This window comes from Callithrix jacchus, chromosome 14 (genome assembly GCF_049354715.1).
Source record: "Callithrix jacchus isolate 240 chromosome 14, calJac240_pri, whole genome shotgun sequence".
NCBI lineage: Eukaryota > Metazoa > Chordata > Mammalia > Primates > Cebidae > Callithrix > Callithrix jacchus.
Genome location: NC_133515.1, coordinates 67259144 through 67403322, shown reverse-complemented (window position 1 = coordinate 67403322; position 144179 = coordinate 67259144). Strand labels below are relative to the sequence as shown.

Sequence of the window (144179 nt, the reverse complement as noted above, 5' to 3'; positions counted from 1 at the left end):
GTTGCAGGAAGAACAAACCAATATTCATAGTTTGTTTTGACCTTCAAAACGGAGGTCCCTTTGATAGATTTACTAAGTGCCCTCTGTATAGGGTCTGTTCATAGGCACTGTGCTTGGTGTTGAAGGAGGCGGTGGCTTTCTTCTGTATCAACTTAGATGAGCTGGAACAGCATCTCCCAGAATTCCTGTCCCTGTATATTCTGGGTTAGCATTGGCTACAAGAGAGATTTACAGTGTTTGGAAGGTGTAGGAATCAGCAGCCTTTTTTCTTTCCTGAGACAGAGTCGTGTATTGTCACCCGGGCTGGAGTGCAGTGGCATGATCTTGGCTCAGTGCAACCTCTGCCTCCTAGGTTCAAGCAATTCTCTGCCTCTGCCTCCCGAGTAGCTGGGATTTCAGGTGCCCGCCACCCTGCCCGGCTAATTTTTTGTATTTTCATTAGAGACAGAGTTTCACCATCTTGGCCAGGCTGGTCTTGAACTCCTGACCTCATGATCGACCCACCTCGGCCTCCCAAAGTGGTGGTATCACAGGCGTGAGCCACCTTGCCCAGCTTCTTTTTTTTTTTTTTTTTTAGTTCATGTCTTTTATTAACTCGGTTATTTGTCTTCTGGTTTGTTAAAGCAGTAAGTCAGACAACATTTGCCACAATAATGTCTGTCAAAGTGGCTTGCCATAAACACTCCAGCACCACATTCATCAGAAGGGCATTCTCAACGAAGGCGACTAATTTTGCCATTCTCATCCACCTTGTAATATTTCAGGACAGCCAGCTTAACCTTCTTTCTCTTGTGCTTATTCTTCTTGGGAGTGGTGTAAGACTTCTTCTTCCTTTTCTTAGCACCACCACGAAGTCTCAACACAAGATGAAGAGTAGACTCCTTCTGAATGTTGTAGTCAGACAAAGTACGTCCATCTTCCAGTTGCTTGCCAGCAAAGATCAGTCTTTGCTGATCAGGAGGAATTCCTTCCTTATCCTGGATCTTGGCCTTTACATTTTCTATCGTATCTCGAGGGTGATGGTTTTTCCCGTAAGGGTTTTCACGAAAATCTGCATTTTGGTGGCGGCCCCACGTGAGGCGCAGATGGCGGATCGAAAAGCTTCTTTTTTTTTTTTTTTTTTTTTAACTGCTCTGAAGGTGAAGTGCAGGCAGCAGGCACTGAGGCAACTCCCATGCATTATTCGTGTGATGCTTAATTCACTGGCATCAGGCTATACCTGGACCACAGCTCCTCTAGCCCCTTCAGAACTTCATCAGCACTCCTAGCATATAGGTTTAAAGTGGGGAGAAGCAGACCTGGGTTCCAGTTGTCCTTGTGAGCTTCCATGTGTCCTCACTCTCATTCAAATCCAGCTTTCTCTTCTGATGCCAGTGAGGCTACCTCTAGAGACTTTAGGCTAAACACTAGATAGAGAGGCAGCAGTCTTGCTGTTTTCTACCAGCTCCCACAATTGTGTGATTCTAAAGCATCCCTATAATAAGTCCTTTATTCTCTATCCTTCCTAATGGTTCTGCTTCTCTGATCAATCCTGACTGATTCAGGAGAGACAAGACATCAGCATCCATGTGGACAATACATCCAGCCAAACAAACCTGGCCTCCTGGCGGCTTAAATTTGGAACCCATTCGTGCTTACCTGCTGTCCACTTCCGTGGTCCTCTGCTGCAGCTACATGCTGAACACTAAGAACCCTTGGAATGTTCCACCTCTCCATCTCCCTGCACAAATTTTGGGTTCTTCCCATCTTCTTACTCCCTTTCCCTCACTTACCTGCCCTGGGACCTCATCTACAATTCCCCGCCCTTGGATTCTCCTTTTTTGTCTCAGTCCATCAGCCTCCTCTGGCTTACCTGTACCTCCTCTCCAATCTATACCTCACTGAATACCACCTTTCCCACTTGCTTGCCAGCAGCTTCAGTGCTATTAAGAAAAATTATTGGCCAGGCACAGTGGCTCGTGCCTGTAACTCCCGCACTTTGGGAGGTCGAGATGGTGGATCACCTGAGGTCAGGAGCTTGAGACCAGCCTAGCCAACATGATGAAACTCTGTCTCTACTAAAAGTACAAAAAATTAGCTGGGCATAGCGGCAGGTGCCTGTAATCCCAGCTACTCGGGAGGCTGAGGCAGGAGAATAGCTTGAACCCAGGATGTGGAGGTTGCAGTGAGCAGAGATCGCACCATTGCACTGCAGCCTGGGTGACCAGAGTGAAACTCTGTCTCAAAAAAAAAAAAAAAAATTATCCAAAACTTGGAAACAAGACAAGAGGATGACTATATGTCCTTTCAAAGTCATTTAAAGTGGTTTACAGGCTTACTCGAGGATTATGTAATTGTTTAGAAGAATAAATTCTTCTAGAACCCTGGGTTTTTAGGCCAAAGCCTCACCTACTTCATTGTATTTCCTAAATGTATAGTCATGGATCACTTCACAGTGGGGATATATTCTGAGAAATGTGTCGTTAGGTGACTTAGTGGTTGTGCAAACATCATAGAGTGTACTTACCCAAACTTGGACGATGTAGCCTGCTACACACGTAGCCTATATGGTATAGCTTATTGCTCCTAGGCGATAACTTGTATAATATGTTACTGTACTAAGTACTGTAGACAATTGTAGCACAGCAGTAATTGTGTATCTAAACATATTTAAACAAAAAACGGTGCAGTAAAAATATGGTACAACAGCCGGGCGCGGTGGCTCAAGCCTGTAATCCCAGCACTTTGGGAGGCCGAGGCGGGTGGATCACGAGGTCAAGAGATCGAGACCATCCTGGTCAACATGGTGAAACCCCGTCTCTACTAAAGATACAAAAAAATAGCTGGGCATGGTGGCGCGTGCCTGTAATCCCAGCTATTCAGGAGGCTGAGGCAGGAGAGTTGCCTGAACCCTGAACCCAGGAGGCGGAGGTTGCGGTGAGCTGAGATCGCGCCATTGCACTCCAGCCTGGGTAACAAGAGTGAAACTCCATTTAAAAAAAAAAAATATATATATATATATATATATATATGGTACAACAGATTAAAAATGGGGCCAGGTGCAGTGGCTTACACCTGGAATCCCAACACTTTGGGAGGCCAAGGTGGGTGGATCACAAGGTCAGGAGTTCGAGACCAGCCTGACTAACATGGCAAAAAATGCCGTCTCGGCTGGGCGCCGTGGCTCACGCCTGTAATCCTAGCACTTTGGGAGGCCGAGGTGGGTGGATCACCTGAGGTCAGGAGTTCAAGACCAGCCTGGCCATCATGGTGAAACCCCATCTTAAAAAAAAAAAAGAAAAGAAAAGAAGAAAAAAGAAAAAAAAAAAAAAAACGCCGTCTCTACTAAAAATACATAAAAATTAGCTGTGCGTGGTGGCACATGCCTGTAATCCCAGCTATTCAGGAGGCTGAGGCTGGAGAATTGCTTGAACTCCAGAGGCAGAGGTTTCAGTGAGCCAAGACTGCACCGCTGCACTCCAGCCTGGGCAACAGAGTGGGACTCAAAAAAAAAAAAGAAAAGAAAAGAATTTTTGGCCGGGTGTGGTAGCTTATGCCTGTAATCCCAGCACTTTGGGAGGCCAAGGTGGGCCAAAGTCTCAGTTTTGCTTTTCTTCTCATCCTGTAATTAATTGATATACACTTATAATTTCAACTATGACTTTAGATACCGATGACGCTGATATCTATCTATACATCCATCTATAGATATATGGATATATCTATAAATCTATCTATAAATCTTTCTTTTTGGTTCCAGATACATGTTTCAACACAGGATGGGATGGAATTAGGAATAAATAAAACATCTGTCCCTAGATGCATCACAAACACCTCAAACTCAGATATGAACTGATTCTCTTTTTGCTTCTTTGTTTAGTTGGTTTTTTTTGTTTTTTTTTTTTGAGACTCTCACTTTGTCACCCAGGCTGGAGTAAAGCTGCACTGTCTCGACTCACTGCAACCTATACCTCCCAGGTTGAAGCGATTCTCCTGCCTCAGCCTCCCAAGCAGCTGGGATTACAGGAGCCTACCTCCATGCTTGGCTAATGTTTGTATTTTTAGTAGAGACAGGGTTTCATCATGTTGGCCAGGCTGGTCTCAAACTCCTGACCTCAAGCAATCCACCCACCTCGGCCTCCCAAAGTGCTAGGATTACAGGCATGAGCCACAGTGCCCGGCCCTCTTTGTTTTAAGACTAGTCAGTGTGATAGTGAGAAGAGGGTAAGGGTAGAACAGGGAGTTTGAGAATTTGATCTGTAACTGACTGCGCACAATCAATTGAAATATCTACCTTCAGGCCAGTGAAGGTAGTGAATCTATCACCAAACCTGCTGCCTCCGCCTCCACTCCATCTATGTAAATGGTGCAACCATTTACCCTGTCACCAAATGTAGGAAACTGGAATCATCCTAAATTGTTCTCTTTTTCAAATCTCATACACCTGTTGACTCTATCATCTCCCAGTTGCCTCTTGGGTCTGTGTCCTCTTCTTCGTGACCTGCCCATCACCAATGTCTAGCTCAGGCCCTTGTTATAGCTCATCCTTTCATATAGCCTCCCAGCTTTAGTTGTCTGCCCCTCCAAGCAGTCCTCTATGCCACTAGAAAGGGGTTGTTTCCAGACATCGAATTACATCATATCACTCCCAGGAGTAATCATCACTTAGAAAACATCCACACTCTCCTATCATCTGGCCTTTACTTTCAGCCTTATTGCCCATCATCCCTGGATGCACCCTATAGTCTAGCCATATTCAACTACTGTTAGCTTCCCAAACTCATCACACATATACCCATCTTTATACCTTTGCATAAACTGTTCCTGCTGTATAAATGCCCTTTCTTCACTTGTTGGCCTGGTAAATTCCTGTGCATCTTGAGGACAACTGGAGCATCCTTTGCTGTATACAGCATTCTTTTGTCTTCTCTGTGCTCTCATAGCACGTCGACATTTCTGTATCTTACCACTTATCATCCACTGCCTGACTTCTGTACTGTGAACTTGAGAGAGTGACCGTCTTATTCATCTCGAGATGCCCAGGTCGGACATGGTGACTTATGTCTGTAATCCCGGCACTTTGGGAGGCCGAGGTGGGTGGATCACTTGAGGTTAGGAATTCAAGACCAGCCTGGCCAACATGGTGAAACCCTGTTTCTACCAAACAATACAAAAATTAGCCGGGTGTGGTGGTGCACATCTGTAGTCCCAGCTACTCAGGAGACTGAGGTAGGAGAATCACTTGAACCCAAGAGGCAGAGGTTGCAGTGAGCAGAGAGAGCACCATTGCACTCCAGGCTGACAGGTGACAGGGTGAGACTCTGTCTCAAAATAAATAAACAAATAAATAAAAATAAAAAGATGTCTACTGCCTAATCTAATAAGCATTGATTGGAAAGGCAGATGATTAAGCACAAAAAAGCCTGTTTAGTCAGGACATTTACTATTGGATACCTGAGATGAATCTATACATAAAAATAAAAAGGGACCATTAGAGCTATGTAGGAATGAATGCAAATTAATATAATGTCATTAGACCAAGACCAGAACTTACTGACAAGACAAGATTTCCATTGAAATCTTAGTCATTTTTTTTTTTTAAAGATGGAGTCCCACTCTGTCACCCAGGCTGGAGTGCAGTGGTGCAATCTCTGCTCACTGCAACCTCTGCCTCCCAGGCCTAAGCAATTCTCTCACCTCAGTCTCCTGAGAAGCTGGAATTACAGGCACCCACCACCACACCCGGCTAACTTTTGTACTTTTAGTAGAGACGGCGTTTCACCATGTTGCCCAGTCTGGTCTCAAACTCCTGACTTCAAATGGTCTGCTAGCATCGGCCTCCCAAAGTGCTGGAATTACAGGCATGAGCCACTGAGCCTGGCCCTCTTAGTGATTTTTTAAATTGATTTTTGTTTTTTTTGAGGCAGGGTCTCGCTCTGTCACCCAGGCTGAAGTACAATGGCACAATCATGGCTCATTGCAGCCTTGATCTCCCAAGCTAAAGTGATCCTCCCACCTCAGTGGGAACAAGTGGGGCAAGCAGCTGAGGCTACAGGTGTGTGCCACCACACCCATCTAGTTTTTTAAATGTTATTTTTTATTTTTGTAGAGACAAGGTCTCACCATGTTGGCCAGGTTGGTCTTGAACTCCCAGGCTTAAGCAGTCCTCCAAGGCCTCCCACCTCAGCCTCCCAAAGTTCTGGGATTATAGCTGTGAACCACTGTGTCTGGCCTCATCTAGATTTTTAAATGATTTTATTATTTGCAGTAATTCTTCAATTCATATGAACTTAATCTCAGGGCACAGCATGGGATCGGAACTTTAATGCATTTTTTAAATAACCAATTTTTTCAATATCATGGAATTAATTATCTATCTCTTTCCAGGGGAATTCCCCTGTGAATATGAGTCCTCAGCTCACGCCTCTAATCCCAGAACTTTGGGAGGCGGAGGCAGGTGAATCACTTGAGGCCAGGAGTTCAAGACCAGCCTGGCCAACATGGTGGGAACCCATCTTTACTAAAAATGTAAAAAGTAGTCAGGCATAGTGGCACGCATCTGTAGTCCCAGCTACTCTGGAGGCTGAGGCACTAGAATCACTTGAACCCAGCAGGCAGAGATTGCAGTGAGCTGAGATAGCGCCACTGCACTCCAGCCTAGGTGCAGAGAGAGACTCTGTGTCATTTAAAAAAAAATGAGCCCTCAATTATAAACTCCTTTTGGAATTAATCAGAAATTATTATGTGGTATAGTTTGATGCAGAAATAAACATTTAGAGTTTTGACTACTGAGACATAAACTTTAGGGTTGGCAAGAGGATTGAGTTAATGCATATATGTTAGCTATTACTTCAGAAATTACTGAAATGTTGTAGCTTAATGCCAAATTATTATAAGTTGCTAAAATTGACTTGGATGGGAATCTGAAGTATAGTACAAATGATGCTTAATTATTAGCCAAAGTGCTCTCTCAGCTGAAATGCTTACTCATTGGTCTGCCATGAATGCTTTCAAATAATAATCATTGGCCGGGTGCAGTGGCTCACGCCTGTAATCCCAGCACTTTGGGAGGCCGAGGTGGGTGGATTACGAGGTCAGGAGTTCAAGACTAGCCTGGCCAATATGGTGAAACCCCGTCTCTACTAAAAATACAAAAATTAGCCAGGCATGGTGGTGCACATCTGTAGTCCCAGCTACTTGGGAGGCTGAGGCAGGAGAATTGCTTCAACCTGGGAGGCGGAGGTTGCAGTGACCTGAGATTGCGTCACTGTACTCCAGCCTGGGTGACAGAGCAAGACTCCATCTAAATAATAATAATAATAATCGTCATGATCATCATTCTCTTTGGTGTTCAGGAAAAGATCAGTATCCAGACTTAACTTTGGGAGCTCTGAAAGGAAAGCAATGAACTTTCCCTGCAATACTTTTGAATGTTTTTATGGTCTCCCTCAACCCCATGGGCCTCCACGGTCCCCTCATATCTTTGGGCACCACATTGTTTCTTTCTTCTGAAAAGCTCAGTGCTCCACTCTGGTACTACTGCCTGATATTAATATGTAGTTATTTCTGTTTTAATTTTATTTGCATGTCTGATCTCTCCCAAATGGGATGGCAGCACCTCAAGAACAGGATCTGGCTTGGCACAGTGGCTCACACCTGTCATCCCAGCACTCTGGGAGGCTGAGGCAGGAGGATTGCTTGTGCTCAGAAGTTTGAAATCAGCCTGGGCAACATGACAGAACCACATCTCCACAAAAAAATACAAAAATTAGCTGGGTGTGGTGGCACTTGCCTGTAGTCCCAGCTACTCAGGAGGCTGAGATGGGAGGATCAGTTAAGCCTCGGAGGTTGAGGCTGCAGTGAGCCATGATTGTGCCATTGCACTTCTAGCCTGGGCAACAGAGCATGAACCTGACTCCAAAAAAAAAAAAGATAAATAAGTTACAAATTAATACCATGCCAGCCCTGAGCCTCAGTAGAGTATTAGAAAGGTCCTAGGCTGGGCACGGTAGTTTACAACTATAATCCCAGCACTTTGTGAGGCTGACAAGGGCAGATCATGAGGTCAGGAGATCAAGACCATCCTCGCTAACACAGTGAAACCCCATCTCTACTAAAAATACAAAAAATTAGCCTGGCATGGTGGCTGGTGCCTGTTGTCCCAGCTACTCGGGAGGCTGAGGCAGGAGAATCGCTTGAACCCGGGAGGCGGAGGTTGAAGCGAGCCACTGCACTCCAGCTTGGGTGACAGAGTGAGACTCTGTCTCAGAAAATAAAATAAAATAAAATAAAATAAAATAAATAAAAAAGAAAGGTCCTAAAAGGCTCTGATGCCTGAAATATGCCCCTCAAAGACATACTTCTAAGCTGGGTGCAGTGGCTAACGTCTGTAATCCCAGCACTTTGGGAGGCCGAGGTGAGAAGATTACGAGGTCAAGAGATCAAGACCATCCTGGCCAACATGGTGAAACCCCGTTTCTACTAAAAGTATAAAAATTGCCGGGCGCGGTGGCTCAAGCCTGTAATCCCAGCACTTTGGGAGGCCGAGGCGGGCGGATCACGAGGTCGAGAGATAGAGACCATCCTGGTCAACATGGTGAAACCCCATCTCTACTAAGAATACAAAAAATTAGCTGGGCATGGTGGCGTGTGCTTGTAATCCCAGCTGCTCAGGCAGCTGAGGCAGGAGAATTGCCTGAACCCAGGAGGTGGAGGTTGCGGTGAGCGGAGACCGCACCATTACACTCCAACCTGGGTAACAAGAGCAAAACTCTGTCTCAAAAAAAAAAAAAGTATAAAAATTAGCTGGGTGTGGTGGTGTGTGCCTGTAATCCAAGCTACTCAGGAGGCTGATGCAGGAGAATCGCTTGAACCAGGGAAGCGGAGGTTGCAGTGAGCCGAGATCGTACCACTGCACTCCAGCCTGGTGCCAGAGCAAGACTCCGTCTCAAAAAAAAATAAAAAACACATGCCTCTGTGCCTTAGATTCCCCACTATTGCTTACTTCTTTGATTTTTATTTATGTATTTTTTTTTTTTAGACAGGTCTCGCTCTGTTGCCCAGGCTGAAGGGCAGTGGTGCAATCACACCTCACAGCAGTCTCAACCTCTTAGACTCAAGCGATCCTCCTGCCTCCGCCTCCTGAGTAGCTGGGATTACAGGCACATGACATCATACCCAGCTAATTTTTGTATTTTTAGTAGAGATGGGGTTTCACTATGTTGGCCAGGATGGTCATGATCTCCGGACCTCGTGATCCACCTGCCTCAGTCTGCCAAAGTGCTGGGATTACAGGCGTGAGCCACCACGCCCAGCTGACTTCACTTGCTTTTCTTAGATAAAACATTGTTTCCAGGCCAGATATGGTGGCTCACACTTGTAATTCCAGCATTTTGAGAGGTCAAGGCCAGAGGATCACTTGAGTCTAGGAGTTTGAGACTAGCCCGGGCAACACAGTGAGACCCCTGTTTCTACAAAAAAAAATAAAAAATTAGCAAGGCATGGTGTTTCCCACCAGCTACTTGGGAGGCTGAAGTGGGAGGATTGCTTGAGGCCAAGAGGTGAAAGCTTCAGTGAACTGTGAGTACACCACTGCACTCCAGCCTTGGCAACAGAGTGAGATTCTGTCTCAAAAACAAACAAAGGTGGCCGGACGCGGTGGCTTACGTCTTGTAATCCCAGCACTTTGAGAGGCTGAGACAGGCAGATCACTTGAGGCCAGGAGTTCAAGACCAGCCTGGCCAACATGGCGAAATTCCGTCTCTACTAAAAATACAAAACTCAGCCAGGTATGGTGATGCATGCCTGTAGTCCCAGCTACTTGGGAGGCTGAGGCACGAGAATCATTTGAACCCAATAGGCAGAGGTTGCAGTGAGCTAAGATCTCACCAATGTACTCCAGCCTGGGTGATGAAGCAAAACCTTGTCTCAAAAAAAAATAAAATAAAATAAAATAAAACCAAAAAAACACAAACTTTGTCTCCAAAAGGACTCTATTAGACTCTAAATACCTGGCTGGGCGTGGTGGCTCACACCTGTAATCCCAGCACTTTGGGAGGCTGAGGTGGGCAGATCACGAGGTCAGCAGACTGAGACCATCCTGGCCAACATGGTAAAATCCTGTTTCTACTAAAAATACAAAAATTTTCTGGGCATGGTGAGGCATGCCTATAATCCCAGCTACTTACTTAGGAGGCTGAGGCAGGAGAATTGCTTGAACCTGGGAGGTGGAGGTTGCAGTGGGTCAAGATCAGGCCACTGCACGACAGCCGGTGACAGAGTGAGACTGTCTCAAAAAAAAGAAAAGAAAAGAAAAGAAGACAGAAAAAAAATTAGCTGGGTGTGATGGAGAGACTCCATCTCAAAAAAAAAAAAAAAGGGAATACCTAACCTTCAAGGTGTAAGTCACTGGCACTTTGTCTCTCTAACAGTCTCCTAGCAAATAGTTCAGGTCTAGGACTGTATCCAGGGACAGAGCTACAGAAATTGCGGCCCCAATGTGGGGATGCTGTTGAGGTAGACCCCACAGTGAGGCCAGTGAACAGATGAGCCCACTGGGCTGGGCACCTGTGAGGTGGAGCAGGGAAATGCCGAGCTAGGTTAAAGGGCATCTCAACACAACCAGAGTTTATCTGTAGCGTAGCCATCACAAACCAAGCCAGAACTCAAGCCAGAACCAAGCATGAGAATGAATTCCCATCTGGCTTTTGGGGACAAATGACTCATTCAAGGCTTCACTCACTCACAGCGCTGTCTGAACAACAGCTCGAAGCCAGTGTGCTCAACTGACTGCTCTACTCTCAGAAATACTTGCAGCTCTCAATTATCTAATTGCAGTTGCAATGAGAACCAAAGCAGGGGAGCAGAGAGAAACAATTTCTGGGGTAACCAGATCCTTTATTAACTCAAGTTCTCATCTAGAATTGCCCTCAAGAATCCTGGGGGAATGGGTTGCAGTGGTGTGGCCCTGGATTCACAACTGACAAAGCTTCTGAATTCTGAGTGATCTGTACAAAAATACACCTCTGCCTGGGTTACACGGCAAGGGCCTCATGTACATAACTGCAGCATGCTTTCCTAGAAATCGCTTGGTAGCGTGATGGGTGGGATTCAGAAGTCACCAGGAACCCAAAGGTAGAGTGGAGAGGTCATGGCCATGAGTCAGAGGCCTCTGTCCTTCAGCAACCTCCAACAGGAAGCAGACAGGGAAGGTTCCTATAGTTACAGGGCTTGGCTTGTTTATTACTTTCATTCTAATGGGCGTTTTTACAAGACATAAGCAAAGTATGAAATATTTTATAGCCATTCGAAGAGGAAGTCTGCCACCCGTTTCGAAAAATGAATGCCCTCTGGAAGGATAAGCAGCTAACTATAAGCTCCTTCTGGAATCAACTGGAAGTTATTAAGTACCAAGCCTTATCTAATAAACAAATGAATATTTCTCTAAGTTTTGGCTACTGAGAGGTAAACTTCAAGGTTGACAGCACCAGGGCTGCGTGGTGTAGTAAAAGGGTGTAGGTTTTAGAGTTGGAGAGACCTGGGATTAAGCTTTCTGGCCACCATTCACCAACACCAACAATAGGATATCGGGTTTTACTTAATTTTGGTTAACTAGTTTTCTCATTTGTAAAATGAAAATAAGTGATACCTAGCTCATAGTCTCTGTGAAGATTAAGTGAGATAATATGAAAGAACGCACACTGTACTTACCAAATGTTTCATGTTCTTTTCTCTTCCTTTATATGTGTGGTAAGCTGAATTAACAAGCTACTAAGGAAGATCTCTCTTTTTTTTTTCTTCTGAGACAGGCTCTTGCCCAGGGTGGAGTGCAGAGACATGATCACGGCTCACAACAGGCTTGACTTTTACCTCCCAGGTGCAATCGATCCTCTCGCCTCAGCCTCTCACTTAGCTGGGACCACAGGCATGAACCACCGTACCCAGCTAATTTTTTTTTTTTATTTTTAGTAACGAGATTTTTAGTAACAGGGTCTCACTGTATTGCCCAGGCTGGCCTCAAACTCCTGGGCTCTCCCATCACATTTCGAATAAGATAAAAAATAAAAATATAAAGCTGGGAGTTGTGGCTCACACCTGTGATCTCAGCACTTTGGGAGGCCAAGGCAGGCAGATCACGAGGTCAGGAGTTCAAGACCAGCCTGGCCAATATGGTGAAACCCTGTCTCTACTAAAAATACAAAAATTAGGCTGGGCATGGTAGCTCATGCCTGTAATCCCAGCACTTTGGGATGTCGAGGCAGGAGAATCACCTGAGGTCAGGCATTCTAGACCAGCCTGGCCAACATGGAGAAACCCCATCTCTACTAAAAATACAAAAATAGCTGGGCATGGTGGTGCATGCCTGTAATCCCAGCTACTAGGGAGGATGAGGCAGGACAATCACTTGAACCTGGCAAGCAGAGGTTGCAGTGAGCTGAGATTGCTCCATTGACTTCCAGCCTGGGTGAAAGAATGAGACTCCATCTTAAAAAATAAATTAATTAATAAATAAAATTAAAAAATAACTGGGCTCAAGTGTTCCTTTCACATCAGCCTCCCAAAGTGCTGAGGTTACGGGGTAAATCACCATGCTGGGCCTAAACCACTTATTATTATTATTTTTTTTTTGAGACAGGGTCTTGGTGTGTCACCCAGGCTGGGGTGCAGGGGTGCAATCTTGACTCACTGCAACCTCCTCCTCCTAGGTTGAAGTGAATCCCCTGCCTCAGCCTCCCAAGTAGCTGGGACTACAGGAGGGCACCATTACACCTAATTTTTGTATTTTTAGTAGAAGTGGGGTTTTGCCACCTTGGCCAGGCTGGTCTCGAACTTCTGACCTCAAGTGATCCACCTGCCTCAGCCTCCTAAAGTGCTGGGATTATAGGCATGAGCCACCATGTCTGGCCCTACTAAGGAAGATTTCTGGCCAGTAGCCAGATAAGATTCTGAATATCTTTAAGAGTAGGAAGAATCTAAAAAAAAAGAAGAAGAAGAAGAAAGAAAGTAGTATGTTTCATGAAAATGTATAATTATGTAGAACTGGTAGTGGCCAGGCCAATGCTAATTCTATTAATTCTGTGTACTAGAGTTGTCTATGTGGATATCTAGAAACTCTTCTAGGGAATGTGTGAGGATGGAGAATTCACCTTATTGACCATGAATCACTACTGAATTAGCATAGAGCCTTATAATTTGATTATTCATTAAAACAGAATCATTTTATATCCCCTTCCCACTAGCTGCTTCTGAAATACCATTCTCTTTGGGCAATTTTGGTTTTTTGTTTATTGGTTTGTTTGTTTGAGACACTCACTCTGTCACCCAGGCTGGAGTGCAGTGGCACCATCTCGGCTCACTGCAACCTCCACCTCCCGGGTTGAAGTGATTCTCCTGCCTCAGCCAACCAAGTAGCAGGGATTACAGGCATGCACCATCATGCCTGGCTAATTTTTGTATTTTTGGTACAGATGAGGTTTCGCCACGTTGGGCAGGGTGGGTGGTCTTGAACTCCTGGCCTCAAGATATCTGATCACTTCAGCCTCCCAAAGTGCTAGGATTACAGGCATGAGCCACCACACCTGGCGTCTTTAGGTAATTTTGGATCCCTTAAAGGCTTAATGACAAGCCAGCTCTCACATTTTGCCCACATTTTATGTTCAAAAACATGTATCAGTGGTTACCTATGCTTTCAGACAGAATATTCTAACGAGAGTGAGCCAGCTTGTGCAACAGACAAGCCAAACTATGCCTTGTCCTTATCTATAGCTGCATAATTCCACTGGTTAGTGATCTCCATTCCATGGGCCCCCTGCTGTCTCCTACAAGGCATTTTGTATTTAAGGATAGAAACAAAGTGCCATGTCCTCTCTGCCATGATGCTTACTAACCTTTCACCACTCTGAGATTTTCTTGAAGCTATTTATAGCTAATTTTCCTGGGCTGACTTTTTGACCAAAGAGGAGATGGAAACTTAGTTCTTAACTGTGTTCCAACTGTGTGATTCAACTTGGCTGCATTCCAGCCAGTTTTGTGAGTTGTTGATGGAGATGAGAAAGGAGTGGGATGGAGAGTCATGGGGATGCTAAAGGTAGATTTGCTTGTTCTCTAAAATTTGTTTTTAGAGATAGGGTCTTGCTCCTTTGCCCAGCCTGGAGTGTAGTGGCATAATCATGATTTGTTGAAGCCTCAAACTTATAGGCTCAAACAATCATTCCACCTCAGCCTCTCAAGTAGCTGCTACTACAGATATGCACCACCAGGCCTGGCTAATTAAATTTTTTTTTTTTTTTAGAGACAGGGGTCTCACTATGTTCCCAGGCTGATCTCAACTCCTGACATCAAGCAATCCTCTGACCTCAGCCTCTCAAAGTGATGGGATTTCAGTTGTAAGCCATCACGCCTGGTCCTGTAGATTTGCTTTCTTTTTCTTTTCCATTTTTTTTTTTTTTGAGATGGCAGATCACGAGGTCAAGAGATGGAGACCATCCTGACCAACATGGTGAAACCTCGTCTCTACTAAAAATACAAAAATTAGCCAGGTGTGGTGGCAGGAGCCTGTAATCCCAGCTACTGGGGAGGCTGAGGCAGGAGAATTGCTTGAACCCAGGAGGTGGAGGTTGCAGTGAGCCGAGATCGTGCCACTGCACTCCAGCCTGGGTGACAGAGCAAGACTGTTCGGAAAAAAAAAAAAAGAAGAAGTTCGAGACCAGCCTGGCCAACATGGTAAAACCCTGTTCCTACTAAAAGTACAAAAATTAGCCAGGTATGGTGGCGGGCACCTGCAATCCCAGCCACTTGGGAGGCTGAGGCTGGTCTTGAACCCGGGAGGCAGAGGCTGCAGTGAGCCACCATCATGCCACTCCACTCCAGCCTGGTGACAGAGCAGACTCCATGTCAAAAAAATAAATAAATAAATGTGGTTATTTATCTGTTCACAACACTTCCCTACAGACTCCTGGAGTTCATCTTCTTCTATAAACAGGAAACCAACCAACAGACATGCTATATCCTCCCTCCCCCACCACTCTATCCACACTTTGGTTTTCTTCTTTCACTTCCTTCTGGAACTTGAGAGCTTGTTTGGAGTTTCTAGCAGGGGAGTGTCGCTACTTGTATACCCTTGACCAAAGTCCGGTCCTCCTCTATTGGGGATGGTCATCCTCTTCAACCTAGCATGCAACTTCCGGAGGGATGCACGTGGAGCGGTGAGGAAGGAAGGGGACACCCGCCTCGGCAGCCAGATCAGCCGGATCAACCCTGGCCATCAACAGGGTGACAGATGTTGTAGCTAGATCGCCCTCATATCCGCTTCCTTCTAATTCACTGCAATCATTCTCTCTTACTCACTCAGTCTTCGGTGGCTGCTGATCCTTAGTGTTACAGGATGGGGACAACCAGGACTCCCAGTAACCTTATCAAGCTGGGTATTCTGAGTCAGTTTTGCATACAGTGATGATGGGTATTATGTGTGGCTCAGTCAGATTATGACACTTGATAACTCCTTCATCCTAAGTAGGAGTGCAAATAAAATTAAGTTTGTGACATTTGTACATTCTTACTACATACCTTGATTTTCCAGGAACATTTTAGGAGTTGGAACATACAGATAACTCCAGAAAAGAGAGGAGTCTGTGTATTTTGCCTTTTTTGTTTCCTTATTATGCCTTATGAGAAGCCAGTGCATGAGGTCTCAACCAGCTCCACGAGAGCCCACAGAAATAGCCTCTTTTGACCCGGTTATCAGAAGAGAGAAGTTCCTTGTAATTATGTATATGTACCTGGTTGGTTCACAGGTATCCTTAAACATGAGAACCACCAAGTCTGAAAAAAGCTCTCACCAGGTGCAGCGGCTCATGCCTGTAACCCTAGCACTTTGGGAGGCTGAGGCAGGCAGATCATAAGGTCAAGAGATCGAGACCATCCTGGCCAACAAGGTGAAATCCCATCTCTACTAAAAATACAAAAATTAGCTGGGTGTAGTGGTGCGTGCCTGTAATCCTAGCTCTCAGGCTGCTGAAACAGGAGAATCACTTGAACCCAGGAGGCGGAGGTTACAGTGAGCAGAGATCCCTCCACTACGCTCCAGCCTGGCGACACAGTGAGACTCCATCTCAAAAAAAAAAAGAAGAAAAAAAAAACCTCCCAGGTTCACGGGGGCTGTTGCACACTGTTTAAATGACCCATCATAAAGACCTCACCCCTCTGATAGGTAAGGCAAAGGTTAAGGTCCATTCTGTTTGCCACACTCTATTTCCTTCTAGCTAGGCCAGAACATAATATCTAAAACCAACTATTTCCTCTCTCAGCTGGCTGTAAGAATGCTTTTATGCTAGGCCGGGCGCGGTGGCTCAAGCTTGTAATCCCAGCACTTTGGGAGGCCGAGGCGGGCGGATCACGAGGTTGAGAGATCGAGACCATCCTGGTCAACATGGTGAAACCCCGTCTCTACTAAAAATACAAAAAATTAGCTGGGCATAGTGGCGTGTGCCTGTAATCCCAACTACTCAGGAGGCTGAGGCAGGAGAATTGCCTGAACTCAAGAGGCGGAGGTTGTGGTGAGCCGAGATCACACCATTGCACTCCAGCCTGGGTAACAAGAGCAAAACTCCGTCTCAAGAGAAAAAAAGAATGCTTTTATGCTTTTTTTTTTTTTTTTTTTTTTTTTGAGACAGGGTCTTGCTGTTTCTCCCAGGCTGGAGTACAGTGGCATGATCTTGGCTCACTGCAGCCTCGAAGGTTCAAGCTATTCTCCTGCCTCAGCCTCCCGAATAGCTGGGATTACAGGCACACACCACCATGCCAGGCTAATTTTTGTATTTTTAATAGAGACAGACACACACCACCATGCCAGGCTAATTTTTGTATTTTTAATAGAGACAGGGTTTTGCCATGTTGACCAGGCTGGTGTCGAACTCCTGACCTCAGGTGATCCGCCCACCTTGGCCTCCCAAAGTGCTGGGATTACAGGCTGTATGCTTTTTATAGTGTTGGGTGGTTAAGTCTTAAACAAAGTAAATGCCCAGTAAATACTTATGACTTATGATCATGACTCAATCATTCAGGTTGATATTAAGCTAAGACTGGTCACCCCATAGCCCTGCCATACCATATGCTCCCAGAGAGAGCACTTCTGGCCCTCCCTAAGGTGGCTGCCACCACCATTACTTTGTGGAGGAGAACAGTCATCCTGAAGGTTAGTCATCCCTAACCTTTGGACTAACTATTCACTATTCAGTGTAGGCTGATTTCTCATTGGGCTTTATATTCCCATGTGCCTCAGTCACTGCCAGAAGAACAAGCCTAGATCATCCAACATGGATAGATCAGCACTAGATACTATCCAGTAACCGTGAGTCCACTGCTAATCTGATCAAGCCCCTTTCCGTCCCCCTCTCCCTTCCCAAATTCTTCCACTGTGCCTTTGCAACACCTGATCTGTCGCCATCAAACGTCTTTGTAGCCTCATCCTCTTTTTTGAATGCTCCCTTCACCTCTTGGCAGTAAATGAATCTGGCTATCCCCATCTCCTGAGCAGCCCTGAGGGAGAAGCTGCTTTGCTTTTCCTGACATCTCAGGCTCCTAAGAACCAGCAGGTGTAGTAGGTTTTCTACTTGCCATTTCCAAACTGTTGCTTGCCTCTCCTCCTTCAGACACCAGCTCCTTTGAAGCTTCTCTGATGACTCCTATCCTTCCAGCTCACTTACTCAAGAACTCCCATTGTCTCAGTTCTTCAACCATGTCTGATACCATTTCTCTTTCTTCTCTTGTCTTCACATCCCAACCTACTTAAGTTCCATGGCCCAGCATTTTTATTCCACATTTGCAAATACTGTCCACAACAATCTTACCCTTTTCTCTTCTATCATATTTTATTTTATTTTTTCTAGACGGAGTCTCACTCTACAATAGTCATTTTTTAAATTATTTATTAGTGGCCCGGTGCAGTGGCTCACGACTGTAATCCCAGCACTTTGGGAGGCCAAGGCGGGTGGATCATGAGGTCAGGAGTTCAAAAACAGCCTGGCCAACATGGTGAAACCCCGTTTCTACTAAAAATACAAAAATTAGCTGGGCGTAGTGGTGGGCACTTGTAATCCCAGCTACTTAGGAGGCTGCGTCAGGAGAATCCCTTGAACCTGGGAGGAGGTACTATGAGCCGAGATCATGCCATTGCGCTCCAGCCTGGGCAACAAGAGCAAAACTCTGTCTCAAAAAAAAAAATTATTTATTAGTGTGGCAAGGTGGCTCATGCCTGTAATCCCAGCACTTTGGGAGGCTGAGAAGGGCAGATCACCTGAGGTCAGGAGTTCAAGACCAGCCTGGCCAACATGGCGAAACCCCATCTCTACTAAAAATACAAAAATTAGCTAGGTGTGGTGGCACATGCCTATAATCCCAGTCACTTGGGAGGCTGAGGCAGGAGAATCCCTTGAACCCGAGAGGTAGATGTTGCAGTTAGCTGAGATGGTGCCACTATGCTCTAGCCTGGGCAACAGAGTCAGGCTCTGTCTCAAAAGAAAAAAAAAAAAGAAGAAGAAGGAGAACATCCAGACCATTCGGCGAACTCCAGCACTCAGGTGGCCTGTCCTCCACCTCACCTCTTCACTCTATCCCTACGCAGGTGTGCACTCCTTGCTAGGGCCTGCGCCTCCACCAGGTCAGAGCATGAAGATTAACCCCCTGCTTTCACATTTAAATAAGATACAGGCAGGCGCGACTCATGCCTGTAATCCTAGCATTTCGGGAGGCCAAGATGGGTTGATCATCTGAGGTCAGGAGTTTGAGACCAGCCTGACCAACATGGTGAAACCCTGTCTCTACTTAAAAAATACAAAATTAGCTGGGTGTGGTGGTGGGTGCCTGTAAACCCAGTTACTCAGGAGGCTAAGGCAGAAGAATCGCTTGAACCCAGGAGGCGGAGGTTGCAGTGAGCTGAGATCGTGCCATTGCACTCCAGCCTAGGCAACAAGAATGAAACTCCATCCCAAAAAAATTTTAAAAAAGATGCAGACAAAAGGCAAAAGGGTGGCACAGAATAGGCGCTGTACACTTGTTCATAAGCACTTGGTAGAAGCACATAGTAGGTGCTTAATATTTACTGAAAAGTTTAATAATGTACTCAAAACCTGGTGAAAATAAAGCACCTGTCAACAATGCTTGGTCACCAATGCCTGGCACTTAATATGTGCTCCATGAATGGCAGTTATAATTATTGCTATATTCTATCAGTGTTCTATACTAATTGACATAAACCTTATAAATATGCCAAGTTGGCTGGGCACAGTGGCTCACGCCTGTAATCCCAGCACTTTGGGAGGCAGAGGCAGGAGGATTGCTTGAGCCCAGGAGTTCAAGACCAACCAGGGCAAGATGGCAAGACACTCATCTATCTATCATCTATCTGTCTGTCTATCTATCTATCTATCTATCTGGAATAACATTCAAACTCCTAACCATTCCTTAAGGCATTGTATGAGCTCACACAAACTTCAGCCTCATTGACCTCCATTCTGTTCTTCCAGCCTACTTTGTCTATTTAATCAATAGCAATATGAGCCATTAGGTCAAACGTGTTCCTGAAATCAAGGTAGGCTATTATTTATATATTTATTTTTTGAGACAGAGTCTTGCTCTGTCACCTAGGCTGAAATGCAATGGCATGAGCTCAGCTCACTGCAACCTCTGCCTCCCAGGTTCAAGTGATTCTCCTGCCTCAGTCTCCCAAGTAGCTGGTATCACAGGTGCCTGCCACCACACCTAGCTAAGTTTTTGTATTTTTAGTAGAGATAGGGTTTCACCATGTTGGCCAGGCTGGTCTCAAACTCCTGACCTCAGGTGATCCACCCGCTTTGGCCTCCCAAAGTGCTGGATTACAGGTGGAAGCCACCATGCCCAGACCCTAGTGGAATTACAATAAATGTTTACGCATTATACACTTGTTTAACCATCTGCAATAATAAAATTCATCCTATTTAAAACTTCTTTAAATTCTACGTATTACACACACACATTCTCAAATCTATGTGAAAATAAGTAAACTATAGGATATTAACTACAGTAATTTTCTTAAATAGCATTATTTTTCTTTTTAAAGAACATTTCTTTTTCCAAACCATTTACATTTAATATGTAATTTTTTTTATTTAGAAATATCGCAACATTCATGAGAAAAAAACAGTCATAACCACTTTCTCCTTTTCCATCCACACTTTGGTTTCGTCATTGGCTTTTTTTTTTTTTTTTTTTGAGAGGGAGTCTCGCTCTTGTTGCTCAGGTTGGAGTGCAATGACAAGATCTTGGCTCATCACAACCTCTGCCTTCTGGGTTCAAGTGATTCTCCTGCCTCAGCCTCCCGAGTAGCTGGGATTACAAGCACCCGCCATCATGCCCAGCTAATTTTTTTGTATTTTTAGTAGAGACGAGGTTTCACTATGTTGGTCAGGCTGGTCTCGAACTCCTGACCTCAGGCGATCCACTTGCCTCGGCCTCCCAAGGTGCTGGGATTACAGGCGTGAGCCACCATGCCTGGCCTGTTGTTGGCTTTTTAATTGGGTTCTTAGTTGATGGCTAGACATGTTTAGCTATGGTTTTTTTGCTGTTGCTGTTGGAGAAGGAGTCTCACTCTGTTGCTCAGGCTGGAGTACAATGGCGTGATCTTGGCTCACTGCAACCTCCACCTCCTGGATTCAAGTGATTTTCCTGCCTGAGCCTCCCAAGTAGCTGGGATTACAGGTGCACAGCATCACACCCGGCTAATTTTGTATTTTAATAGAGATGGGGTTTCACCATGTTAGCCAGGCTGGTCTTAAACTCCGGACCTCAGGTGATCCACCTGCCTTGGCCTCCCAAAATGCTGGGATTATAGGCATGAGTCACCACGCCCGGCCTAGCTATGGTTTTTAGTCTTGTCATATTTCTTTCTTAGTCAGATATTGTGAGACAATATATTTGCACACAGTCAGGGTGGGTGCAAGAATTGAGTAAATCGACAGATGTGGGAGCTCTTTGAAAAGGTGAAAGGGCATGCTTGCTTCTACAGCACATATACTAAAATTGGAATGAAAAGGTGAAAGGACTATGCTTGTGTAAGGGATTACTATTACTATTATTTTCTGTTTTTGAGACAGAGTCTCACTATGTCACTCAGACTGGAGTACAGTGGCATGATCTCAGTTTGTTGCAACCTCTGCCTCCAGGGTTCAAGCAATTCTCCTGCCTCAGCCTCCCAAGTAGCTGGAATTAAATGCATGCACCACCACCATGCCCAGCTAACTTTTGTATTTTTAGTAGAGATGGGTTTTCACAATGTTGCCCAGGCTGGTCTCAAACTCCTGATCTCAAGTGATCCACCACCCTTGGCCTCCCAAAGTGCTGGGATTACAGGCATGAGCCACCATGCCTGGCCTGTAAATATTAATAAATTTTCTTTTTCTTTTTTAAAGACGGGGTTTCACCATGTTGGTCAGGCTGGTCTTGAACTCCCGACCTCAGGTGATCCGCCTGCCTTGGCCTCCAAAGTGTTTGGATTACAGGCGTGAGCCACCGCACCCGGCCCTAAATGTTCTTAAATATGGCACTAGAACTACAGAAGATTCACAATTAAAACATAAAATCAGTAATTTTGAGCAGTGAATGACAAATTGAAAAGGTATTAAAGAGCTATTAAAATAAACAATACCGCCCAGAGTGATGGCTCATGCCTGTGGGAGTGGCTCAGCACTTTGGGAGGCTGAGGCGGGAGGATCACCTGTGGTCAGGAGTTCAAGACCAGCCTGGCTACAATGGTGAAACCCCATGTATTTTGTAAAAATACAAAAATTAGCTGGGTGTGGTGGCAGGCACCTGTAATCCCAGCTACTTGGGAGGCTGAGGCAGGAGAATTGCTTGAACCTGGATGGTGGAGGTTGCAGTGAGCAAAGATAGCGTCATTGCACTCCAGCCTAGGTGACACAGAGAGACTCCATCTCAAAAAAATAAAAGACCAGGAGTGGTGGCTCACGCCTGTAATCCCAGAACTTTAGGAGGCTGAGGCGGGCAGATCACGAGGTCAGGAGTTGGAGAACAACCTGGCCAACATGGTAAAACTATTAAAAATACAAAAATTAGCCAGGTGTGCTGGCAGGCACCTGTAATCCCAGCTACTCAGGAGGCTGAGGCAGGAGTATTGTTTGATCCCACGAGGAGGTTGCAGTGAGCCGAGATCACACCATGGCACTCCAGCCTGTGTGATGGAGCAAGACTCCATCTCGGGTGGGGGGGGGGGAACCACCCTGGATGAATACTTAGATACAATGAGTCAGAGATTAGAGTGGTATTTCGTTATTTATTTAATAATTATGCTTACTCAATTCACTTTATTGCAATGAACAATAAATAGGTGTCCAGTTATAAGAAGATGAAGTTCTCCAGATTAGGTAAACAGATTTAGACCTCAGAATGGAAAATTTTGCCAATAAAACCACAATAACCAGTTAGATTATTCTTGGGAAAAGTACATGTAATTTGGAGAAAGGCAAACTTCCTGAAAACATCCAAAATGCAGCAGACAACAAAAATCTGGTTAACTTGTTCCTGATTTGTTAGTACTATATATATATATATATATATATATATATATATTTTTTTTTTTTTTTTTTTTTTGAGGTGGAGTTTCGCTCTAGTTGTGAGGGCTGGAGTCCAATGGCAGAATCTTGGCTCACTGCAACCTCCACCTCCCAGGTTCAAGTGATTCTCCTGCCTCAGCCTCACAAGTAGCTGGGACTACAGACATGTGCCACCACATCCAGCTAATTTTTTCTGTATTTTTAGTAGAGACAGGGTTTCACTATGTTAGCCAGGCTGGTCTCGAACCCCTGACCTTAGGTGATTTGTGTCCCTCAGCTTCCCAAAGTGCTGGAATTACAGGCATGAGCCACCATGCCTGGCCTATATAGCATATTTCATATACCAAGTGAAATTTAAATTATACAGAACAAATTATAGAAGTATTATAACAACATGACTATTTACATTGATCAACTTGCCTACACTTCAACAGAATATAACATAGAAATGATTGTTTAATATAAGCATAAGCTTTGATTTGATATATATTCTTGTAGAAATTAATCAAACAGCTGAACCTTAAAATTGCTTTTTTACCTTTCCTTTTTTTTTTTCCGACCCTTGGTGCTAAATTTTTTTTTGAGACAGAGTCTCGCTATCCCCAGACTGGAGTGCAGTGGCAGGATCTTGGCTCACTGCAACCTCCAACTCCCTGGTTCAAGTGATTCTCCTGCCTCAGCCTCCGGAGTAGCTGGGATTACAGGCACACTACCAGCACGCCCACCTTTTTTTTTTTTTTTTTTTTTTTTTTTTTTGAGACGTCTTCTCTCTCTGTCACCACGCTGGAGTGCAGGGGCACCATCTAGGCTCACTGCAACCTCTGACTCCCAGCTTTCAAGCGATTCTCCTGCCTCAGCCTCCTGAGTAGCTGGCATTACAGGCACGCGCCACCAGGCCCGGCTAATATTTGTATTTCCAGTAGAGACGCGGTTTCACTGGGTTGGCCAGGCTGATCAACGAACTTTCCACCTCGTGATCTGCCCGCCTCGGCCTCCCAAAGTTCTGGGATTACAGGCGTGAGCCACCGCGCCCGGCCTCTTCTTTTTTTTTTTTTCTAATTTCAAAGGAGTACAATTAAACTGCCAGGTAAAGCTCAAAGGTCGTCTTTTTTATAGTGTTTTGTCTTTATATTCCCTTTAGCCTCCACTTTCCTCTATCCAGTCGCTGCACCCTTTTCCCCAAGCCCGGTTCTTCCAGGCTTCAGAGTAGCGCTGCTCCAGATAAAAGGAAGTCTCAGCACAGAATCTTCAAACCTTTTCCGAGGCCACTAAGGGTCCCTGCCGCCGCCGGAGAGAAAGCACCTGGAGCGGGGCGGGGCGCACGGGCGCATACCTGCGGAGGGGGCGGGGCCCCAACAATTGCCCCGGGGCTGGGGGAGGGGAGCTACTCACTCCCCGCCCCCGGGCGGTGACTCATCACCGAGCACCGGCGGCCGGAGGTGAGTCGACCCGGGAGGTGAGAGGCGGGGCCGCCAGGTCCGGTAGATCTGCACTTCTCCCCGCCGCGCGCACTGAGCACAGGTCCTTCGGCGAGCAAGCACCTTCCGCGCGGTCCGAGGATCCCTTCGTCGTGGTCCTCCCGACGCGGACCCGCGCGCCCCAGGCTTCTCGCCGCCGGGCCGGCTTCTCGTGCTTCGCTCCCGGCGCACGCCCTCCCGCGAGTCCCCGGCGCGCGGACAGCATGGCGCCACCGCAGGTCCTTGCGTTCGGGCTCCTGCTCGCGGCGGCGACGGCGACTTTGGCCGCGGCTGAGGAAGGTGAGGCGCGGACTTGGAGCAGGAGTTGTGGAGTTGGGCTGGGCTAGGCTGGAGGGCAGCGGCCTGCGGACCCCGAGGCGGGGGTAATGGGGAGGACACCGAGAGGCCGCGCTTTCCAGCCTGGAGACCAGACGGCGCGGCGGTGCCCCGGCCCCGGCCCTCGGCGCAGTAAGAAACGACAAGTAGGCGCTCACTCGCGCCTGCCGGGGGAACAGCCTCACTTTGCAGCTTTGCTCGCCTCGGTAGGGAAATGGCCCGGGGCGGAGGCGGGGGACAGGCGAGGAACTGAGTGGCCACGTCCAGGAATCCTGCGGCCACCGAACCAATGCTTCGCACCCTGGCGCACCCACCTCCTCAGGCCGGAGCGGATTTGGGGTTCCATAATAGCCCGAGCCGGTGGCGGAGTCTCTGCTGTAGAGACCAGCTGGCCCGCCCTTGTCCTTGTCACCTACGGCGGGCCCCGGATGTGGCCTCAGGCGGGAACAGGTGCCCACACGCAGAGAGGCCTCCAGGGCCGCTATGCACCTGCGCGCAGCCTGAAGACCTGGATTACACAGGGCGTGTGGGTGTTTTACCTTTTCTAAGGATCGCGTGAGTAATGCCGAGCTTATTGTAGGGAACGCAGAAACAATAACCGTGAAGTGTAAAAACCTACAATCCCACCATTTTGAGAATCCCGTAATTAATAACTAGATATATCTTTCTTTCTTTGTTTTATTTTCCTATTTGAGACAGCCTTGCTCTGTCGCCCAGGTGGAGTGCAATGGCACAATCTTGAACTATAACCACTACCTTCCCGGCTCAGACCATTCTCCTGCCTTAGCCTTTACGCCCGGCTAATTTTTGTATTTATTTATTTTATTATTATTATTAGAGACCGAGTTTCGCTTTTGCCTCCCAGGCTGGAATGCAATGGCATGATCTCGGCTCACTGCAACTTCTAACTCCTGGGTTCAGGTGATTCTCCCGCCTCAGCCTCCTGAGTAGCTGGGCCTACAGGCTCATGTACCACCAGGCTCGAGTAATTTGTATTTTTAGCAGAGACGGTGTCGCCATGTTGACCAGGCTGGTCTCGAACTCCTGACCTCAGGTGATCCACCCGCCTTAGCCTCCCGAAGTGCGGGCATTGCAGGTGCGAGCCTCCCAAGTAGCTGGGATCACTGGTGCCCACCACCACACTCCGATAATTTTTGTATTTGTATTTTCATTTATTTATTTATTTTTGAGGTGGAGTGATGCTCTGTTGCCCAGGCTGGAGTACAATGGAACAGTCTCGGCTCACTGCAACCTCTGCCTCCCAGGTTCAAGCAATTCTCTCTCATCCTCTGGAGTAGCCTGGATTACAGGAGTAGCTTGGATTACAATGCCTGCTCTCGCGCTCGCTGGCTCGCGCGCTCTCTCTCTCTCTCTTCCCCCCCTCCTCCCCCACCCAACTCTCTCTCTCTCCCTCTCTCCCCTCTCTCTCCTCTCTTCTTTCTCTCTCCCCCCTCACTCCCTTCTCTCTCGCTCCTCTCTCTCCCTCTCTCCCTCCCTCCCTCCCTCCCCCCCCCCCTCTCTCTCTCTCTCTCTCTCTCTCTCTCTCTCTCTCTCTCTCTCTCCTCCTCTATCTCTAGCTCCTCTATTTCGCTCCTCTATCTCTCGCTCCCCTCTCTCACTCCTCCCTCTCTCCTCTCTCTATCTCTCTCGCTCCTCTTGCTCCCCTCTCTCTCCTCTCATTTTCTCTCCTCTCTCTCTCCTCTCATTCTTGCTCCTCTCTCTCTCCTCTATCTCTCGCTCCTCTCTTGCTCCCCTCTCATTCTCTCTCCTCTCTCTCCTCTCATTCTCGCTCCTCTCTCTCTCCCCTCTCTCTCTATCTCTCGCTCCTCTCTCGCTCCCCTCTCTTCTCTCATTCTCGCTCCTCTCTCTCCTCTCTGTCGCTCCTCTCTCTCCTCTCTGTCGCTCCTCTCTCTCCCTCTTCTCTCTCCCCCTCACTCCTCTGTCTCTCCTCTCTTGCTCCCCTCTCTCTCTCCTCTCATTCTTGCTCCTCTCTCTCTTCTCTCTCCTCTCTCCTCTCTCTCTCCCCTCTCTTGCTCCCCCATCTTTCTCTCTCCCCCTCCCCCCCCTCCTCTCTCTCTCTCTCTCTCTCTCTCTCACACACACACACACACACACACATAAAACTCACTGCATTCTTCATCTCCCCAAAGTGTTGAGATTACAGGCATGACCCACCTTATTTGTAAGATGGTGCCTAGAAGTGGAGTGGCGTTTGCCAAAGCTCTGTGGAAGGGCTTTTATATTTCACCAGTGGAATGGCCTAAATTCAGTGATTATGCTCTCAAAGGAATGCACTTTAGTCAACTCATATTTTTCTAGCTTCAACCTGGGACTACATACTTAATGTGAAATTTCTTTAAAGTGGTGGCCCGCTTCTGCTCAGTAAGTCTGCACCTGACTGGTCTGTTTTAAATTTCACGCCTCTTAGGAATGAACAATGTCTTTTAAACAAGTACAGGACGGGGCTGCAGAAGATTTTCTAACTTGTGAGGACAAGTGCTGTATTTTCCCCTTTTGTGACCCCAATATTGAGTTTAGTGTTGGGCAGATTATCGGTGGTTCATATCGATTATAACCTGAACAGGGAAAAATTGAAGTCAATTTAGGGTGCTTGGGATATGAAGGATCAATATAAAAACTCTGCTTTGTCTTACTAGCTTTTTTTCCCCCTCTTCAGTTGAACTGAGGAGATAGTTTTTGTTTTTAATGATTGTGCTCTTTTAACTAGACAGAAGGAATTACATAATCTTGCCAATTCGAAGTTAAATGAACTTTTGAGGTAGTCAAGGACAAAATTATTAAACTGACATCACTAACCCAGAATGGGCTGCTTAGTATCACTTTCCACATCAGGTTTCCACTGGGACTTAATTTAGTTAGGAAACTCACAGGGATGACTCCAACTGCAGTTGAAAGCGTAATTTTTCCAAGATATAAAATGATTTAAAGATTTAATATATTCCTGTTAAGCCCCAAAGGAAACATCCCTCATTTAAGAAAATGGGGTGGGAGAGTGAGAGAAGGTAAGGATTCGCCGATTCTAGCATTGGAGTTGTTGATTTTTTTGTAAAAGAGGCAGTGGTGGCTCACACTTGCAATCTCAGCACTTTGGGAGGCCAAGGTGAGTGGATTTCCTGAGGTCAGGAGTTCGAGACCAGCCTGACCAACATGGTGAATCTCCATCTCTACTAAAAATGCAAAAAAAGAACTGGCGCAGTGGCTCATGCCTATAATCCCAGCACTTTGGGAGGCTGAGGTGGACAGATCAGGAGGTCGGGAGTTCGAGACCAGCCTGGCCATTATGCTGAAAACCCCATCTTTACTAAAAATACAAAAATTAGCCAGGCATGGTGGTAGATGCCTGTAGTCCCAGCTACTCAGGAAGCTGAGGCCGGAGAATCACTTGAACCTGGGAGGCAGACGTTGCAGCGAGCAGAGATTGTACCAGTGCACTCCAGGCTGGGCAACAGAGAGAGACTTCATCTCAAAAAAAAAAAAAAAGGCAGTGACTGACAGGGATGTTACTTAGCAGGACAGGAGCGGGGAAGGAGCTAAGATGGGGATTTTCACAAAGATAAAGCTAGAAATGATGTTTGAAGAGCTGTGTTCTTGTTTTAAAAAATTGTAACGGGCCAGTCGCGGTGGCTTACACCTGCAACCCCAGCACTTTGGGAGGCCAAAGTGTGCGGATCATGAGGTCAGGAGTTCAAGACCAGCCTGACCAACATGGTGAAACCCCATCTCTCCTTAAAATACAAAAATTAGCCAAGCATGATGGTGCGTGCCTATAATCCCAGCTACTCAGGAGACTGAGGCAGGAGAATCACTTGAACCCAGGAGGTGGAGGTTGCAGTAAGCTGAGATCATGCCATTGCACTCCATCCTGGGTGACAGGGTGAGACTCTGTCTCAAAAAAAAAATTGTAACAGGAGGTCAGGCATGGTGGCTCATGCCTATAATCCCAGTACTTTGGGAGGCTGAGGTAGCAGGATTGCTTGAGGCCAGGAGTTTGAAACCAGCCTGGGCAACATGGCAAAACCCCTGTCTCTACAAAAAGTAAAAAATTAGCTAGGTATGGTGGGGCATGACTGTAGTCACAGCTACTTGGGAAGCTGAGATGGGAGGATCACTTGAGCCCAGTAGGTCCAGGCTACAGTAAGCCAAGATTATGCAACTGCATTCCAGCCTGGGCCACAGAGCGAGACCCTATTTGAAAAAAGATTTGAAACAGGAATGCATGCAGATTAAACTCTGTGTCTGTTTAAAGTTTTAGCAAGTGCCAGACCCTTGGGAAGCACTCTATAGCTGAAAATTATAATAACCTTCAGGACCACTTTTTAAGGTTTTGTGTCCCTGTAACTTGAGGCATTATTATTAGAATATAAGTTAGCTGGGATGTAGAGAGTTAATAGATCCACATTTTAAAGTAGATTTTTTTTTTTTTAATTTTCTAGAATGTCACTGCGAAAACTACAAGCTGGCCATCAACTGCGTTATGAATAGCAACGGTCAATGCCAGTGTACTTCAGTTGGTTCACAAAATACCGTCATTTGCTCAAAGTGTGAGTAAAATATCCTTATTGCCTGTAAGCTTTATTTTGATTTAATACTTTTTTAATTGATGTGCCTTGCATTGGAATGAGTTTTATTGGCTCAAATCTGAATTATGTTATAAAGTAAGTATGGGAACACATAAGTTTCAAAGAATCTTTGGCCCTGGAGCTTTAGAGTTAAATATTTTTTTCTCTGTAATCATGAAACCAGTTATTTTTCAGTTTGGCATTGTTTCTTTTTCAGTGGCTTCTAAATGTTTGGTAATGAAGGCGGAAATTACTAACTCAAAACTTGGGAGAAGAGCAAAACCTGAAGGGGCCCTCCAGAACAATGATGGGCTTTATGACCCCGACTGTGACGAGAGCGGGCTCTTTAAGGCCAAGCAGTGCAACGGCACCTCCACGTGCTGGTGTGTGAACACTGCTGGGGTCAGAAGAACAGACAAGGACACTGAAATAACCTGCTCCGAGCGAGTGAGAACCTTGTGAGTGGGGCTCCCTGTACTACTTGTTTTCATGCCGTTCAGATTCATTTAATTAAAATTTTTTTGATTATGTAATATGATTTCATGGTTTAGAATTCAGAAGAGAAGAGTATCCATTGAAGAGCTTCCCTGTCATTCCTGTCCCCCTGGCTGCCCAGTAGACCTCCATGGAATTGATGTCATTGATTAGTCTATAACCTTCTAGAGATAGTTGATGAATTTGTTATATATCTCTTTTATTATTTTTACATAAATGGTAGCATATGAGGTATAATTTTTCTTTTATATCTTTACTTGACATTATTCAGAATTTCATAGTTGCATTAGTATTAAATGTTTCTAATTTAACCTATGTATTTGCTCATTGATTGTGTTTTAAAAGTGAGAGATGCTTGTTTAAGGGATTGTTTAATGAAAAGGATCAGAAACCCACTCAGGCTAGCTTAAACAAAAGAAGACTTCATTGGAAGGGACTAGAAACTGGGAAGGATGTCAGGACCAAAGTGAGCACTTTCTATTTGGTCTTCTGGAGCCTCATTGTCAATTTTCTTTTCGTGCCACCCCCACCTCTTTTTTTTTTTTTTTTTTGAGACAGAGTTTCACTCTTGTCACCCAGGCTGGAGTGCAATGGCACAATCTCAGCTCACTGCAACCTCTGCCTCCTGGGTTCAAGCGACTCTCCTGTCTTAGCCTCCAAAGTAGCTGACACTATAGTCGTGTGCCACCATACCCAACTAATTTTTGTATTTTGGTAGAGATGGGATTTCAGCATGTTGGCCAGGCTTATCTTGAACTCCTGACCTCAGGCAGTCTACCCGCCTCGATACTCCCTTGGGTGCTGGGGTTACAGGTGTGAGCCACCGAAACCATCCTCTTCATGGCTTTTCGTCTTTAAAGTTGAACGGGGCACAACACTGCCAGCTAAACCTTGACTTCGTGTGACCTTATTTATGTGTCCAGAGAACAGAGGGTCAGTATTAGAAAGGGTGTTCCCTCCTGGGAGTGTCCTTTATGAAGGATGTGTAAGGAAAGAAATTACAGGAATATCTACTGCATAAATTATTTTTCTGTTAGTCCTTATAATTCTACAATTCTCTACTTGAGAATTTTAGTATTAGCTTGTTAGGAAATAGTATACAACACTGAGTTATAGTCAACTGACATTGTCTTTTTTCTTTATAGCTGGATCATCATTGAACTAAAACACAAAGCAAGAGAAAAACCTTACGATGTTCAAAGTTTGCGGGAGTAAGTACAATTAAATGCATCATATTATTCTTGCACAATTGGTAGCTCAAATTTTCCATCCTACACCATTAGAAAAACCAAGCCTAAATGCTTTTTCATATTTCTGAAAAATAAAGTTACTTGAAACAGAGTCTCAAGAATAGCAGAGATTCCAGTAATATACTTCACTCAGATTCACCATCCACATTTTGCCACATTTGCTTTTTTATGTGTATGTGTGAATGAATATGTGTGTGTACTTTATATCAGTGTATCTATGCGTGTGTAAATATTTTTCCCAGAAGCACATGAGAGCAAGCTGTTAACACCAGGCCCTTTTACCCCTAAGTACTTTAGTGTATCTTTTCCTAAGAACAAAAGACATTCTCTTAAATAAACCACTATACAATGATCAAATTTAGGAAATTTAACATGATATCACATTGTGCCTGTTTCCCCAATATTGTCCTTTGTAGCAAGTTTTCCCCTCTGATTCAGGACCCAATCCAAGATCATGTGTCATATTTAGTTGTCATGATTCTTTAGTCTCTTTTAATGTGAAACAGTTTCTTGAGCTTTCTTTGTCTTCCATGAACTTGATATTTTTGAAGAGCGTGGGCAAGTTATATATAATGTCCCTCAAATTTTGATTTGTCTGATGTTTCTTCTTTTTTTTTTTTTTGAGATGGAGTTTCGCTCTTGTTACCCAGGCTGGAGTGCAATGGCGCAATATCGGCTCACCGCAACCTCCGCCTCCTGGGTTCAGGCAATCCTCCTGCCTCAGCCTCCTGAGTAGCTGGGATTACAGGCACACGCCACCATGCCCAGCTAATTTTTTTTTTTTTATTTTTAGTAGAGACGGGGTTTCACCATGTTGACCAGGATGGTCTTGGTCTCTTGACCTCGTGATCCACTCGCCTCAGCCTCCCAAAGCGCTGGGATTACGGCTTGAGCCACCGCACCCGGCCTGATGTTTCTTCTTAACTAAGGACAGGTTATGCATCCCCGGTAGGAAAACTACTTAAGCAATGTCGTGTCCTATGTAGTACTTAACACCAGGAGTTCCATGATGTCAGCTTGTCCCTTTACTAGTAATGTAAACTTTGGGTAAAGTGGTATCCACCAGGTTTTTCCACTGTGAAGTTACCAATCTCCCTTTGTAATCATAAACAATCTGTGGGCAGATACTTGAATACTTAGTAAATGTTATTTTTCTAATTAAACTGGAACCCATGAGTTTTAATAACAATGGATGGTTCTAGCCTGAATCAATTATTATGATAGTTGCAAAATGGCACAACAATTTTAACTTCAATGACAATTCTAGACTGTGAGCTATCTGCTTAAAGAGTAGTGCTTCTTACGGTTGTGTGTTACAAACATTTTTTAAAACACAGATTTTAAATTATTTACAGTGCACTTCAGGAGGCAATCACAACGCGTTATCACCTGGATGGAAAATTTATCACAAATGTTGTGGTATGATTTTTTAAATAAGTGAGCTTTAGCAGAAGTTGGTGAGACAGTATGATTTGAATATAAAGGACAGCCAGTGCTTTTAGTGGTGGTTAAATGCACTTACTGGAGCAACAGTTTCAAGTCCTGGGTACTTACTGTGAATTTCCTGTTATTGTTTTTTGTTGTTGTTGTTTGTTTGTTTAAGACAGTCTCGGCCGGGCACAGTGGCTCATGCCTGTAATCCCAGCATTTTGGGAGGCTGAGGTGGGCAGATCACAAGGTCAAGAAATCGAGACCATCCTGGCCAACATGGTGAAACCCCATGTCTACTAAAAATACAAAAAAAATTAGCTGATGTGGCGTGTGCCTGTAGTCCCAGCTACTCAGGAGGCTGGCAAGATCGCAGCTAACTGTAACCTCTGCCTCTCAGGTTCAAGCAATTCTCATGCCTCAGCCTCCCTAGGAGCTGGGACTACAGGCACATGCCACCATGCCCAGCTAATTTTTGTATTTTTAGTCGGGTTTTGCTTATGTTGGCCAGGCTGGTCTCAAACTCCTGGCCTCAAGTGATCTGCCTGCTTCAGCCTCCCAAAGTGTTGGCATTACAGGAGTGAGCCACCATGCCTAGTCCATTGTTTTCGGTTATCGTTGTTTTCCTTCTATAGCCTTTGAAAAGCCTAGTTTTGGCCAGGTGTGGTAGCTCACACCTGTAATCCCAGTACTTTGGGAGGCTGAGGCAGATAGATCATGAGGTCAGGAGATCAAGTCCAGCCTGACTAACACAGTGAAACCCTGTGTCTACTAAAAATACAAAAAATTAGCCAGACGTGGTGGCATGCACCTATATATAGTCCCAGCTACTCAGGACGCTAAGGCAGGAGAACCACTTGAACCTGGGAGGTGGAGGTTGCAGTGAGCCAAGATGATCATGCCACTGCACTCTAGCCTGGGTGACAGAGTGAGACTGTTTAAAAAAAAAAAAAAGAAAAGCCTAGTTTTAACCCTAAAGAAAATGTATCTCTTACTATCCCTAAAACATTTGCATTTTCTTTTCTTTTTCCTTTTTTTTTTTTTCTTAAGAGATGGGGTTTCACCATCTTGACCAGGCTGGTCTTGAACTCCTGACCTCTTGATCTACCCATCTCAGCCTCTCAAAGTGCTGGGATTACAGGCGTGAACCACTGTGCCCAAAGCTGTCCCTGTGGATGAGCTCTAGTAACATCCTAAAGTAAATATGCACCAAAATTACTTTTGGTAAATAATGCTTTTGGTGCATATTTACTTTAGGATGTTACTGGAGCTCCCATTGTCTCTGCTTTAAGGAACTAATCCTTAACCAGTTAGCCCCTACTTAACTCTTTCAACTCTGGTTCAAAAAATAAAAAGAAGCTTGAATAGTGTGATGGAACTTTTTGAAGGCAGTATGAATTTATTCAAGACTCTTTAGAAAGAATATACTTTTTTTGCTCTTTAAAAACAACGTGGTAAATGCATACTGCGTTTTAGATTGCATTTCTTTAGTATTTTAGTTTTAAAGTAGTTCTAATTCAAATAAAATACTTTGATAGCTTGTTTTAAAATCTTTTCAAGATAAGAAAATTATCTCAGGAAAAAGTGCACATTGTAATTATGCTTGGTTGCGTGGCTGTCTTACTTCCCTTTTATAGAGTTAGAGACCTCCCAAAGATTTCTTGATTAGTGCTAAACTTAATTATCCACTAATGGAAAGGAACAGCGATGCATGTAGATTACAGAAAATCAAACACTGAATATTCTGATTCTCAAATAATGTTATTTTTGTATGTTTTTGATATTAGAATTAATTTGTATTCAATTTTTCCCCCAGTATGAGAATAATGTTATTACTATTGATCTGGTTCAAAATTCTTCTCAAAAAACTCAGAATGATGTGGACATAGCTGATGTGGCTTACTATTTTGAAAAAGATGTGAGTATAATCTTCTTTATTCTGTTCCTGTGTTCAGAAATGTAGTCTATCATGCTTCAATGAATTAATTTTTTTTTTTTTTTTGAGACAGAGTCTTGTTCTGTCGCCCAGGCTAGAGTACAGTGGCATGATCTCGGCTCACTGCAACCTCCACCTCCCAGGTTCAAGCAGTTCTCCTGCCTCAGCCTCCCAAGTAGCTGGAATTACAGACATGCGCCACCACGCCCAGCTAGTTGTTTCATATTTTTAGTGGAGAAGGGTTTCACCATGCTGGCCAGGCTGGTTTCAAACTCCTGACCTCAAGTGATCCAGCCACCTTGGCCTCCCAAAGTGCTGGGATTACAGGCGTGAGTCACTGTGCCTGACCAAATTAAAAATATTTAATCACCTTTTTCTCCACTTATAGATCAACCAAGTGGTTTTTCTGCTGCCATTAATGTTGTCCTTCCTGTCACTTACATGCATCTTGCTTATTTGTATATTTACGCCTCTTATCAATTGCTTCTGCCTAAAATATCTCCCCTCTTTTTTATAATTCTATTTAAAAATTATTATTTATTATCTACTTGGTAGTTAGTTTGTGCATATATGCTCCCCTGTGATATTTATAATTTACACAATAATAAGAATCTGTTTAAAAAGACTATGTAACTGGTATGATTAAAACATTTCATTTAAACTTTATTATAGTGAGATATTTTCTGCTGAAATATCAGAGATTTGCTTCAAAGTAATCTGGGCGGGGGTGAAGGGATAAAAGGAAGAAAAGATGACGTAAGAGACCATGTTTTGATGTCATTGCATTGGGGTGATGGTTGCAAGGCGTCATTGCACTACTCTTTCTTCTTTCATGTATGTTGAAAGGTTCCTGGAATAAACAGGTTTTTTTTTTTTTGAGACAGAGTTTTGCTCTTGTTGCCCAGGCTGGAGTGCAATGGTGTGATCTCTGCTCACCACAACCTCCGCCTCCCGGGTTCAAGGCGATTCTCCTGCCTCAGCCTCCTGAGTAGCTAGGATTAGGATTACAGGCATGCGCCACCACACCTGGCTAATTTTGTATTTTTAGTAGAGATGGGGTTCTCCATGTTGGTCAGGCCGGACTTGAGCTCCTGACCTCAGGTGATCTGCCCGCCTCAGCCTCCCAAAGTGCTGGGATTACAGGCATGAGCCACCTCACACAGCCAGTTTTTTTTTTTTTAAGTTTCAATAGATTAGATTGTTATCTCTAAAATCATACAGATTCTTGGCAGCAGTTCTTTTGGCATACTATTTGTATGTGATTATATGTGGCTATGCATGGTTTTCTTAAATATTTTTAATTCCTTTTCTCTCTTTCAATTCAGGTTAAAGGTGAATCCTTGTTTCATCCTTCTAAGAAAATGGACCTGAGAGTAAATGGGGAACAACTGGATCTGGATCCTGGTCAAACTTTAATTTATTATGTTGATGAAAAAGCACCTGAATTCTCAATGCAGGGTCTAAAAGCTGGTGTTATTGCTGTTATTGTGGTTGTAGTGATAGCAATTGTTGCTGGAATTGTTGTGCTGGTGAGTACAGAACAAGTAAAATTTCATTTAAGGATGTATTTTTTTCAAGAAAAAATAATCATGACTGGGTGCAGTGGCTCACACTTTGGGAGGCTGATACAGGTGGATCACTTGAGACCAGGAGTTTGAGACCAGACTAAGCAACATGGTGAAACCCCATCTGTACTAAAAATACAAATATTAGCCAGAAGTGATGGCTTGCACCTGTGGTCCCATCTACTAGGGCGGCTATGTGGGAGGGGTCAGTTGAGCCCAGGAGGTCAAGGCTGCAGTGAGATTACAGGCATGTTGCTCCCTCCTGGGCAACAGAGCAGGACCCCGTCTCAAAAAAAAAAAAAAAAAAAAAAGGAAAAAGGTAATAAAGGAAAAAGTAACATCCGTATTCCAAAACATACTAAAGGGAAAAAAATCTTCATTTTTTAATAATTTTCTATAGTGATTGAATCTATTGTATTTCTGGTCTATTTTTACAAGTCATTTTACAAAGCAAGAAAGGATACTAATCGTAGAAAGCTTGCGGCTGTGCACCTCACAGGCCAGTTACACTGCCATCAAGCAGCAAGAGTATTTCAGTTCTCACTGCAAACAATTCAACACCTAGTGCAAAATACGTGAACCCCAAACCACTCAATGAGATGAACAACAGACACAAAATTAATGTTAGCCATAGAAAAGAGTTAAAAGTGACGTGTGAATCAATACTTCCAAGTAAAGATGAGCAAATTAAGTTTAGCAGTGCTTCGGCAAAAGAATGTATCACTTGAAGAAATTAAAGGTTTATTTTCGGAATGTAAGGATCAAGAAATCTTACATTGGCCAGGCATGATGGCTCATGCCTGTAATCCCAACATTTTGGGAGGCCGAGGCGGGGCAGATCACTTGAGGTTAGGAGTTCGAGACCAGCCTGGCCAACATAGTGAAACCCTATCTCCACTAAACGTACAAAAGTCAGCTGGGCATGATGGCATATACCTGTAATCCCAGCCCAGCTGCTCAGGAGGCTGAGGCAGGAAAATTACTTAAACCTGGGAGGTGGAGGTTACAGTGAGCCAAGATCTTGCCACTGCACTACATCCTAGGTGACAGAGCGAGACTCTGTCTCAGAAAAAAGAATTAAAAAAGAAAAGAAAAAAAAAAAAAGGCTGGGTTTGGTGGCTCATGCCTATAATCTCAGCACTTTGGGAGGCTGAGGTGGGCCGATCACAAGGTCAGGAGTTCGAGACCAGCCTGACCAACATGGTGAAACCCCGCCTTTACTAAAAATCCAAAAAAAATTAGCCGGGCACAGTGGCAAGTGCCTGTAGTCCCAACTACTCAGAAGACTGAGGCAGGAGAATCACTTGAACCCAGGAGGCAGAGGGTGGAGTGAGCCAAGATCGTGCCACTGCACTCCAGCCTGGGCAACAGAGTGAGACTTTGTCTCAGAAAAAAAAAAAAAAAAATCATATACAACAGATTTCAGAAATACGTTTGAGGATATTTGGGAACTTATATTTCCAGTTCAATCAACCATGTTTGGCTATCTCTCTGGAAAAAAACAAAAACAATATGGCCACCAGTACTGGCCATATTGCCTAGCTGTTTGAGAGGGTGGCATGTCCAAAGCATAGCAGTAGGAAAGGAGTTGGGCAGTGCATCTATAGTTTTTTGGTTTTTTTTTTTTTGAGACAAAGTCTCATTCTGTTGCCCAGGCTGGAGTGCAGTGACGCAATCTTGGCTCACTGCAACCTCTGCAGCCCAGGTTCAAGCGATTGTCCTGCCTCAGTTTCTCGAGTAGCTGGGATTACAGGTTCCTGCCACCACACCCCACTAATTTTTGTAATTTTAGTAGAAACAGCGTTTCACCATGTTGGCCAGGCTGGTCTCAAACTCCTGACCTCGTGATCCGCCCACCTCGGCCTCCCAAAGTGCTGAGATTACAGGTGTGAGCCACTGCAACTGACTAATTTTTTTGTAGTTTTTCGTAGGGATGGGGTTTCACCATCTTGGCCAGGCTAATCTTGAACTCCTGACCTCATGATCCACCCACCTCAGCCTCCCAAAGTGCTGGGATTACAGATGTGAGCCACCATGTCCGGCCTTTTGTTTGTTTGTTTGTTTAGTAGTGAAAATTTTATTTTATTTCGTTTTCTTTATTTATTTTTGAGACAAAGTCTCCTTCTCTTGCCCAGCCTGGAGTGCAGTAGCACACGATCTTGGCTCATTGCAGTCTCCCCCTTCCAGGTTCAAGCTGTTCTCCTGCCTCAGCCTCCTGAGTAGCTGGGATTATAGGCACATGCCACCATGCCTGGCTAATTTTTATATTTTTAGTAGAGATGGAGTTTCACCATGTTGGCCAGGCTGGTCTTGAACTCCTGACCTCAAGTGATCCACCTACCTCAGCCCCACAAAATGGTAGAAGTATAGGTGTGAGCCACTGCACTGGTGTGAAATTTTTAATTTAAGAAACAATAAATATTTATGGATAGATGTTAAAATTAACTTTTTCAGATCAAAACTATGTCCATTAAAAGGATATATGTCAATTTGGTTAACCTTTGAGTAGCAGTCCTAAAACAGTAATTATCTTTCTTCCACTCAGGTTGTTTCCAGAAAGAAGAGAATGGCAAAGTATCAGAAGGCTGAGGTAAATGGGTTACTTAGCTAAATAGAAAAGCCCTGTTGAATCTCTTACTCCTAATCACTCTACCTTCCTACACACTGATGCATCTCAGTTATGTTGGAGTCCCTTTATACTGTTGTCTTTAGGGTCTTAGGGACAGTCTTAGAATATGCTCTTACCTAAATCTTCTTGTATGAATTCTACAGCAGATCACCACCTATTGATTTCTGCCTCATAGAGTGAAATGGGAAGCCTATGGTTTTTATTTTACAAAGCATCAACATCTAATAGAATCTTCTGAAAGCATACTCCAGTGGATTCACATTGGAGAAACTCATTTTGACTAATGATCTGATTTATTATCTCTAAGCCAGTGAAATAATCATTTAATATGAACTTAATTTGTCACAATAAATCTATTGTGTACTAACCAATCATCTATACTAGTATGAAATCCAAGTGTCAGATTGTTAGTGTGTTTTAGTCCCTTGGAATTGAACATGAACACACTTGTCTTTGAACCCGATCAGTAACATTTTTCATATACTATCAATTTTTGTGTATCTTTGTAATGTTAAATTTGTAATTGTATATGTGCCACTAATATTTTAGCAAGTAATAAAAATAGAAACGTAAAGGAATATTGGAAAAAATCTAATAGAACCAGAAAGTTCTAGCATTTTTTTTCCCATTCTGTAGTAGATTATCTGGCTTACTTGATTTGGCAACCACAAGTCTAGAAGACTAACCCTGAATTGAACTGTTACAGACAGGAAGAATGACAATGCAGTGTAGTGCAGAGCAGTGCAGACCTGGGTTTGGCCTGGGCAAGTTACATAACTTCTTTAAGCCTCCGAGTTTATCTGTAAAATGGGGAAAATAGATAGTATGGACCTGTTGCAAGGATTAAACTTAATCAGTGTAAAGTGTTGGTCCCATGCTTACCACGTAAGAACATATTTGTCAACAGAGTAGTAGCAGTCATCGTCGTTTCAGTTTGCCTATAACTAATTGTGTGATGTGAGACAAACACTAATTTTGAACTTCAGTTTCCCCACATATAAAGTGAAAGATTGATAATAGAATGTGAATCGATTTCTTCTAGCCTTAAAAATAGTATGCACTCAATAAAAATCTTATTCTTAAAGATCTGGCTTAACTGCAACTTACCATAGTCACTTTGGCAATCTTGTCTCTAAATAGCAGCTTGAACACACTCAAATATGTGTTTCCTTGCAATATAGCTTTTTCTTTTTTTATTTAAATGTTATAAATGTGGGGAAAAAAACATCTTGTGTTCCTAATAGTTTTTATTTAATGCTATTTTCAGAATGAACAAAAGATTGAAAAAGTATTTAAAAAATTTTTTTCTATACTTTTTCCTGTTTCAGATAAAGGAGATGGGTGAGATGAATAGAGAACTCAATGCATAACTACTGTAATTTGAAGATTATTGAAGAAGGGAAATAGCAAATGGACTCAGATTTCAAATATATACACATGGGACGAAGACATCTTCGAAGGTCACAGATTTGTTAGTTAAACATCATATATTTGTAATAGTGAAACCTGTACTCAAAATATAAGTAGCTTGAAATTGGCTTTACCAGTCTTGAAATTTGACCACAAGTGTCTTATATATGCAAATCTAATGTAAAATCCACAACTTGGACTCCATAGTTAAAATTATTTATGCATAGCATTCAAATGTGTGCATTAAATATGCTTCCACAGTAGAGTTTGAAAGACTACTATCTGATTTATGATTGAAAGCTGCCTATCTATAGAGTCTTGTACATACAAACTTTTTTATGAGCTATGAAATAAAACATTTTAAACTGAATAACTTTGTTTGAATGACATTTCAAATTTCTTTTTTTTTAATGGATTGGAGGTTTCAGTGGGATGGGAGAATCACAAGGAATCAGGTGTTCAGAGGAATGTATTGAGTAGAGGTGAGGAACTAGGATGTTGAAAAGTAAAAAAAGGAGAGAAGGAGAGGAAGAAAGGAAGAAAAAGAGGGAGAGAGAACAGGAATATTGCTTCATTCTAAAAATGGGTATTAATAATGGCTGATCAATATTTTGTGTATTTATTGTGTATTTGTGTATTTATTGAGTTTACTTGTTCCAGATCTGCATTGAAGTCCTGGATATCCTTATTAATTTTCTGTCTCGTTGAGTCTAAATCTCGTTATGGGTCTTATGTATCTGGGTATTAAGATCTCTTATTGTTGCATTGATCCTTTTACCACTGTATCTTTGTTGCTTTGAAATCTATTTTATCAAATGTGAGAATTGCAACTCCTGCTTTTTGTTTATTTATTTATTTTTGCTCTCCATTTGGTTGGTAAATTTTTCTCCAACCCTTTGTTTTGAGTCTTTGTGTATCTTTGGATATACCATTAGGTTTTGGCTGTATCTTTTGATTGGGGGATTTAGTCTATTTAAATTTAGGGTTACTGCCATTTAATGTTAACTGGCTATTTTATCCATTCGTTGATGTAAATTCTTCTTTATGTTGATGCTCTTTACTTTTTGGTATATTTTTAGAAAGGCTCATACTGGTTGTTCCTTTCTATGTATAATGCTTCTTTCAGAAGTTCTTGTAAAGCAGGCCTGGTGGTAATAAAATCTCTGAGTACTTGCTTGTTCATAAAAGATTTTATTTTTCCTTCAGTTGTGAAGCTTAGTTTGGCAGGATATGAGATTCTAGGCTGAAAGTTCTGTTCTTTAAGTATGTTGAATATTGGCCCCCACTCTCTTCTGGCTTGTAGGGTTTCTGCTGAGAGATCTGCTGTAAGTCTAATAGGCTTCCCTTTTTGGGTAACCTGGCCTTTCTCTCTGGCTGCCCTTAGTATTTTCTCCTTCGTTTCGATCCTGGTGAATCTAACGATTATGTGCCTTGGGGTTGCTCTTCTTGAGGAATATCTTTGTGGTGTTCTCTGTATTACCTGGGGTTGAATAGTGTCCTGCTTTGCTAGATTGGGAAAATTTTCCTGGATAATATCCTGAAAAGTATTTTCCAGCTTGGATTCATTCTCTCCATCACATTCAGGTACACCAATCAAACGTAGATTGGGTCTTTTCACATAGTCCCATATTTCTTGGAGACTTTGCTCATTCCTTTTCATCCTTTTTTCTCTATTCTTGTCTTGTCATTTTATTTCATTAAGTTGGTCTTCGACCTCTGATATCCTTTCTTCTGCTTGATCCATTCTGCTATTTAAACTTGTGCATATTTCACTGAGTTCTCGTGTTATATTTTTCAACTCCATTAGTTCATTTATATTCCTCTCTATATTGTCTATTCTTTTCAGCATTTCGTCAAACCTTTTTTCAAAGTTCTTAGTTTCTTTACATTGGGTTAGAACAAGTTCTTTTAATTCCCAGAAGTTTCTTATCATCCACCTTCTGAAGCCTACTTCAGATAATGGAACACAGTCCTTTTCCATCAGGGCTTGTTCCGTTGCTGATGAGGAACTGCAATCCCCTGTAGAGGGAGAGGGGTTCTGATTTTGGGTATGCTCGGCCTTCTTAGGCTGGTTTTTTCCCTTTATTATAAATTTATCCATCTGTCGTCTTTACAACTACCGCCTTTCTAATTAGGTTTCTGAGTCGACGTCCAATTTATTGATTCCCAGTGCTGGGATTCAAGCAACCCACTGCGCCGGCCAAAATAGCAGCGATAAGACTGATGGTGCTCTTCTGCCTGGGAATCTCTGGTCTGGCTTCCTTCTTGAGTCCTCAACAAGCGGCTCTGCCTTCCCAGAGCTCCAAACACCAGTCAGTAGGGGAATCAGTCCTGTTTACTCTGCATGAAGAGCTGCCGCGCCAAGGCGCCAGCAAAACCGCTGCGCCGGCCACAAGAGTCACACTGGCGACCCGTGGGGCTCCTCCACTAGAAATCTGCTGGTCTGTGAGTGACGAAAATTCATCTGAAAGTGTGGCGTCCTCTTGTTCTCTGAGCTTTCACTGGGAGCTACAATCCTGAGCTGTTAGTGATCAGCCATCTTGGATCTCTCTCCTCTCAAATTTCTTTTTTTCTTTTTTTTGAGACAGAGTCTTGCTCTGTCGCCCAGGCTGGAGGGCAGTGGCGTGATCTCAGCTCACTGCAACCTCTGCCTCCCGGGTTCAAGTGATTCTTCTGCCTCAGCCTCCCAAGTAACTGGGATTACAGGTACCCACAACCGCACCCAACTAATTTTTGTATTTTTTGTAGAGATGGGGGTTTCACCAGATTGTCCAGGCTGGTCTCAAACTCCTGACCTCGTGCCTCGTGATTCATCTGCCTCAGCCTCCCAAAGTGCTGGGATTATAGACATGATGAAGCGCTGCACCCGGTCTTTTTTTTTTTTTTTGAGACAGGGTCTTGCTCTGTAGCCTAGGCTGGAGCGCAGTGGTGCCATCTCAGCTCACTGCAACCTCTGTCTCTTGGGTTCAAGCAATTCTCCTGCCTCAGCCTCCCGAGTAGCTGGGATTGCAGATGTCCACCACCACGCTCAACTAATTTTTGTATTTTTAGTAGACAGGGTTTTTCTTTTCTTTTTTTCTTTTTTTGAGGCAGAGTCTTGCTCTCTCCCCCAGGCTGGAGTTCAATGGTGTGATCTCAGCTCACTGCAACCTCTGCCTCCTGGGTTAAAGCAGTTATCCCTGTCTCAGCCTCCTGAGTAGCTGGGACTACAGATGTGCACCAACATGCCCAGCTTATTTTTGTATTTGTAGTAGAGACGAGATTTCGCCATGTTGACCAGGCTGATCTCGAACTCCTGACCTCAGGTGATCCACCCGCCTCAGCCTCCCAGAGTGCTGGGATTACAGGCATAAGCCACTGTGCCTGGCCCTATTTATTCTCTATTAAGTGGAAGTGGATCATCACAAAGTCTTGATCCTCATAGTTTTCACCTTGAATAGGCTGAGGAGGAGGAAGAGGAAGGGTTGGTCTTTCTGTCTTCAGGTGGCAGAGGCAGAAGAGGTGGAGGAGGTGGTAGGGAGACCAGTACACACAGAACTTTTATTGAAAAAAAATCTGTGTAAATGGACCTGTACAATTCAAACCTATGTTCAAGGGTCAGTTGTAGTTGTGACAGACCCAATGACCACAGAGTATAAAATGTTTATTGGAAATGTTTGCTGGCCCCTGCTCTAGGATGCAGGGGGAAAGCTGTTCATGGGCAGGTGTCTCAGTAGACACCAAAAGCAACCTATAAAATTGCCCCAGCAGGTGGGCATGGGATAGATGCTCAGGTAGGCTGCTGGCTGCTGTCCACTGCGGGCCCAGAAGCATGCTGGAAAAGCCACCCACGCTGCAAGAGACAGATGATTGAGCAGCCCTGGCTGCTGCAGGAGCCTGTCAAGCCAGGACACCAGAGCTAGGAAACAAAACCTTCCTTTTCAAGTGCCTCTCCAGCACCCTTTGCTGATAGAGCTTCAGGTCCATTTTCACAGAGAAGTGCAAAGGGTGAATTTGTTTTTTGGTGTGTGTGGTTTTTTTATTTTTTATTATTTATTTTTATTTTATTTTATTTATTTTATTTTATTTTATTTTATTTTATTTTATTTTATTTTTTTATTTTATTTTATTTTATTTTATTTTATTTTATTTGAGACAGAGTTTTGCTCTTGTTACCCAGGTTGGAGTGCAATGGCGCAGTCTCAGCTCACCGCAACCTCCGCCTCCTGGATTCAGGCAATTCTCCTGCCTCAGCATCCTGAGTAGCTGGGATTACAGGCACGCGCCACCATGCCCAGCTAATTTTTTTTTGTATTCTTAGTAGAGATGGGGTTTCACCATGTTGACCAGGATGGTCTCGATCTCTTGACCTCGTGATCCACTCGCCTTGGCCTCCCAAAGTGCTGGGATTACACGCTTGAGCCACCGCGCCCGGCTGTTTTTTTATTTTTTAAATTTTTTTAAAGACGGTTTCACCATGTTGGTCATGCTGATCTCGAACTCCTGACCTCAGGTGATCCACCCACCTCAGCCTCCCAGAGTGCTTGGATTACAGGCATGAGCCACCACGCCTGGCCTGTGTGTGTTGTATTTTGAGATGGAGTTTCACTTTTGCCCAGGCTGGAGTGCAATGGTGTGATCTCAGCTCACTGCAACCTCCACCTCCCAGGTTCAAGTGATTCTCCTGCCTCAGCCTCCTAAGTAGCTAGGATTACATACAGGTGCCTACCGCTACACCTGGCTAATTTTTTTTTTTGTATTTTTAGTAGAGATGGGACTTCACCATGTTGGCCAGGCTGATCTCCAACTCCTGACCTTAGGTGATCCGCCCATTTCGGCCTCCCAAAGTGATAGAATTATAGGCATGAGCCACCCCGCCTGGCCTGAATTTGAAACTAAGAGGCAATAAGTTAATGACTGACACACTCTTCAACACACTGCCTTTTAGACTCTGTCCTGTCTCTTCTGAAGCTACTTTTGCTAAGGTCAACACTGACCTGCTTATTGCCAGTGACTATTCCACCTGTTGAATCATTTGCTTTCTCTGTACCCTATCACCATGATGACTTCCCCATTCTCTACCCCAATGTGTTGTCTATTTTTTTTCTTTGGTTTCACTGGTATGAATCTCTCCTGATTTTTTTTCCTTGTCTACTGATTCTGCAATACTGACATCCTCAGGATTTGTCCTTCTATTTTTCCTCCCTTTTTCTTCCTGGAGGATTTCATCCATTCTCTTGACTTTGTTACCGTCTGTGAGGCTCAATAAGAACAGAAGCACCATCTCCATGTCTGTCCTTTTTTCCTGAGATCTATAGTAAACTATTTGTTTCACATAACTAGTTGTTTTTTTTTTTTTTTTTGAGACAGAGTTTCACTCTTGTTGCTCAGGCTGGAGTGCAATGGTGCAATCTCGGCTCACTACAACCTCTGCCTCCTGGGTTCAACAATTCTCTTGCCTCAGCCTCCTGAGTAGCTGGGATTACAGGCATGTGCCAGACCTGGCTAATTTTTGTATTTTTAGTAGAGATGGGTTTTCACCACGTTGACTCCTGAAGTTAGGAGTTTGAGTCCAGCCTGAACAAAATAGTAAAACTCCATCTCTATTTTAAAAAAATACAAAAAATTAGCCAGGTGTGGTGGCGGGTGCCTGTAATCCCAGCTACTTGGGAGACTGAGGCAGGAAAATGGCTTGAACTCAGGAGGCAGAGGTTGCAGTGAGCCAAGGTCACACTGCTGCACTCCAGCCTGGGCGCAACAGAGCGAGACTATGTGTCAAATAGAAAAATAAAAAGTAAAAATGGACAAAGGATCTGAATAAGTCGTTTTTTGAGAAAGCTCTTTGGTTGGTTGACATGGAGAACAGAAGCTCTCTAGGTTGAACAGTTCATTCTGAAAGCAGAATGGGCTAGTCCCCTTTTAAAGTTTGATAAGAAAGGGGCCGGGTACAGTGGCTCATGCCTGTAATCCCAGCACTTTGGGAGGCCAAGGTGGGTGGATAACCTGAGGTCAGGAATTCAAGATCAGCCTGGCCAACATGGCAAAACCTCGTCTCTACTAAAACATGAAAAAATTAGGCCAGTCACGGTGGCTCACGCCTGTAATGCTAGCACTTTGGGAGGCCAAGGAGGGTAGATCATGAGATCAGGAGTTTGAGACCAGTCTGGCCAACACAGTGAAACCCCATCTCTACTAAAAACATAAAAATTAGCCAGGCATGGTGGCACATGCCTGTAGTCCCAGCTATTCAAGAGGCTGAGGCAGGAAAATTGCTTGAACCTGGGAGGTGGAGGTTATGAGTCAAGATCACACCACTGCACTTCCAGCCTGGGCAACAGAATGAGACTCTGTCTCAAAGAGAAAAGAACAGCCAGGCATAGTGGTGGGTTCCTGTAGTCCCAGCTACTTGGGAGGCTGAGGTGGAAGGATAGCTTAAGCCTGGGAGGCAGAACAGAATGGCTGGGGTCCCGCTGAAACCCTATTCCTACGCCTGGAACTGGGGCCCTAAGTGAGAACAGCTGACCCTGTTTTTCCATCCGAATGTTACCCTTTTTGGCTTGCCATGCCCTTATCCTGTGCCATAAAAAGACTTCAGCTGGCAAAGCAACACAAGCAGCTGAACAGCAAGCACAGAAGCTACTGAGTGTCAGAGACTACAGACACGCAGCTCACTTTGGAGGGCTGGGCTTCAGGGAAAGATCACCTTCCTGCACCATCCCCTTTCCAGCTCCCATCCCACTTCCATCACCCAATAAAATCTTCCGAATACACTAGCCTTCAATCCATTCATGTGACCTGATTCTTCCCGGATGCCAAGCAAGAACCCGGGTGGGCAGGGGCTTGGACGCTGCTGCAGAGGCTGTACGGAGCCTGCTCCTACCAGAGAGGATCGACTGATCGGTTCCAGCATTTGGTTGCTCTGGTTCCTGTACTTGCTTGCTCACACATTCCCTCTTGCAAGGAGTGGCCAGCAGTGAGCTGAAAGCCACTCCAGTTCCTGCCCACAAAACAGGTCAAGGGAATTATCCCATCTCAGGTGGTTGCAGTGAGCCAAGATTGCGCCACCACACTCTAATCTGGGTGACAGAGTGAGACCCCATTTCAAAAATAAAGTTTGATAAGAAGGGAAAAGATAGATGGGAATGGTAACATGTTAGAAGGCTAAGATCAGTGGGAACTTTTATTTTTTTAGAGATGGGGCATCTAGTTATGTTGCTCAGGCTCGTCTTGAACTCCTGGCCTCGAGCAGTCCTCCCGCCTCAGCCTCTGTGCTGAGATTACAGATTTGAGCTGCCACACCCGGCCTTTAGTGGGAATTTTGAATGAGAGAAGGGGAATGTTTAGGATAATAGGAAAGAATTGTGAAATTATATCTACCAAAAGTGCTGTGAGTGTTGAAAGTAGAAAAAGATGAGGTTAAAGTGGTGAAAGGATTTGTAAAAGATTTGCTAGGCCCTGACTAAGTTGAAGGTTTCCCAAGCCTAAGAAAGAACATAAGCAAAGGTGGGACAGAACCCAAGTAAAAGTATAAAAGGACAGAGGGGCCAGGCACAGTGGCTCACGCTTGTAATCCCAGCACTTTGGTATTGCCTCCTCCCAATGTAGGAGCATTGATTGCATCCAGGAGTTTGAGACTGGCCCGGGCAATACAGCGAGACACTGTCTACAAAAAAAATTATAAAAATTTCAGCCTGGCCAACATGGTGAAACCCCATTTCTAATAAAAATACAAAAAATTAGCTGAGTGTGGTGGCGGGCACTTGTAATCCGTTACTCAGGAGGCTGAGGCTCAAGAATCACTTGAACCCAGGAGGTGGAGGAGGCAGCTGCTTTGTCCATTTTTAAATTGGATTCTTTCTCTTTCTAGTATTAAGATGTAAGATGTAAATATTGTAGATACACAAGTCTATTATCAGGTATAAGTTTTGAAAATAATTTCTTGGCTAGGTGCAGTGGCTCATGCCTCTAATTCCAGCACTTTGGGAGGCCGAGGTGGGCAGATCACTTGAGGTCAGGAGTTTGAGATGAACCTGGCTAACATGGTGAAACTGTCTCTACTAAAATACAAAAATTAGCTGGGTGTGGTGGTGCCACCTATAATCCTAACTACTCAGGAGGCTGAGGTAGAAGAATAGTTTGAACCTAGGAGGCAGAGGTTGCAGTGAGCCAAGATCTTGCCACTGCATGCCAGCCTGTGTGACAGAGCGAGACTCTGTCTCAAAAAAAAAAAAAAAATTATCTGATAAGTAAATAAATCAGTAAATCAGTTTAAACACCGGGTGGTGTTGGGGGAGGGCAGGAATGAATGAAAATAATTTCTCCAACAAGATACCGAGAACATGAAAAGATACTCAACATTATTAGTCATTAGGGAAATGCAAATCAAAACACATAAGATACTATTTTCCACACACTAGGATAGCAATAATCAAGAACACAGACAATAACAAGCATTGGTGAGACAGTAGAAAAGTTGGAACACTCATACATTGCTGATGAGAAAGTAAAATGTTGCAATCATTTTGGAAAATATTTTGGCAGTTACTCAAACTGTTAAACATAATTATATGGGTTGTAGTTTAACAAAAGTATTACAGTTAAAAATATATTAAAAAGGCCGGGCACGGTGGCTCATGCCTGTAATCCCAGCACTTTGGGAGGCCAAGGCGGGCGGATCACCTGAGGTCAGGAGTTCGAGACCAGCCTCGCCAACATGGTGAAATCCCGTCTCTATAAAAAAAAAAAAAAAAAAAAAAAAAAAAATATATATATATATATATATATATATATATATATATATATATATATAAAATATGAGCCGGCAATTGCACTTCTAGGTATATATCTAAGGTCAATAAAAATGTATGTCCACATACAAATTTGTACACAAATGTTCACAGCAGCATTATTCATAATGGCCAAAGAGTGGAAATAACAAATGCCTACCAACTGATGAAGAGAGAAAATGTGATACAAAGGTACAGTGAAATATTATTTTTGAGACAGAGTCTTACTTTGTTGCTCAGCCTGGAGTGCAGTGGTGTAATCTTGGCTCACTGCAAACTCTGCCACCCGTGTTCAAGCGATTCTCCTGCCTCAGCCTCCCGAGTAGCCGGGATTACAGGTGCCCACCACCACATTCAGCTACTGGAAGGCTACTGGAATACAGGCACCTGCCACCGAGGCTGGCTAATTTTTACAGTTTTAGTAGAGACTCCGGGGTTCAAGCAATTCTTCCTGTCTCGGCCCCCGGAGTAGCCGGGATTACAGGTGCCCACCACCGCATTCAGCTAATTTTTGTATTTTTAGTAGAGACAGTATTTTGCCAAGTGGATCTGAACTGGCTAGTATTGAACTCCTGACCTCAGGTGATCTGCCTGCCTCTGCCTCCCAAAGTGCTGGGATTACTGAAGTGAGCCAGACTTTTTATTCTTTAAGCTCATCAGCTATTGCAGCCCAGGAAAGACAAAATATTGGACACGCTGGCTTAAAATATTAATTATCATTAATTATGAAGAGCCTCTTTGTCAGGTACATTTGCTGTTTTGCCCAGTACTTATTTTGAGTATAAAAAATAATAATTGGGCTAAGCGAGGTGGCTCACGCCTGTAATCCCAACACTTTGGGAGGCCTAGGTAGGTGGATCACCTGACATTGGGAGTTTGAGACTCTGCCTTACCAACATGAAGAAATCCCGTCTCTATTAAAAATACAAAATTAGTGGCTGGGCGCGGTGGCTCACGCCTGTAATCCCAGCACTTTGGGAGGCCGAGGCGGGTGGATCACAAGGTCAAGAGATCGAGACCGTCCTGGTCAACGTGGTGAAACCCCATCTCTACTAAAAATACAAAAATTAGCTGGGCATGGTGGCACGCGCCTGTAGTCCCAGCTACTCAGGAGGCTGAGGTAGGAGAATTGCTTGAACCCAGGAACCAGAGGTTGTGGTGAGCCGAGGTTGCGCCATTGCACTCCAGCCTGGGTAACAAGAGCAAAACTCTGCCTCAAAATAAATAAATAAATAATAAAAATAATAACTATTATAGCTGGGTGTGGTGGCTTATGCGCATAATCCCAGCACTTTGGGAGGCCGAGGTGGGTGCATGGCTTGAGCTCAGGAGTTCGAGTCCATCCTGGACAACATAGGGACCTTGTCTCTACAAAAAATACAACAATTAGCTGGGCACAGTGATGTGGGCCTGTAGTCCCAGCTACTTGGAAGGCTGGGGTAGGAGAATTGCTTGAACCCAGGAAGTAGAGGTTGGAATGAGCTGAGATGACACCACTATACTCCAGCCTGGGTGACAGAGAGAGACTGTCTCGAAAAGAAAAAAAATCATTGTAGTGAATCTGGAAAACACAGGAGAATATTTAAAAGAGCCATGTTTGGGTGATAATTTTATTGGATTCTATCAAGGATGCTATGTCTTCCAGTTATATTTTTGCAAAATTCCTCTTGTTTTCAGAAATTGTTTCCCATGTGGAACCAGAAAGTATATAAAATTTCTGTAAGACAAGTGACGCATGAATATTACAGGGTGGTTGTGGGAGAACAGAAAATTTCAGGCAGGAAGCAGGGCATGGTGGCTCACACCTGTAATCCCAGCTCTGTGGGAGGCCCAGGCAGGAGATCACCTGAGGTCAGGAGTTTGAGATCAGCCAGATGGGGTTTGAGATGAAACCCCATCTTTACTGAAAATACAAAAATTAGCCAGGTGTCATGGCACACACCTATAATCCCAGCTACTCAGGAGGCTGAGGCAGGATAATTGCTTGAACCTGGCAGGTGGAAGTTGCAGTGAGCAGAAATTGAACCCCTGTACTCCAGCCTGGGAAACAGAGCCAGACATTTTCCTCAAAAACAAAAAAGAAAATTCTAGGCAGGTGTTTCACATGACTAGCAAAAAGGAAACTTGAAATAGCTCCGTAAGCCAGAGGCTGATTAGACCCTGAAAACCAGGATGTGGGCCAAGCTGGCTAGGACTTACTGGACCCAACATGGCACTGGATTCAACCTAGGTTTCACCTGGGACCTCATTATTCTCTCATTAACATAGTCACACCCCTTTGGCCCCATGACAGTTCCAAGTATATTTGGTGTAAAAATGGGTGGCACCACAGTTCCACCAAATCTTCACCTTTTTCCAGAAATTTTCATGAATATTCCACCCCTTGGTTAAAGAAACTCATAAATAGCTGGGTGTGATGGCTCATGCCTGTAATACCAGCACTGCACTTTGGAAGGCGAGGCAGGTGGATCACCAGGGCAAGAGAATGAGATCTTCCTGGCCAACATTGTGAAACCCTGTCTCTGTATAATACAAATTATTATACAATTTTTTTTTTTTTTTGAGACAGAGTTTTGCTCTTGTTACCCAGGGTGGAGTGCAATGGCCCGAGTAGCTGGGATTACAGGCATGTGTCACCATGCCCAGCTAATTTTTTGTATTTTTACTAGAGACTGGTTTTCACCATGTTGACCAGGATGGTCTTGATCTCTTAACCTCGTGATCCACCTGCCTCAGCCTCCCAAAGTGCTGGGATTACAGGCTTGAGCCACTGCACCCGGCAATACAAAATTAAAATACAAAAATTAGGCTGGGCAGGGTGGCTCATGCCTATAATCCCCGCACTTTGGGAGGCTGAGGTGAATCACCCTGCGGTTGGGAGTTCAAGACCAGCCTGACCAACATGGAGACACCCCATCTCTATTAAAAATACAAAATTAGCTGGACGTGGTAGTGCATGCCTGTAATCCCAGCCACGAGGGAGGCTGAGGCAGAATTGCTTGAACCCGGGAGGTGGAGGTTGTGGTGGGCCAAGATCGTGTCATTGTGCGCAAGCTTGGGCAACAAGATCAAAACTCCATCTCGAAAACAAAAACCAAAAATTAGCTGGGCATGGTGGCACGTGCCTGTGGTCCCAGTTACTTGGGAGGCTGAGGCAGGGGAATCGCTTGAACCTGGGAGGCAGGGGTTGCAGTCAACTGAGATCTCGATACTGCACTCCAGCCTGGGCAACAACAGTGAAACTTTGTCTCAAAAAAAATTTATTTATTTATTTATTTATTTATTTTTGAGACAGAGTCTTGCTCCCTCACCCTGCCTGGAGTACAGTGGCATGATCTCAGCTCACTGCAACCTCTGCTTCCTCAGTTAAAGTGATTCTCCTGCCTCAGCCTCCCAAGTAGCCGGAATTACAAGCATGCACCACCATGCCAGTTAGTTTTTTTTTTTTTTTTTTGAGACAGGGTCTCACTCTGTTACCTAGACTGGAGTGCAGTGGCACAATCTTGGCTCACTGCAACCTCTGCTGCTCAGGTTTTTGTTTTTTTTTGCAATGGAGTTTCACTGTTTACCCAGACTGGAGTGCAATGGCACGATCTCAGCTCACTGCAACCTCCGCCTCCTGGGTTCAAGCAATTCTCCTGCCTCAGCCTCCCGAGTAGCTGGGACTACAGGTGCGCACAACCACGCCCAGCTAATTTTTGTATTTTTAGTAGAGACGGAATTTCACCTTGTTGACCAGGATGGTCTCAATCTCTTGACCTCGTGATCCCCCCGCCTCGGCCTCCCAAAGTGCTGGGATTATAGGCGTGAGCCACCATGCCCGGCCTTGTTTTTTTTTTTTTTTAAGATGGGGTTTCACCATGATGGCCAGGCTGGTCTTGAACTCCTGACCTCAGGTGATCCATCCACCTCAGCCTCCCAAATTGCTAGGATTACAGGCGTGAGCCACCGCGCCAGGCTTGCCACTCAGGTTTACGCGATTCTCCTGCCTCAGCCTCCTGAGTAGCTGGGATTACAGGCACCTGCCACTGCGTCCAGCTAATTTTTGTATTTTCTGTAGAGACAGGTTTCACCATTTTGGCCAGGCTGGTCTTGAACTCCTGACCTCATGATCCAGCCATGTTGGCCTCCCAAAGTGCTGGGATTATAGGCGTGAGCCACTGCACCTGGCCTAATTTTTGTATTTTCAGTAGAAATGGGGTTTCACCATGTTGGCTAGGTTCGTCTTGAACTCCTGACAAGGGATCCACGCGCCTTGGCCTCCTAAAATGCTTGGATTACAGAGGTGAGCCACTGCGCCCAGTCTCAGCCTGATATACTTTAAATAAGAATTTATCGGCTGGGCTCGGTGGTTTATGCCTGTAATCCCAGTACTTTAGGAGGCTGAGGTAGGCAGATCACGAGGTCAAGAGATCGTGACCATCCTGGCCAACATGGTGAAACCCCATCTCTACTAAAATTACAAAAATTAGCTGCGTATGGTGGTGTGCACCTGTAGTTCCAGCTATTTGAGAGGCTGAGGTAGGAGAACTGGGGGTGGGGGCAGAAGTTGCAGTCAGCCAAGATTGTGCCACTGCACTCCAGCCTGGGAGACAAAGTGAGACTGTGTCTCAAAATAAAATAAAATAAAATTTAAAAACTCAAGTTGGAAACATATCTTCTTTCTCAGAATACAGCTTTGCTCCAGATTCTGTAAGCACACAGACAGTTAAGCACACAGACAGTTAAGCACACAGAATCTGGAAAAAAACTGGATTCTAGATCTATCACTTACTGTCTCTGTGATCTGGTGCCCGGACAGGTATTTGAATTTTAACCGGTAGGCCAGAGATTTCTAAATTGAGCTGATTGTCAGGAACATATAGGGAGCTTTCAAAAATTATTCCAGGCTGGGCTCAGTGGCTCATGCCTGTAATCCCAACACTTTGGGAAGCTGAGGTGGGCGGATCACAAGGGTCAAGAGATCAAGACCATAGTGGCCAACATGGTGAAACCCTGTCTCTACTGAAAATACAAAAGTTTGCTAGGTGTTGTGGCGCGTGCCTGTAATCCTAGCTACTTGGGAGGCTGAGGCAGAATTGCCTGAACCCAAGAGGTGGAGGTTGCAATGAGCCGAGATTGTGCCACTGCAGTCCAGCCTGGTGACAGAGCCAGGAAAAAATAAAAAAAGATTCCAATACCCAGAAATTAAGACCCATTATGTGTGGGTGGCCACAGGAATACCACCCCCCCTCCCCACCCTGCGCCGCTGCTTCAAGGTGATTCTGCTGCTGAATTAGGTTTTGGAGCCACTTCCATGGGGGAAGGGTAAACTAAACTGGAGAATGCAAAAACCTTTTCTAAGAGTTGATTTTGCAGGATGGATCCTAAGCTCCTTCAGGTATTTGCTAACATTTTATTTATTTATTTTTTGAGAATAGAGTCTCCCTCTGTCACCTATGATGGAGTGCAATGGCATGATTTTGGCTCACTGCCTGCTACTTCTACCTCCTGGGTTCAAGCGATTCTCCTGCCTCAGCCTTTCGAGTAGCTGTGATTACAGGCATGCACCACCATGCCCAGCAAATTTTTGTATTTTTAGTAGAGACGGGGTTTCGTCATGTTGGCCAGGCTGGTTTCGAACTCCTGACCTCAGGCGATCCACCCTCCTCGGCCTCCCAATGTGTTGGAATTACAGGCATGGGCAACCACGACTGGCATTTGCTAACATTTAAAAAAAAATTTTTTTTTTTTTGAGATGGAGTTTTGCTCTCGTTACCCAGTCTGGAGTGCAATGGCGTGATCTCGGCTCACCGCAACCTCTGCCTCCTGGGTTCAGGCAATTCTCCTGCCTCAGCCTCCCGAGTAGCTGGGATTACAGGCACGCGCCACCATGCCCAGCTAATTTTTTGTATTTTTAGTAGAGAGGGGGTTTTACCATGTTGACCAGGATGGTCTCGATCTCTTGACCTCGTGATCCACCCGCCTTGGCCTCTCAAAGTGCTGGGATTACAGGCGTGAGCCACCGCGCCTGGCCTACATTAAAAAAAATTTTTTTTAAATTGCATTTTAGGTTTTGGGGTACATGTGAAGAACATGCAAGATAGTTGCATAGGTACACACGTGGCATTGTGATTTGCTGCCTTCCTCCCCTTCACCTATATCTGGCATTTCTCCCCATGCTATCTCTCCCCAACTCCCCACCCCCTGCTGTCCCTCCCCTATTCCCCCCAACAGACCCCAGTGTGTAGTGCTCGCCATGTGTTCTCACTGTTCAACACCCGCCTATGAGTGAGAACATGAGGTATTTCATTTTCTGTTCTTGTGTTAGTTTGCTGAGAATGATGTTCTCCAGGTTCATCCATGTCCCTACAAAGGACACGAACTCATTGTTTTTGATTGCTGCATAGTATTCCATGGTGTATATGTGCCACATTTTCCCTGTCCTGTCTATCATCAATGGGCATTTGGGTTGATTCCAACTCTTTGCTATTGTAAACAGTGCTGCAATGAACATTCGTGTGCATGTGTCCTTATAGTAGAACGATTTATAGTCCTTTAACTTTCCTCTTCCTTAACTGATCTCCTCCCCCTCCCCCCAAGACCGGGTCTCTCACTCTGTCGCCCCAGCTGCAGTGCGCTGGCCTAAACATAGTTGCCTGCAGACTCGACCTCCTGGGCTCAATCCTCCGGCTTCGGGCTCCCAAAGTACTGGGATTATGGCAATGTGCCACCACGCCCGGCGTCAAAGGCTTGTCTTCTTTTTATTTATTTTGTATTTTTCCTAACAGGGTCGTTACTCCGTCGCCCAGGCTGGAGAGCAGTGGCACAATTTACCGCTCACCCTAGCTTCGACCTCCCGGGCTCAGGTGATCCTCTTGCCTCAGCCCCGCCAGTATTTGGGATCACAGGCGTGGGTTTCACCATGTTGCCCAGGGTAGTGTCGATCTCCTGGGCTCAAGTGATCCGTCCACCTCGGCCTCGCAAAGTGCTGGGATTACAGGCGTGAGCTACCGCGCCGGGCCATAAACGCTTATCTTCTAACGCACCATTTCTTTTACTTGCTATATTCATTATCTGAATCTTTTCATATTAGAACGTAAGCAGAACACAGACAGTGATTTTTAATTTACTGGCGATACTCAGAGCCAAGAACAGTCTGAGACATAGCGGGCCATATTTAAAAATGCAATAAAAATAAATAAATAAAAAGAAAAAAATGTTTTTTAATGAGTGAATCATCAACGAGTGGATGAAACGATAATATGGCTAACAGACAGCAGTAAGGAGGCTGTGTAGAATAAACCCGGAATCCCGATGTTGGCAGTTTGCTTAAAAATAAAAAGGGAGGCAGTTGGAGGGGGGCACACGTTTGAACAAAATACTGGGAGGAGGAAGGCTAGTCTTTTGTTTTCAAGTTTCCTTCCGCTGTTACTCCCATGCTTCCTGGCACACCACTAGCTCAATACCTGCCAGAAATCTCTCACCTGGTGGCTGCATCCACCCTTGCAACCACCCACTCGGGGGCTCCAAACCTTGCAGCCGAGAAAACTCGGAAAACTGATCTCTACTAAGGATCCGCGTCTGCGGGTCTGCGCGCAAGGCGCAAGCATGCGCAGTAGCTAGAGTCCTCAGCGTGCGCGGGAAGCCGGGCCGCGTCCGCTTATGATTGGCTGCTGCTGCGGACTCCCACCCACCGAAACACAGCGCTGGATGCTGATTGGGTGTGGTTGCCGAAGCCGGACGCCGCTCGGGGGACTAGGGAGGGGAGGCGGGAAACAGCTTAGTGGGTGCGGGGTCGCGCGCTTCCTTCAGCTAGGTGGTGAGGAGGTTCCGACATGGCGGTGCAGCCGAAGGAGACGCTGCAGCTGGAGAGCGCGGCGGAGGTCGGCTTCGTGCGCTTCTTTCAAGGCATGCCGGAGAAGCCGACCACTACGGTGCGCCTTTTCGACCGGGGCGACTTCTATACGGTGCACGGCGAGGACGCGCTGCTGGCGGCCCGGGAAGTGTTCAAGACCCAGGGGGTGATCAAGTACATGGGGCCGGCAGGTGAGGGCGGGGACGGCGAGTGCTGGGGTGGGACCCGGGGCTTGTGGCGCGACTCCATTCCCGCCTCGGAAAGTGGGCGGCGAACAGCCTCCGGCATGGGGGCGGGACTTTGGTGCCAGGTCGCTCTTGGGGATTCCGCCTTCCCCAGCCTCTCCCTGGTCCTGGAGGGATGCCCCCTCAGCCCTGAACCCCGTGCCTCTCCAGCTGCCCCGGATCTGAACTTGAGATCACGGAGTGTTTACGTCGTGCCAGGCGTTTTAATGCACTGTTAGAGTTCATTTTCCAGCCGTCGCAGACCTCGCCTTAGTCCTGTAGCGCTCATTACATACATGGCCAGAGTCTCTTACTACAAACGGCAGCCAGGAGTGACATTTAAAATGGAGGGGGGTTTGGGAGACCCTTTTATGGCACCCACGTAATTCTGCCTCCACGACTCTCCCCTTTATGCCGCTGGTCCAGCTAAGAGGCTGGTAATGGACCGCTGTTGAGGGGCAGTATGATGAAGTGGTCAGGACCATTGGACTCGAGCGGGGCTTCTTGGGATTAAGTCGCTGCCCCTCGCTCATTAACCTGTGACGTTGGGCTAGTCATGGACGCTCTCTGCTTCAGCTCAGCATTCAGTGCCTTCCATCACCCTGCCACATCTATCCAGCAGCATCTCTCCCTGGAAAGTTACAAATGTCTCACCCTGTGTGGGTCAAATGTTCCGGATAGGCCTAGTTGACCTCTTTTCTCCGTTTTCTTTGAGCTTTCTTGCAGCTAAGTAGTTATGCTAATGAAAAGATCATCCCTAGGAGGAGTAGAGTTGTGGGTTCTAGTCCTGACTAGAGGACTAGTGCAAATGCGATGCTTCTGATGAAAAATGTTTCATTCGTTAGATAGAAACGTGTCAGGCAGGGTTATGGACACTAGTTGAAAAAGAAATAACCACTACCTTCATAGAGATCACTATTGCAGAGCAAGGCAGAAATAATTAGAATTCAAGTTGGAGGCTTATGGAGGTGAGCTTGTAAGAAATTGCAAGAGGCGCCAAGGAAGGATTGCCAAAGACTGGAGACGGTGGAAAGGGCATTATGAGACGCCGAAGTCCATGTTGAGTCTTGGAGGACTAGGAATTTGCTAGGGAGAGGGCTTTAAAAGAGGTAGATTGGCGTCACTGGTGTAAAAAAGGAAGGTGAGAAGACTGGCCCAGGTGGGTGGGGTTAGATAACAAAAGGCTTTTCAGGTTGTGTTGAGCTGTTGGAATTTTATGCTGTAGGCAATGAAAAGTCTGAAGATTTTTAAGTAAGCATCCAGCGCTGTGTTGTATCATTTTAGCCGTAGTGTAGAGGCTGGCTTAGAAGAGGGAAAGAGTAGAGGTGTAGGACCAGTTAAGTAAGAGAAGCCAGCAGGCTGGGCACCCTGGCTTACGCCTGTAATCCCAGCATTTGGTGGGAGGCCTAGGTGAGTGGATTATGAGGTCAGGAGTTCAAGAAGAGCCTGGTCAAGAGAGTGAAACCCCCTCTGTACTAAAAATGCAAAAATTATCTGGGCGTGGTAGCAGGAACCTGTAATCCTAGCTGCTCCTGAGGCTGAAGCAGACAAAGCTTCAACGCTGGAGGCAGAGGTTGCAGTGAGTCGAGATCCCACCACTGTACTCCAGGCTGGCGACAGAGCGAGACTGCATCTTGAAAAGAAAAGATAAGCCAGCAATAGTTACAAGTCGCTTAATTATGATGGTGTAAGTTGCTTTCTAATTTAAAGTTGTATGAATTAGGCTACTCAAGGCTAGTACCTGTGGCTTTCTTATGTTTGTATTCAGTTTAGAATAGTCTTAATTTTAGAGTGATATAAAAAGTTTTTTTTTTTTTTTTTTTGAGACAGAGTTTCGCCCTGTGGTCTCTCAGGCTGGAGTGCAATGGTGCTATCTCGGCTCACTGAAACCTCTGCCTTCTGGGTTCAAGCACTTCTCTGCCTCAGCCTCCTGAGTAGCTGGGATTACAGGTGCACTCCACCATGCCCAGCTAATTTTTTGTATCTTTGGTAGAGATGGGGTTTCACCATGTTGACCAGGCTGGTCTTGAATTTCTGACTTTGTGATCCCCCCATCTCGGCCTCCCAAAGTGCTGGGATTACAGGTGTGAGCCACCACCCCCGGCCTAAAGTGTTGTAAAAAGTTCTAAGGTACTGTATATATTAGTGTAATTTGCATCACTGATTTTTCTAGGTACCTATTAATAGCTTTTTCTTTTTTTTAAGCTTTTTGGTTTTTGTTTTTTAAATTAAGAGATGGGGTCTCACAGTTTTAGCCAGGGCAGTCTTGAATCCTGGCCTCAAGTAATCCTCCTGTCTTTGTCTCCCAAAGCGCTGGGATTACAGGTGTAAGCCACCAGGACCAGCCTAATAGTTCTAATACTTTTATTTTCTAATTTAATTTAAATAGTGAAGGGAATAGTGGATACTAAGTATTACATCTGTTTATTGGGAAGGAAGTTTATATGAACATCCAGGAATCTTTTATATTGGTGCATAGATTTTTTTTTTTTTTTTTTTTTTTTTGGAGACACAGGCTCTCTCTCTGTCTCCCAGGTTGGAGTGTAGTGGTGTGATCTTGTCTCACTGCTGCCTCCTCCTCCTCCTGGGCTCAACTGGTCCTCCTGTCTCAGCCTTTGAGTAGCTGGGACTACAGATGCACGCCACCATGTCCAGCTAATTTTTGTATTTTTTAGTAGAGACTGGATTTTGCCATATTGCCCATGCTGTCCTTGAATGCCTGGGTTGAAGTGGTCTACCTGCCTGGGCTTCCCAGAGTGCTGGGATTACAGACATGAGCTAGCAAACCCAGCTGGAGCATAGATTTTTTTTTTTTTTTTTGAGACAGAGTTTCGCTGTTGTTACCCAGGCTGGAGTGCAATGGCTCGACCTTGGTTCACCACAGCCTCTGCCTCCTGAGTTCAAGCAATTCTCCTGTCTCAGCCTCCTGAGTAGCTGGGACTACAGATGCACGCCACCATGTCCAGCTAATTTTTGTATTTTTTAGTAGAGACGAAGTTTCACCATGTTGACCAGGATGGTCTCGATCTCTTGACCTCATTATCCACCTGCCTCGGCCTCCCAAAGTGCTGGGATTATAGGCGTGAGCCACCGCGCCCAGCCTTTTTTTTTTTTTTTAATTTAAATAGAGACTGGATTTCAGCATGTTCTCCAGGATGGTCTTGATCTCCTGACCTTGTGATCCATCCACCTCAGCCTCCTAAAGTATTGAGATTAAAGGCATGAGCCTCCGCACCTGGCTTTTTTTTTTTTAAATAGTGGAGCATAGATTTTTAAAAACATAATGCTTCCTTTGTTATCCTCGAAGATTGAAATGTGGGTGTTTACCAGGGACATTTCTAAGAAAATGACAACTTAGGCAGTCACCTCATCTTATTCATGTTGAAAGTTTTTTTATTTTTAATTTTTTTTTTTGAGGTGGAGTCCCACTCTGTCCCCCATGCTGGAGTGCAGTGGCGCGATCTCAGCTCATTGCAACCTCTGCCTCCCAGGTTCAAGCAATTCTGCTGCCTCAGTCTCCTGAGTGGTTGGGATTACAGGCGTGCTCCACCACACCCCGCTAATTTTTGTATTTTTAGTAGAGATGGCATTTCATCATGTCGGTCAGGATGGTTTCAAACTCCTGACCCTGTGATCCGCCCGCCTCGGCCTCCCAAAGTGCTGGGATTACAGGTGTGAGCCATCATGCCCGGCCTCATGTTGAAAGTTTTTAAAGATGAGTTAAACTTGTCAAAGAAGTTAGTAAGGACATGTTAGTTATTCCCAAGGATCTATTTTTTTTAAAGACATTTACTCAGCATCAACGTTCAGACTATTAATATTAAGCAATCAACAGCATGGGTGCAAAAAACAAAAAATCTACATTAAAACCCTTTGTTGGAATGCTTTACACTTTCCACAGAACAGAAACTAAAATGACCTGTTATACAGTTAGTCACAAATATAGTCCTAGAGTTTTTTGTCCACACACATAAGTATTTGTCTGAAACATGTCTTTGTAGCAGCTAGGTCCTGTCACCACTGTGCTTGGCTCAGTTCACAAATCTTTTGTGACTTGTAGCTTGTGGGTAACCCCCCATATAGGCACCAAGGAATGAGAGCTAAGCAGAACCCTGGCACAGTTAGGGCTTGAGGAATATCTCACTTTATATTGTTACTACTCAGCTATTTCCTTTTATATAATCCTATATTAGTTTATAGAAATGGGGCTTGACGAATCCCTTTATATAATCCTCTCTGTATAATCATATAATAGTTGATAGTATGAGTACCTAAAGAATATTTCCCTACATATATACCTATATCTTAGTTCATAATTCGAGGAATGCCTAGAGTGGACACAGTACAGAGCATGAATTAAGGAATAAGCAGCTTATAATCAGAGGAATACCTAGAGCAGACACAGTGCAGAGCATGATTTAAGGGAAAAACAGTTATACCAGGACAAGAATCCACGGCCCAGACGGCAGAATTCAGTATTGTAAAGATACCCGCTGTAAGGCAGGCTTGGGGCGAGAGCCTGATAAAGGAGTTGTAGGACCTTGCTCCAGTTCTTGTGGAAGGCTGCGCTCAGAACGGCAATCCACCTTGGTGACTGTGAACTTTATCAGTTCTTGCTACTGTGCAGCTTGAAAAGCATCTTCCCATAGAACCCATTGGAAGCTGCCAGAAGGTGGCGGTAACCCTGACAGCTCTGTCACTGCTATGTGACTTAAAGCATCCTCCTATAAATCTTAGAAGTAGTTTTACCATAGATAGAAGTATTGCACACTGCGCATTGGCCCACCTTCAAACCTCAGTGACCTAATGGGGGTGGACCCCTTACTGCGCACGGCCCTTGCCTTCGTGGGAACGAGCCCATTGCTGTGCACTGTCCACCTCCTGGCCTAGGTGACCTAATGGGGGTGGACCCCATGTTTCATTGATCACGACCCTATCACTATCCTTAAAGATGATTTCACTCACTGCCCTGCCCCCTAACCTATACACAATAAATACTCATGCTTATGGACATTTGGGGCCTCGCCTGACTCTGCTTATAGGTGGCGTGGCCCTCCGAGCCCAGCTACGTTTTTCTTGTACTTCTGTGTCCTGTCTCTTCATTTCTCGGATCCTGAGCCTTAGCACAGCATAAGGCTCACCCCATGACCCTGTGGGGCACTCAGCCCTGCATAGCTTCCCTGTCACTTCTCTGGCTCTCCTCTCCTGCTAAGCTTTGTTTTGTAATTAAAATCTTCTGCCACTGCCATAGCCACCTTGGTTTCATGGCTTGGCAGAGTATTGGCCTACACCACCATAGGGGCCAAAACTTCTGCTTCCAAAGTTTCCTCCCTTTATGGGTCCAAAATTTGAAGACTGATTGTTGTAATTGCCAAAATCATTGTAGCTTCCACGACCTCCAAAATTGCTTCCATCATTACCAAATCCATTATAGCCATCCCATTGCTACCATATCTACCACCTCCATGGCTGCCACCAAAGCTACCATGACCACTGAAGTTTCCTCCACGACAAAAGTTGTCATTTTCTTTTTTTTTTTTTTGAGACGGAGTTTCGCTCTTGTTACCCAGGCTGGAGTGCAATGGCACGACCTCAGCTCACCGCAACCTCCGCCTCCTGGGTTCAGGCAATTCTTCTGCCTCAGCCTCCTGAGTAGCTGGGATTACAGGCACACGCCACCGTGCCCAGCTAATTTTTTTTTGCATTTTTAGTAGAGACAGGGTTTCACCATATTGACCAGGATGGTCTCGATCTCTTGACCTCGTGATCCACCCGCCTCGGCCTCCCAAAGTGCTGGGATTACAGGCTTGAGCCACCGTGCCCGGCCAAAGTTGTCATTTTCACTGAAACCATCTCCACGACCACCACCAAAGTTTCCTGAACAACTTTGGCCGCTTTGGCTGAATGAAGCTCTAACAGTCTCTCTCTCTCTTATTTTTATTTTTTTGGAGATGGAGTCTTGCTCTGTCACCTAGGCTGGAGTGCAGTGTCGTGACCTTAGCTTGTTGCGGACTTCGCTCCTGGGTTCAAATGATTCTTCTGCCTCCCAAAATAGCTGTGACTATAGGTGTGTGTCACCATGCCCAGCTAATTTTTGTATTTTTAGTAGAGATGGGGTTTCATCATGTTAGCCAGGTTGGTCTCAAACTCCTGACCTCAGACAGTTCGCCCACCTCAGCCTCCCAAAGTCTGGGATTATAGGCATGAGCCACCGTGCCTGGCCATCACTGGCCGTCTTTGCTTTGACAGGACTTTCCTTACTTCACAATTGCAGCCATTCATGGTATGATATTTTTTCCTTTTTTTGAGACGGAGTTTTGCTCTGTTGTCAGGCTAGAGTGCAGTGGTTCGATCTTGCCTCACTGTAACCTCCGCCTCCCAGGTTCAAGTGATTCTCCAGCCTCAGCCTCCCAAGTAGCTGGGACTACAGGCATACGCCACCATGCACAGCTAATAAAATTTTTTTTTTTTTGTATTTTTAGTAGAGATGGGGTTTCACCATGATGGCCAGGCTGGTCTCTAACTCCAGACCTCTGGTGATTCACCCGCCTTGGCCTCCCAAAGTGCTAGGATTATAGGCATGAGCCACTGCACCTGGCCTTCAGTGTATCTTCTTCTTCTTCTTTTTTTTTTTTTTTTTTTTGAGATGGAGTTTCGCTCTTGTTACCCAGGCTGGAGTGCAATGGCGCGATCTCGGCTCACCGCACCCTCCGCCTCCTGGGTTGAGGCAATTCTCCCGCCTCAGCCTCCTGAGTAGCTGGGATTACAAACACGCGCCACCATGCCCAACTAATTTTTTGTATTTTTAGTAAAGACGGGGTTTCACCATGCTGACCAGGATGGTCTCGATCTCTTGACCTTGTGATCCACCTGCCTTGGCCTCCCAAAGTGCTGGGATTACAGGCTTGAGCCACTGTGCCCGGACTGTTTTTTTTGTTTTTTGTTTTTTTTTTTTTTGAGATGGAGTCTCTCTTTTGCCAGGCTGGAGTGCAGCCGGCTCACTGCAGCCTCTGCCTCCTGGGTTCAATTCTCGCGCCTCCCGAGGAGCTGGGACTACAGGCGCATGCCACCACATTCAGCTAATTTTTGCATTTTAGTAGACGGGGTTTCACCATGTTGGTGAGGATGGTCTGGATCTCTTGACCTCGTGATCCACCCACCTCAGCGTCCCAAAGTGCTAGGATTACAGGCATGAGCCACCACACCCAGCTTGCACTTACTAGTTTTTGGTGTTAAAATAATCATTTTGGCTGGGCGAGGTGGCTCATGCCCAGGACTTTGGGAGGCCAAGGTGGGAGAGTTGCTTGAGCGCAGGAGATCAAGGCTGTAGTGAGTGGTGATGCATTCCAGCCTGGGTGACAGAGTGAAACCCTGTCTCAAAAAAAAAAAAATTGTGAAATTATGGTTATATTATATATAGAGGGTTTTATTGAATTTCCTTACCTGGTAAATGAAAATGTTCACTTTTGGTTTTTGTTTGTGAAGTATTGCTGGCTGACTGGCTTGTGAAATGAAGTGCCTAAAAAACATTCTTTTTTTTTTTTTTGAAATGGAGTTTGGCTCTTGTTGCCCAGGCTGGAGTACAATGGCATGATCTTGGCCCACCGCAACCTCCACCTCCTGGGTTTAAGCAATTCTCCTGCCTCAGCCTTTGAGTAGCCACCATGCCTGGCTGATTTTGTATTTTTAGTAGAGACGGGGTTTTTCTATGTTGATCAGGCTGGTGTCTCAGGGCATTCGCCTGCCTCAGCCTCCCAAAGTGCTGGGAATACAGGCGTGAGCCACTGCACCCGGCCTGGAAACCATTCTTATTCTGGATTTGAATCTTAACATAGGCTCAGATTATAAAATTATAATGTTAGCAAGAGTATAGTGAAGTAATACTGTAAACTACTGGAAGAGGTACTGATTTTCTAGAAAGCAATTTGATAGTATATTCATAAAAATCTTCATAAATATATAAAGAATTCTTACAATTCAATGTAAAGAAAGTACCAGCAAAAGAAGATATTTAAATGTTCAATAAATGTATTAAAATTAAAAGGGCCTTAACTTTGTTAGTCATCAGGGAAATGCAAATTAAAACTACAGCGTGATACCACTGCTTTACCACTAGCATCACTAAAATGCAAAAATGATGGAAAATGCCAAGAGTTGGCAGGATGTGGAACACCTGCAGCACCCATACTTAGCTAGTGGGAGTATAAATCTGTACAACCGCCTTGGCAAACTTTTGGGCAGTGTCTATTAAAGTTGAACACACAGCTCTCTGTACCACCATAATGGTGCACGTGAATGTCCTGGCTGCATCAGCAATGCTGAAAACACTACTTCAGAGTCATTGTCCAGTCTGTAATTGATAATGAAGCATGGTTACATTGGTGAATTTGAAATCACTGATTATCACAAGGCTGTGAACCTCTTTGGCAGTATAACAAGTATGTAGTGATCAGCCCCCAGATTTGATGTGCAACTCAGAGATCTAGAATAATGACAGAACAGTGTGATCCCATCCAGCCAGCTTTTAAAAATAATGTATTTATTTTCATAATTTTTTTTGGCAGAAATGAAGTCTTGCCATGTTGCCCAGGCTGGTCTTGAACTCCTGGGCTCAAAGATCCTCCTGCCTCAGTCTTCCAAAGTGATAAGATTATAGGTGTAAGCCACTGCACCCAGTTTGGTTTCACAGTACTGACAACCTCAGCTGGCATCATAGACCAGGAAGAAGCAAAGATGAAAACACACAGAATGGGGAAATCCTGGGATTCTTTTTTTTTCTTGAGATGGAGTTTTGCTCTTGTTGCCCAGGCTGGAGTGCAATGGCATGATCTCTGCTAATTGCACCTCTGCTTCCCAGGTTCAAATGATTCTACTGCCTCAGCCTCCTGAGTAGCTGGTATTACAGGCACCCACCCCCATGCCCGGCTAGTTTTTGTACTTTTAGTAGAGACTGGGTTTCACCATGTTGGCCAGGTTGGTCTTGAACTCCTGATCTCTGGTGTTCTGCCCACCTCCCAAAGTGCTGGGGTTATAGGCATGAGCCACCACACCTGGGCCAATCCAGGGATTCTTTTTTTAGGGATATGATACATACTAAATGGGAGACCTTGTCTCAAAAAAAAAAAAAAAGAAAAGAAAAGAAAACTTGAACATACACATATCCCATGACCCAGTGGTTTTTTAAAGTTTCATTTCTCTCTTTAACTTTTTAAAAGAATGAATACTCAAATGCGTTTCCCCCCTCTTTTTAAAACGTTGGTTCTCGCTTTATCAGCAAAGCTGTACTACAGTGGCATGATGATATAGCTCACTGCAGCCTTGAACTCCTGGGCTCAAGCCATCCTCCTACCCTGAGTCTCCTGAGTAGCTGAGATTATAGGCATGCATCACCACACCCAGCTGACCCAGCAGTTCTCTTTAGCAGTGGAATACTCTGGAGTGTATGCCCAGCAGAAGTGTGTATATATATGTTCCCCAAAAGACATATACAGGATTATACATAGGCCTAAGTTGGAAACTATCCAAATGCCAACCAGCAGTAGAATGCCTAAGTAAATTGCAGTTTATTCAAAGAATATATTCTAGCAATGATCATGAACAACATTATATACAAAAAATATGAGTCCCAGTGGCTCCAGTCATGGCTGAAAGGTGCCAACATAGAGCTCAGGCCATGGCTTCAGAGGGTGCAAGCCCCAAGCCTTGGCAGCTTCCAGGTGGTGTTGAGCCTGCTGGGCTGCAGGGCACCAAATCCCTAGGCTACACACAGCATGGGGATCCTGGGCTGGCCCATGAAACTACTTTTTCCTCCTAGGCCTCTGGGCCTGTGATGGGAGGGGAAGCCATGAAGACTTCTGACATGCCCTGGAGACCTTTTTCCTATTGTCTTGGGGATTTAACATTGGACCCCTCATTATTTATACAAATATCTGCAGCTAACTTGAATTTCTCCTTAGAAAATGGAATTTTTTTTTTTTTGCACGTTTTAAAATATTTGTTGTTGTTTGAAATGGAGTTTCGCTCTTTTTGCCCAGGCTGGAGTGCAGTGGCGCAGTCTCGACTAACTGCAACCTCCACCTCCCAGGTTCAAGTAATTCTCCTGCCTCAGCCTCAGTAGCTGGGATTATAGTCACCTGCCACTAGGCCCAGCTAATTTTTGTATTTTCAGTAAAGACAGAGTTTCACCATGTTGGTCAGGCTGGTCTCGAACTCCTGACCTCAAGTAATCTACCCACCTCGGCTCCTCAAAGTGCTAGGATTACAGGTATGAGCCACCGCGCCTGGTGGAATTTTCTTCTCTGTCACATTGTCTGGCTGCAAATTTTCCAAACTTTTATTCTCTGTTTCCTTTTTAAAACTGAATGCCTTTAACAAAACCCAGGTCACAGCACCCTTTAGTAGCACAGAAGTCAGTAATTGAGGTTTGGGAACCTCTGCGTAGGTTTCAAAGGATGAGTGGAAATGCCTGCATGTCCAGGCAGAAGTTTGCTGCAGGAGTGGGGAACTCATTGAGTATCTCTGCTAGGGCAATGTAGAAGGGAAATGTGGGGTCAGAGCCCCCACACAGAGTTCCTGCTGGGGCACTGCCTAGTGGAGCTATGAAAAGAGGGCTATTCTCCAGACACCAGAATGGTAGATCCACCAACAGCTTGCACCATGTGCCTGGAAAAGCTGCAGACACTTAACGCTGTCCCATGAAAGCAGCCAGGAGGGGTGCTGTACTCTGCAAAGCCACAGGGGCAGAGCCGTCCAAGGCAGTGGTAGCCTACCTCTTGTATCAGCGTGACCTGGATGTGAGACAGAGTCATAGCAGGTAATTTTGGAGCTTTAATATTTGACTGCCATGCTGGATTTTGGACTTGCATGGGGCCTGTAGCCTCTTTGTTTCTCCCATTTGGAATGGCTATATTTACCCAATGCCTGTACCCCATTGTATCTGGGAAGTAACTAACTTGCTTTTGATTTGACAGGCTCATAGGTGGAAGGGACTTGTTTTGTCTTGGATGAGACTTTGAACTGGAATTTTGAGTTAATCTGAAATGAGTTAAGATTTTGGGGGACTGTTGGGGAGACATGATTGGTTTTGAAATGTGAGGATATTAGATTTGGGAGGGGCTGGTGCGAAATGAGATGGTTTGGCTATGACCCCACCCAAATCTCATCTTGAATTCCAATGTGTTGTGGGAGGGACCCAGTGGGAGATAATTGAATCATGGGGATGGGTCTTTGCCATGCTGTTGTACTGATAGTGCGCAAGTCTCACAAGATCTGTTGTTTTAAACATGGAAGTCTCCCTGCACAAGCTTTCTCTCTTTTAAAAAAAATTTTTTTATTTCTCTGTTTTAGAGACAGGGTTTCTCCATGTTGGTCAGGCTGGGTCTCGAACTCCTCAGGTGATCTGCCTGCCTTGGCCTCCCAAAGTGCTGGGATTACAGGCGTGAGCCACCAGCAGCCTCTTTCTCTTTGCCCGCTGCCATTCACGTAAGATGTGACTTGTTCCTCTTTGCCTTCTGCCATGATTGTGAGTCCTCCCCAGCCATGTGGAACTGTAAGTCCAGTAAACCTGTTTTTCTTCCCAGTCTCGGGTATGTCTTTATCAGCAGCGTGAAATCCAACTAATACAGGACTTGAATACTTAATACCTCAAATCTATAACGTATATTTTATTTTATTTTTAAGGAGCAAAGAATCTACAAAGTGTTGTGCTTAGTAAAATGAATTTTGAATCTTTTGTAAAAGATCTTCTTCTGGTTCGTCAGTATAGAGTTGAAGTTTATAAAAATAGAGCTGGAAATAAGGCATCCAAGGAGAATGACTGGTATTTGGCATTTAAGGTAATTATCTTCCTTTTAAATTTGCTTTTATTTTTATAAGTAGAAAAATAAAAATGTGAATAATTTGTTTTAATATTTTAAGTAGATTGTGATAGTAGAATGGTTTGAGACACTTAAATAGCAATTAGCATGTGGTTTTTAAAAAGTTACAGTTGGCTGGGCGCAGTGGCTCATGTTTGTAATCCCAGCATTTTGGGAGGCTGAGTCAAGTGGATTGCCTGAGACCGGGAGTTCAAGACCAGCTTGGCCAATATGGTGAAAACCCATATCTACTAAAGATAAAAAAAATTAACTGGGGATATTGGCACATACTTGTGGTCCCAGCTAATCAAGAGGCTGAGATGGGAGGATTGCTTGAGTCCAGGAGTTTGAGACCACCCTGGGTAACGGAGGGAGATCACAGCTCCCTAGAGAGGTAGAGTAGGCAGATGATTTTTTTATGTGTTTTTTTTTTTTTCCTTTTTGCTTCTTTCCTCTTCTCTTTCTTTTTCTTTTTTTTTTTTTCCTGAGACAGAGTCTCACCCTTTTACCTTGGCTGGAATGCAGTGGTGCGATCTCAGCTCACTGCAACCTTTCAAGTGTTTCTCATGCCTCAGCCACTCTAATAGCTGGGATTATAAGTGGTGCACTGATATGCCCAGATAATTTTTGTATTTTTAGTAGAGACGAGGTTTTGCCATGTTGACCAGGCTGGTCTTGAACTCCTGGGCTCAAGAGATCTGCCCACCTGGGCCTCCCAAAGTGCTGGGACTATAGGTGTGAGCCTCTGTGCCTGGCTGGTTTTTGGTTTCTTTTTTTTGGGTGGGAGAGGTTATATAGCTAGATTAAATAGATGAATTGATTAGATACATAGAGGCTGGGTATGGTGGCTCACGCGTGTAATCCCAGCACTTTGGGATGCTGAGGCAGGTAGATCACCTGAGGTCAGGAATTCGAGATCAGCCTGGCTAACATAGTGAAACCCCGTTCCTACCAAAAATATAAAAATTAGCTGGGCAGGGTGGCAGGTGCCTGTTAATCCCAGCTACTTGGGAGGCTGAGGCTGGAGAATCGCTTGAACCCAGGAGGCAGAGGTTGCTGTGAGCCAAGATTGCACCACTGCATTACAGCCTGGGCAACAGAGCAAGATGTCTTTAAAAAAAAAAAAGGAAAAAGATTAGTGAGATAAGGTAGTTATATTTTAATACTGTTTAGAAATTCAATATAACGTAAATTTGGGTACACTGATCTTTGTCATTGTTCCTAAAATATAATTGTAGATAATAATGTGGACATAAAGTTGAATACTATCATTAAACAAGGATTTGATTTTACTGTTTTTGAAATATTTCAAACACATTTACATTATTCCAAATACTTCATGTATAGACATTTGTCCTACGTTTGTATCTTTGTATATACTTTTCTCTTCCATTAGATTGTAAATTTATGTAAGTCTGGAGCACATTAATGATGATTGTATTCCTTGGTGTGCCTAGGAAGGCATGCTGATACGTATGCTTCTAATGTTTTTAAGGACATGATCATGCTATTGATTTTTGTTTATTTAATGACTCTCTTCTATAACTTCTTTACTAGTTTGTAAGGTCATGTTTTTGTTTTTTTCACACACACAATACCTGCACTAAGTAAATTCTCAAACACTGGAATAAATCAGTCTTTTTTTTTTTTTTTGAGACAGAATTTCACTCTTGTTGCTCAGGTTGGAGTGCAATGGTGCGATCTCAGCTCACCGCAACCTTTGCTTCCCAGGTTCAAGTAATTCTCCTGCTTCAGCTTCCTAAGTAGCTGGGATTACAGGCATGCACACCATGCCTGGCTAATTTTGTATTTTTAGTAGAGATGAGGTTTCTCCATGCTGGTTAGGCTGGTCTGAAACTCCGACCTCAGGTGATATGCCTGCCTTGGCCTCCTCAAGTACGGGGATTATAGCAGTGAGTCACTGCACCCGGCCATAAATCAGTCTTTAAAATATTGGGGAGGTGAGTTTATTATTACTATTATTATTATTTTGAGACACGGTCTTATTCTGTTGCCCAGGCTGTAGGGCAGTGGTGTGATCTCGACCCACTGCAACCTCTACCTGCTGGCATCAAGCGAAGCGAAGTCTCCTGCCTCAGCCTCATGAGTAGCAGGCGTGAGCCACTGAGCCCAACCTGAGTTTATTCTTGAAAGGGAATAAATGTGGTAATGAGGACAATGCTCCATTCTTGTAGTTAGATTTCATTTCTTTTCTCCTTTGTGCATAATAGGTGATCTTACAAATTCTCCAACCTTCTCCTGTATCTATTTCTTTCTCTTTTTTTTCTACTTCTCACGAACAGTACAATTAGAAGGTTTTTAATAATGTCTTTCCCTTTTTGTTTTATTTCATTTTATTTTTTGAGATGAAGTTTTGCTGTTGTCATCCAGGCTGGAGTGCAATAGCACGATGATAGGCGTGAGCCAGTGCACCTGGCCACAGGCAGTTATTTTTTTTTTTTTAAATAAGAAATCATGGCCGGGCGCAGTGGCTCACGCCTGTAATCCCAGCACTTTGGGAGGCCGAGGTGGGCGGATCACGAGGTCAAGAGATCAAGACCATCCTGGCCAACATGGTAAAACCCCGTCTCTACTAAAAATACAAAAAAATTAGCTGAGCATGGTGGCGTATGCCTGTAGTCCCAGCTACTCAGGAGGCTGAGGCAGGAGAATTGCTTGAACCCGGGGGGCGGAGGTTGCAGTGAGGAGATCGCGCCACTGCACTCAGCCTGGTGCCTGGCGACAGAATGAGATTCTGTCTTAAAAAAAAAAAGAGAGAGAAATTATTTTATTGGCTAGGCATGGTGGCTCACAATTGTATTCCAGCACTTTGGGAGGCTGAGGTGGGCGGATCACAAGGTCAGGAGTTCGAGTCCAGCCTGACCACCAGGATGAAACCCCATCTTTAATAAAAACACAAAAATTATCTGGGCGTTGTGGGTGCCTGTAATCCTAGCTACTCAGAATACTGAGGCAGGAGCATTGCTTGAACCCTTGAGCGGAGGTTGTAATAAGTTGAGATCACGCCACTGCATTCTAGCCTGGGTGACAGAGTGAGACTTGTCTCAAAAAAAAAAAAAAGAAAACGTTTTATTAATAAGATTCATTGAAGTTGGATAATTCTTGTTTGCTAATAAAACTTGAAGTATGTTCAAGGGTTTATTAAATTTTTAAAATTTCATTTTTACTTAGGCTTCTCCTGGCAATCTGTCTCAGTTTGAAGACATTCTCTTTGGTAACAATGATACGTCAGCTTCCATTGGTGTTGTGGGTGTTAGAATGTCCACAGTTGATGGCCAGAGACAGGTTGGAGTTGGCTATGTGGATTCCATACAGAGGAAGCTAGGACTGTGTGAATTCCCTGATAATGATCAGTTCTCCAATCTTGAGGCTCTCCTGATCCAGATTGGACCAAAGGAATGTGTTTTACCTGGAGGAGAGACTGCTGGAGACATGGGGAAACTGAGGCAGGTAAGTGAATCAAGTCTAGTGATACAGGAGATTTCAGGCCTAGGAAAGCCTCTGTAATTAACATGATACCTTTTTATTTAAGGCAAAATAATTAAAAACTCAATTTTTTGTGTGTCTAATTAAAATAATGTTTTATTTTGAGGAATATTTTGATGTTTATCTGTGACAGAAACTTTGTATGCTTAATTGGACGTTGGAACAAGCTGTTTCTTTTGTAAGACTTATTCTACCTCAGATCTTTTTTTCCCCTTTCCTTTCTGTCTTTTGTTCCAAAAGTAATTATTGCAATAACTATAATTATGGATTTATCAAACAAGATGCAGTTCTTTGGCATTTTTTTTATAGTTCGAGTGGAACTTTAGTCTTTTAGTATTTTTTTTATTTTAGCTAAATTCTGATTGTATCATTTGTATAGGTATGCGGTTTATTATTTAAATTTTTTTATTTTGAGACAGTTTTGCTCTTACTGCCCACGCTGGAGTACAGTGGAGTGATCTCGGCTCACTGCAATCTCTACCCACCCGGTTCGAGTGATTTTCCTGCCTCAGCCTCCTGAGTAGCTGGGATTACAGGTGTGTGCCACTGTGCCTGACCAATTTTGTATGTTTAGTAGAGATAGAGTTTCACCATGTCGGTCAGGCTGGTCTTGAATTCCTGACCTGAGGTGATCTGTCCACCTTGACCTCCCAAAGTACTGGGGTTGCAGGTGTGAGCCACCGCACCCAGCGTATTTAGGTATTTCTTAAGGTATATATCTCCCAAGGATTCTTACTTTTTGTGGTCCTCAAGCACCATAAGCGCTGCTGGAGATAGCACATGTATTATGGACATTTTTAGCATAGATAGTATCTAAGCAACTTTCCACAAGTAATATTCTGTTAAGGGTTGTTACTATTGGGCCTGGATGTGGTGACTCACCCCTGTAACCCCAGCTCTTTGGGAAACCAAGGCAGGCGGATCACCTGAGGTCAGGGGGCGGATCATTTGAGGTCAGGAATTTGAGACCAGCATGTCCAATGTGGTGAAACCCTGTCTCTACTAAAAATCCAAAAAAAAAAAAAAATTATTCAGGCATGGTGGCTTGCATCTGTAATCCCAGCTACTTGAGAAGTTGAGGCAGGAGAATTAGTTGAACCCGGGAGGCAGAGGTAGCAGTGAGTTGAAATTGTGCCTTTTTTTCTATTTCTCACAAACAGGACAATTAGAAAGTTTTTAATAATGTTTTCTCTTTTTATTTATTTTATTTCATTTTCTTTCATTTTTTGAGATGGAGTTTCACTATTGTCATCTGGGCTGGAGTGCAGTGGCATGATTATGGGCATGAACCACTGCACCTGGCCACAAGCAGAGGCAGAGGTAGCAGTGAGCCAAAATTGTGCCACTGCACTACATCCTGGGCGACAGTGAGACTCCATCTCAAAAAAAAAGAAAAAAAATTGTTTCTCTTGGGACTATTTTTTGAAAGCTTTATGTGAATGTAATTTTATATTTTGATGAAAATTTATGGATATAAAAGGTGTGTCAGGGCTGGGCGAGGTGGCTCACACCTATTAATCCCAGCACTTTGAGAGGCTGAGGTAGGTGGGAACGTGAGGTGAGGAGTTTGAGACCAGCCTGGCCAAGAAGGTGAAACCCTATCTCTATTAAAAATACAAAAAATAGCCGGGCATGGTGTCGGGTGCCTGTAATTCCAGCTACTTGGGAAGCTGAGGCAGGAGAATTGCTTGAACCTGGTAGGTGGAGGTTGCAGTGAGCTAAGATTGCACCACTTCACTCTAGCCTGGGTGACAGAGCAAGTCTAAATCTCAAAAAAAAAAAAAAAAAAAAAAAAAAAAAGAAGTGTGTCAGTGCATATAACCAGTGTCATGCACATTTTATAAACATTTAATGTAGGTTAATAATCTGTTAAGCTGTTATTACTTTATGGTTGTCAATGTTACAATTTTTCTTACTGCTTTTCTCATAATAATGAAATGATTCCTTTTAAAACAGATTATTCAAAGAGGAGGAATTCTGATCACAGAAAAAAAAAAAGCTGACTTTTCCACAAAAGACATTTATCAGGACCTCAACAGGTTGTTGAAAGGCAAAAAGGGAGAACAGATGAATAGTGCTGTATTGCCAGAAATGGAGAATCAGGTATATGGATTATAAATGTGAATTATATATAATGTAAATATATAATAATATGTAAATTATAGTGACTTTTTAGAAGGGTATTTCTGTCATATGTATCTCAAAACCTAAACTGTGTATCAATAAGCTTATTATAATTGTTTTTTTGGGAGACAGTCTCACTCTCTCACCCAGGCTGGAGTACAGTGCTGCAGTCTCAGCTCACTGCAACTTACACCTCCTGGATTCAAGCAATTCTCATGCCTCACCCTCCCAAGTAGTTGGGATTACAGACACTTGCCATTGTGCCTGGCTAATTTTTGTATTTTTATAGAGGTGGGGTTTCTTTCTTTTTTTAAAGTAACGAATATAAGCAAAGAGATGGGGTTTCATCATGTTGGTCAGGCTGGTCTTGACCTCCTGACCTCATGTGATCCGCCTGCCTCGGCCTCCCAAAGTGCAGGGATACAGATGTGAGCCACTGTGCTGGACCAATATTAAGCTTGCTTTATCCATGATGAAGCTTGTGAAAAACTCAAGAAAATTGCTAGATAAATTTAGATATAACTTTAAATGTAATATTTACACTGTACGTATTTCTGGAGTGTGGAAGAGTTTTAATTGTTGCACAAGAAAGAGCCTGATTACTGATACTGAAGGAGTTGAGAGGTGAGATAGCACCTACGTAAAAAGACCTGTTTCTTGTATCAGCTTTATTTGTGTTGGGGGGGGGGGTCTTTAATCAATTACTTCACCTTTCTGAAAGATGGTTTCCTTATCTGTTAAATGAGCCTAAGACGTCTGCCTTAAAGGATTGTTATGAAGATTAGTAGATAATAAGGGTGAAAATATATACAGCACGTAGTAATTGTATCAAATGGAATTTTCAGTAGTTGAAGTTTATCTTAATGGTCAAATCTGAGAGCTCAGTGTCATTTGAGAGACGTGTTTTTGTGGTAAAATAATGGGGAAATGACTGCATATTTGTGGATTAGTAATAAATCAAATGAAAAATTTTATTTTCAAAAATTTATGCCTGGCACGGTGGCTCACGCCTGTAATCCTAGCACTTTGGGAGGCTGAGACAGGTAGATCATGAGGTCAGGAGTTCAAGACCAGCCTGGTCAAGATGCTGAAACCCCATCTCTACTAAAAATACACACAAAAAAATTATTTGGCTGTGGTGGCATGCACTTGTAATCCCAGCTACTCTGGAGGCTAAGGCAGGAGAATTGCTTGAACCCGGGTAGCAGAGGTTGCAGTGAGCTGAGATTGCACCACTGCACTGCTTGCAGCCTGGGCAACAGAGCAAGACTCCATCAAAAAACAAAAACAAAACAAAACAAAACAAATTTATACAAGACAGGTTTTATAACTGCTTATAATTTTCAAAGTAGATTTCCAACTAGAGTGAAACTAGAGTTATAACTGAGACTGTTATAACTATCATTTTGAAATCGCTTTATCAAGTAAATAGTTTGATCCATATAAGCTAATTTATCTGTTTTATTTTACTTTGTGAGACAATCAAAAACCAATATGTGTGAGCATACCACATAAGAGAAACTTATCCCTCTATGGCTGAAAATATGAGGAAGCTTATAGAAAAGCTACTAGAAAGTTTTTATCTTTGCTGTTGGGTGATATAGCAGGAAGTTCTTGTGATAACCTTATACTACCATGGCAAGCGCAGGCAGATTATTATGTTACCAAACAGGAAAAACAGTTAAATTTACAATGAATCAGTAGCAAGTAGATTTTAATAACTAGAATTTGTCACTGAGCTGTCAGTTTGATGTCTTGAATTTTTTTTTTTCTTTTTGAGATGGATTTTCTCTCCATGGCCCAGGCTGCAGTGCAGTGGTACCATCTCGGCTCACTACAACCTGTGTCTCCTGGGTTCAGGCAATTCTCTTGCCTTAGCCTCCTTAGTAGCTGGGATTACAGGTACCTACCACCACACACAGCTAATTTTTGTATTTTTGGTAAAGACTGGTATTTACCATGTTGGCCAGGCTAGTCTCATTGACCTTAAGTGATCTGCCCGCCTTGGCCTCCCAAAGTGGTGGGATTACAGGCATGAGCCACCGAGCCCGACTAATTTTTGTTATAGTAATCACATAGTAAAAATGTAAATTATAAATATATACATGGGAAAGCACATGTGCCATAAGCATATAAGATGTTTTTTTTTTTTGAGGCAGTCTCACTCTGATTCCCAGGCTGGAGTGCAGTGGTCTGATCTCAGCTCACTGCATCTTCCATCTCCTGGGTTCAAGCAGTTCTCCAGCCTCAGCCTTCCAAGTATCTGGGATCACAGGCGGTTGTCACCACGCCCAGCTAATTTTTGTATGTTTTGTAGAGATGGGGTTTTGCCATCTTACACAGGCTGGTCTTAATTTCCTGAGCTCAAAGCAATCTGCCTGCCTCTGCCTCCCAAAGTGCTGGGATTATAAGTGTGAACTACCATACCCAGGCAAGAATTTTCATTAACCGAACGTATGTAACCAGCATGCATGAATCAGAATGTTAATAGGACCCTAGGAGTCTTTCTCATACTTCCTCACAGTCACCCTCATCACGGGTAACCCTGGTTCTGACCTGTGATGATGTAGGTTAGTTTTGCCTGTTTTTATAGTTTATATAGATGAATTTATATAATTTGTTGTGTCTAGTTTCCTTCATTCAGTATTTATAAGATTTATCCATATATTTGAGTGTAATTGTGGATTTTCATGTTTATGTTTTATAGCACAAACATGTCAGAATTTATCCGTTTTACTTCTCTTCTCCCCACCCCTACTCTCTTCCCCATTTTACTTTTTTTTGTTTTTTGAGATGGAGTCTTAGAGTCTCATACTGTCACACCGGCTGGAGTGCTGTGGTGAGATCTCATCTCACTGCAACCTCTGCCTCTGGGTTCAGGTACATGCCACCATGCCTGGCTAATTTTTGTATTTTTAGTAGAGAAGGGGTTTTGCTATGTTGACCAGGCTGGTCTTAAACTCCTGACCTCAGGTGATCCATCTGCCTCGGCCTCCCAAAGTGCTGGAATTACAGGTGTGAGCCACTGTGCCGGCCTGCATTTTAATTTTGGTGGACATTTGGGTAATTTTCATTTTTGGCTGTTATAAATATTGCTGTGATTATAGTTAATTTACCTGGTTCTTTCTTTTTCTTTTTTCTCTTTTTTGAGACACAGTTTTACAGTTGTTTCCCAGGCTGGAGTGCAATGGCACCATCCCGGCTCACTGCCTCCTCCGCCTCCTGAGTTCATGCGATTCTTCTGTCTCAACCTTCCCAGTAGCTGGGGTTACAGGCATGTGCCACCATCCCTACTAATTTTTGTATTTTTATTTCACAGTTCTGGAGGCTGGGAAGTTCAAAATTAAGGCACTGGATGATCTGTTTTCTGGAGAGGGCCCACTTCCTCATAGAAAATCATTTTCTCACTCTAACTTCACAAGGTGGAAAGGGCCTAATTTTTGTATTTTTTTTTTTTTTTTTGAGACGGAGTTTCGCTCTTGTTACCCAGGCTGGAGTGCAATGGTGCGATCTCAGCTCACCGCAACCTCCACCTCCTGGGTTCAGGCAATTCTCCTGCCTCAGCCTCCTGAGTAGCTGGGATTACAGGCATGCGCCACCATGCCCAGCTAATTTTTTGTATTTTTAGTAGAGATGGGTTTTCACCATGTTGACCAGGATGGTCTTGATCTCTTGACCTTGTGATCCACCCGCCTCGGCCTCCCAAAGTGCTGGGATTACAGGCTTGAGCCACCGCGCCCGGCCAATTTTTGTATTTTTAATAGAGATAGGATTTCACTCTGTTGGCTAGGCTGGTCTCGAACTCCTAGCCTCAAGTCATCTTCCCACCTTGGCCTCCCAAAGTGCTGGGATTACAGGCATGAGCCACTGCGCCCAGCCCCCATTTTACTTTTGATGGATATTTGGGTAATTTTCTTTTTTGGCTATTATAAATAATGCTGAAATTACAGTTAACTTTCACTTTGTAAAAACCATTTTCAAATCTCAAGAGATTAACCTTTGGCTTTCTTGGTTTGGATTGGGAAGGAACACCAAGGAAAAATATCAAGAGTTTAGAATGTATTTTCATTTTACATTTGTTTTTTAAAATCTTTAGAACTGGTCCTAGTGGTATAGAAATCTTTCATTTTAAATTCTTAATTTTAGGTTGCAGTTTCATCATTGTCTGCAGTAATCAAGTTTTTAGAACTATTATCTGATGATTCCAATTTTGGACAGTTTGAACTGACTACTTTTGACTTTAGCCAGTACATGAAATTGGATATTGCAGCAGTCAGAGCCCTTAACCTTTTCCAGGTAAAAATAAAAAATAAAAAAAATACATGGGTTAAAAATATTGAATGGTTAAAAAATGTTTTCATTGATGTATACTGAAAAATCTTTTTAAGGAGCTAAAATATTTTTTAATATTACTATACTTGGATTAGATAAGTACCTTCAAATGGCTGTGTTTTCTCTTCTCTCCCCTTCTCCCCCTCCACTTTACGTTTTTTTTTTGAGACAGAGTCTCTCTCTGTTGTCAGGTTGGAGTACAGTGGCGCAATCTCAGCTCACTGCAACCTCCACCTCCTGGGTTTAAGCGATTATCCTGCCTCAGCCTTCCCAGTAGCTGGGACTATAGGTGTGCGCCACCATGCCCAGCTAATTTTTGTAATTTTAGTAGAGACAGGGTTTAACCATGTTGGCTAGGCTGGTCTTGATCTCTTGACCTTGTGATCCACCCAACTCAGTTTCCCAAAGTGTTGGGATTATAGGCGTGAGCCACCTTGCCCAGCCTTTTTTTTTTTTTTTTTTTGGTTTTTTAAAATGTTTATTTTAAGTACAAAGAACTATCGTGGTTTTTCATGGCAGATGCCTTGGATAATCCTTTGAAGATCATTTAGTCCAACTTAATGAAACCTATATCCTTCGCGTACTGACGGAAACACTGGCGGCACATATTGAGACCATATTTCCGGATCAAACCGTGCCGGTTTGAACAGACTCGACAAGAGCGAGAACCCTGGCCGAATTTTCGCGGGTGGCTCCAGTACAGCTGCTGGTGACCCATTTTGCTCTCGGAAAGGCCTTTTTTTTTTTTTTTTTTTTTAAGACCAAGTCTCACTTGTCCCCTAGGCTGGGGGGGACAATCTTGGCCCACTGCAACCTCCACTTCCCTAGTAGTTTGGATTACAGTTGCTTGCCACCATGCCTGGCTAATTTTTTAAAAATTATTTATTTATTTTTTGTTATTATTTTTTGAGATGGAGTCTCACTCTGTTGCCCAGGCTGGATGCTGTGGTGCAATCTCAACTCACTGCAACCTTCGACTCCTTGGTTCAAGTGATTTTCTTGCCTCAGCCTCTGGAGTAGCTGGGATTACAGGCACAAGCTACCATACCCAGCTAATTTCTGTATTTTTAGTAGAGATAGGGTTTTACCATGTTGGCCAGGATGGTCTCAATCTCCTGACCTCGTGATCCACCCACTTCAGCCTCACAAAGTGCTGAGATTATAGGCGTGAGCCACTGCATTCAGCTGCTTGGCTAAGTTTTATATTTTTAGTAGGGATGGGCTTCACCATGTTGGCCAGGCTGGTCTCAAGCTTCTGACTCCAGGTGATCCTTCCACCTCAGCCTCCCAAAGTGCTGGGATTACAGGCTTGAGCCATCACCCCCATCCTACTTAGTACTTTTTTAGAGACTGGGCTTTGCTCTATCACCCAGGGTGGAGTGAAGTGGCAAGATCATTGCTCACTGCAGTATTGAACTCCTGGGCCCAAGCAATCCTCCTGTTTAAACCTCACGAGTTATCTGGGTCTACAGGCACAAGCTACCATGCTTGCCTAATTTAAAAATTTTTTCAGAGTTAGAGTTTCACAGTGTCGCCCAGGCTGTTCATTCACTCCTGGCCTCAAGTGATTCTTCTGCCTCAGCCTCTAGAGTAGTAGCTGGGATTACAGGCGTGAACCACTGTGTTCTGCTATTTTCTTTTTCAAGGCTTTTCTTTCTGAGACGACGTCTCAAACTCTGTCTCCCAGTCTGGAGTGCAGTGGCACAATCTCGGCTCACTGCAACCTCCGCCTCCCGAGTTCAAGCGATTCTCCTGCCTCAGCCTCCTGAGTAGCTGGGACTACAGGCATGTGCCTCTACACCCAGCTGATTTTTGTATTTTTAGTAGAGACGGGCTTTTATTGTATTGGCCAGGCTGCTCTCAAACTCCTGACCTCGTAATCATAATCTACCCACCTCAGCCTCCCTAAGTGCTGAGATTACAGATGTGAGCCATGGCGCCTGGCCTACCCTTTTTTTTTTTTTTTTTTTTTTTTTTAAAAAGAAACTGTTGTCACTCTGCTCCCTAGGCTGGAGTGCAGTGGCTATTCACAGGAGTGCCATCAGAGTGTACTACAGCTTCAAACTCCTGGGCTCAAGCAATTCTCCTACTATAGCCTCCAAAGTAGCTGGGACGACAGGTGTGCCTCACTCTTCAAATTACTTTATTTTTTCTAGTTTCCAGGTATATATGTAGTATTTGTCCTCACTTTATGAATAATTTGTATACTAATAGCAGTTATTTTTTTTTTTGAGATGGAATCTTGCTCTTGTTGCCCAGGCTGGAGTACAATGGTGCAATCTCAGCTCACTGCAACCTCTGCCTCTTGGGTTCAGGTGATGAGCTGGGAGCCTCCTGAATAGCTGGGATTATAGGCATGTGCCACCATGCCCAGCTAATTTTTGTATTTTTAGTAGAGATGGGGTTTCTCCTTGTTGGCAAGGCTGGTCTTGAACTCCTGATCTCAGGTGATCTGCTTGCCTTGGCTTGCCAAAGTGCTGGGATTACAGGCATGAGCTACTGTGCCTGGCCTGGCAATTCTTTAAAATTATATTCTAAGAAGTTTTATCTCTAAAACTGCAGTAAGTGGCTGGGTGCCGTGGTAATCCCAACACTTTGGGAGGCCAAGGTGGGAGGATCATTAGAGGCCAGGAGTTGAGACCAGCCTGGGTAACATAGTGAGACCAACTCTACAGAAACGAAGAAAAAATTAGCTGGACTTGGTGGCATGCACCTGTAGACCCAGCTACTCAAAAGGCTGGAATAGGAGCATTCCTTGAGCCCCAAGAGTTCTGGCTTGCTGTGAGCTGGGATGGCACCACTGCACTCCAACCTGGGCAACAGAGTGAGATCCTGTCTCAACAGATTGAACTATAGTAATTATAAAGTGGTTTTGGCTTGAGGAGAAATGTACAGCTTAGGAAGAGGGACTTTTTGTGGAAATTTCTTGTTTAATATTTGAAGATATTATGTATATTGTTCCTCTGTTTTTCATGTGATAGTAAGGTTTTCACCAGCAAGCATGCCATTCTGTATATTTTATCTTTTGTTTACTAGGGTTCTGTTGAAGATACCACTGGCTCTCAGTCTCTGGCTGCCTTGCTGAATAAGTGTAAAACCCCTCAAGGACAAAGACTTGTTAACCAGTGGATTAAGCAGCCCCTTTTGGATAAGAACAGAATAGAGGAGAGGTATGTTATTAGTTTACACTTTTGTTAGTTTTATGTAACTTGTGGTTATTCCATATGATTATACCACTTATTCTAATATGCAGTTTGCAAGTATATCGTACCATTTAACTGTACAGAGAGCTACATAGTAATAGAGTAATAATGATTTAGATTAAGTAGCTCATTTTTTTTTAAGTAAGTTTATTTTCATTATAAAAAAAAGTAGGCCGGGCGTGGTGGCTCACGCCTGTAATCCAAGCACTTTGGAGGCCAAGGCAGGCGGATCACCTGAGGTTCGGAGCTCAAGACCAGGCTGCCCAACATGGTGAAACCCCATCTTTATTTAAAAAAATAGAATAAAATAAAATTTTTTGGCCGGGCACGGTGGCTCATGCCTATAATCCCAGCACTTTGGGAGGCCGAGACGGGTGGATCATAAGGTCAAGAGATTGAGACCATCCTGGTCAACATGGTGAAACCGCGTCTCTACTAAAAATACAAAAATTAGCTGGGCATGGTGGCGCATGCTTGTAGTCCCAGCTACTCGGGAGGCTGAGGCGGGAGAATTGCCTGAACCCAGGAGACGGAGGTGGCGGTGAGCCGAGATCGCGCCATCGCACTCCAGCAACTGGGTAAAAAGAGCGAAACTCCGTCTCAAAAAAAAAAAAATACAATAAAATAAAATTTTATTTGAGATAGTATGGTTTAGAACATGTACTTGGGAGCCAGTATACCCTTGTTCATATTGTGTGTAATCTTGGGCAGATTATTCAACTTTTTGTCACACTTTTTTTTTGTAATTTTTTGTTGTCATTGAGGTGAAGTTTTGCTCTTGTTGTCTAGGCTGGAGTGTAATGGTACGATCTCAAGTTACTGTAACCTCCGCCTCCCGAGTTCAAGTGATTTTCCTGCCTCATCCCCCCCGAGTAGCAGGGATTACAAGCATGCGCCACTACACCGGGCTTATTTTGTATTTTTAGTAGAGGTGGGGTTTCTCCATGTTGGTTAGGCTGGTCTTTGAACTCCGGGTCTCTGGTGATCCGCCTGTCTTGGCCTCTCAAAGTGCTGGGGTTACAGGCATGACCCACCTCGCCTGGCCTCTTTCTTCTTTTTTATTTTTTGTGGAGACAGGGTCTCACTATATTGCTGAGGCTGGTCTCAAGCAATCCCCTGCCACTTCAGCCTCCTAAAGTGCTGGGATTACAGTCATGAACCCCAAGTCTGTTTCCTGTTGTTACTCCTTTTTCTCAACACTGTGGTACCTCATGCTTTCTAGGTTAAACCTTCTTGGGAGTTCTCAGGAGAAATCTGTTACCTTCCTTACTAAGCATTTCAGATTGATCTTTCTTCCAGGTTACACATTAAATCAAGTTTTTCTGGTCCTTTTTTTTTTTTTTTTTTTTTTTAAAAAGAGATGTGGTTTCACCATGTTGTCCAGGCTGGTCTCAAACTCCCAAGCTCAAGTGATCCACCTTCCTTGGCCTCCCAAAGTGCTAGGATTACATACAGGCATGAGCCACCACTGTATCTGCTGTGTACTATTCATCTTTCCATTCACCAAAACCTACTTGCAACTATGACAATATGTTAATTGCCATCTAGAAATGAGTTTCTAGGGATTCCTTCCTTTTTGGACTTTATTTAACAATAGAATTAGAAATTATTATTATTATTATTTTTTGAGATGGAGTCTTGTTCTGTTGCCCAGGCTGGAGTGCAGTGGTGTGAGCTCAGCTCACTATAACCTTCACCTCTTGGGTTCAAGCGATTCTCTTGTCTCAGCCTCCCGAGTAGCTGGGACTACAGGTGTGTGCCACCACGCCTGGCTAATTTTTTATATTTTTAGTAGAGACAGGGTTTCACTGTGTTAACCAGGTTAGTCTCAAACTGCTGACCTCAGATGATCCACTCACCTTGGCCTCCCGAAGTGCTTGGATTACAGGCATGAGCCACCATGCCTGGCCAAAATTAATTCTAATAAGCAAGACGTGGTGGCTTGTGCCTGTAGTCCCAGCTACTTGGGAAGCTGAGGCAGGAGGATCATGGGTCCAAGTCCAGCCTTGGCAAAATAGTTGGGAACCTTCCCTACCTCCAGTCTTCAAACAAGAAAAAAATTTGCTGGAGAAGGTCATGCAATGCTGCTAGGTCTCATAGCTTTCAGTGATAACTGGATGTTACTTTTACTGTATGACTCGTTATAGTGACCAACTCCCAATTTTTTCCTTTCCCTTAAGCCTTCAGCTATCTCCTTCTGAGCAGATGATTTCTTTCTTAAGAGTTACAACCTTAAAATTTATCTGTATTTTCGGTCTTTTATTCTCTGGTTTTTTTCTCAGAAGAAATAACACTTTATTTCTTTTCAAAGCCAACCTTTCCATACTTTACTTGGAGACATATTTTTAATTAAGATGGCTACGTTAATCTTATAAGAAAGAAATATGAAACTAGAAGGCAATAAAAATGCCAAGTTTAATATACAGATTATTTTGTCAGCAGTTTCACAAGAATAAACTATTTCATATACTAACATATGGTCAATGTTCCTTACAGAATTCTAACATTAAAAAGGAAAAATTACCAAAGCTTCAGATGAATCTATAAAAGGACAAAAGAAAAAGCTTAAAAAGATAAAGAGCAGCACTCCAAGTGCATATACAAACATAAGGACTCTTGGGATTTACTTCTTTTTCTTTTTAAATCTTTAGGCCTAGCACAGTGTTTGCTACTTAATGTATCAAATGGATGGTTCTGACTGCAGTAATCCCTAAGCAGGACAGATGAAGAAAAGAATTATACTTGTAATTACAGTTCTTTAGGAACCACATTTGCTGTCAGCCTTGTAAATACACTGTTCGGCAATTCCAGTCAACTCTTGAAAAAAAACCTATTTATTTATTTTGAGACTGGATTATAAGACTGGCTAAGTTTTGTGTTTTTGGTAGAGACGGTGTTTTGTCATGTTTTCCAGTCTTGTCTTGAACTCCTGGGCTCAAGTGATACACCTGCCTCAGCCTCCCAAAGCGCTGGGATTACAGGCATGAGGCACCATGCCCAACCAGTTTCAGTCAGCTCTTATAAAGAAAGCTTAGAAATAGTAGGGTTAAAGAGAGGGCAGAATGTTGATTTTAAAGTAACAAGAATGGCTGGGCATGGTAGCTCATGCCTGTATCCTAGCACTTTGGGAGGCTGAGACAGGTGAATTGCCTGAACTCAGGAGTTTGATACCAGCCTGGGCAATACGGTAAAACCTCGATCGTACTAAAATACAAAAAAGTAGCTTGGTGTGGCAGCGTGCACCTGTAGTCCCAGTTACTCCAGAGGCTGAGGCAGGAGAACCCGTTGGGTGGAGGTTGCAGTGAGCTGAGGCTGCGCCACTTCAACAGAGCTAGAATGTCTTTGGAAAAAAAAAAGAAAAAATAAATAATTTGATTCAAGTCCATGGAATTTTAAGGGTCAACTATCTCCAAAATGACTCAGCTGTAAGCAATTTAAAACAATATTAATTTGCATGTTGACTGGAAAAATTGCATACAGCTGAGTCATTTTATTGAGTAAAATTGATAGGTATACTATGTTATGCCAACAATAACTGTGATACTTCTATAATTGTGATTTTAAATTGGCATTGTCATGGAAACAGCAGAGTACTTGTTTTTTTCTTTAAGTTTCTTTTAGCCAGAAACGTAACTGAAACTGTAATTATTACTGAAATAGTACGCTGAATAGACTTGTGAAACTTAGCAATTGATTAGGCTTTTAATGATATCTGGACCAAAGGCTGAGGGGGCTGTGCTGTGTGCTATGTTTTTTTTAGAAGCTTTTCATTTCTTTCCCATTTTAGTTCTTTCGTAATGCTACTTTAATTCTGTTTTATTTATTTATTTATTTATTGAGATGGGGTTTTGCTCTTGTCACCCAGGCTGGAATGCAATGGCACCACCATGGCTTACTGCAACCTCTGCCTCCCAGGTTCAAGTGATTCTCCTATCTCAACCTCCCAAGTAGCTGGGATTACAGGCATGTGCCACCATGCTGGGCTAATATTTTGTATTTTTTGTAGAGACGGGGTTTCTCCCATGTTGGTCAGCCTGGTCTCAAACTCCCAACCTCAGGTGATCTGCCTGCCTCGGCCTCCCAGAGTACTGGGATTACAGGCATGAGCCACCGCGTCCAGCCTTGAGTGTCTTGAAACCAGTTAGGCTGAACTACAGGTGTCAGCAATCTTCATGGGCTTTGAAGAAATAAGACAAAAAGGAAAGAGATGTTTTTTAAGTCTAGAGTGTTCTGTTCTTATTCTACAGCACTTAGCAGAAGTGCATCTGTACACCTTGTTTGTTCTTTAAAACAAAGCCCCATTGGTTCTCTCTTACCAAGTTTGCTTAGTTCTTGGTTTTCCTTTGTAAGATGTGAAAGGGATATGAAGAGCAAATAGGAAATGTTACTATTGCTGTTTGAGAGAACACTGTTTTGCAGTTCGTTGGCAAACTGAGAATTTGTAAAAGCACAACAGAAGTGTGCATTTGTGGCTGCTCATGTTTTATCATTGCTATATCTCAATTTTTTTTTTTAAATAATTTAACTTTTTATTTGAAAAGTACTACTGGACCATGTTTTTAAAAAATCAAGTAAGAAGATAAACACCCCTACTTTTACTTTACCTTCAGTACTACTCCATGATGGTAATCACTGTTAACAGTTTAGTTGTGCTCTTATCCTTCTAGGGTTTTTGTTTTCTTTATGTATACAGATATATAATTTTTTTTCTTATTTTTAAGATGGAGTTTCACTCCTAGGGTGGAGTATAGTGGCACGATCTCCTCTCACTGCAACCTCCGTCTTCCAGTTTCAAGCTATTCTCCTGCCTCAGCCTCCCGAGTAGCTGGGATTTACAGGTCCTGCCTCAGCCTCCCGAGTAGCTGGGATTTACAGGTCCTGCCTCAGCCTCTCGAGTAGCTGGGATTTACAGGCACCCACCACCATGTCTGGCTAATTTTTGTATTTTTACTAGAGGCAGGGTTTCACCATGTTGACCAGGCTGGTCTCGAACTCCTGATCTCAGATCTGTTGAGGTTCACTTAGGGTGGCAGCAAAATATTAAGGAGAATATTAGAGAAAGTTATAGATTTTAGTCTCAAACCTTTTGGAAGGCTTAAAGGTTTTATTGAGGCACGCCAAGGCTGCTGCCTCATTAACATTAGCATAGGGAAGAGATAGAGACTATCAAAGGTCTTTCCAGTTAAGTCTGTTAACCCCACATCCCTTTGTCTCTACTCTGTTTACTCATGTAAATTTTGTGCTGGATGACCCTCTCAGGGGGCGATCAAAGGGGAAATTACATGTTAATAGTGTTTACTCTAGGCCCCAAACCTAAAGCTTTTATCATTAGTAAAACTATTCTTTCAATCATGTTAATTATCCACAAGTGTGTTAACTTAGAACCTCTCTTGTAAAATCTTGACTGAATAAATGTGTGAATGGACAGAGGGTCTTGGTCGATTGGTTGCATTTCGCCCTCTGAAAGCAGCCAACAGTTATCCCTAGCCCACTTGTATCACTGTAATGGTGTGAGTGTGCATTCATTCATCCATCGTTGAGTCAGGGTCTGCAGGCCAGACTTCCGCAGGTGGTTGTTGACATCTCAGTCATCCACTCATCTCAGACTCTCAAAGTGCTGGGATTATAGGCGTGAGCCACCACGCTGGCCGATATATAAAATTTTAAAATATAGATAACACTTTAAAACAATATGGGGTCATATTATAAATACAATTTGTATTCCTTCCCAACAGTATTTACAGTTTGTTTCCATTTCACTATATATTTATTTATAATTTTTTAATTTCTAAACATTTCTCCTGAGTAGGTGAGACATCATATAGTATAAAATTCAGTAGTAAAACAGTTTTTCAGAGGTACAAAATTGGCTGACTTTGCACAGACCCCTTTCAGTTCATAGGTAGGGATGCAGTCACTTCTTCAACTGAGGGAAGGAAAGGATGTGTGTGATTGTGGGCTCTTCAACACTGTTGATTATTTATGATTTATTTTCTGGTCAGTTTGAGAAGAAACAGTGATAAAATACTTGGAACAGGGAAGAAGCATGAGATTATTTTATCAGAAATATATTATCTATGATTTTTTTTTACCATTGACCTCAGAATTGCCCACAAGGATATGGGAGTTTTATGGAAAGAAGAGAAAAGGAAAGGTGAGGGTGTAGGTCAGCCAGCATTAGACTCTGTCATTCTTTTCTTGCCACTTTACACCTCCTTCCGTGCTTTATTAAGATAACTAAGAGATTTCTGCAATTGTTAGGAATCAAACTTCTGTGTGCATAAGAGTTAAGCTGTGTGCATAATAATCGCATGAGATTTCGTAGCTGGGCCCCACTCCCAGGGATTTATATTATCTACCTCCAAGTGATTGTGATGCCAATGATCCTTAGACCAGACTCTTTGAAGCCCAATTAGATCCAGAGGCTTAGCTAGGAAAGCCCCCAAAATTTGCTTTATTGGATTGTTTAATTTGACTGCATCCACTCTTTACTTTTCTCAAATTTAGAATGTATGCCACAAACATCTTTTCTGGAGTATTAGGCTTCCTAATTAATCTCGGTGTTTGTTTATAGCCCCATTGACGGGTTCATAATACAAATTTGGCAGCAAATTGTTTTCCCACTAATTTGGCATTTTCAGTAAAAAACATGTATCTGTTGCTAGCTGCCTAGACATTAGCTGGACATGGTTTAAGTTACTTTTCCCTTAAAAAGTGAGTTTTAATTCAAGTTTATTTAAGCCAGCAGTCAACCTGGGGCAGTTTTTCCCTCCAGGGGACATTTGGCAGTGTCTAGAAGATATTTCTGGTTGTCATATTGAGAAAGAGTGTATAGTGGTAGAATCCAGGGGTGCTGTTATGTTGCATTGAACTTAGCACAGAAAGTCAACACCAGAACAAAAGTATGCCAAATTGCAGGGTTTATTGCCGGCGACCACGGAGGACTCACGTCTCTCCAACTCGTGGCAGAGAAAGAAGAGTGACAAGACCTTTTTATACCCACAAAACCACCTTGGGAGTGGGAGTGAGGAGCGGAGATGGGAATGAAAGCTGTCAATCACCTCCTAGGCTGAGACGAGGGTGAGGGGGCTCCAGACATTCCAAGGGCCAGGGGACTTTTGTCATTCCGATTGCCACTTAAGTGGTTTACAGAGGTCAAGATAAACATTAGTTTGTACATTATTTGGACAGGTGTGGGGTCCACATAATTTTAGGTTACTTGGCGCCAGGATGGAATTATCTGGGGGTGCTTACTTTGGTAAACAAAGGCCAGCAATTCTGGCAGTACAGATAAGAGAAAGTATGCAGCTTTTCCTCTCTTTGCATTTTGCAAGGTAATCTTAGTAGTTTACAGAAGCCATGGCTAGCAGTCATTGTGAGGAGAATGGAAACAGTTTTCCCATTTTAAAATGGCATTGTACTGGTTCTAATTCTAGGCCAGCTGTATCACAGTTAAGCAAGCATGGAACAACCCCTTAGAGCAAAGAATTACTTAGCTTAAAATGGCAGTGTTACCAAGATGGAGAAATTGTACTTTAAATGTGTTTTTATATATGGCCATTATGTGTTTACTCTGGTGATAATATGTTTTTCCTCATTTAACACACTTGATAAACATTTTGGTAATACAGGAATTGTAAGTGCTGGTGATGTCAGTAAATAGTTAAGAAATTTAGAAAGTGAATTTGTTTGCTTTCTATCCCTGTGTAATCTGAGGTTTAGTTTATTGTCACATCGTTTAAGGAAGATGGTTGCTCATCTGTTAGCATTCTGAACCTTGAATCATCTGTGATGCCTATGGCCTCCAGAAAAGCTTCTCTAAAACTTCACCCTCTGAAAGCAGGGTGAAGTTTTATAGAAGGTTTTCTGTGTAAAATATAGGAATATTTTCCCACCTTCAGGTAAACCGTTAGTTTACCTTTCGGCTTCAGCAATTTACCTTTCAGCTGTTAATTCAGTAATGTCTCCAACATTGTTTTTCAAACTGCAAGGTGTGACCCAGTAGTGGGTTGTTAAATCAGCAGGTGACAAAGAGCATTTTTAAGTTAAATACAATAGAAAATAATGTATCACATAATGAGAGTAAGTATTGATTTGTGAAACCTATTTTAATCATAGATCTATGTATGCATGTGCTGGATTGTGATGTAAAGACATTTCTTGCTGTGGTTACACTGAAAAAAATGGAAAGTAACTGATTTCCAATAACTTACAGAAGCATTATGAACTACATGTTCAGTCATTCTTGAAACAAGCTGAGATTTTATTGACTTTGGGAAGCAATAAAATTAAAACAGTTTTTCACTTTGTACTGTCAAGAGGTAATTTTAGAAAGCATTCTAAAAATGAGTAAGTATTGGATTTGGCTGCATTCTTGAACTGTAATTCTGTTTCATTAAACATCACTATTTACGTGTGCAACAGTGTGTCAGTAACAACAATGCCCCAGTAATGAAATTCTTTCTCCTATTTAAGGCATGTCCATTTGATGAAAGTCAAACAAAATTGGTTATATATCAGTGTCTTATGATACTACTTAACTAAACCTTAATTTGACTCCTAGCTAATTAGGAAATGCTTGCCTCACAGTCTTAACAGAGCTTTCTACCTTCTAAAAAAGCTAATGTTTCAGAATAGATTTAAGCTTCTTTTTTTTTTTTAACGGAGTCTTGCTCTGTTGCCCAGGCTGGAGTACAATGGGGTGGTCTTGGCTCACTGCAACCTTCATTTCCTGGGTTCAAGCAATTCTTCTGCCTCAACCTCCCGAGTAGCTGGGACTACAGGCACGCACTACCACACCTGGCTGATGTTTGTATTTTTAGTTGAGACGGGGTTTCACCATATTGGCCAGACTGGTCTGGAACTCCTGATCTCGTGGTCTACTCACCTTAGCCTCCCAAAGTGTTGGGATTACAGGCGTGAGCCACTGTACCCCGCCTTTTTGTATTTTTAGTAGAGACAGGGTTTCACCATGCTGACCAGGCTGGTCTCAAACTCCTGACATTGTAATCCGCCTGCCTTGGCCTCTCAAAGTGCTGGGATTATAGGCGTGAATCACTGAGCCGGGCCTAGATTCAAGCTTCTTAACTGGAATTTTGAGCTCGTTTACTTGAGACTTAGGTGCTTAGTTGACAAATTTTAATTTTATATGAAAATATTTAAGGTTAATTCTAGTTAATTTATTTCAGATTGAATTTAGTGGAAGCTTTTGTAGAAGATGCAGAATTGAGGCAAACTTTACAAGAAGATTTACTTCGTCGATTCCCAGATCTTAACCGACTTGCCAAGAAGTTTCTAAGACAAGCAGCAAACTTACAAGATTGTTACCGACTCTATCAGGGTATAAATCAACTCCCTAATGTTATACAGGCTCTGGAAAAATATGAAGGTAACAGATGATTTCATTTTTTGTTTTCCTTCAACTCATACTTGGCTGTGTGCTGTTCTTATAAAGTTGGTAGTGGTGATTTACATTCAGATTTCTTTTTTTGTTTTTGAGATGAAGTCTCGGTCTGTTGCCCAGGCTGGAGCGCAGTGGCACAATCTCAGCTTACTGCAACATCTGCCTCCCGGGTTCAAGCAGTTCTCTTGCCTCAGCCTCCTGAGTAGCTGGGATTATAGGTGTGCACCACCATGCCTGGCTAATTTTTGTACGTTCAGTTTCACCATGTTGGCCAGGCTGGTCTGCCCACCTCAACCTCCCAGAGTGCTAGGATTACAGGCATGAGCCACCACGCCCAGCCTCCCACCTGTACTCCTTACTCTTTACTTCCTACTTCCTTACTTCCTTTTATTCTCTACTGGCTCTTTACCACTGCATATTTTTAGATGCACACATCTGTTTAAAAAAAAAAAACACCCTTGTTCCTGGGTCCTCTTCCAATACTGTCTATTAATATATCTCTCTCCCTCTTTCCATTCCCAGCTGGGTTTCTGAAAGCCTGTCTTTCCATCTTTCATTCATTTATCTGGCTTCCATCCCTGACCACAGTACTGAAATGGAATTTGCTAGGTGAACTTTATTTTTTGCTAAATCCTGTGAATGCGGTATAGTTCTTTTTTGAGATGGAGTCTCACTCTAGTCACCCAGGTTGGAGTGCAGCGGCTTGATGGCGGCTCACTGTAACCTCCTCCTCCTGGGTTCAAGCAATTCTACCTCAGCCTTCCAAGCAGCTGGGATTACAGGCATGTGCGACCATGCCTGGCTAAGTTTGTATTTTTAGTAGAGACAGGGTTTTTCCATGGTGGCCAGGCTGGTCTCAAACTCCCAACTTCAGGGATCCTCCCACCTCAGCTTCGAAAAGTGCTGGGATCACAGGCATGAGCCACCACGCCCAGCCAAGCCTACAGCACCTGGTATTCCTAGGAGGTCTCCTAGCCAAGTACTAACCGGGCCCGACCCTGCTCAGCTTTCTAGACCAGTAGTGCGTTCAGAGTGGTATGGCCATAGACTTTTTTTTTTTTTTTTTTGAGACAGAGTCTCTCTTTGTTGCCCAGGCTGGAGTGCAGTGGTGTAGTCTTGGCTCACTGCAACCTCTGCCTTCTGGGTTCAGGCGATTCTTGTGCCTCAACTTCTCATGCAGCTGGGAGTACAAGCGTATGCCACCACAGTCGGCTAATTTTTGTGTTTTTAGTAGAGGTAGAGTTTCACCATGTTGGCCAGGCTGATCTGGAACTCCTGACCTCAAGTGATCTGCCTGCCTGGGCCTTCCAAAGTGCTGGGATTACCAGCTTGAGCCACTGTGCCCGGATAAGCTCTTAGCAGCTTCCTGAAAGGAAAGTATTCGTAACTTTCATTTTTTTTGAAATGGAGTCTTTCTCTGTGGCCCAGGGTAGAGTGTACTGGTATGATCTCGGCTCCCTGCAACCTCTGCCTCCCATGTTCAAGCAATTCTGCCTCAGCCTCCTGAGTAGCTGGGATTACAGGCGCTGGCCACCATGCCCAGCTAATTTTTGTATTTTTAGTAGAGATGAGGTTTCACCACGTTGGCCAGGATGGTCTCAATCTCTTGACTTTGTGATCCGCCCACCTAGGTTTCCCAAAGTGCTGGGATTACAGGCGTGAGCCACCACGCCCATCGGTTTTTGATTAACTCTTAAAGTTAATGTTAGTTTAATGTTATCCCTGAAGAAAAAAAATAAAGTGAATTCAGTAGACAGTAGAGGGCAGCAGCAGTTTAGAAAGTAGATTTGTATTGAGTGATTACAGCTCTTTTTAAATCTTTCTCCACTAAGAAATATCTAATTTCTGAAAAGGTATACTTGGCCTCCCATATTCCTTATGTCTCTTGAAACTGAAAATGCTGGGGCAAAACTTAAAATAACAATATTCTGCTCTTAGGGCCAATTTTTGATAGTGCTTAAAACACAATTTACTCAGGTAAGTATTTTTTTTTTTTTTGGAGGCAGCGTTCACTCTATCACCCAGGCTAGAGTGCTAGAGCCTCCACTTCCTGGGTTAGGCTCAAGTGATCCTCTCACCTCAGTCTCCCAAGTAGCTGGGACTATAGGCATGCGTGATCATGCCCAACTAATTTTTAAAATTGTTTGTAAAGATGGGGGTTTCATCATGTTGCCAGGCTGGTGTCGAACTCCTGGGCCCAAGGAATCTGCCCACCTAAACCTCCTCAAGTGCTAGGTTATAGGTGTGAGCCACTGCTCCCAGCCTCAGATTTTTTTATTGGTGAATTTTAGTATAACAGCTGTCATACTGACATGCATAACCCTTCCCTTTCCTGATACCCAGTTAAAGATCTGTTTCTGTTTAATACACCTTAAGTACCTCACATTTGTTGTTTTCCCTCCCATGGTCTATGCATCTTCCTCACTGAGCTCCGACGTCTTTACTAGCTCATCTGATCGTGTCATCAATTCAGAACACATTACCTCTTCAGTTCAGAACACATTAATTGCTTCCCATAATCTACAGGCAAGACCCCATTTTTTCATGTGGCTTAGCCATTGCTTCCCTGTTCAGCCTCTCCCACACTCCCTCACTTATACCCTCTTTCTCAGTATAGTACTGCCAGTCTCCAGACATGCCATGCTTTTATGCATGTTTTCCTGTCTTTAATGTCCTTTACTACCTTGTCCAAATTTTTCCAAGATTGAGCTCAAATGTCACCTTTTCTGTGAGCTTCTCTGTTCCTCTCATGCAGAGTAGAAGTGCTTATCTCCATTGCCTTTTGATCGTAAACAGTACATTAGTATAATCACATTTTTTTTTTTTTTTTTTTTTGAGATGGAGTTTCGCTCTTGTTACCCAGGCTGGAGTGCAATGGCGCAATCTCGGCTCACCGCAACCTCCGCCCCCCGGGTTCAGGCAATTCTCCTGCCTCAGCCTCCTGAGTAGCTGGGATTACAGGCACGCGCCACCATGCCCAGCTAATTTTTTGTAATTTTTAGTAGAGACGGGGTTTCACCATGTTGACCAGGATGGTCTCGATCTCTTGACCTCGTGATCCACCCGCCTCGGCCTCCCAAAGTGCTGGGATTACAGGCGTGAGCCACCGCGCCCGGCCCGTATAATCACATTTTTTACCTGATTGTGTGATTTCCTTCTAAATGGAAAATAAGAACATAAAAGTGATTTATTTGGTGTTTCTGGAAAGGGGGATGCTAAAAGGACTCTGTATTATCTAGCCTTTTAAAAAAAACTTTAGCCTATGAAGGCTACTATTTAAGGTTTGGTTGGATTTTGTATGTTGGAAATGTTCTTTAAATCTCATCTTCATCAGTTTATTAAAGCAATATAAGTCCTTTGTAGATCATATCATGCCATCCAGATGTAGTCATTGTTGTTTTGATATATATTGTTTCAGTCTTTAAACCAAATTATACATGGTCAGTTTGGCTATAATACTTGTTTTGAAAACAGATTTATTCCAATATGGTTGGTATATTAGGGAACAATTTGAGCATAATGTGAATCTTGAGTTTGCTTATGCACAGATTCTTAGGAAACACTAGGTGAATGCAGAAAAAATGCATCCAGCTGAACTGAGCAGTGTAGAAATATACAAAAATACGCAGACACATACACATGCTCTTCAAATGTCTCCCTCATTTTCCTGTATGTGTTATGAACCATACCCATTCACATCTGGTGTTACAACTTTGCCACCCATTTCAGACAGTATTCCCTTGACCGTTTCATAGTAACGCAGGAGCTGCATGCAGCCCTTTAGAGGTCCACTCCACAAGCAAACCATAGACCTTTTGCAAGGTGCCTTATTTATTGTAATAGTTATGTATTTCTTAACCATTTCACATGTGTAAAACTGTGCTACTACTTTTATGAGGTTCCTGTCTTTACTAATGTGTCACTGATGAAGTTTCTGAGAGTTGTGGTTTGAACTCCAGTTTTCTCATAAGCACTGTTTTTTTTTTTTTTAATGGTCTCACTCTGTTACCCAGGCTGGAGTGCAGTCATGTGGTCTCGGCTCACTGCAGCCTTGGCCTCCCAGTTTAAGCTATCCTCCACCTCAGCCTTCCAAGTAGCTGGAACTGCAGGCGTGAGCAATCATGTCTAACTAAGTTTTATTTATATTTGTTGTAGAGACGGTTTTTCCATGTTGCCCAGGCTGGTTTGGAACTCCTGAGCTCACATAGTTAGCCCACCTTGGCCTCCCAGTGCTGAGATTACAGGCGTGCACCACCACACATGGCCAGCTCTGGTTTTTACTGCATAGTGTTCTGATTTTTAGGAATACATATGTTGCATTATATAGTAGAACTGGCTGTATGCAAAAGTTTAATAGAAAATATTGATAGGGTAATAGTATATATAGTACTAATTGTCAGTTGCCATAATGTAACTAATACTGTTTGACTTTTCTTTTTTTTTGTTTTTTTTTGAGATGGGATTTGCTATATTACCTAGGCTGGTCTTGAACTCCTGGGCTGAAGCAATCCTCTTGCCTCAACCTCCTAAATATGTTTGACATTTTTTGATATTTTAAATAGTAACTGTTACCTATTATAATTGATATTTAGCTAACATCTGTTGTTATTTTAACATTCCAGGAAATCATTATGCAGAAACTGTTTTATGTACTTCTCTGGTGTTTCGATTTTTTTTTTTTCTTTCTTTTTCTGTGAGTAATTTTCTAAAACTGGTTTCTAGGCCAGGCTATTTATTATTTTATTTTATAGACATGTAGGGGTACATGTGCAGGTTTGTCACATGGATATATTGTGTAATGGTATGGTTTGGGCTTCTGTTGTGTCCATGAACATTGTACCCAATAGATGGTAATTTTTCGATCCTCATCCCTCCCTCTCTGCCCTTTTGGAGTTCCTAGTATCTGTTAATTCTCTCTGTATGTTCATGTGTACCTATTGTTTAGAGACTCTTGTCTTAAAAATTAATAAAATAAAATAAAAAATATACCTTTCTAAATCCCAATGCCTGGCGCTCTGGTCTAGGCTAGAATAATTTCTGTTTGTTTGTTTGCTTTTTTGATAGGGTCTCACTCTTTTACCCAGGCTGGAGTGCAGTGGCATGATCATAGCTTACTGCAGCCTCAAAGTCCTGGAGCAATTTCTCGAGCGATTGAGATTCTCCCACCTCAGCCTCACAAGTAGCTAAGACAACAGCCACTTGACACCATACCCTGCTATATAGTCATTTCTTATCTGAACTGCTATCCGCATTCTGATGCTCTTGCTGCCCCTTGTCTTGTCTCCCTCGAATCCATTCTCCTTGCCTTAGCCAACTATGTGTCTTGAACATAAATACAAATGTGTCACTAGCCTGTTGAAAACCCTGCAAAGAGTTTTCACTGCCTTTAGGATTAAAGACTGAACTGGTTTAAAAGGCCTCTCATGAATTGTTGCCTCTGCCCACTTCTCTGTCTATTCTTTCCTTCCTAGTACTCATTGCCAGTGTTTCTTGCTTTTTTTTGACCCTACTCCACTATAAGAAATACATTTTCATTGCAACTTAGTGCATACCTATGGGTATACGGGTGTAACACGCACAGTATATATATATATATATATATATATATATATATATATATATGAACTGAAATAATCATATAATAAATTGTATAAAATTGAAATAGTAAACATCTTCTATTTTATTTCACTGAAAAATTCTAATAGCACCATACTAAATTTATTTTTTAACCCATGGTGGACGAAGGCCCACAATTTGAAAAAGCACTGTTCTGTGCATCAGTTCAAGTGAACTTAAACAGCATCCCCCCAGCTCTCACACATACCACACACTTTCATCGTCAGGCCTTTGTATGTGCTGTTCCTTTAGACTCAGACATCTCTGTCCCCTCTCTCTTGTCTGGTTTTGTTCTCATCTTTAGATTTCACCTTAAAAGTCATTTCTTTGAGTAAGCCTACTATGTCCTTAGATTTGGGTAAACTCTTTCCTTAGTCATGTATTTTCAAAACACTATTTTTCTATCATCATACTTGATATCCTTTATAATTATTTGTTTAATGGCTTTGTCTCTTCTCCTTTGACCCCACTCATTACCCCAAGAGTAGCAGCCTGTGCACTGAGGAATGAATATTCTAGGCCAATTTCTGGCATGTATAACAGTGTAGGCACTTAATAACTTATTTTGGGAGAATAAGAATATACTGCTTAATGTAGGAGAGTGTGAGTGAACATGGTAGAGAGGAAACTGAAAATTAAGCAATATAAGAATGGGAAACTACTTAGTTAAAGATGCCAGGAATTCCGGAAGCTTTGCCCTGCAATTGTTATTTTAGAACTCCTGAAAGCTTGTGGTATTCCTTAGTTTACTTTAGTTTCTGTACTGGTATAGGTATATTAGCAAAAATTAATTCATTGCTTACATCATAACAAAGGACTACTATCCAGAGGTTCTTATAGAAAATAGGAGAAACAGAAGCAGAAGAGGTTTGAGAAACACGTGGTATACTCACCACGTGGTGAGTATACCAGACATGGTATAGTTGCTGAGGACGTGACAGCATGATAGCAAGTAAAAACAAAGTCTTACTTCTGCCCTTGAAGAGTGTAAGGGAAACAGACATATAGATAAGTACTCACACAAATAAAATGTAGCTTTTATATTAATTAATAGGTTCTGAGGTGGTATATTAAGAAAGTGCATTATTTTAGTTTTTTGGTAATGTACATGCTAAAGTAGTTTTCATTGGTATTTGCCAACAACAAGTTAAGTTTTTTTTTATTTTTTGAGAGAGGTTCTCACTCTGTCACCCAGGCTGAAGTGCAGTGGTGTGATCTTGGCTCACTACAACCTCTGCCTCACAGGCTTAAGTGACCCTCATGCCTTAGCCTCCCAAGTAACTGGGACTATAAGGGTGTTCCATCACACTTGGCTAATTTTTTTTTTTGTATTTTTAGTAGAGACAGGGTTTCACCATGTTGGCCAGGCTGATCTCAAACTCCTGGCCTCAAGTGATCTGTCCAAAGTGCTTGGATTAACAGGTGTGAGCCACTGTACCTGGCCAAGTTAAGCTTTCTGCATTCACTAAAGATGGTGTCTTAGTATTTCTTTCTGTGAATAAGTAGCATGGACATAGGCAAGGTGAAGAAAATGAAGTCCCAGAATTATAGTTGGCACACCAGTTAAGGTTTAGCTTTAGATGCTGGCCTGGGCAGAAGTTTATCTCTTTTGTTGTTGTTGTTGAGACAGGGTCTTGCTCTGTTGCCCAGGCTGGAGTGCAGTGCCATAATCTCAGCTCACTGCAACCTCTGCCTCCCAGGTTCAAGTGATTTTTGTGCCTCAGATACCTGAGTAGCTGGGATTAGAGGTGTGTGCCACCATACTTGGCTAATTTTTTTGTGTTAAAGTAGAGACAGGGTTTTTGCCAGGCTGGTCTCAAACTCCTGACCTCAACTGATAAACCTGCCTAGGATTCCCAGAGTGCTGGGATTATAGGCATGAGCCATGGTACCTGGCCAGAAGTCTCTCTCTTTTTTTTCCCCACAGGGCAAGTTCTCTAGGTGTATGTTAGTGAACCATTTACTCCTTTTTTTTTTTCTTCCCCCTGAGATGGGGTCTTGCCATGTTATCCAGGCTGGTCTTAAACTCCAGGGCTCAGGTGATCCTTCTGCCTTGGCCTCCCAAAGTGCTAGCATTACAGGTGTGAGTTTCCATGCCTGGCCTAAACCACTTACTTTTTTTTCCCCCCTTTTCTTTTTTTTGAGATGGAGTCTCGCTCTGTCACCCAGTCTGGAGTGCAGTAGCATGATCTCAACTCACTGCGACCTCTGCCTTTCGGGTTTAAGCAGTTCTCTGCCTCCCATGTAGTTGGGATTACAGGCATGTGCCACCACGCCCGGCTGAGTTTTCTATTTTTAGTAGAGATGGAGCTTCACCATCTTGGCCAGGCTGATCTTGAACTCCTGACCCTGTGAGCCACACATCTCAGCCTCCCAGAGTGCTGGGATTACAGACGTGAGTCACCGCAATTGGCGTGTTTTTTTTTTTTTTTTTTTTTTTAAGAGAAGGAAAGAAAAAAAAATGAGTAAAGGAGAGAAAGAGGAAGAGAGAAAGGGAGGGTGAACGGAAATATTGCTTTATTCTGAAAAAAAAAATGGGTATTAATAATGGCCAATCAATGTTTCATTTAAACCTATGAGTAGGTGTGATGTGGTATTTACAAGAATGTATATTTTATGTATTTGAAGTGGAGAGCTCTATAAATATTTATTAAGTTTACTTGTTCCGGATCTGAGTTCGAGTCCTTGATAGCCCTATTAATTTTCTGTCTCATTGAATCTAAGTCTCTATGTATCTGGGTGTTAGGATTGTTAGCTCTTGTTGTTGCATTATCCTTTTACCACTGTATCTTTGTTGCTTTAAAATCTATTTTATCCGCTACGAGAATTGCAACTCCTGCTTTCTGTTTATTTATTTATTTATTTATTTTTGCTCCCCATTTGGTTGGTAAATCTTTCTCCATTCCTTTGTTTTGAGTCTTTGTGTATCCTTGCATGTGAAACAGGTCTGGATGTAACATGCCATTGGGTTTTGGCTGTGTCTTTTGATTGGGGGATTTAGTCGATTTAAATTTAGGGTTACTGCCATTTGATATTAACTGGCTGTTTGATCCATTCATTGATGAAAATTCTTCTTTATGTTGGTGCTCTTTACCTTTTGGTATATTTTTAGTAAGGCTAATACTGGTTGTTTCTTTCTGTGTGTAATGCCTCTTTCAGAAGCTCTTGTAAAGCAGGCCTGGTGGTAATAAAATCTTTGAGTACGTGCTTGTTCATAACAGATTTAATTTTTCCTTCAGTTGTGAAGCTTAGTTTGGCTGGTTATGAAATTCTGGGCTGAAGGTTCTGTTCCTTGAGGATGTTGAATATTAGCCCCCACTCTCTTCTGGCTTGTAGAGTTTCTGCTGAGAGATCTGCTGTAAGTCTGATAGGCTTGCCTTTGTGGGTAACCTGACCTTTCTCTCTGGCTGCCCTTAGTATTTTCTCCTTCGTTTCAACCCTGGTGAATCTAACGATTATGTGCCTTGGGGTTGCTCTTCTTGAGGAATATCTTTGTGGTGTTCTCTGTATTACCTGGGGTTGAATATTGACCTGCTTTGCTAGTTCAGGAAAATTTTCCTGAATAATATCCTGAAGGGTATTTTCCAGCTTGGATTCATTCTCTCCATTGCATTCAGGTACACCTATCAAATGTAAATTTGGTCTTTTCACATAGTCCCACATTTCTTGGAGAATTTGCTTATTCCTTTTTATCCTTTTATCTCTAATCTTGTCTTTTTGTTTTCTTTCATTCAGTTGGACTTTGACCTCTGTTATCCTTTCTTCTGTTTGAACAATTCGAGTGTTTAAACCTGTGCATACTTCTCGAAGTTCCTGTATTGTATTCTTCAGTTCCATTAATCCACTTATATTCCTCTCTAAGTTGTCTATTCTCAATAGGATTTTGTCAAACCTTTTTTCAAAGTTCCTAGTTTCTTTACATTGGGCTACAACATGTTCTTTTAACTCAGTTATTATCCATTCCTTGAAGAGTGATTCTGTCATTGGGATGGACTCGTTCTCCCAATGACAGAGGAGCCTTGGGAAGCCTTGTTCCATTGTTGATGTGGAACTGTGATCATCTTTAGAGGGAGAGGCGTTCTGATTTTGGGTATTCTCAGCCTTTTTACGCTGGTTTCTTCCCATCATTGTAAATTTATCCTCCTGTCGTCTTTGAAATTACCAGCTTTCAGATTAGGTCTTTTGATTGGACATCCAAATTGTTAGTTCCCAGGGCCAGAACAGCAGCATTAAGACTGATGGTGCTTTTCTGGCCAGAATTCTCCTGTCTGGCTTCCTTCTTGTGTCCGTAATGGGTGACTCTGCCTTCCCCGGGCTCCAAACCTCGGTCAGAAGGGGAACCAGTCTCTTTTACTCTGCGCCGAGAGCTGCCGCGCTGAGGTGCCGTCACAGCTGCTGCGCCGGTCTCAGGAGTTGTGCTGGGGACCTGTGTGGGTCCTCCAAACCTCGGTCAGAAGGGGAGCCGGCCCTGTTTACTCTGCTCCGAGAGCTGCCACGCCGAGGTACTGGCGAAGCCGCTGCGCCGGCCACAAGAGTTGCACTGGCGTCCCTTGTGGTTACTCCACTGGGGATCTTCTGCTCCGTGAGCGACCAGAATTTGAAAGTGTGGCTTCCTCTAGTTCTCTGCGCTTTGACTGAGAGCTGCAATCCCCAGCTGTTATCGATCGGCCATCTTGGATCATTCCTCTTTTTTTTTTTTAATGAGAGTCTGGCTCTGTTGCCCAGGCTGGAGTGCAATGGTGCAATTTTGTCTCACTGCAACCTCCACCTCCTGGGTTCAAGTGATTCTCCTACCTCAGCCTCTTGAGTAGCTGGGATTACGGGTGCCCACTCCCATGCCAAGCTAATTATGTATTTTTTTGTTTTATTTTGTGTGGTTTTGTTTTTTGAAGAGGGGGGGATCGGAGTCTCACTTTTATTGCCCAGGCTGGAGTGTAGTGGTGCGATCTCGGCTCCACAACCTCCACCTCCTGGGTCAAGTGATTCTCCTGCCTCAGCCTCCTGAGGAGCTGGGATTATAGGCATGTACCACCATGCCTAGCTAATTTTGTATTTTTAATAGAGACAGAGTTTCACCATGTTGGTCAGGCTGGTCTCAAACTCCTGACCTCAGGTCATCTGCCCGCCTTGGCCTCCCTGCGTGCTGAAATGATAGGTATGAACCACTGTGCCCAGCCAGTTTTTGTATTTTTCATAAAGATGGGGTTTTACCATCTCAGCCAGGCTTGTCTGAAACTCAAGGGATTCCCCCCCACCTCGACCTCTGAAAGTGTTGGGATTGCAGGCATGAGCCACCACCCTGTGCCCTAAACTGCAATTTTTTGATACAGACTCTTGCTGTGTCACCCAGGGTGAAGTTAGTGGCCCGGTCTCAGTTCACTGCAACTTCTGCCTCCTGGATTCAAGTGATTCTTCTCCCTCAGCCTCTTGAGTGGCTGGGATTACAGACATAAGTCATTATGCCTGGCTAAATTTTTGTATTTTTAGTAGAGATGGGGTTTCACTATATTGTTCAGTCTCAAACTCTTGACCTAAAGCAGTCCACTCACCTCGGCCTCCCAAAGTGCTGGGATTACAGCTGTGAGCCATGACTCCCAGCCTAAACCACTTATTTTTGATGGGCTTTCAATTTATCCTGATATTTTTTACATTTTATAGTGAGTGACGATTTAATAGTGATTACCTTATATTTAAGGTTGTTACAGAAATGTTAATACTTATGGTTATTTATTTATTTTTTTGAGACAGTCTCACTCTGTCTCCCAGGCTGGAGTGTAGTAGCTGATCTGGGCTCACAGCAGACTCTGACCCCCAGATTCAAGCAATCCTCCTGCCTCCGCCTCCCGAGTAGCTGGAATTGCAGGCATGCACTACAATGCTCAGCTAATTTTGTATTTTTAGTTCACCAGGCTGGTCTCAAACTCCTAACCTCAGATAATCCACTTACCTCAGCCTCCTAAAGTGCTGGTATAATAGGTGTGAGCCGCCTTGTGCGGCCAGTACTTAGACTTACTGACTTAAGCATTGCAGTAGTTCATGAGGTGCACGGTTGTGTTCTTGAAAATGAAATCTTAAGGAAGTTTTAAGTAAATCATGCTGACAATCAGGAGTTCCTAACAACAGTTATTTAATGACTTAATTATTTGGACATTTCGCATTTTGATGCATTTAAGAAGCTAACAAATTATTTCACTGTGATCTTTGAGATTTTTGCTAAATAAATGTATGTATCAAAGCTGATAACCAGTGATTGATTACCTTATTAGTCCCTTGTTCCCTTCCTTCATAAAGTCATTCATTCAACAAATAACTTATCAACTGGCTACTTTGTGCCAAATATTTTTTAGAAGTTGTAAGGGTAGATATGATAGAGGAAGTCTCTGTTTTGTGGAGGTTCCATAATAGTGAAAGAGTAGAGGGAGGGAGACAATAGGGAAATAAATGGACAAGAATTTAAAATAGCATTAGGTACAATAAAGAAAGCATAATGTATTGGTATGATTGAGTGATTTGGCAAGGATCCAGGGAGACAGTAGATCCTGTGGTCAAAGAAGGCTTTTTAAGGAATTGCTATCTAAGGTGAGACTTGAACCATAAAACAGAGCCAGCTGCTAAGAATTGGAGGGGAAGCCAGGCGTGGTGGATCACGCCTGTAATCCCAGCACTTTGGGAGGCTGAGGCGGGCGGATCACTTGAGATCAGGAGTTCGAGACCAGCCTGGCCTACATGGTGAAACCCCATCTCTGCTAAAAATGCAAAACTTAGCTGGGTGTGGTGGCACGGGCCTGTAATCCCAGCTACTCAGGAGGCTGAGGCTCAAGAATTGATTGAACCAGGAGGCAGAGGCTGCAATGAGCTGAGATCACACCATTGTACAGCCTGGGTGACAGCAAGACCTTGTCTCAAAAAAAAAAAAAAAAAATTTGGAGGGGAGAGAGGAAGGTGGGCATGGTGGCTCATGCCTGTAATCCCAGCACTTTGGGAGGTAGAGGCAGGCAGATCGCTTGAGCCAGGAGTTTGATACCAACCTGGGCAACATGGCAAAATCTCGTCTCTACAAAAAATAAAAAATTAGCCAGGTATGGTAAAATGCTTTTGTTGTCCAGCTACTGAGGATGCTGAGGTTGGAGGATTGCCTAGGCCTGGGAGGTTGAGGCTGTAGTGAGCTGTGATTATGCCACTGCACTCTATGTGGGGTGTCAGGGTGAGACCTCATCTTAAAAAAAAGAATGAGGGAGAAGGGGAGGCTAGTGGGATCAGCCAGTGCAAGGACATAAGGCTGATGTGGGCTTACCTTGTTGAAGGAGTGAAGGAAAGCTAAAGTGGTCAAGCACAGAGGTAGAGAATTACTACAGGTTGGTAGCAATTGAGGCCAGAGGCCTGTCTGAGATTTTTAACTTTTTCTTGTGCTGTGGACCTTCTTGGCTTCTGACGAAGTCCATGAACCCCTTAGAATAGTGTTTTTAAATACGTAAAATAAAACACATAGAGTTACAAAGGAAACTGATTCTATTGAAATATATTTATCAAAATATGAAACAAATGCTTGATTTAGGAATGTCCATTTTGTTAATGCATTGAAAAATACCTGACAGCCTATTTTAATTCCAAAGTAAGAGTGAGGTTAAATGATGCTTTAAGATATCTCAAAACTGGCGGGGGGTGGTAGCTTATGCCTGTAATTTCATTACTTTGGGAGGCCAAGGTGGTGGAACACAAGGTCAGGAGTTCAAGACCAGCCTGGGCAGGATGGTGAAACCCCATCTCTACTAAAAATACAGAAAAATTAGCCAGGCACAGTGGTGGGTCCTTGTAATATTAGCTACTCGGGAGGCTGAGGCAGAGAATTGCTTGAACTGGGGAGGTGGAGGTTGCCATGAGCCGAGATTGCGCCACTGTACTCCAGCCTGGGCGACAGATCGAGACTCTGTCTCAAAAAAAAAGAAAAGAAAAGAAAGTTATCTTGATTATCTTGATGTGAAAATATAGCTGGTGTTTTAATTGGTAACAAAGCCACAACAAGTACTGGTAATACTGCCCATGGCTTGTTGCTTACATTCGTAATGAAAGCAAATGCTAAATTTCAGCTAGAGGCTAGAGAAAATAAAACTGGAATTTGCTTCTGTGTTGATGTACTACTACAAATTCCAGGAGTCCTTTCGTTAAGACCTCAGGATAGCTTGTGTCGGACTTCCTAGCCTGTGATCACTAGTGGAGAATGTAGCTTTTCAAAATCTAGTTGGAAATTGGCAACTGGGGTTCAGTACAAGTTACAAGGAAGGGAAGGAATGTAAGATGCTAGTGAAAGCTTGCAGGATAAGGGAGCAGGTGAACTTACAAGTTTCTAAACTGAGAAGGGCTGCAGCAAAATGGGCTCATATGCTTGAGGAGCTAGAGGACGTGTTGAGGGTGACATAGGCTGTGAAGTTTGTACAGATATTTGTGCAATATGTATTCTTGGAAAACCTTCAGTCATGTGCTAGAAAAATAACAGCTTATGGAAAAAACAGGGTTGAGGCAGACCTGAAAATAAATGAATTTTTAAAAACCACTACTGTGACATGGTAAAAGCCCCATAAACTACATACCTCGACCATACCTTGGCTTTCTGTTGAAACTGCTCTCTGTAACCCTAATGTGACAGGCAAGCAGTCCAAACCCATGCCATCTTGGCTCCTGCGACTTCTAATAAGTAGCTAAGGCCTGTAATTTCCACCCTACCCAGACAATGTATAAACTAATGCTTATCTTAACTTCTTTTTTTTTTTTTTGAGACGGAGTTTCGCTCTTGTTACCCAGGCTGGAGTGCAATGGCGCTATCTCAGCTCACCGCAACCTCCGCCTCCTGGGTTAAGGCAATGCTCCTGCCTCAGCCTTCTGAGTAGCTGGGATTACAGGCACGCGCCACCATGCCCAGCTAATTTTTTGTATTTTTAGTAGAGATGGAGTTTCACCATGTTGACCAGGATGGTCTCGATCTGTTGACCTTGTGATCCACCCGCCTCAGCCTCCCAAAAAGTGCTGGGATTACAGGCTTGAGCCACCGTGCCCGGCCACTTATCTTAACTTCTGTAAACCACTTAAGTAACAATCGGAACGTCCAAAGTCCCCTGGCCCTCGGAATGTCCGAAGCCCTTTATCCTCACCCCCCCGCCCAGGAGGTGGTTTACGGGCATGAAAGGTCTTGACACCCTCCTTTCCGGGCCATGAGTTGGAGAGATATGAGTCTTCCATGGCTGCCAGCAATAAAGACCCTGCAATTTGCCTTACTTTTGTCTTGGTGTTGATTTTCTATGCTTGCTCTGGTACAACACTACTAACAAGCATAACTGAGTGTAATAAAAACTGTGACCTTCCTGGCATTTGCTCCCAAGCACCAGCATCAGCTGACTCTTTGAAGCCTTAGATCTGTGGCTCTTGTTTTCTCCTTTGAGATGTAGATCCTTGTGGGAATTTGCTTCTAATAGAGGAAGGGTAGTTTTATCAAAATTAAAAATTTGAACTGGGGTGTGGAATTCAATCAGTTTTTTTTCTTTTTCAAAAATACTGGCAAATGTTTTGTATCCTTGAGCTTTCCCGTGTATGTTAACATAGTGAGTAGAAAGCACAGTGGCTGTTAAGTAACTCTGAGGTCTTCATTGTTAAAGCTTATTCTTTTAATTGTGTGAGAGCTTAATCTTGATCCCTTTAAAACAATGGGCTGGGAAAAAAAATCATTCATAAACCAATGCCACCTCTGAATTTTGCTGCCATGATTCACCTATTTATCAATAGCACATGAGCTAATTTGGAATAAAGAACCAGGCATTGTAGCACAACAGACATTATGTGGGCAAAGTGTTGTTTATATTCCGTCTGAGTAGTGCTTCACACCTATGTACTATTTTCTAAATATGTGTAACTGATGTTGTGATTAATAATAAAACATGAATTCTTGAAACAATTTTGCTGACTTCATAGTAGCTTTTCATAATTTTTTCAATGGCTACTAAAATTTCTAGAGAAGTTTGGAAACAGTTGTTTTGGAATGAAATGCAGTGCGTATTAGAGATCACTTGCAGAATTCTTCGAAGGGAATTTATTGGTGATTACAAAAAAAAAAATCCTTGCGTTATACCTATAGAAATACAGAGTAACCGTTGTTGAGCTTCTTTTAAGTGTTAAGAGCTATACAAGTATTGTGTATAGTTATTTCATTTCTTATTTTCTGGTAGCTGTTTTTATTATTCTGCTGTACAAAAAGGGAAAAGGAGGCTCGAAGTAACTTGCTCCAGATAACAGAGCCAGTAGGTAGCAGAGCTGGGATTGCCACCCAGGTCTCTAATCCCGCTTGCTTTTTCACACTATGTACTCCGTTGCTTCATTTACCCCTTCAGCATGATTCTCCAACATGTACTCTCTTTCTTTCCCCCGAGATTGAGTCTCGCTCTTTTTCCCAGGCTGGAGGGCAGTGGTATGATCTTGGCTCACTGCAACCTACACCTTCTGAGTTCAAGAGATTCTCCTGCCTCAGCCTCCCGAGTAGCTGCGATTACAAGTGTGTGCTACCACACCTGGCTAATTTTTAAATTTTTAGCAGAGATGAAGTTTCACTTTGTTGGCCAGGGTGGTCTCAAACTTCTGACCTCAAGTGATCTGCCCATCTCAGCCTCCCAAAGTGCTGGGATTATAGGCATGAGCCACTGTGCCTGGCCTCCCCAGCATGTACCATTAAATGCCATCAAGCACAGTACCATTGTATAAAAACTTGGGTTAATTTAACCTGTTACTTGGAACAGTGTCGTTAATGGAAATTAGGAATATGAGGTAAGTGAGAGATTTTATTTTTATTTATTTATTTTGAGATGGAGTCTCACTCTGTTGCCCAGGATGGAGTACAGTGGTGTTATGTTGGCTCACTGCAACCTTGACCTCCTGGGTTCAAGCAATTCTCCTCCTCTGCCTCCCGAGTAGCTGGGACTATAGGCGCTTGCCACTATGCCCAGCTAATTGTTTTTATTTTAGTAGAGACAGGGTTTCTCCATGTTGCCCAGCCTGGTGGCAAACTTTTGAGCTCAGGCAGTCCACCTGCCTCAGCTTCCCAAAGTGCTGGATTATAGGCATGAGCCATCACACCCAGCCTAGAGGTATTATTTTAATGACTTTGACTTTGGTTGATTAAATCTATAAGAAATAAAACTCATTTAGTCATAATTAATGTCATGTTTCTACATCTGTATTATTTGTTGGGTTTATAGACAAGCAAGGGAGGTAATGTATTATTCATGGGAAGCTTTGAGTGCTAGATCATCTCCCTTTCTATAAAATAAATTGAGTACTAAACAATTTCACCTGAGTAAATAGTAATTTTGGAGACCTGTATCATTTGTACCTTTTGGATCAAACGATGCTTGTTTATCTCAGTCAGATTTTCATGATTTGTATTTTTAAAACTGAGATCTTTTTATTTGTTTGTTTTACTACTTTCTTTTAGGAAAACACCAGAAATTGTTGTTGGCAGTTTTTGTGACTCCTCTTACTGATCTTCGTTCTGATTTCTCCAAGTTTCAGGAAATGATTGAAACAACTTTAGATATGGATCAGGTATGCAATATACTTTTTAATTTAAGCTATAGAGTATTTTTGAAAAGCAAAGGCTACAGTAAGAGTTTTTAGATTTTTCTTTTTAGTATCTAATTGTAGCATCTTTGTAGACAGTGGATGTAAGATTAGGTGACAGATGGAAAAAGGATTTTTTAAAAAAACTATTTCAGCAGATGAAATAAAGATTAGCAGAGGAAATGAATATTGTGCATAATTGTCCTGGTTAAAGACAGTCTCATAAATGAACAGTTTCATACATGCAACTGTTTTATTTTTAAAGAGAAGGAAAATTATAGTCACTGGAAAAGGAAAGAGAAGTTAGAGGTAAACATAGAACACACAAGAAACTTTTATTTTGTTTCTTGTTTTTCTTTTGAGACAGGGTCTCCTGTTGCCCAGGCTTAAGTGCAGTGACACTATCATAGTTCACTAGCCCTTCAAACTCCTGGGTTCAAGTAATCCTCCTGCCTTAGCCTTAGTAGCTGTGAATACAGGTTATCACACCTGGCTAATTAAAAAAAAAAATTTTAGTTGAGATAGGCTCTCGTCATGTTGCCCAGGCTGGTCTCAAAACTCTGGCCTCAGGCGATGCTCTGGCCTCAATCTCAGCCTCCCAAAATGCAGGGATTTCAGATACAAGCCACCATTCTGGGCCACTTCTATTTTTTTTCTATGTAGAGAGTTCTTTGAGGAGGAGGAGGTTAGAATATGTGTGCATCTCCTAAATAGTTGTCGAATATAACTAAAAAGTTAAGCAGGACTCTGCTGTTTACTTCTCAAAGTTCTTGTTAATTGAGAACATTTAGGGTTTAAGTGATCTGTAGCTCATGTCTAACAATTTTGAGCGATAATTTATATATAAACTGAGAATCATTTCTGAAATAGTTGAAATATCCTTACATGAAAGTGAATTTTAAAGCACAGTTTATGAAATGGTAATGTTTTGTTATATATCTGTTAAAAATTTGTTTATATGAACAAGTTTACTGTGGTGAGTCCATTGAGTATAGTGCTTTTAAGTTGTAAGACTTTAAAAATCATATTTTGAAATTTTTCTAAGTTAAATTCTCTGCAGAGAATGTATGGTTGCTATTCATATTAAGATAACGGTTTGGTTTGCCAATTGTTAGATTCTTTGCATTTTTTTTTAATGAGACAGTTTTATCCTGTCTCCCAGGCTGGAGTGTGGTTGTGCAATCACTGCTCACTGCAAACTTGAATCTGGGCTCAAGTGATTCTCCCACTTCAGCTTCCCCAGTAATTGAAACCATAGATTTGTACCACCAGAACCAGCTAATTTTTAAATTATTTGTAGAGATGAGGTATTGCTTGTTGTCTAGGCTGGTCTCAAACTTCCGGGCTCAAGCAGTGCTCCTGGCTGTGTTTTTCTTTTCCTCTTTTTACTTTTTTTTGAGATGTAATTTCACTCTTGTCGCCCAGGCTGGAGTGCAATAGCTCCATCTCAGCTCACTGCAACCTCCACTTCCCAGGTTCAAGCCATTCTTCTGCCTCAGCCTCCCAAGTAGCTGGGATTACAGGCATCTGCCGCCACACCCAGCTAATTTTTGTATTTTTAGTAGAGATGGGGTTTCACCATGTTAGCCAGGCTGGTCTCGAACTCATGACCTCAGGTGATCTACCTGCCTCAACCTCCCAAAGTGCTGGGATTACAGCTGTGAGCCCAGCCCTGGCTTGATTTTTTTTAATATCTGTGATTTGAGTTAATACTTGCCCTATGTAATGTTGATATATTTTACTTTTATTGGATCATTAACCGAGGCTTAAAGAAATTAACTCCCATTAGCTCTGCGCCCCCTGAATTTTAAAAGTGCATGAATGTGCATGCGTGTAGGTATAAATGTTCCCATGTTCTAGTATATTTTATCTCAGTGATAGAGCAGTCTTAGAGCAGTCTTTTCCATTTATTTGTAGGTTAAGGAACCAAAAAAACTTGTATCATCCCCTATTGGGGAAAAGTTGCATTTTGGCTATTGTTTTCTCTGTAGCACTGCCATTAGTGGGATGATTTTTGGTGCTCAACTCTTAATCAGTGGGAGAAAGAAATACTTTTCTGAGACATCTGGAAGCCGAATGTATTTTATACCTTCCTATCTGAGGATGTGGCCTTGCCTTTGATAGGGCAGAGTTATTTGTAAACATTCCTTTAAATAGAAACATGTAAAGGTGTTACTGATGGTTAACAAAAACTATGAGTATAATAGAATCTAATCTCTGTTAGAAGTGAAAACCTAAAAAATAGAGAATCTAATCTCTATTAGGGACCAGTATTTGAGTGTGGAACCAGTATTCAGCCTTTCAGTGTCACCTACCTGTACTCCATTGAAGGGACCCAGAGCCCAGGCAAAGCTCTACTGAGGCTGGGTATGGTGGCTCATGCCTATAATCCTGTCACTTTAGGAGGCAGAAGCTGGCAGATCACCTGAGGGTCAGGAGTTTAAGACCAGCCTGGCCAACAGAGTGAAACCTGTTCTCTATTAATACAAAAATTAGCTGGATGTGGTGGTGCATGCCTGTAATCCCAGCTACTTGGGAGGCTGAGGCAAAAGAATAGCTTGAACCTGGGAGGCGGAGGTTGCAGTGAGCCAAGATCACGCCACTGTGTTCCCAGCATGAGCCACAGAGCGAGACTCCATCTCAAAATATAAAAATTAAAAAAAAAAAAAGCTCTGCTGAAATGCTGCAGTTAATTTTGCCATTTGTCATCAGCTTTATTCTTCTAAATTGCTGTAATCTTGCCTTCATATTATGGGTCTCAAATTTAAGCAGGTATCAGAATTCCCAAGGGAACAAATTGCTATGGCTCCAAGCCCAGAATTAGATTCTTCAGGTCTGGAGTAGGGCTGGAGAATTTGCATTTCTAACACATACCCGAGTTTGTTGATGCTGTTTGTCTCAGGTCTGCACTTGTCTAAACGTCTGATGTGATTTATTTCTAACAGTTTCTTTTTGTTGTTTCGTTTTTTTGAGACGGAGTCTCGCTCTGTTGCCTAGGCTGGAGTGCAGTGGCACGATCTTGGCTCGCTGCAACCTCCACCTTCTGGGTTCAAGTGATTCTCCTGCCTCAGCCTCCCAAGTAGCTGGGACTAGAGGTGCACCCCACCACACCCGGCTAATTTTTGTATTTTTAGTAGGAACGGGTTTCACCATGTTGGCCAGGATGGTCTCAATCTCTTGACCTCATGATCCACCCACCTCAGCCTCTCAAAGTGCTGGAATTATAGGTATGTGCCACCTCTCCCAGCCTATTATCTTTTTTAAAAAGTCATTATTTTGACTGAGGCCAACCCTTGGAATATATTTCTGCTTGACAGCAAATCAGTCGAACATTCCCTAACGAAAGATGATGCACCATTAATGATTTTATGACTTCCTTTTGTTGTTTTTATTTAGAGTGCTTGTGGGTAATTTTTCAAAATGACATTTGAAAATCAAGATATGAATAATTTTTTTTTTTTTTTAGGCCAGGCATGGTGGCTCACACCTGTAATTCAAGCACTTTGGGAGGCTGAGGTGGGCAGATCACTTGAGATAAGGAGTTTAAGACTAGGCTGGCTAACAGGGAGAAACCCCATTTCTACTAGAAATACAAAAATTTGCTGGGCATGGTGGCAAATGTCTGTAGTCCCAGCTCCTTGGGAGGTTATGGCAGGTGAATCGCTTGAACCTAGGAGGTGGAGGTTGCAGTGAGCTGAGATTGCTCACTGAACTCCAGCCTGGGCAACAGAGCAAGACTCCATCTCAAAATACATATATATTTTTTTCTTTGAAGTGTTTTTACTTTTAAATGTAGTATGTAGTATTACAGCAAGTGAACAAAATAATACAAAGAAGTATAGTGGGAAAGCAGGTAGAGACGGGGAAAAATATTTCCTCTAGCCTCTTAGGTTAATTGGTGGAGCTTGGGAATTCAACTGACACAAGATAGATTTACGGGAGAAAAGGTTTATTTCAAGTACACATGAGAGCTTCATAGAAAAGAAGTGAAAACCTAAAAAAACAGACTTGAGAGTTCATATGCCATTTTAATAAAGGGTAATGTATTCGTTTGTTCTCATGCTGCTAATAAAGACATACCCAAGACTGAGTATTTTATAAAGAAAAGAGGTTTAATGGACTCACAATTCCACATGGCTGGGGAGGCCTCACAGTCATGGCAGAAGGCAAAGGAGGAGCAAAGGCCCGTATTACATGGTGGCAGGCAAGAGAGTGGGTGCAGGGGAGCTGCCCTCTATAAAACCACCAGATCTCGAGAGATTTATTCACCATCATGAGAACAGCATGGAAAAATCCTGCCACAATGATTCAGTTACCTCCCACTGGGTCTATCCCAATACACCTGGGGATTATGGGAGCTACAATTCAATATGAGATTTGGGTGGGGTCACAGCCAAACCATATCAGGTAATAAATAGTGGAGAGGCGACAAGACTAAAGAAAAGTGGTTTGGGCTTCAAGGGGTGGTAAATTGTGGGAAGGTAAATATATGGGGCAAACTAATGGAAGATAAGGGTTGTTTTAGTAAGATTTGTTTATGCAGACCCAGATCAAAGGTGCCATCTCTAGTGGTTTAAGAGTCTATGGTGATCAAGAGTAGTTCTCTCCTTCGTAGGAGAAGGGTGGGAGAGAACACCTTCGCAAAGGAAAATGTATACAGAAATGGGGAGAGCAGAGAGTTTCTGTGTATGCTACTTCTTCATTACCTTCCTCTCAAAAGAATACTTATGCCAAAGTGGCATGATTTAGGGTAACATTCTGATCCTCTTCAGTGAAATCCTTGATATTTTTCCTTCCATCTCTCCAGGTAAACAATGTTTACATCCTATTATGCTTCCCCCAATTCCATTATACTATATATTGTGGGTTAAAGATTTTCACTTTGATCAGAAATATCTGAAACATACTTGTTATACTAGATGTACTCTGATTATAAAATCATGGTCAATGTTACTTCTTTAATGGTGCTACGGGATTAAAGGGTTTTAATATAAATGTCTGGGTAGAATCTGCATTTGAGGAAGGTAAGCAGTGCAGGTAGGTGGATATAGACTAGAAGAAGTCATTTGTTCTCGTTTCATTGCTGGTCCTATGACATGCTTCTTCTTTTTCTTTTCTTTTTTTTTTTTTGAGGCAGAGTCTTGCTCTGTTGCCAGGCACCAGGCTGGAGTGCAGTGGCACAATCTCAGCTCACTGCAACCTCCACCTCCTGGGTTCAAGCAATTCTATTGCCTCAGCCTCCCAAGTACCTGGGACTACAGGCATGTGCCACCACACCCAGCTAATTTTTGTATTTTTTTTAGTAGAGATGGAGTTTTACCATGTTGGCCAGGATGGTCTCGATCTCTTGACCTCATGAGGTCTGCCCGCCTTGGCCTCCCAGAGTGCTGGGATTACAGGTGTGAGCCACCGCGCCCGGCTACTACGTGCTTGTTTCTTAAAGTAGAACATGTAGCAGTTCATGATGTCAGGGAGGAAAAACTTTTTCTCTACCTTATGTTTAGTGGTTGGGGCAAATTAAATTAATAAAAGACAGATGAGAGAAAGGCTCTAAGAATTTGGACTTTAATTACCATCATAATAGGGGAAGTAAAGGGGGATGAAAGGCACTTACGGGAAATCAAAGGACTTTCAGAAAAGATAAATGAACACTTAAGAGAATAGATGAGAAATATGAAGGTTTTATGACAGTGTCTGTTTAGGTGGTTACTTCTCGTCCTGTGATGAGAGTCAGTCTTCTGATTGCCAGAAACTCCTGGGAGATTTATAACAATTGGGTTCTTTCGAGAGGCTCTTCTTTTAAACAGATTAAGGGAGTTCACAAAGAAAACCTAATCTCAAATGATTTCAGCACATGCACACACACACACTCACTCACTCTCTTAAGCCACTGTTAAGTATTGTGCCAGGAAGATGTCAGTTATGCATTTCTTTCTTTTTTTCTGAGTAGACTATTTGAAGTTATTTATATCAGGACTTCTTGTGCAAGTAAGTGAAAACTCAGCATAATCTAGGTTATGTAGTTGAAAGTATGGAAAGAAAGTAGGCTTTATTTAAGAGTTGCTTGATCCTGTAGATCGGGGACCTAATTTCTTAATCTTTTCTACCTTTTGTAATTTTAATTTCAACCAAGGATGGTTCCCTTTTTGGCCTTAGGACCAGTCATCAGTTGGGGCAACATTCCAAGCAAGAGTCCTGCAGTTTGCAGTGATGGGACCATTTAAACAGTTATTGTGGCCAGGGACATAGAGTGGGATGATTGGCCTAAGGTAACCAGGGTTGGGTATGGAGTCAGCTTCCCTGTGGGAAGAGATACACAAAGTCTGAGCACTCCTGGGAACAGGGAAGGAACGGAATAACTGTTGTATAAATCATTAGCAGTGTCTACTAAGATACCATCTGTAACCATGAGCTTCTATGTTTTATAGTATAATACTGTCTTTTAAATGAATCAGATTCCCAGTTAAAGACCTATTCTAGATTCTCTATGGGATTGACCTCATATAGTATCTTCTTTTCCCTCAGTTACAAACTTTTAAACTTGTCTGAGGTTATAAGATGAATTCGGTTGTTCACTGTCAATGTAGATATTTGTCATATATTTAGGGATTTAAATTACACGATTCAGAACCACTTTGAGGAAATCTCCAGGGAATATCAGTTGTTTCATTTGTAATTTCTGAAAGCTTCGCTGTTTTCGAGGTGTGCACTTAATTCATGTGATGAAGGGAACAGTATTTCCATGAGTGGTTTGGTTAATTTTTCCCCTCCTAGACTTAGCACTGTATATCATGCTTCCAGTGTTTTTGTGGCTGCTTTATGTACATCTTCTAGAAATATATTCTTGAAGTAAACGTGGATCAAAACCACCCCAAGACAAGATTCAATAAAATATAATTTTTCACAAAAAAGTAAATAATTTAGATTGGGGCTTTCACTGATATGTCTTAATTGTAAACATTTCTACACTGCATTTTGGTTTTTTTTTTTTATGCTAGTTTTCAGATGTAGATTGTTACTTCATTTATTTTTGTAAAAGTAGTAACTTTAAATAAATTTTTATTGAAAATGCTAACAGAAAAAAATGAAATTGTTTTAAAGAAGCCACAACTGAGGCCGGGCGCGGTGGCTCAAGCCTGTAATCCCAGCACTTTGGGAGACCGAGGCGGGTGGATCACGAGGTCAAGAGATCGAGACCATCCCGGTCAACATGGTGAAACCCCGTCTCTACTAAAAATACAAAAAATTAGCTGGGCATGGTGGCGTGTGCCTGTAATCCCAGCTACTCAGGAGGCTGAGGCAGGAGAATTGCCTGAACCCAGGAGGCGGAGGTTGCGGTGAGCCGAGATCGCGCCATTGCACTCCAGCCTGGGTAACAAGAGCAAAACTCCGTCTCAAAAAAAAAAAAAAAAAAAAAAAGAAGCCACAACTGTGGCTCATACCTGTAATCCTAGCACTTTGGGAGGCCAAGGTGGGTGGATCATCTGAGGTCGGGAGTTTGAGACCAGTCTGACCAAGACAGAGAAACCCCATCTCTACTAAGAAAATACAAAATTAGTTGGACGTGGTGGCACATGCCTATAATCCCAGCTACTCGAGAGCCTGAAGCAGAGAATCACTTGAACCTGGGAGGCTGAGGTTGCGGTGAGCCAAGATCATGCCATTGCACCCCAGCCTGGGCAACAAGAGCAAAACTCTGTCTCTAAAAAAAAGAAGCCACAATTGCATGATCCTGATACAACTATATTATTATTATTTGAGTATACATGAGTTATAAAAATAGTATTTGTAAATGCTTTGCAATTTTTATTTTTAGAAATGAAAAAATATAACAAAGAGGAGTATTCATATTCTCTCCACTTAGAATTAATCCTCTCAACATGTTGACATCTTTGTTTATAGTAAACCTTTTTTTTTTTTTTTAATATGGAACGCTTCACGAATTTACGTGTCATTCTTGCACAGGGGCCATGCTGATCTTCTCTGTATCATTCCAATTTTAGTATATGTACTGCCGCAGCAAGTACTGTAGTAAACCTTTTTAAAAGCAACAGAACACTGTTGTAAAACAGGTAGATGTACATGAGGATTTCAAAAAGTTTGTGAAAAAATGGAATTAAAAGATAAAATTTAAAAATGCATTTTAAATTTATTTCCCAACATAAGCTCCTCATCAAGTTCAAGACACTTTTATAAATGATGATCTCTGCTGTTGAGTTCATCCCTAAAGAACTGAGGGTACTAGAAATTCTACCATGTCAATGCAATCTCTTTTACATTATTAAACTAAAGAAAAATAGGTGCTTTTTAAAGATCTTTTAAGATTAGAAAACAGAAGTCAGAAGAAGCCAAATCAGGACTGTATAGTGGATACCTAATAACTTAGCATAGAAACTTACAGAATTGGCCTTGTTTGAGGAGGAGTGAACAGAAACCATGGTGGGAAATGACTTTGATAATGCTTTCCCTGGCATTTTTCTACAAACACTTGGGATAACTTTCTTAAATAATAAGCAGAACTTGTATTGTTTAGCCCCCCAAAACATCAGCAAGCAAAATGCCTAGAACAGCCCAGAAAACTGTTACCATGACCTTTGCTCTTGACTGGTCCAGTTTTGCTTTGATTGGACCACTTCCACTTTTGGTACCCATTGCTTTGATTGTGCTTTGCCTTCAGGATGGTACTGGTACAGCCATGTTTTGGCTCCCATTACATTTCTTTGAAGGAAATGCTTTAGGATCTTGATCCCTCATTTAAATTTCTACTGATAGCTGTGCTCTTGTCTGCAGCTAATATGGGTGCAACAGTTTTGTCACCCATCAAGTGAAAAGTTAATTCAACTTTAATTTTTCAGTTAGAATTGTGTAAACTGGACCAATTGTTGAGATGTCTGTGGTGTTGGCTGTTTTTGCTGTTAATCAGTTCTCTTCAATTAGGGAAAAAAAGATTAATTTTTCCTGAGAAATTGATGTGGATGGTCTGCCGCTGTAGGCTTCATCTTCTGCATGATGTCATCCCTTGTTAGAACAAGTTATCCATTTGTAAACTGCTGATTTCCTAGGAGCATTGACCCCATAAAATTTTCATAAAGCATTGGTTATTTCATCATTCTTCCATCCCGGGCTTCACTATAAATTTGATGTTTGGTCTTACTTCAATTTTAGCAGAACTCATGTTGCTCTGATAGGGGCTTTTTAAAAACTGATGTCTTATCCTTCATAATGCCTCTGACTAGATCCTGTTCAGACATGTTATAGCAAATTAGTACAAGTTTATTGTGGTGCCAAAATTTTTGAATCCATGCATAGTTTTTTCCCAACACATTTTCCGTGACCTTTTTGAAGACCCTTCATATATTATTAGAAGAAAGTTAAAAATATCCCCTGCATCTACTCCTCAGAAATAACCACTGTTAACATTAAGTCTGTTCTCAACTCTAGGCATTATTGAGGGTTTTAACGACAGGTCTTGAAAATTTCTATGGCTACCTTTTACTAGGTGGAGACTAGGCATGTGTAGGTGACTGCATGGTTAATCCCTCTACCCAAAAAGCCATAATTTTAAAGTGTAGTATTCATTAGCATTTAGTATATTCACAGTGTTGTAAAATGACCACCACTGTCTAGTTTGAAAACATTTCATCACCACCAGAAGAAAACCTCTTATCTCTTAGCAGTCTTCTGTTTCCCCAGACACTGCAACCATTAATATACTTTTTGTCTCTGTGGACTTGTCAGTTCTGGACATTTTATGTAAATAGAATCATATGACCTTTTATGATTTGCTTCTTTCACTTAGTGTAATGTTTTAGAGGTTCATCCACATTGTAGCATGTGTCAGCACTTCATTTCCTTGTGTATTGGTCCATTCTTGCCCTGCTATAAAGAAATGACTGTTGAGACTGGGTAATTTATAAAGAAAAGAAGTTGTTTTTGTTTTTGAGACAGAGTCTTGCTCTGTTGACCAGGTCAGAGTGCAGTGGCATGATCTCGGCTCACTGCAACCTCTGCCTCCTGGGTTCAAGCGGTTCTTCTGTCTCAGCCTCCCAAGTAGCTGGGATTATAGGTACCCCCCACTGCGCTCAGCTAATTTTTGTATTTTTAGTAGAGATTGGGTTTCACTATGTTGGCCAGGCTGATCTCGAACTCCTGACCTCACGATCCACCTGCCTTGTCCTCCCAAAGTGCTGGGATTACAGGCATGAGCCACCATGTGCCCTGCCAAGAAAAGAGGTGTAATTGGCTCATACCTCTGCAGCCTGTACAGGAAGCATGATGATGGTACTTGCTCGGCTTCTGGGTGGTCTCAGGAAATTTAAAATCATGGCAGAACAGAAAGTGAGGTGTCTTACATGGAGCAGGAGCAAGAGAGAGAAGTGGGAGGTGCTACACAGTTTTAAACAACTAGATCTCAGGTCAAGTCAGTTACTATCATGAGAACAGTACCCAGGGGAAAATAACCCTCATAATCCAGTCACCTCTTACCAGGCTCCACCTCCAACACTGGGGATTTCGATTCCAATTCAACATGACATTTGGGTGGGGACACATATCCAGAGCATATCACTTTGTGTAGCTGAATGGTATTCCCTTACATGGACGTACCACATTAATTATTGGCTTATTGATTGACAGGATCCTTCTCTTGTGCAGGCTAGAATGCAGTGGTGCCATCATAGCTCACTGCAGGCCTTGAATTCCTGGGCTCCAGTGATCCTCCCACCTCAGCCTCCTGAGTAGCTGGGATTATAGGTGTATGCCACCACACCTGGTTAATTTTTTTTTGTTTTTTAGCAGAGACAGGGTTTTTGCTATGTTGCCCAGACTGGCCTTGAACTCCTGGGCTTAAGCAGTTCTACTGCCTTGGCCTTCCAAAGTTGTAAGATTACAAGTGTGAGTTTAGAGAGAGATAATTTCTTACTCAGCTCTAAGTATCTTATTTCTATTATCATTTGTTCTTTGGTTTGTTAATTATTTAGAAGTATATTTTAAAATTTCCAAGCTTGGCGTGTGTCAGTTTCATAAAAGTTTCACATGTTTGAAAATTGGATGTGTACCCTAATTTTGGGGTTGTTTTTTCACTGTCTATGTTATGCTTGCTAAGTTTTGATCTGCTGGGTTACTGCGAAAAATGTGGGTTTCTTCATCTAATTCTATTTTTGGTTAATATGTTAGGCACAGAGCTGTTGTTTCTTTGTGGTGAATTGAATCTTCATCAATCTTTATTATTATTCTTAATAATGCTTTTTTTGTGGCTGGGCATGGTGGCTCACGCCTGTAGTCCCAGCTACCCAGGAAGTTGAGGCAGGAGAATTGCTTGAACCCGGGAGGCGGAGGTTGCAATGAGCTGAGATCACGCCGCTGCACTCCAGCCCGGCACCTGGTGACAGAGCAAGACTCTGTCTCAATAATAATAATAATAATAATGCTTTTTTGCATTATATTTTGTCTCATTGTAAGAGAGCTGTGTCAGAGTACTTTTTAAAAAAACTTTAATAGAGTATGTATTTTTTTCATTTTTTGTGAGGTTTTTAACCATAAGTTTAAGTAAAAAAGCTTATAATTGGACTTTATTTACTTTTAAGTTTAATTCAATTTATTTTAATAGCAGTTTTAGTCTGTTTGTTGTAGTTACTACTATCTTTTTTTTTTTTTTTAACTTTTTAAAAAAATATGGAACACTGCACAAATTTATGTGTCATCCTTGTGCAGGGGCCATGCTAATCTCTGTATCATTTCAATTTTAGTATATGTGCTGATGAAGCGAGCACATTTACTAGTATCTTTGGATTTATTTCTGCCTAATTGTTTGGTGATTCATCTTCTTCCTGGCTTCACTTACACATTAAAACCTTAGAATAGAGATGGTGTCTCACCATGTTGTTCAGATTGGTCTGAAACACCTGGGCTCAAGTTATCCTCCTGCCTCATCCTCCCAAAGTGCTGGGATTACAGGTGTGAACCACCATGCCTGGCCCCACCTTGCCCATTCTGTTTTACTTTTATGTTGCTTGGGATTCTAAAATTCCATTTTATCTTCTCCTTTTGCCTCTCCCAATCCTATCTCATCACACACATTAGTATGGAAGTTAGCCACTTTTTTTTTTTTAATGTGTTTACTTGTCACATCAAAGTCAAAAGCCTGTCAGTATCTTCTCAGTTATCCCATAAAATCCTAGGACCTTAAGACACCTAAAATCAGGTTACATTTCTTTATTATTGTCTAGTATTCTAGTTCTATAATTTTTATCTCTCAGATTTCCATTCTGTGAGTCAGTGTTAAGTTTAGATTTGTCCATATCCACACTAGTTTCTTTCCTATTCATTCTTTCCTGTGTATTTTTAAGAAGTTCCGTTGTTTAGAGGTCTGTTAGGTTGTTTGAAAATGTCTGTATTTCACCCTTGTTCTTGAATGATAATTTTTCTAGGTATACAGTTTTTTTGTTTGTTTGAGACAGAGTTTTGCTCTTGTTGTCCAGGCTATAGTTCAATGGTAGGATCTTGGCTCATTGCAGCCTCTGCTTCCTGGGTTCAAGTGATTCTCCTGCCTCAGCCTCTCGAGTAACCGGGATTATGGGTGCCCACCACCGCACCCAGCTAATTTTTTATATTTTTAGTAGAGACAGCATTTTACCATGTTGGCCAGGCTGGTCTCAAACTCCTGACCTCAGGTGATCCACCTGCCTTGGCCTCCCAAAATGCCGGGGTTGCAGGCATGAGCCACCATACCTGGCAAAGGCCTAACTTTCCTTCCTCATTCTTTTCATCTTGTTTCTTGGTTTCATCATCCCATTTTTGCGCTTTTTATTCTCTTCCAGTCTCCTTTTGTGTAGCCTGATGCAATGACTATGTGTGTTTCTGATGCCTTGGTAGGTTATACTGTAGGTAGGATGATACTGTTCAGCTAGTAGATGGTAGAAGTCAGATGTCATGTTTTTAGAATACCTCAGTTTTAGATAAGACTACCTAATTGGGTGATGTATTTTATTATCCCAGATTGTTTGGGGGATGTGATGGATTACTGAAAAATGCCCAGTTTCATGTGTGGCTCTTAGAGTATTTATTTTAGGAAGTTAGAGGCTTATGTGTTCACTTTTCTCTTGTTTAACTCGGTACTCCTCAGCAACCCTTTCAAAACAGTATTCCCTCATCTGAGAAAGGAAAATGTAAGGATACCCATTAAGTTTTCTTCTCTCCAGATAAGGGATTATTTTTAAGAGTCTGCAAGAGTTTTGTTGACTTACCAAATAGGTTTCTCAAAGATGGAGAGGAGGGAGGGTAGGAACTTGGCCTGGCTTGGCTCGCCTCTCAGATTCATAGGAAGAGGCAAGTTCAGTAGCATAGTTTCAGCCCACCATTATAGTATTATTTTTTTTTCCTGAATTATTATAAGTCTTAGTCCTTACTTCCAGATAATCTTCATTATCTGTTTTAATTACTGCACAGTATTCTATTTTAGTGATGTACCATTGTGCAAGTATGATGTTTTATTGTTTTTAAGTTTTTCTATAACAGATAAATCTGCAGAGATTTTTTTCAACTCTCTTATTTTGCTTCTGTTACATTATTTCTTAGATTGAATTTCTAGGAGTAGAATTGCTATGTTAAAGAGAATAACAAATATCTCTGAGCCTTGTTGCAGATTGCTTTTTTTCATTTTTAAGGTTATACCAACTTAGATTCTCTCTAGAATTGAATGAGTGTATTAATTTTATTGTAGCTTCACTAGTAGTTGGTGGTAGTTTCTTTTTCTTAAGAAAAAAAGCTGTAGAATAATCTCAAAGTTGCTTACATATTATTTTATTCTTGTAGCATTTCCTAGGGATTAGTCCACTACTTTTTTTTTCATCTGTGAGTTGTAGGTGTTTACACATGCCCGCTTGATGACCTTGATGTTTTCTTATACATGGAAGCAAGTGCTTTTATAAAAGAAAATATTAACCTTTATCTTTTTACATTTTGCAAAGCTTTTTTTTAAACAAATGTTGCATCTTTTAAAAATGAGCTTTATTCAAAATTTTAAATTGTAATATATTGAATTTCTTTTGGTTGGTTTAAATTGAGAAAGTTATTTTATAAATATTCTTCTTTTTGCTAACTTTCTGCAATTTGATTTTAATTCCTTATTCCTTGCATAGTTTGCTTTTGGTATATGAAAGTGTGCTCTCTAGGTGGATACAGTTTATCTCAACCTCATTAAATGTTTTAAATCAAGAGAATGGACTCACTCTGTTATATTAAGCTTCTATGTATAATTGCATAATTATTTGTAATGCCTAGTAAGGATACACTTTATTCTTTTTTTTAAGATGTTCTTTACAATTTCATTGAAATTTAGTTGTTTTGTTTTAAAAAAGAATTCCTATTGAACAGTCTCAAGGAATAAATAGCTATTGATATTAGATCTAGTTTTTTCTTTTTATAGTTTACCTCGTTTGTTTGTTTGTTTGTTTATGAGACTGAGTCTTGCTCTGTTACCCTGGCTGGAGTGCAGCGACAGGATCTTGGCTCACTGCAACCTCTGCCTCCCGGGTCCAATCAATTCTCCTGGTTCAGCCTCCCAAGTAGCTGGGACTACAGGTGTACTCTACTACACCTGGCTAATTTTGTATTTTTGGTAGAGATGGGGTTTCACCATGTTGGCCAGGCTGGTCTAGAATTCACTTGAGGGCGACCTCAAGTGATCCACCTACCTCTGCCTCCCAAAATTTTGGGATTACAGTCATGAGCCACTGCACTGACCCAATTCTTGTAGTTTTTTAATCGGCTGAATTTAACTTTCAAATTTTTAAGACTTTCAGTAGGCAGTTATCTTTATACAGGTCCTATGTAATCAAGACGTCATTTCTAAATATTTTGTGTATGTTTTTGCTAATGTAAATGAGATCAGTTTTTCATTATGATTTCTTGCTGTTTATTACTGGTAAGAATTTAGTGAAACAAAGTACTTAAGAGGATGTTTTTTAATTATGAGATTTTGATGAACTTTTAGTTTTAAGAAATAAAATATTTTAGTTTCTTAGAGCTAACTTTTTCAGATGCCTAAGGTGGGTCCTTGGTTTAGGCAACGTCATACAACTATCACAGGTTTTGGACATTGAACATCATTTAGTAATGTTTAGGGAGAACATTTGAAATGTTTAGGAAAATATAAATAAAATATTGTTAGGGACAAATATATCATCAGCACTGTATAGAGTACATATAGAACTCTAAAGTCCTAATGAACAGAATTTTATATGTCAGTAACTAGAAACTCCTTAATAGTTGTGACTGAATAACTTATGGATAGCAAATTATTTAACTGAAAGTAAAATTTAAATGGTAGGAAATACTGCTTTATGATTTCTGTCTTTACCCATTATTTATAGAATTTTGTTACTTTGTTCTGTTTGCAGGTGGAAAACCATGAATTCCTTGTAAAACCTTCATTTGATCCTAATCTCAGTGAATTAAGAGAAATAATGAATGACTTGGAAAAGAAGATGCAGTCAACATTAATAAGTGCAGCCAGAGATCTTGGTAAGAATGGGTCATTGGAAGTTGGAATAATTCTTTTGTCTATGCAGTGTCTGTCTGTACTGGTGCCAGAATTATTTTATAAGCATCCCCAAGGTGATGACTCCACATTCCTGTCAGACAGAAATCACCCACCAGGTCCTTGTATGGTGTCATTTAAACAAGCCCTATTTTAAATGTCACCTCCACTAATAACAGGATGCTCCTAGGAGAATCACTAAACCCGATACTCCTAGGAGTCTGCATTGATTTGGCTTTGGGTTTTCCAACCACTCCATTAATGTCAATTTTTTGAAAAGTCTGTCTTCCATACCAGCTTATTAATTCCCTATGGGTTCACACTGGTTTTTTTTTTTTTTTTTTCCTGGATTTTCAACAAACATGTGCAAAGTGCTCAGTACAAAGAAGTTTAGAAATCCAGAATGAGGGCCAGGCGCAGTGGCTCACACCTGTAATCCCAGTATTTTGGGAGGCTGAGGCGGGCAGATTGCCTGAACTCAGGATCAAGATCAGCCTGGGCGACACAGTGAAACCCCGTCTCTACTAAAGTACAAAAAATTAGCCAGGTGTGGCGGCATGTGCCAGTATTCCTAGCTACCTGGGAGGCTGAGGCAGGAGAATTGCTCAAACCCAGGAGGCGGAGGTTGCAGTGAGCTGAGATTGCGCCACTGCACTGCAGCCTGGGTGACAGAGTGAGACTTTGTCTCAAAAAAAAAGAAAGAAAGAAATCCAGAACAAAACAGTATATTTAAGCAGTAATAATTAAACTTCTGGGTAATCTGATGAAAGTTATGGATCCTCTTCCCCAGAAATAGGCCCATACCTACATATATTTTAAAATTGCAAATAGTTTCTGTAGAGAGTCCAAACATGGACTAGATCCCTGATTATAAGAACCTTAGCATTAAAGTCCACCTTCCTCATTTCATAGCTAAGGATATTGAGGCTCAGAGAGTTTATGTGTCTGGAGTTAAAGTTGTGTTTTCTTAATAATTTTTGACTTACTAGAAAGTTAAAGTACCTACAGATTTCTGTGTTTCACCATGTGTTAACTTGGTTGGCTGGAAATTTTTCTGCTGATAATGGGTTTTGTGAAGGAAGAATCCTGTTAAGACTGCATCATTGGGCTAGGCATGGTGGCTCACACCTCTAGTAATCCTAGAGGTGAGAGGCCAAGGTGGGCAAATTGCTTGAATCTAGGAGTTCGAGACCAGCCTGGGCAACATGATGAAACCCTGCCTGTACAAAATATACAAAAATTAGCCAGGCATGGTGGCACTCACCTGTGGTTCCAGCTACTCAGGAGGTTGAGTTGGGAGGCTTACTTGAGCCAGGGAAGTTGAGGCTGTAGTGAGCCATAATTGCACCACTGCGTGCCAGGCTGGGTGACAGAGTGAAATCCTGTGTCTCAAAATAAGAAAAAATAATGCATCATTGGCCAGGCATGGTGGCTCATGCCTGTAATCTCAACTCTTTAGGAGGATCACTTGGGCCCAGGAGTTCAAGACTAGCTTATGCAACAAGACCACATTTCTATCAAAAATTAAAAGAAAAAAAATTTGCCAGGTGTGGTGATGCATACGTATGGTGCTAGTTACTTGGGAGGCTGAGGTGAAAGGATTGTTTTAGCTTGGGAAGTTGAGGCTGCAGTGAGCCATGATAGCACCACTGTACTCCATCCAGCCTGGGGGACAGAGTGAGAGTGACACCTTGTCTTTTAAATTAAAAAAAAAAAAAGGAATACATCATAGTATACATTAAATTATTGCCTATTGATATATTTTGTTGAGTGCTAATGAGAAAGTTAATGGCAAACCCATTTTTTACTGTATAAATTAAGTTTAATTTCATTTTAGAATGAAGTAAGTTTGTTTTATTAAAAAGTAAGTTGAAAGCAACATAAATAGCACTCAAATGGAGACAGAAACACCGTAATTGTAGTATAAGAAGCATTAGAATGGGAATTGGGAAACATGAGTTCTAGTTTCAATATGGAAACTTTTTCCTGAAGCTCTTTACAAATTATTTGATTTCCCTGGTTTTCAGCACATTCTTCTGTAGCATTAACATGTTGGATTCATTGCTTTGATTCTTAGACCTCTGTGTCATCAGAAATACTGTTGAGGATATGAGCCCCATTTTAAATAAATTTATGATCCTCATGGCAGCCTAGGTTTGCATGTGTTAAATAAACAGTATTCTATGAATAACATTGTCTTTCATGTTTAGTGATGTTGCTGTTAACACTGCAGTGAATTGCATATATAAGCACCAAACTACATTACACACTCATGAACATGGTCCTTTGTTTTGAAAACGTTAATCACTGATTGATTACTCTTCATTGTGGAACTACTCTTGCCTTTGAATGTTTTGAGAGCTTCCTTTGTTCAGATCAGTCTGATTTTATTTCTGGATGGGTCTCTACTTTCCCTTTCCTCGCTGGTCAAGTGAGGTCCATCTTTAGTTGTTCGCTGCTACTAACATTTGATAGCCATGCTTCACCGAGTAAATTTGTAGATACTCTTTCTCTTAGTTTATGGTCTAGAGATCATATTGATGAATGAAATTATGAAGAGAGTACATATTTATAAAAAGTCAAAATTATTGGTGCAGAAAGTCTAGCTGATTGTGAACCCAAAATATCCGAGACAGGTCTCAACCAATTTAGAAAGTTTATTTTGCCAAGGTTAAGGACACATCCATGACACAGCCTCAGGAGGTCCTGATGACAGGTGCCCAAGGTGGTCGGGGCACAGCTTGCTTAATACATTTTAGGAAGTTATGAGATATCAGTCAACATGTGTAACATGTACATTGAGTCTATCTGGAAGGGCAGGACAACTTGAAGCAAGGGGCTTTCAGGTAATAAGTACATGAGAGACAAAAGGTTGCATTCTTTTGAGTCCTTGATTTGCCTTTCACTGAAGAAACAACTTAGTCTGGCTCAGTGAATCTGCACTTTTACATAAACAATAGGGCAGAAAAAGCAATCAGAAATGCATTTGGTGAGCAAGAGGGATGACTTTCTGTCCCACACCTGTGAAGATAAGCTATTAGTTTATATTGCCAGGGTGAAATTCAGCAGAATTGTTTGAGAGTGAACATCTGGAGGCCCACAAGGAATTTCCTTATGGGCAAATTGTGAGGGAGGTATGTAACTTTTTTATCTTTGTAGCTATCTTATTTAGGAATAAGATGGGAGGCAGGTTTGTCTGGGTAGTTCTCAGCTTGACTTTTGCCTCTTCCCTCGACTTACTGATTTTGGGGTCCCAAGATTTATTTTCTGTTCACATGATCAGTCAGATCGTTTGCTCTGTGAAGTTTCCTACACTTAACAGAAAATATGTACGCTCTTTTTCCTAAAGTTTTGTTGTCAGAGTCTCAAGTTTTTGTTTGGAAATTGTATTTAGTCACAGTAATTATATTCTGTAAAGTTCCAAAGAAATAACTTTGGCTAAGAAAAGAATTCTCATACGTAAATCCTCAGGGTGGGGTTATACCTTAATCCATCCTCATGTGTTCACAACTGGGACAATGTGTTGGCCAGTGCTGGTGCTCTGCAGCCTTGGATGGGTTTACCCAGAAAGCAGCTTTCAAATCAGAAACATTCATAAGGGAGTTGAAGATTTTATAGATAAATATCTATAATTCATGTCGTTTTCAAGTAAGTAGTATTTGAATCTTTTCTGGTTAGATAATAATAATTGCAAGTATGTTGTCATATAATAACAATATGCTTTTCACTATTTATTTTAGAGTTACATTGAAAAATGTCTTTAGGTGTTTATGGAATACTTTTTCTTTTCTTCTTGATCATCAAGGCTTGGACCCTGGCAAACAGATTAAACTGGATTCCAGTGCACAGTTTGGATATTACTTTCGTGTAACCTGTAAGGAAGAAAAAGTCCTTCGTAACAATAAAAACTTTAGTACTGTAGATATCCAGAAGAATGGTGTTAAATTTACCAACAGGTTTGTAAATCGTTATTACATCTTTAACCCTTTATTTTAATTCCATGAATGCTCTAACATGATGTGAATGTTCTATGGTAAGGAAGTTTTACTAATGCAGTCATCAGGTTAGAGTCAAGCTTTCTTTTCTTCCAAGTAGTAGTCAGCTGTCCCAACACCATTTGTTAAATAATCTATCTGTTCCCCATTGATTGAAGTGGTATTTGGATCTATTTTAAAGACCCTTTTTTTTGTCTGCACAAAGTATGTTGTATAGCTTTTTCTGTGTTACCGTATCTATTAGAGCTAGTTCCCCCTCATGTCTCTGCTTTAGTTATTTTCACATATTTTATCTTTTTATTTTTTCTTTCTTTCTTCCCTTTTTTTTTTTTCTCCCCTAAGACAGAGTCTTGCTGTGTTGCCCAGGCTGGAGTGCAGTGGTGCAGTCTTGGCTCACTACAACCTCCACATCCTGGATTTAAGGGACTCTCATGCTTCAGCCTCCTGAGTAGCTGGGATTATAGTCATGTACCACCATGTCTGGCTCATTTTTGTATTTTCAGTAGAGATAGGTTTTCACCAGGCTGGCTGGTCTTGAACTGCTGGCCTCAAGTGAGCCACCTTTCTCAGCCTCCCAAAGTGCTGAGGTTATAGATGTGAGCTACCATTTCTGACCCACATATTTTATTTTTCTAAAAAAACTTTAACTATCATTTATCAAGTTAAAAAATTATTCTGGCATTTCAATTGGATGTTTAAATTAGTTTAGGGAAATATGAGGTCATTCACTAGATTACAGCTTTTTAAAAATCATGTTTCATGTTGAAACAAATCTTAACCGTTTTTTTCCTGCCATTTTTCTGGCTAATCTCAGGAAGTCCCTGAAACAAATTATTGATAAGTAAAAGAATTACTTTTAAAAAAAAGTTTTTTTTTTGAGATGGAGTTTTGCTATTGTTACCCAGACTGGAGTGCAATGGCACAATCTTGGCTCACCGCAACCTCCGCCTTCTGGGTTCAAGCAATTCTCCTGCCTCAGCCTCCCGAGTAGCTGGGACTACAGGCACACACCACCATGCCCAGCTAATTTTTGTATTTTTAGTAGAGATGGGGTTTCACCTCATTGACCAGGATGGTGTCGATCTCTTGACCTTGTGATCCACCTGCCTCGGCCTCCCAAAGTGCTGGAATTATAGGCGTGAGCCATGGCGCCCGGCCTAAAAATTATTTTAAATCTATTTTAAAATTTTTAAATTAAAATCTTCTGCGACTTAAGGTAGGAGGAGGCTAAATCCTTTCTCCTTCTGGAAGCTATGGCCTGCCCTACTCCGTCCTCTCCTGAATTTTTGCAGAACTTTACAGGTAGCTTTTATATATATGATCCCCTGTCATCTGTTTATTTAACATGTACTTTTATTATATGCAGACATTCTAAGTGTTCAGACACCCTAATAATTAGTTTGTTCCTTATAACAATTTTCAGTAAAGAGGGTATGTATATTTCTCATTTTATAGGTGAAGAAGTTGGCAGCTAGTGTTGGTGGCTGCCTAAACTTAGATCTTCTGTTGTCAAATCTAGATGGGTTGTTTTTCCAGCACACTAGAATCCTCCTGGTTCAAGAAATGTATATATTTCAGCTTGGATAAGATAGAAATTTCAGGGTGTTCTAATCATCTTCAATTTTTTTATGGGTTAATTATAACATATATAAAAGAGATTGTATTAAATGATCACATTATGCCAAAAGCGAAAAGTCATTCACTGATTATGACCTGCAGAATCTGGTCCCTGCCTGCCTCTGCTTTTGTATTTTGCAGTTTGCCCCTTCACACGGTGGTCTCACTTTTATAATGTCTTTGCCTCTTGCATTTCTTTAATTCTTTTTGCCTGTTTCATAGTAGTCTGTTTGTGCTGCTGCTTCTCCGTGTACTCTTTTTGAGCTATACATGTCTGCTGTCCCATTGAGTGATTCCATTAAGGCCACAGTTATCATCTTGATGAACTGATATTCTCCCACTACTGATAATTACTTCTCTCTTTTCTTTCTCCTTTACATCACCTCTTTTTGTTCTTAATTTCAGTCCCTTCCTTGATTCCAGTGAATATTTTTTTCTTATTCTCATCTTCCTTGAGTATTTTTTATTTTAACTTCTTTTTTTGGAGACATGGTTTGGCTCTGTTGCCCAGGCTGGAATGCAGTGGCACAATTTTGGCTCACTGCAGCCTCCACCTCCTGGGCTCCAGCTATCTTCCCACCTCAGCCTCCCAAGTAGCTGTGACTACAGGTGTGCCCTAGTACTTTGTATTTTTAGTAGAGATGGGGTTTCCATATGTTGCCCAGGCTGGTCTTGAACTCCTGGGCTCAAGCAGTCTACCTGCCTTGGCCTCCCAAAGTGCTGGGATTACAGGTGTGATGCTATGCCTGGCCTAACCGCTAATTTTAATTTTCTCTTCAAATTGCTTGATAAGATTTGGTTTTAAAACATTTTCCTGGCCAGGCATGGTAGCTTACGCCTATAATCCCAGCATTTTGGAAGGTGGAGGTGGGCAGATTACTTGAGGTCAAGAGTTCGAGACCAGCACAGCCAACGTGGCAAAACCCTGTCTCTACTAAAATATACAAAAATTAGTTCGGTATGTTGGTGCATACCTGTAATCTTAGCTACTGTGGAGACTGAGGCACCAAAATCAGTTGAACCCTGGAAGCATAGGTTGCAGTGAGCCAAGAATACGCTGCTGCACTACATCCTGGGCAACAGAGTGAGACTTTGTCTCAATAAAAAACAAAACAAATGAAACCATTTTTGTGTCTTGTCCTGTCCTGTCTGTCCTGTCCTGTCCTGTCCTGTCCTGTCCTGTCCTGTCCGATGGCTCTATCACCCAGGCTTGGGTGCAGTGGTGCCATGTCAGCTCATTGCAATCTCAGCCTCAGAATTCCAGGTTCAAGGAATTCTCCTGCCTCAGCCTCCTGAGTGGCTAGGATTATAGGTGTGCGCCACCATGCCCAGCTTAACTTTTTTTCCTTTTTTTTTTTTTGTATTTTTAGTAAATATGGAGGGTTTCACCAGGCTGGCCAGGCTGGTCTCGAACTCCTGACCTCATGATCCACCCACCTCGACCTCCCAAAGTGCTGGACTTGAGCCACTGCACCCAGCCTTGTTTTTCTTATTTTGAAAACTTCTAGTATTAAAAGATATTTATGGTATAGTAATTAGAAATATCATGTGTGTTTGTGTTTTTGGTTTGTTTGTTGAGACAGTTTCACTCTTGTTGCCCATGCTAGAGTTCAGTGGCATGGTCTTGGCTCACTGCCACCTCTGCCTCCTGGATTCTAGCGATTCTCCTGCCGCAGTCTCCTGAGTAGCTGGGATTACAGGCATGCACCACCACACCTGGCTAATTTTGTATTTTTAGTAGAGACAGGGTTTCTCCATCATGTTGGTCAGGCTGTTCTCAAACTCCCTACCTCAGGTGATCCGCCCACCTCAACCTCCCAAAGTGCTGGGAGTACAGGCATGAGCCACTGCTCCCAGCCTGTGTTTGTGTTTTAAAAGGGGTAATGGCTTCAATCTTAAATAAGGATTCCATTTAAATATTTTGTTAAAGGGCAGACTACAGTTTTACTCAAGGGATATAATTGTTGTTGCAGAAATTGTGCCCGTGCACTATTTCAAACAGCATAAAAGAACATTAATAGATTGAATTCTAACCACATTTGTCCCTAAGGAGTTGTCCATTTTCCACTTGTATTTCCATTTTAATTATTGTTGTTTTGATATTTCATAGGATAGATACTTTGGATATGTTTCATGTAGTGTACATTGCTTCTAATACACATTTTAATATTTTTAATAAAAGTGCTATTTTGATTTGCAGCAAATTGACTTCTTTAAATGAAGAATATACCAAAAATAAAACAGAATATGAAGAAGCCCAGGATGCCATTGTTAAAGAAATTGTCAATATTTCTTCAGGTAAATTTAATGGAACTAATAATGTTTTGAATGTCACCTGGCTTTTGGTAATAGAAAAAAATCACATTTGAAGTGTGTTTTGTGTATTTTTTAAGGCCATTGTAGTTGACTATTTAATACATTAGGTTTCCTGTATAAGATAAGGCATGATATGTTATAGTAGGAAACGTAACTGGAAACTACTCTTATACATAGAAACAAAAATGGCAGAGAATCACAAAACTTACTATAGTTGAAACAAGGAAAGGGAACACTAGGGCCTACAACATACTGATATCTTGGGTTATCTATGGACTCATGCTCTGGGTTATGGAAATAAATACCATTGAAAAGCAAATATTAATCACACACAAGGCAAGCCTTTTTGAGTTCTGGGTGTCATTTTGTAGATTTTGAGTTAATTATAGTGGCACCATGTAAGATTATTTATTGTAATTAAAGGAACAGAGCAATCTTCCACTGTGTTATTGCCTTAGACTGGAATGAATGTATGTTTAGCACAAGGTAGTTGGTGATGCGTTAAGTTGGAAGGTTTTGCTGATCGTGGTGTGTATATTGACTGGAACCTTTAATGTGCCTTTAAAAAATATACTCAAGAGCTACCTTAACTGAGTAATTAAACATTACCAATTATGGGAAAAATGATGCATACTTGGCTGGTGTGATATAGAAGGAAGGGGAGAGTATCACCTATGTAGTAGTCTTGACAAGAATATTTAACCCGATTTTAAACAAGAAGTAAAAATTCCAATCAGTTTAGATTGTGGTGCATTCAAGGCCTGAACTTTAATAAATGTCCGTGTCACAGCAGCAAAAGAAGAAATCAACAGGTCTTAAAGAGACAGGGCAACCAAATGCAGTAGACAGTTGTTGATTAGATTCCAGTTTGGAGGTTGGAGTTAGGGAATAGCTATAGAGGGCACTATTGGGACAAATTGAGAAAGTTTAATAGGAGACATTATGGTATAGTGTCGGATTTCTTGTGTGAAATAGCAGTATTAAGTAGGAAAATGTCCTTATTCTCAAGATATGCATGCTAAATTATCTAAGGCTAATTTTTTTAAGAACGGTTATATACATGAGTAATTCTGTAAATTGTTATTGTGAATTATCGTAGTAAATCAGAAGGAAACATAAAATTCAAAAGTTTTAATTTTAATATACTTTATGTATTGTTGAAATGAGTGGAATTGATTTATAAAGATTACATTTTTGCTTGGTTGGTGGTATCAGCTAACTGTGGCATAATAATCTTGTAGCTGAATTATGTTTCTTAGGCTAGATTGCATTTTAAAGAACCCTGTAAATACTATTTATTTGAACTGTGGATCTTCCTTTGAAAATAATGTTTTTTAAGCACCTAGCAGGGTAACGTTTCTAGATTTTAACATTTAAATTGAAGGTTTTATATTACAAGTCAACTTGAATTTAAATGAAACTTCTTGGTCTGATATTACATATTATGAACAATTTTAATTAAAAATGTAATGGAGGCTGGACATGGTGGGTGTTTCACAACTGTAATCCCAGCAGTTTGGGAGGCCATGGCGGGAGGATAGTTTAAGACCAGCCTAGCCAACATGGGGGGGGGGGGGGCCCGACTCTACAAAAAAAGTTTTAAAAAATTAGCTGGGTATGGTAGTGCATGCATGTAGTCCCAGCTACTCAGGAGGCGGAGGTGGGAAAATCACTTGACCCCAGGAGGTCGAGGCTGAGGTGAGCCATAATTAAGCTACTGTACTCCAGCCTGGGCAACAGAGCAGAGGTTGCAGTGAGCCAAGATTGTGTCACTGTACTCCAGCTTGGGCGACAGAGCAGGAAGACCATCCCAAAAAATGTAATAGATCACTTTTATAATTTTCTAACACATGATTAAGTCATAAAAGTTCATGCTGTTAAGAGCCAATTATGTGACATGCAGAGTATAGATTCTTAATTAAGATGCCTTGGTTTGCTTTTGGTTTTATTTATTTATTTTTGAGATAGGGTCTTACCATGTTGCCCAGGCTTCAGTGCTGTGGTGCGATCATGATTCACTGCAGCTTCAACCTCCTAAGTTCAAGCGATTCTCCACACTCAGCCTCCCAAGTAGCTTGGGACTACAGGCACATGCCACCACACTTGATTAATTTTTAAGAATTACATTTTGTAAAGATGAGGTCTTGCTGTGTTGCCCAGGCTAGACTCAAGCAATCTTCCTGCCTTGGCCTTCCAAAGTATTGGGATTACAGGCATGAGCCATTCTGCCCAGCCTAGTTTTTTTTTTTTTAACTGTAAACTTATTCTTGTCAGTATGCTAACAATTTTATAAGTTTTATCATAATTAAAGCAAGTACTTCACTAATGTTTAATTCCTAAAGGCTTCTATTGCTATATGTTAGGGTAGTGTGAATTCTTTCTTTTTCTTTAAAAAAAAAAAAGGTATTAGGTAAAAAGTAATAAATTTCAAAAGTATACTGAGGCCAGGTGCAGTGGCTCAGGCCTGTAATACCAGCTTTTTGGGAGGCTGAGGCAGGTGGATCACCTGAGGGTCAGGAGTTTGAGATTGGCCTGACCAACATGGTAAAACCTCACCTCTATTAAAAATACAAAAATTAGCTGGATGTGGTGACAAGCGCCTGTAATCCCAGCTACTCTGGAGGCTCAGGCAGGAGAATCGCTTGAACCCAGGAGGTGGAGGTTGCAGTAAGCCAAGATTACACCACTGTAATTGACAGAGCCTGGTGAACAGAGCAAGACTCTGTCTCAAAAAAAAAAAAAAAAAAAAAAAAAAAAAAGTGTACTGAAACAGAGGAAGATAATTAGGTCGGGCTTGGCCATTCATAAGTTGGTTTTTATTTTCAAAACATTTGATCACTGTTAATGGGAACAAGGGAATAAAAAATGAGTTAAATTTCCTGCCCCTAGATTAAACTCATAATTTTTGTTTTTGTAGAATTAAATACTTTTAAATGTTCTGTGATGCTTTTGACATGATCGATATCTGTATGATAGTCTGAATGACATGTGGGTCATGTACCAACCTGTTAACATTTAGAATCTATTCAGAAAAATTTAAGCATTGTTAATTTCCTTCATGTTTTTTGTCTAGCATGTGTCAGAAATTTTTTTAATGTACCCATTAATAGCTTTTAGTTTTAATGCTCTAGAACAGTAGAATCTTGAAAATGTTTTAAGTGACAATTAGAAATTTAAATTTATGCTGACATTCTCTGCATGATACTGATGGGGAAAGAAAGCCAAACTAACTGTCTTACGGTCAGTTTGTACAGTATATCAGGCCTTTATGGTCACATTTCAACTTGTTACCTTTTTGCTTACATGTTTCTTATGATGATTTTGAGGTATCATTCTGGTTTCAGATATTTAAAATACAGGACAAGGTATGTCTTAAAATTAAGAGAATGTGTTGGATATTGCTGCATCTCGTTTCTCTTAACCTTATCAACATATTATCAAAAAAAAAGTATTATCAAAGTGTCTCCCTGTTAGTTTTCTTTTTTAAGGCTCTACTATATTTCTTTATAAACAACTGTACAGTTTTATATTTTACTCATAAGGGAAGGTACTCTATTTTTGTTTTTTGTGTGTTTTTGTTTGTTTGTTTTTGAGATAAGAGTTCCCCAGGCTGGAGTACAATGGCACAGTCTCAGCTTACTACAACCTCCACCTCCTGGGTTCACACATTTCTGGTCCCCCAGTCTCCTGAGTAGCTGGGATTACAGATGTGCACCACCATACCTGGCTAACTTTTGTAGTTTTGGTAGAGATGGCGTTTCACCATATTGGCCAAGCTGGTCTTGAATTCCAGCTTCAAGTGATCCCCCGGCCTCATGCGATCAACCACCTCGGCCTCCCAAAGTGGTGGGATTATAGGCATGAGCCACTCAACCCAGCCACTACTCTATTTTTGATAGCTATTCACAATGGGGAAGGATGTAGCAACACATTTTAACCCCATGTTGGGTTCCATTCAAATTTTGTAAGGCTAACTTTTGTTAGTTTTTAAAAGGATGCATAAATTAGGAAATGGGTTTTGAATTCCCTAACAGGGGGATTAAACATATTCTTATAGCTTACATCTGTTTATTATTCAGTATTCGTGTGTACATTTTCTGCTTTTATTTTTATACAGGCTATGTAGAACCAATGCAAACACTCAATGATGTGTTAGCTCAACTAGATGCTGTTGTCAGTTTTGCTCATGTGTCAAATGGAGCACCTGTTCCATATGTACGACCAGTCATTTTGGAGAAAGGACAAGGAAGAATTATTTTGAAAGCATCCAGACATGCTTGTGTTGAAGTTCAAGATGAAGTTGCATTTATTCCTAATGATGTATACTTTGAAAAAAATAAACAGATGTTCCACATCATTACTGGTAAAAAACCAGGTTTATGGGCTTTTGTGGGGATAACTTTTTTTTTTTCTTATATTAAAGTAGAAATGTATTTAAAATTCATGGAGAAAATTTCCAGTTCTTAACATTAGAAAGAGAACATACTATTCTTACCAGTTAATCGTATATTCACATTTGGGTTAGAGGGAAGATTTAGAAGGTGAGATAAAAGCTTATGAGAGAATAGTGTATTCATGTGAAACTTTTGTTCCACAGGTTCAGAGCATTTAGAAAGGAACATCCCTTCACACTCAAAGCTTACTTTTGAGCCAGTCCTCCAATAGTGAGGTCTTTGAAAGTCAGGCAGAATTGCCTGTGGGAGGACCTCAGGTTAGTGTAGGAATTATTTTAAGACGTGGCACTGTATTCATGTGAAACTCGGAAAAACTAGCCTTGCATATAGAATCATGTATCATATCTCAGTTGAGATGTTTGAGAGAGCTTAACTTGATTCTAGAAAACAAAAAAGGAAGTAGGAGTTGTGGGGCAAATATGTTTGGGAAACAGTTGATTATATTTTCTTTCCCCAAATGGATTTTCAAGTTGTTCATATAATCTAACCCCCAAAATTAAATTGCCTGTTTTTCAAAAGAAGGATCATGTCTTCAGGTATTTGTGTGGGCGTTAAGGGATTCGAAAGATTTGACCATACTGATACCTTCACTAGTAACCTAATTTACTAATAAGCAACAGTTTTGAGTTAATCAGTTAGGGCTGCACTGCCTTTCTGGAAGTTAACAAATTATCTCACGGGCAGCTCTGTGAGTCATGGGAAAATGTATATATGGTCCTTCTAGGCCACAGTCAAATTGCAGGTATATTTTTCATGGCTTCTCTTGATGAAAGGCTCAGTATCGGTTTGTCTGAAGAAATAATAGCATTGCTTTTGGGGTAAAATGAGCAGTAACTCTGTCGACATCTTTGGACAGCCTGTGGTTCTGCTTTTAGTATGCCCTGTCAGTGTAACCTACATGATTAATCATCAGTCTACAGTTTAGGACTATCAGTCCATTTATTGGTAGCAGAAATTTTAAATCTTGCTTTCTGATATAATTTGTTTTATAGGCCCCAATATGGGAGGTAAATCAACATATATTCGACAAACTGGGGTGATAGTACTTATGGCCCAAATTGGGTGTTTTGTGCCATGTGAGTCAGCGGAAGTGTCCATTGTGGACTGCATCTTGGCCCGGGTAGGGGCTGGTGACAGTCAATTGAAAGGAGTCTCCACATTCATGGCTGAAATGTTGGAAACTGCTTCTATCCTCAGGTAAGTGCATCTCCTAGTCCCTTGAAGATAGAAGTGTATGTCTGTCTTGTGAGAAGGAGAAGTATATTTGCAGATTCTCATGTAAAAACATCTGAGAATATTTGTCTTAGTTTAGTAGTTGTTTTCCTGCACATTTTATATACTTTGTATTATCTTAAAAGAGTGATTGATAATAACTGAAAAACTTTGATTTTTAAAATTGTCTCTTTAAGGTATCTGGTAGTAGCTCACCTTATAAATCTTGACTACCATGTTTTTGATTGTACTGTTCACACTTCCTGGAATCGTCCTTCTTGCCCTTTATCCAACTCCCTTAATCTTTAAGTCCTGAAGGATTGGGAATTCTACTTCTGTAGTGACTTTTTTGGTCACATGACCCTAAGGTCATGGGCGTTTCTGAACTACTCTTTGACATGCCTGTAACTTACATTTTTATTTTAGACATTATTAAAATGTTTTGTCTTTTTTTCACTTTTTAGGAGCTTCCTTGAAGGTAGGAACTATACCTTCTGTTTCTTGGTATTTTCTTTTTCTTTCTTTTTTCTAAGTTTTTTTAGAGAGACACAGAGTCTCACTGTGTTGCCAACGCTGGTCTCAAATTCCTGGGCACAGGTGATCTTCCTGCCTTGGCTTCCCAAAGTTCTAGGATTACAGGCATAAACCACTGCGATTCTCCTTCTTAGTATCTTCTAAAGTACATTGAATATAGTAGGTGCTTAGTAAATTACGCCTTAACTTCTGTGAGGTACTTTTGTTTGTAAGAATTATAAAAGCAATACAAATGTTCATGTAGTAATTAAGTAACAGGTTAATATTCATGACTTAAAAGAAATAAGCAAAACATGCTAGCTGGCAATTCACAGAAAAAGAATTAAATTGCCAATGAACACACGGACACATAATAAATTAGCAAATGTAAGTTTCACCCCTTTACATTCATTTGGTTAAAAATGAGAAAAGAATGGTAATAGCTGGTATTGGTAGTACTAGGGCAGGCACACAATTTACATGACCACCAAAAGTATATGCAGGTATCCATGTCACCACACCCTGGTCTCATCTTCATTTGGTTTTAATTTTTTTTTTTAATCTTGGCTGATTTGATTGGCATGAAATGAATGAAAGCTGCCTTATTTGGAATTCCTTTGATTACTACTAGTGTGCTTGATAATGTAAAACAATATGTATTCAGAATCTGTTTTCCTTTCTACCATCATGTTCATGCCTTTTTTCCCCTTCCTTCCTTTTCTTTCGGTTTTTTTTTTGTTTTGTTTTGTTTTTTTTTTTGAGATAAGATCTTGCTAGGATCACAGCTCACTGGCTCACTGCAGCTTCAATCTCCAGGGGTCAAGCAACCCTCCTGCCTCAGTCTCCTGAGTAGCTGGAAATACAGGTGTGTGCTACCATACCTGGCTAGTTTGGCTAGTTTTTAATTTTTTTTTTTTTTTTTTTTTTTAAGAGGCAAGATCTCACTATGTTGCTAAGGCTGGTCCTGAACTCCTGGGCTTGAGTGATCCTCCCACCTTGGTGTTTGAAAGGGCTGGGATTACAGACATGAGCCACCATGACTGCCCCATGCCTATTTTTCTATTCAAGTTTTAGTGCTTTTTATTGATGTTGTTTGTATATTAAGATAATCTGTTATGTTATAGCATATCCTTCCCAATGTATTGCGTTAATTTTGTTTTCGTATGTGTATGTTACCACATTTTACATCATGGCAAATTTCATGTAATTATGTGCTTCAGGTCTGCAACCAAAGATTCATTAATAATCATAGATGAATTGGGAAGAGGCACTTCTACCTACGATGGATTTGGGTTAGCATGGGCTATATCAGAATATATCGCAACAAAGATTGGTGCTTTTTGCATGTTTGCAACCCATTTTCATGAACTTACTGCCTTGGCCAATCAGATACCAACTGTTAATAATCTACATGTCACAGCACTCACCACTGAAGAGACCTTAACTATGCTTTATCAGGTGAAGAAAGGTATGTACTACTAGTGTACTGTAAATTCAGAATGTGATAATGGGAAACTTACTACCCTTGAAATCATTAGTAATTGCTTTATTCTAAGTTAGTGTAAATTGTTGATGTTTTTATAGAACCCATTTAACCCTTAATTCATAGTCTGGGGCCTGGAACATAGTATATTGTATTTCCGTATCTCATACTAGAACCACTCATTCTAAAGCATTCATAGAATAACCTGTACTCTTCTTTTATTTATTTTTTATTATTATTTTTTAAGATGAGGTTTCACCATGTTGGTCAGGCTGGTCTTGAACTCCCGACCTCAGGTGATCCGCCCGCCTTGGCCTCCAAAGTGCTTGGATTACAGGCGTGAGCCACCACACCCAGCCAAATAATCTGTACTCTTGAACATCTCACGGAGGGATTTTCTGCTACTTCCCACTGCAGAATGTTTTCTTGTTGGATTATGATAACAAATACTTTCAAGTTCCAAAGTTCTAGCTGTTATTGTTTAATAAAACCTTCATTGTAATTGGCTTATTTTATGTTTAAGAGTGTTATAGAAACAGGTTCATTTAAAGCTGGGGATTCTAGAAATCTTGAAATAGTAGTTACCACATGCAGAATGACTTATTCATTGTTATTTCATCCTTGCGGGAAAGTTTGTCATTCATGGGGTTGGCATCTAGTCAGATCCGTGTGTTGATGAGATTAACATAAGGCTTTTAAAGGTTTTGAAAATCATACTATAAGGATTGATTTCACCATCCTGGTCAACGTGGTGAAACCCCGTCTCTACTAAAAATTACAAAAAAATTAGCTGGGCATGGTGGCGCGTGCCTGTAATCCCAGCTACTCAGGAGGCTGAGGCAGGAGAATTGCCTGAACCCAGGGGGCGAAGGTTGCGGTGAGCCGAGATCACGACATTGCATTCCAGCCTGGGTAACAAGAGCGAAACTCCGTCTCAAAAAAAAAAAAAAAGGATTGATTTCACTATTCACCAGAATAACTTTTTCAGATGGCTCTCTGATTTTCCACTAACACATTTTTCTGCATCAGTTGGTTGCACATGAATGAAATAATCTTGTTTCTTTATCCTTTGTTACTTAAACTTCGTTGGGAATCCTTTTGAGTTACTGTGTTTGCATCATTATTATTGCTGTAGAATTCAGGAACTTTTAGATCTGGCAGTTACCATGAAATTTTGCTTTTAAATCATTGTGTTTTGTATGCTATAGAAATGGGTTCAGAATATTTTTTAAAAGGTCAGATGAAGTGAAGATAGAAAAAAATTTATCCTTTACTGTGGATGTTTAACAAACATTTGCTTCTACTTTGTTTTTGTTTGCTTCCTTTAGTTGTGCGAAGTATCCAGTTCTAGAATGTATGGGATATATGATGAAGTCAAACATTTTTTTACAGTTGATAAATAATTGTGGCAAAACATCTCTATAACTTTGCAAGCATCATTTGATTAAATGATTTAAAAAGTCTTAACTCAGTTTTAACTATTTCCTGCAAATAATAAATCAGTATTTTTAATTAAATGCTACTGGAAATTAGTGACACACCTCCCTCCCTTTGCTCCCTGCCTCCCTTCCCTCCCCCTCCTCCTCCCCTTCTTCCCTTCCTCCCTCCCTCCCTTCCTCCCTTCCTTCCTTCCTCTTTAGTTTCTCCCTCATGAAATGAGAAAACCTCAGAGATACTGGCTTGATTAATTTTTCTTCAGATTAAGATGTATTTGTCTAAGCCTTTGAGGATTATCTACTGAGATTTTTTTGCCTATTTTTATTTTTCCTACTATGTTTGTCCAGGATAAAATACAGCACTGTGTGCCAAGTCATAATTACTTTTCATTTGAGACTTAATTAAAATTCCTTTATTTGTTACTCTGATTCATTTGGCTAATGTATTTGAAATAATCCAAAATTAAGTTTTCTAATGACAAGGTGAGAAGGATAAATTCCATTTACATAAATTTTTGTCTCTTCTCGTGCTGTCCCCTCATGCTTCCCCAAATTTTTTATAGGTGTCTGCGATCAAAGTTTTGGGATTCATGTTGCAGAGCTTGCTAATTTCCCTAAGCATGTAATAGAGTGTGCTAAACAGAAAGCCCTGGAACTGGAGGAGTTTCAGTATATTGGAGAATCACAAGGATATGATGACATGGAACCAGCAGCAAAGAGGTGCTTTCTGGAAAGAGAGGTTTGTCACTTTGTTTTCATAGTTTACCTTAGCTTCTGTAATATTACATAAACCAGGACACTAAGATGAGGGTTTTTTTTCCCCTTTGTGTTTCTAGTGTTTATTTTTTTTAAATAATTTATTTGATGGCAAAGAATCCATCTCTGTGTCATTTTGATTTCTGCATGATCAAGATATGATTTCAAGTACTATAGTAGGAGTAAAGGAATATTAGCTAACCTAGGTTTAAAATTAGTCATTTCACTAAAATTAGTTATTATGGACCATAGATGTCTAGGTACATCTTTGTTCATAAATGAATATGTCAAGTTCATCCATTACATTACATATTAGGTAAGAAAAGGGCAAATAAAAAAGCATGATTCATAATTTCTGTCCTCTCTTTGTTTAGAATTTAGTTGGGGAGATAAGAATAATGAATGTGACACAGAGAATGGCATATGACCATTTTTATTTAAGAAAGCCATTTGTGGACAGGTTGTTTCAGTTCTCATGGGAGAAGTGGATTTTATGCTGGCTTTTCTTTGAGTAGTGGGTCATATTTGGATGTTCACATAGAAAGACCCAAGTACATGCCTTTTTTTTTTTTTTTTTTTTTTTAATTAGAGGTTTATTAGTTCTCTTCAATAATAAAAAAGAGTCTTATTTCACTGCCTGGTCCTGGCAACATTTACTGCAATATGCATTGTGACAACTTTTTTTTTCTTTGTTTGTTTGTTTGAGATGGAGTCTCGTTCTGTCTCCCAGGCTGGAGTGCAGTGGTATAACCTCTGCTCACTGCAACCTCTGCCTCCTCAAGCAATTCTCCTGCCTCAGCCTCCTGAGTAGCCGGGACTACAGGTGCATGCTACCACGCGTGGCTAATTTTTTGTATTTTTAGTAGAGACGGGGTTTCACCATGTTAGCCAGGAAGGTCTTGATCTCCTGGCCTCATGATCCACTGGCCTCATCTCCCCAAAGTGCTGGGATTACAGGCATGAGCCACCTCGCCTGGCCCATTGTGACAACTTGTTACTCGTTATGTTTTTAGCTTTTACCTGTATATTTATTATCATTGTTCTTATTTGAAGGATAGATAGTTACTACGATAATAATAGAAGATGTGTACTTTTTAGGCTCAAAAGCCTAAAAAATACAGTTTTATCTGTTGTACCTATACAAGCAGGAGAAATATAACTTGTTAATAATTTTAGGTATGGCAGGTTGCCATCCCAAATATAAAGTGGTCTTTTGTATTAACACTTTAATGTGTCGAAAATCATAGCTTTCAGTGATCCAGGATTAGACAGACTCTTTTATATAATCCCTTGTTTCCAAATAGAAAACAAGTCATGTACTTTTGATAACATTAGTTATAGTGTATTTTGAGCCGTGTGAGGCTGGTAACATTATTTCTACTTTATGAATGAGGAAAGTGTGTTAAGGAATTTACCCAAGAGTCACATAGCAAGTAATAATCATGCTCTCTGAAACAGCAATAACTTGGCAATAAAACAAAAATGAAGCATCTTCTGTATGTGTTAACTTTTCAGTGACTGTTTATGCCTTCCAGTATTCTTTGTAAACCTTGAATTCTTTTTTTCACAGAGGATTAAGTTTATGTATCAATTATAAAAGCGGAGGAATTTAGGAACTAGACAGTGTACACATAAATAATAAATATGTTCTTTAAATATTGGGTAGGCTGATGTGGGAGGAGTTCAAGCCCAGCCTGAGCAATGTAGTGAGACCCTCGTCTCTAAAAAAAAAAAAAAAAAGGAAAAAAGAAAAGGTTGATGTGTCTAGATGAAAATGAAACAATTTGTTGCTTTCTAACATGACTTTTAGAAAAGACATTTTAATTACTAATGGGACATTCACATGTTTTTCAGCAAGGTGAAAAAATTATTCAGGAGTTCCTGTCCAAGGTGAAACAAATGCCCTTTACTGAAATGTCAGAAGAAAACATCACAATAAAGTTAAAACAGCTAAAAGCTGAGGTAATTGCAAAGAATAATAGCTTTGTAAATGAAATCATTTCACGAATAAAAGTTACTACGTAAAAAATCCCAGTAATGGAATGAAGGTAATACTGATAAGCTGTTGTCTGTAATACTTTTATATTGTTTTATATTAACCCTTTTTCCATGGTGTTAACCCTCAGTGCTCATGGGTTATCAACTTAATAAGATATTTAGTAATATTTTGCTCTGAGGACATTTTCAAAGATCTTTATTTTGAAAAACGAGAGCTGTAACTGAAGACTGTTTAAATTGACATAGGCAATAATAAGTGATATGCTGAATTTTATAAATAAAATCATGTAGTTTGTGGAATTTAAGATGCATTGTAGTTCTTTGCAGTGTGACATCTATACGTATTTGTTCCCAAATATTTTGGAAGAAACAAGTAGCCCAGATTCCTTTTAAAGATCTTATACTGGAGGGCTCCATGGAGATGATTGCAAGTGACTCCTCGGAGTGTCCATCTGTTGGCAGGAGCCAGGTTGGCTGCATATGCATTAGCCAAGGAGCTTATTACACATCCAGAGTCCTACCATGAGCCTCCATTCCTTCTGCCATTCTCCCATCCCTGGTTTGTGAATGAAACATAGAAATCTGGGTTTAAACAAAACCTTTCAGGTTGGGAAACGTGATTTAGCCTACTTCTATTTTACAGTAAAGAGATGAAGGGGTTAAGAATTAGCAGCTAATCCCATGCAATGTGAGGGAAAAAGGACCGTCTTTTTAAAAAGCACAGTGTGCTG

At 42.1% G+C, this 144179-nt stretch overlaps 3 protein-coding genes, 2 non-coding genes and 1 pseudogene across 6 annotated transcripts; 2 read left to right on the top strand and 4 right to left on the bottom strand.

Moving 5' to 3' along the window:
- Window positions 1-598: 598 nt before the first annotated feature.
- LOC100399249 (ubiquitin-ribosomal protein eS31 fusion protein pseudogene) lies at window positions 599-1102 on the bottom strand (annotated as a pseudogene).
- A 22988-nt stretch (window positions 1103-24090) lies between these two features.
- EPCAM (epithelial cell adhesion molecule) lies at window positions 24091-40033 on the top strand. The gene is made up of 9 exons (XM_035272620.3): window positions 24091-24337; window positions 28828-28935; window positions 29171-29411; window positions 30594-30659; window positions 32054-32117; window positions 33943-34044; window positions 35388-35591; window positions 38173-38217; window positions 39585-40033. The coding sequence occupies exons 1-9, from the start codon at window positions 24262-24264 to the stop codon at window positions 39624-39626; spliced, it is 948 nt and encodes a 315-aa protein (XP_035128511.1). The 5' UTR covers window positions 24091-24261; the 3' UTR covers window positions 39627-40033.
- Window positions 40034-56195: 16162 nt separating this feature from the next.
- On the top strand, window positions 56196-143748 carry MSH2 (mutS homolog 2). 2 transcript variants are annotated; one of them, XM_035272619.3, is made up of 16 exons: window positions 56196-56459; window positions 68172-68326; window positions 71540-71818; window positions 73811-73957; window positions 78125-78274; window positions 81347-81480; window positions 90702-90901; window positions 108006-108115; window positions 123529-123652; window positions 127474-127624; window positions 131481-131578; window positions 135714-135959; window positions 137043-137247; window positions 138996-139243; window positions 141258-141433; window positions 143305-143748. In XM_035272619.3, exons 1-16 carry the CDS (start codon window positions 56249-56251, stop codon window positions 143473-143475), a joined length of 2805 nt encoding a protein of 934 aa, XP_035128510.3. In that variant the 5' UTR covers window positions 56196-56248; the 3' UTR covers window positions 143476-143748. The 2 variants fall into 2 exon arrangements, with proteins under 2 accessions (XP_035128510.3, XP_078205529.1); XM_078349403.1 differs by lacking the exon at window positions 78125-78274.
- LOC100896043 (small ribosomal subunit protein uS14) lies at window positions 78754-79046 on the bottom strand. Its single transcript, XM_003734739.5, has one exon. It carries the CDS (start codon window positions 79026-79028, stop codon window positions 78858-78860), a length of 171 nt encoding a protein of 56 aa, XP_003734787.1. The 5' UTR covers window positions 79029-79046; the 3' UTR covers window positions 78754-78857.
- LOC118147511 (U6 spliceosomal RNA) lies at window positions 116051-116157 on the bottom strand. The gene has a single exon (XR_004733967.1). It is a non-coding gene; the product is annotated as a U6 spliceosomal RNA (small nuclear RNA).
- On the bottom strand, window positions 119798-119901 carry LOC118147513 (U6 spliceosomal RNA). Its single transcript, XR_004733969.1, has one exon. It is a non-coding gene; the product is annotated as a U6 spliceosomal RNA (small nuclear RNA).
- Window positions 143749-144179: the final 431 nt, after the last annotated feature.

Coding starts and splice junctions, on each gene's coding strand:
- EPCAM (XM_035272620.3), top strand. CDS start 24,262: ATGGCGCCACCGCAGGTCCTTGCGTTCGGGCTCCTGCTCGCGGCGGCG. Junction 30,660..32,053: donor GATGTTCAAAGTTTGCGGGA/GTAAGTACAATT, acceptor AATTATTTACAG/TGCACTTCAGGAGGCAATCA. Junction 32,118..33,942: donor AATTTATCACAAATGTTGTG/GTATGATTTTTT, acceptor TTTTTCCCCCAG/TATGAGAATAATGTTATTAC.
- MSH2 (XM_035272619.3), top strand. CDS start 56,249: ATGGCGGTGCAGCCGAAGGAGACGCTGCAGCTGGAGAGCGCGGCGGAG. Junction 90,902..108,005: donor GGCTCTGGAAAAATATGAAG/GTAACAGATGAT, acceptor ACTTTCTTTTAG/GAAAACACCAGAAATTGTTG. Junction 135,960..137,042: donor GATGTTCCACATCATTACTG/GTAAAAAACCAG, acceptor TTTGTTTTATAG/GCCCCAATATGGGAGGTAAA.
- LOC100896043 (XM_003734739.5), bottom strand. CDS start 79,028: ATGGGTCACCAGCAGCTGTACTGGAGCCACCCGCGAAAATTCGGCCAG.